We start from the raw sequence: 114,276 nt of genomic DNA on the forward strand, positions 1-114,276 counted from the left end.
CTAAAGAGAATATCTGATTCATCTTAACTTTAGTAAAATTTGTACATCTGTGTTGGTTTAAGTTTTCAAGCTGTCTTTGAAAGAAATAACCCTTACTTTAAAATGAAGAAAGCGTAAAACTGATGCATTCTTGGTATTTCAAAGATCCCAAAAACAGACACAAGGTGTTCCTCAGCTCTTTGTGCAGATTTGCAAGTGAACCACAGCAGGACTGGGCACAGCCCTGGAAGGTTTCTCACCGCAAAAACCTTGTGGAGCAGGCAAACAGTGCCTGCCCATGCCAAGGACAGGCGGCACCTGGGTGTGTCTGAGTTTTTCTGCCAGCTCCACCAACATGGAAACCCTACAGAAACCCTCGCCCGCTTGGTGAATGGGGAAAATTAGAGGTTTTCTGGAAAAACTTCCCAGACCTCTATTTGGTACAGGCTCCCTCGAGCCCCTGCCCGCCGTCCCTGCAGGTGCACACACCAGACCCGTAGGGCCGGGGCCGGTGCGCCGCCTCGCCTCAGCCCAGTCCCGCGGAGCCCAGGGGCTCAGCCCGGGGCCGCAGCGGCGCGGGGCTCGGGCCCGCTGAGGTGCCTTCCAGCGGCCCGGGAGAACCGTGCCTCCGGCGCACAAAGCAGCGCCCGTAGCAGCTATCCCCGCCGCTGCCACCCCTGCCCCACCCGCGGCTCTCGGGGCGGGGCGGAGCGGGGCGGGCGGCGGGGAAGGGGCGGAGAGCGGGGGGCGCCGCCACCGCCCCCCGCCCCCTGCCCCGCCCCGCCCCGCTTGCCGCGCCCCGTGGTGGCGGAGCGGGCGCGGGGCCGAGGCAGAGGCGGCGAGGCCGGTGGGGCGCTGGTACCACGCTCGCCGCCGCCGGGCATGGAGGGCGTCGAGGCGGCCGCCTGCGGCAGCAGCAGCCCCAGCCCCAGCCCCGCGCAGCCCCGCTGCTCCTCCTGGGGCCCCGGCCCACCCGGCGGCGAGGCGGCAGCGGCGGCGGCGGCCATGGAGGAGCCGGTCCGGGCGGCTCCGTCCCCGGAGGTAACGGCGGCGAGGAAGCAGCAGGGGGTGAAACGGCATCACCACAAGCACAACCTGAAGCATCGCTACGAGCTGCAGGAGACCTTGGGCAAAGGCACCTATGGCAAAGTCAAGCGGGCCATCGAGAGGTTCTCTGGCAGAGTGGTAAGACAACAGAGCGGGTTTTCTCTGCCTCTTTCTCTTATACATACTCTTATATATACCGGTATGTATAAGATCGTATTCCAACGCCGATTTCGGAACAGAGCCGGCCGGGTGCATCCCCTTAGGAGCCGCGTCCTGTGTACGGGGCTGGCGGGTGGTGCCGAGGCGGGGACCCGCTCAGCATCTCACGCGTGCCTGCGGTCCGCGGCTTTGTTCAGAGTGCCAGCCCTGCAGAGAGACTTATATCCGAGAGGAGTGGTAGAGGCACTGTAGTAGCGCATTGGTACATTTTGGAGGGATGTGTTATTATTGGAAAATTAGGGCGACTTGCTGTTTTTTCTGGCTTTTTTTTTTGTTTCCTTTTTTTTTTTTTTTTTTCCACACGTGCATCCACTGTGAATAGTTTTTTGCCCAGTGGAAATTCACGTTTTGGAGAAACCTCTTACGTCCCCTGGCTAACCAGTGCTGCTCACAAAGTACTGTCAGAAGGGAAAACGTTTGCTTCTCTGGTTAAAAATGCTATGATTCGCTCATACTTTTGTGAGCTGAACTTTGCTGACATCTAAAAAAATTGCAGGGCCTGCAGCCCACCCCATTGGTTTTTATGATCCATTTCACCGCTCAGCGGTGCCGGCTGGCTTGAGACTTCAAGCACCCCGGGGATTGTCCAGCAATAACTCAGCTTCAGCATTTCCTCACTGGTGCAGCGCTCCAGCCGGGTGCAAAAATGCAATTGAAGCAATGTACACGTTAGTCAGAATTATTGTCATATTTTCTTCCCAGAAATACATAACTATCCACAGAGGGCAGGGGAATGAGGGGCGGGCATTGTTGTGTTAAAGAAAGAGGGGCTTTTTTACAGAGATCTTTGTCCTGAACTGCACTATATGAGTTTTCACTAGACTTCATCTAAAAGCAAGGCATTTCCCTGGTGGTGTTACATTTACCTTTCGCTTTTGGTTGCTGGGGATCTCAGCACGCACCCAGAGGCAGAAGGATCTGTAAAACAGAAAATGAAATTTCAGATGCTATGACTTTAATAAGGAACACTTTGCAACTGAGTATCTTTGTGTCGACAGTGAAAATGAGAGTTCCAGCCAAGTTGTAGAATCATATCATATATGCTTTCAGTTTATTAGCTCATTTGGAGGCTGGCTAAAGAGAAACCAGAGATGGACATCTCTGCATGTGCTCTAAGTCCATAATTTTTAAAGTTTGCTGTCTTGGCTGTTTTACGACTTCAGGCTAACAAAAGCTTCAGGGCTATGTTATATGCTAACTATTATTTTTAAAGTAGATGAGTTTTGAGTTGCATTATAAAATGTAGTAAATAAGCAAATAAGTTGAAAACATCTCTTTTCAAGGAGTTGAGAAATTAACAAAAAAAGGGTGGCAGTAATGTACCATGAGATTTGGCTTTGGAAAGAGCTCTCACAGAGGAAAGGACATACATGAGACACACATCTAACTTAACAACACGCTAGATCTTTCCATATTTTGCTGTCAAGGTCTTCAGCTACACAGTTAAAGGATACTTTGATGTTATGGTCTGAACTGAATTTATATGGCTAATGGCGTCTTGAAATGGAGAGAGGGAAAATCAGAATACCTATGCAATCTTAAATGCAATAAAAATATAACATTCGCTGTATCAGCTGGTATGTAGAAGCTGAACAAGTCCTTTTCAGGGTGTGAGTTTTTTACTGGAGTAATGCAAGCCTTGGCATGTGGCACTTCATAATTATTAACTAGCCTGCAGGAGAGCTCTGGTGTAACGTGTCTATTTGAACTGTAACATCTGTGAGTGTATGTAAAATATCCACAGTTTGTCTGCTTGCAGAATAAAAGCTAGTCATCAGGAATCCAGCCAGATCTCGGTGAATGGAAAATGCTTCTTGTTTTCTGACAGATCCCTTGTCTGGCTTTTACTGATTACTGTGAACATGATTCTTTTCCATGGGTGTGATAAGAGAACTGACGGGAGATGACTGATCAGAGAGGGGCAGTTTTTCTTTGTTTTTTCCACCCCTCTTTCTCTTCCCTTTCCTCTTCTCAGTTCTTATTAGGGCCAGTGTTTGCATTATCCATGAGCAGGTTGGACCAGATGCTGCCGTTTCCAGCAGGGGATGCGATGTGGCTGGCACTGTCTGTTGCACCACATCCAGTGCCAATCCTATTGCAACCAGCAGCAGGAGTCCTAAGAGTGCTCTTGTTCAGGCTGTTCACTTCCTACTCTTTTACTGGTTTAGCTGATCATCACTTTCTTTACTCAGTAGTAAGCAGGTATTTGAAGCTGAATGGTAAGAGATTGCAAAGGTGGACTTTGTGTTCCCATTCATCAGTCTCGTTCAAGTAATTCTCCTGTTTAGCCTTTCCACTGCTCTTGTCTGTCAAGAATTTCTTTAGCTGTATGGAACTTAATAAAGAGGTTTGCATGATTAGCCAGGCTTTTAATGTGAAGCATAAACTTTGGATTTGTTATCATCTGTATAAACAGAGCTCAGAAATAAAATAAACTGTCAGGTTTGGGTAAATGAAGACCAAGGTGAGAAGACAGTTCAGTGCAAAGTACAGATGTGCTTTAATCCTGTGCCATTGGAAATCAATAGCAGGATTTCTGTTGACTTAAATGAAAGTAGTATGTGGCACATGTTAGCACGTTACAGGTTTATTCAAATTGTTATTCCTCTTAACTTTAACTTTGTTGTTTTTCCTTGTAATGCAGTGGGATGTGATCATGAAGTTTCCTGCCATAAAGCTCCAGGGTAGATTGTATGATACATTTGGTTTGTTATTAGAAACAACTTAGGTGAATTTGTGCATTAGTTACCACAGTGACTACAGAAAGTATTGCATGCTGCATGGAGCAGTTAAAATATTGCCCAGTATATGATGTGTGAGGTGCCTAATTTTGCCAGCAAGGTTTCTTCATTAGTGCTGTCTCAGTATACACAGTTGTAACTTACGACATTTTAAATTAACGCACCTGTTAGCAAGTGTCAGGATGAAGAGATGATATCTCAAGACTGTGAAGTAACACTCATGTTGATGTTTCTGTGGGTGTTTTTTCCACTTGTCATCTTGCACATGTTAAACCAAAGAGCAAAACTTTTGTTAGTGTTATGTATTCAATGTTTGTTAGCCAAGAAATCCATAGTTACGCTTATTTTAGCCTTATTTAAGGTGTGTATTGACCACCTCTGGCTGATTCTGTGCATGGTGCATGAAGATGGTAAATGCTGCTGGATTCGTCTTTGAGTAAATGATTCCACTGGAGTAAATAGTCATTAGAATGCAAGATTAGATTACAGATAGGCGTTTTCTGTTTGCTGTTTGCAAAAGCCAGGAAGCTTGTCTCCCTTTCTCTCCCTAGGCTGCACTTGGGAGGTGATGGGGAATAGCTGCAGGAGCCTGCCTCCCCTCCTCCTTCATCTCCTTCTTTCTGCTTGAGCGACATATTTTCTTCCTCCTCACCAGCAGGTGGTGGAAGCACTATTCTCCTCCAGTTGTTACTCCAGAAAGTTAATTATTTTGGGAATTGATGACAAGCAGCAGCCCAAAATGAAGAACAGGCACATGGTGCATATTTGGACAGGCATGTTATGTGTGGTGGCTGCCATGTATTATTTATCTCTTTTGCATAAAAAGTGCAGGTAGAAGGATGTTGCCAAATGAAATTGGTTTCTGGATCAAAATCTTGTAAAAAACCCTCAAACTTTAAAACAACCAATTTTTTTATTTACAACTGCAGTGCAAATCTTTGCTTTGAAACAGATCGGCTTCTTGATGAGTTTGAAGGCTTGCACAGGGTCTTTGAAACCTGGAACAGCAACAGATTATGTGAAAGGAGGACTTTTACTTTGCTGACTGTATTTCTCCATACTACTACAAAACCAAAACGTGAATATCAACAATGATGGCTCTGTCATGTCAGTAATTAAGGCCTTGTTGGCCACACAACCATTTGTTTGGAGTGTGGTTTTTAAGGATTCCTTATAACAGGATAAAAGTGTGCTTGTGGGTCACTGAGGGCAGTGAAAGCCAGGTGAAACATTTGTTCTCTCACCTGTGCTGCCAATATCACAGAAAATGTGAGTATCCCTCTGATGCATGTGATTTTTTAAATCTTTATTAATATATTTCCATTTCTCCCCCTGAGAATTCCTTCAGTTAGCACTTGGGTCACTGCTACATATTGATTTTTATCTTGATTGCTTGGTTTGCATCTTCTGCAGGATAATGTCAAAATCTGACACAGAATCTGTTTATTTTTTTTGAGGTTCTTTGTTGCTCTTACTAAGACATCTTCCTTTGTGGCAGACACAGGAATAAGTATCTACACAATCCTTATGTGATGTGAAGTGTCTATACAGTACTTTGCTTAGCAGGTTCCTGATTCATGAATGTGGCTTCCACAGCTCTAATAATACACTTCAATTAAACTAACAATAGCTTGTATTACTACCCCATTTTATACATGAGAAATTAAAAACTTGCCAATTAAAGCCAAAATCAGCAGACGTTTCAGCGAGTTTTGAGTGCATAACCAAATACTTGATTCGTCCAGACATGTAGACTATGTAACATCAGGGTCCTGTGGATGACATCCTCCTCTTGCAGAGCTCAGCCTTTCCTGCCTCCTGGCCTCTCTCTTTACGTCGGGCTTTTGTCCCTGTGTGACATCCAGCTTTGGTCTCCATTCCTGGCCCTTTTGTACTCCGCTGCCTCCCGCTTTGTTGTGCGTGCCAGCGCAGTGACCCACACAGGGCGTGTGGCTTTGCTCCCTGCTCCCAAGCTGGCAGCTGCCAGCAGGATCTATGCAGCCTGTGGTGGCTGCTGCAGGCACCTCTCCTGCCATGCTCACATGGGGCCAGAGGTTCTTCAGGACAGAAGGGATTCTTGCAAAACATGTGACCTAAATCTTGTATGTCTGTATGTATGTATGTCTGTATGTATGTATGTATGTATTTATTTAAGATGTTCAAACTGAGTTCCTTCAGGGACTCGTAATGAGACTAAATCTGGACAGTGTTTTCATGGTGCTGAAGGCATGTTAGTAAAACTCGGGTCATCCTCTGCATGCATGGAAATTCTAGATCTGGAATGAACAGAAGTTGGAAAGAGTATATGGGCTTGAAAATACTTTTGCTGTTAATTTGTTATTTGTTCCACCCTTAACTATTAGATGTGTTCCGAGATTGTGGTTTAAAAAAAAGCAGCAAATGGAAAGAAACCCACTGAAATTATTCTAATGTAATTCACAGTGAACATTGTGGGCTTTATTACCATAGGAGTTACTACCTGCTTGTATCAAATTCATGCAGTCTTCATATAAACATTGGATAATTGAAATGCCAAAGAAGACCTTAACATTAAGGGGTGCAGACAGAAATAACTGATTACAGCATGAAGGTCATCAGGAGAAAGGCACTAGAACAGATTACTAGTTTTCTGCACTGAGAATTTCTGTTGGAGAAGCACATTTGTTCAGGGAAGCATAGGTCAGTGGTATGAAAGTCTGAATTAATGACTTGCCAGTAAGGGGTCATCTGAATATATTTGTTTGTCAAATCTTTTACTAAATTAAAGAACAGCATGTTCTTTGAGCTTTGAGTAAAGATCAAGTGATATTTTCTCAATGATGTTGCACTGCCTTACAGGTGAAGAAATTAAAAGTTTCCAAGAGACTGCTGCCTTATTTTTTTCTCCTGCATTGGATTGAGCAATTTTGAGCCGATAATTAACTTCCCTGTGTCTCAATGTATTCCTTTCTGGAAGGGTTAATATGGGAAAGTTAGACTAATGAGCAGGGTACATTTTGGCTTGATGTGTACATAGTGTGAGTCCCTCTACATGTGAAATTTCACAACAGAATTTGAGCCAATGTTTTTAATGTCAGCTTTCAGCTAAAAACAGTATAAAATGCCTAAGTGTTTTGACAAATGGTTTCACAGCACCACGTGCTAGAGAACACAAGAGAATGGAAATTGCTTGTACAAAGTCTTTCATTAGATATTGCTAAACTGTACTGCATTTTTTAGTGGCATGTGTTCTAAAAATTATTATTATTTTTTTAGGAACCACAGTGTTGATTTGCCATGTGGAGACAGTTACTGTATATATTGTTGTTTGGGGTCATACATGTTGAATAAAACCATGTGGAATGTGCAGTTCTTGTGAACAATTGTTTATTCTTTACAGAACTGTAATTGTAGTTAGTCTGTGTTTTGTCTGGTAAATAAGTAACTAGAGAGTCTCTGCTGGAGTAAGGAATTGGGAGGAGACACATGGTGGTCACAACAGTGCCAAGGAAGAATGACAGATGTGTGGGTTGAAAACCAGCTCTGGATACATCAGCCCTGAACATCAGCAGGTAAACGTGTATATAGCCATAATTATCCAAATGTAGAGCTTATGGGACATGTTTCCAAAAGCTGCGTACCAGGCATTTGGAAACTGGTTGATGACCTTTGGTCATCTGCTTGGTTCTAGTCTCTCCCTCCTGTATGCACTAATGTACTCTTTATCTACATGAACTGGGATGTTGATGTCAAAAGACCTCTTGCTTGCAACCATGCTCCTCTCAGCAGGACACTGTTCTCCTTACTGATGTTTTGTATGTTTTCCTCTAAAAAGCGGGAACCAAACAATGTTTTATGCCACAGCTCTGAACGATTCTCTGAAGCCAGAGGTGCAGGTTTGCCTCCAGGCTTGGGGTGGGATAGGAGCTCACAGCATGGATAGCAAAAGCCATTGGTGGCTCCTCACTCTGCTGGCCAGAGCCTCAGCAGCTCTTGACCTGGGTTAGGCTGGAGGCTGCAACCAGTGCCCATCTCAGGTGTTCTGTGTTGATGCTTTACACACCACCAGTGATGGGCATGTTGGCATGGGAATCTCTGACCTACAAGAGCATGTTCTTCTTGTCTCCTGCATAAATCAGGATTTGTCCCTAAATTGCCCAGGTGTGCACCAGACACTTCATAGAAAAACCTCTTGTCATTAGCACTGATGGGTTGATGTACTTAGGATAGTTGATATATCAGAGGAAATGTCTCAGATAAAAAGATCTCCTACTAAGTATGTAAATTATATTTGTCAGTGTTTCCCTCAAATATCTTCCAGCAGATGTGAGTACCATGTGTGTCCATTTAATAAACTAAACTCAAAATAATTTCCACTTTTCTAGATATATGGGGAATAGCTGGGGAGAGTGGGGAGTGAAATACAAAGCAAGGTAAAAACTGCATATGTGTGTTGTTATATTTGATGACCAATTTATTAAAGCCATAAGTGTATCCAGGCTTTCAATAGTGTTCTCCTGCTGTTGCTTCCTGTACTCCCTGGCTACAAAATCAGTCTCTATGGCTCTCATTTGTCTTACCCACATTAAAGACTTCGAGCTTGTGCAAGTTATGATTTGAGAAGTATCTGCTTTTAAACAGAATATATTTTATCACCGTGTCTTCACAGGCAGCATAGTATGTTGTATAAATTAGGGGATCCTAGACCTTTGAACACTAGAAGGCTGGGTGAGGTACTCTGTGTGTGTACTGTGTCTGGCCATACACCTCAAACATCCTGGACCCACACCAAAAATGCCGGATGTTTAGTAGACATGGAGGCCCTCCTGTAACCTTTGCTGTGTGCTGCAAAACATGGAGGGGGCAAGATTGTAACCATCCCTTGATCTTCCATGGTTCTTGTACTCTTATTTGAGCTCTGTAATTTCTCTATTTTTGACTACAGACCATGGGCCAATCCTCAATTCAGTCAATTAAACTATTTCATGGTATAAGCTCATTGTGTCCCTCAGCTCTCCAAAGACAGATGCAACTTCCTGAGCTCTGATGGTTTATGAGCAATCAGTCCTTAAAGCTGCCATTGGTCCACGATGCGATGGAAGTCCTGGGTCTTGCTCAAGTATGGACTTTTCCAGGCTCTATGCTTACCAGTGTAGGAGATAATAAAATACTTTAATGCTTGGTTCCTTTCACTTGAAAAAAACCCAGTCACAGAGCAGCTGTGAGACAAGGGGTTGGCATGGCTGGCCTGTGTGAAACCATCCTGGCCAGTTGTAGGTGAATGCAAAAATCACAAAATAAATGCAGGTCTTGTTTTTTATAAGTATTAAGAAAAGTGCAGCTGAGATTGCTGAGCTTAACATGCTCCTAATGTAACTGTTAATTTCTGGATTCCTCCTCAGCCTTCCCTTCTCACTGTCAGCATTTCCCACTTCACCTCACCATACCTTCAGCATGGTGCCTGAGAGCCCTTGCTGCTGGGTCCCTGGGACGCCAGCCTGGTGAAGGGGAGGGTTTGCTGCACCTTATGTGGGGCTGGCTGCCTCTGTGACGAAGCATCGGTGTTGGCAGGCTGTGCTTCCCCTGTTGCCACGCCTTCCTGGGGAAGGGGAACGTTGGTGATCCGAGAGCCCCTCGGCTCTGGTGCAGCAGCCACATGTGGGACGATTTAAGGCTGGAGCAGTGTCTTTGTTCTGAGGTCTGGCGGCTTGACGGACTTGCAATTATCTTAATGTCTGGCTGGGCCGTGGAGCTGAGTCAGCGTGTTTGGCCTCGAGCAGCACTGCTTTAGAATAAATACACTAGTTAAGGGACACTAGGCTTTAAAAAAAAAAAAATTGTTTCTGTGAAAAGATACCAAGTTCAGGGTCTAAATTTAGGTATTCCTTGGTAGATCAGAAAAATTGGGGTCCTGCTGTTGATGGAGATCTCAAAGCCTTCATATCATATTTCCTGTACACAATAAGGCATTTGATCTCTGATGGTATTTCTAATCTCTATTAAATGCCTGATGGTGAAAGATATCTCCTTTTATTTGAGGTACACGTATTACTTTAAAAATTAGTGTGAATATTTTTTTAATCATAAAAGATAGCAATAAGGGTTGGATAGAAATGCTTTTTTGAGCCGTGTGGTAACTAAGCAAATGTTTCTTTTTGTTCAACAGTGCTTTGTTGTTGACACAAAAAGGTTAAGTCCTTTGCACACAAGTCTGACAGGGGAAGACAGCAAAGCATTTGTTAAAGAAATAGCTTCCAAGGCACGTGTTCAGAGTTGTCACTTGTTTGCGTATTTTTGCCACTCTGCACAAATCAAACATTATGGCTTCCCCAGCAGAGTGCAGCTCAGCAAGGAGGAGCAAAGGTGCCTGGAGATGCCTGGGGACAGCTAGCGCAGTGGATTCCGCAGGGCAGAGCTGAGGGCTGTTGTTTTGGTGTGAGGAAATAAAATAGCCTTTGGGAGAAGAAGAGGGGAGAGTGCAACCTTCCCATCTGGTATGTGCTCTAATGCCATGTGGCCTGGAACCTGGAAAATTCCTGTAAATACCTGCTGGAGGCAATGCAGGCTTAGCTGACTTGTGTAGGGATGTAACTGAGAGATGTTCACATTGCCCTCTTGGGAAGATACCTTTTTAATCCGGACTATGCATGAGCATTAGCATCCTTCATGCTAATTCCTTTGTCATGTTTTATTCTCTTCAGGGCACCAAAATGAGGTAAAACAATTAAATGGTGATCTGTGGGTTTAAGCTCCAATTCTTGTAGGAGCCAGCGGTTACAGCCATGCTTTGGGCTTCCAGGTGGGTGAGTGGTTTCCCTGAGGTTCATCCAGAAAGTCTGTGGTGGAGCCACGGGGAGAGAGCTGAGGTAGACCACAGCTCCAGCACTGTGCTGAGCCATTCCTTGTGTTGGTATAACCATCTCAGGAAAATTGCTCTTAAAATGAATGTCCTCTTCCATGGCTTCAGTCACACTTTGAAGGGATGGTGCCAATTTTTCAAAAGCCCACCATCTCTTGTGCCTTGGAGACAGCTCATCACTGTTGAGCACCACCTGATACAACTCGGTCACCATTGTGTCAGCACAGCCTGGGAGGAATGAGGGCCTTTGGGCTGGACTGTGCAGTGCTTTTGCACCCAGGCCAGGGACTAGACATCCTTTTCAACTACAGCTTGTTTTTTGTTTTTTTTCTGTGAACAGTTTGAGAGTTTTCTACCAGTGTTGCAGTAAAAAAAAAGTATTCCTCCATTCTGTCTGGCATTTTATTATGTAAATGTCTAAGGGAACCTGTGATAGGTCTCGTTTTGGGTTATGCATCACTCACAAGGAATTAATCAGGGAGAAGGATTTCATGCTGTACTTCAACCTCCTTCAAGCCTTTCTTGGATGAAAGGAAAACTCTGCAACTGTGAATGTAACTGGTTATCATTATTGGATGTCATTACTCACTCACTCAGCATAAACCAAAAAAATTGCATCCCCTGTGATGTATGTGGGTAAAATGCTGCTCTCAGTTCTGTTAACACTTGTAAGCTGAAGAGTAGCGTTCAGCCCTTTGTTTCAATCAAAATATTTGTTTAACACAGGCAAGGACTAAACAATACACTTGAAAGCGATTTGTGTTATTGTCTGTAGAGCAGAGCTTGTATTTTATGAACTGGCTGATCATAAAGACAGCATAAATAATGTAAAGCATTCTCATTTACCTTTTCTTTTTTTCTCTTTTTTTCTTTTTGCAGATGGGGCTTGTAGAGTAGAGTTGCAATCAAATGTCTGCTCCAGGATATTTTAGTTGAACTGTGCAAGTCCATTAAACAAATGTAATGGATTTTTGGAAAGAAGACCTGCATGTTTCAAACCAAATGTTTTACATAGAGAACATCTGGTTAGTTCTGGATGTTTGTATGTAGAGCACATCAGACATCAGCCGTAATGAGTTCATCTGGGAGGTTGCCTGGGATGTAGTTGTAGGATATGATAGTTCAGTTGTTATGGGGAATAATTCCTATGAAGTATTGCCATAAACTGAATGTTTGGCACAAACAGCTGTATCTTTGTTTTACTGCACACCCAAGTTGTTATTCTTCTTATCTGCCCAGCAAAACTCTTGATGCTGTTTAAATAACCCAGTAAAAGCTGGCACCCCAGAGTTGTATTAAAGCATGCCCAAGGAGGGGAAATGAAGCTTGTTCTGTGTTCAGGGAGGCACTATGGATTTCTGGCGTGGGCAGTGCAGCACAAGTAAGCAATGAATGCAATATGTGCAAATGGTTTGTGGGGCCGAGATGGAAACGATCAGTGTTCCACTGGTGTTGTGTGGTGTTGCTTTGAGCAGTGTGAATATGCAAAACTGGTGAAATGCATGTAATTAGCCTGACATTAGAGTTTATTAGGGCTACTGGAAGAACTTTAACCTGGGTAAATTAATAAGTCTGCTTTTATTTCACAGCATTGGAAATAATATATTTCCAGGAAATGTAGGAAAATTAGAAAAATGTCTTATTTGGGAGTTGGTTCTTGAATTATTTCTGCAGTTTAACTGAGGAATGTGTGGTTCAAATGAGATTAAAGATGTAATTTCCAGAGCAGCAATGCAGCTTCCCCTTTTAGGATTGTTTAACTAAAAAGTTAAACAAAGTGGGTTAGGCAGTCTCTTGGTCCGGTCCCTTGTGGACAGCAATTCACATTATGCAGCCCTGCTTTAATAGTCCTGCTTGGTCTTACATGATTTGTGGTATTTGCTGAGATGAGTTTCTGGACCGAGCAGCATGAAAGGGAATTGCTTCTCACTCTGAGGAAGGGGATATGTCCAAGTGTGTGCGAAGGTCACTAGCAGGGTGAAGTGGGAAGCCTGGGCTGCTGTTGTTACACCACCTAACAGCTTAACGTCTGGCAAGGGGACCCCAGAAACAGGAGTTCTAACTCTTGCTTGTTCAACTCCAGCCAAAACACATCCCAAAAAACGTGTTTGTGCATGTTGAAGAAGGGGGCACCAGTCCTGGAGCTTGTAGGGTCTGGGGGAGTTCTCAGGCAAAAGCTTTCTATTCTGAAAAATAATTGCATTGTGCTTTTTCCCCTCCAAAGTTAAGTCTCCTCATAACTGCTTTGAACAACTGCCTGCAGTTGTGAACTCCTCTTCTAGCAGGGAAAGCTGGAATTATGCATTTAAGGCTGCAGAATTGCTGGATCACCAGCCGCTTGTAGGAAAGTGTAGGAAGGTTGTAGGAAAGTGTAATTCATTCCTCACCCTCTCACATCCATTCCAAGCCCAACTGGCTGCAGGTAGCAAGAGTGTTCCCATTCCTGTTTTACTCTCTCTCCTGAGCCATTAGGGTGGCCATGGTAATTTACTTTCAATATATAGAAGGGAGCAACAGGAGGTTCCTCTACCTTCAGGGGTGTAACTATTTCTCAGAAATCAGAGACGAATAGGGAAGAAATATTAGCAAACTCTTTTCCTCCCGCTGTAGTAATTCCTCCACATTCCGTCATAAATTCTAAGATGATCCATTCCCAGAAGGGACCATTAAATAGGTAGAACAATGTAATACTGAAGCAGTGTGTTAACGAAAACAAATTTAATATTGCAAAGCGATCTGTAAGCCCTGAAGCAAAATAATCTGGTTGAGGCTTTGATACATGATTGCCAATCTTTTTGTTTTCCAAGAGTATTTTTCCAGATAGGATATGGGTTTATGATTTGTTAGATTCCCACCAGGAAGTGGTGTTTATATTTTGATCCACCTTAGATCAGTTTAGGAAAGTATACTAGATACAGGTGCTTCTGATAGTTCCATGTCATTAACCCTTCCAACTGTGCTGTTTAAACACATCTGTGCACCCTCCATCATATAATTTTTGTGTTCCACTGTTTTTGAATCCTTGCTCATCAATGTAAATCAAAAAGACTAAAGTCTATATTAAAGTCTATATTAAAAAATCTTTTTACACTTCAAAATTCCATTCTGTTAATTAGGTATTTCTGGTGGTCAAACAGTATGGTTTTTTAATGAGTGTTGTGGTGCATGAAAGTACAGACATTTATTTTAAAAAAGACTCTTCCCAAGTTTTTTCCTTGTACTATTGTAATTCTCATGGTGAAACAGCACTTCCCTTTTTTCTCTGAAGGATTGTAGGACCGGAGAGCAAAATCAAAAGATCCCCACAATACCAGCTGACTTCACATTTGTGGTGGAAGAGGCATTGTAAAGATGTGCAAAGCTCTCAGTGGTTCTGAGGTTTCTCTGAACTCACAGAAGCTTCAGTGAAAAAGAGAGAATAATCCAAGTTACATTTGTTTATCCACAACTTTCTCAAGCAGAACGTACTAATAAATGAAAATGTGCTATTAGGTGGCTTCTTGGGAAAAAAATGGTTCTAAGATTGTTCGAACAATGTCTAGCCCTTTTCCTTGCTTAATATGAATTACAGCCTTGCACTGATGTGCAAGGTACCTTTCGCCTAAACCTGTAAAATCACTTTAGAGACTCTGGTAACTGCTGAGGTTACCATTATTTAGCAGCACATTGTAACAGTTTGCAGCAGTTGCTTAGAGGGTATGAATAACCCCATTTCCAATTTAAATTATTGGAGGAATTACACGACTAATTTTCAAACTGGAACTAGATCCAGGCAGCAGGGTTTTATACCTGTCTTCTTAAGAAAGTCATAAAGGGCTTTTTTTATAACGACATACCCAAGATCTTGGTTTTATGTTTCATCCCCAAATTGATGCCTTGAACAGTGTGCACTCCTACTTCAGAGGATTACTTCAGTGTGGTTCACTGCTTATTCACAATGAAAAAACAACATTGAATTAAAGTCCCTCTCTGCTGCCTCAGGTTAGCATTTTGCATTACATCAGCAGCTGTGGTAGCTGTGAGATCAAGCCCCAAAATCCCTGTGAAATCTGTCTTCCATGTTTTGGAGAGTGGATCTGTAATACCCATGTAACATTGAGAACAATGAACTTGGAGCTTGTGAATTCTTTCAGTCCTCTTTATCCTGACTTGCCAGTAATTTAATTAGTGCTAAACAGTCTGCACACAGACTTGCAGAAGTTAAGACTGACTGACAGGATTCTCTTTCAGTGACTTTTCTTCTTTTGCTTATGTGCTGGATGGCGCTATGCTGTGTTTGGAAGTCGATCAATAATGATTGCACAATTCTAACCTCATTTAAACTATGGTATAAACAGACATGATAGAAACGATGCTACCAGTTTTTTTCCTACTTAAAAGTGAAGTCAGGGTTTTTTTTTCCTGTTTTTTTTTCCCTTTTTTTCCCTTTTTTTCCTCCTTTTTGGTTCCAACAAAATTGTAACCTGGAAGAAAAGCAGTTAGACTTTGTGAAATCCCAACTCAGTGTAGCATTTGGCTTTGGTAAATGTGGAAGCCAAAAATAAACATCTACTTGGCAACTTCACTAGAAGTCAACTGTAAGTGCAGTTTTCAACTTTTGAGTGAATGTGGCATTCGGTGCTAGTTAACATCTATTAAGGAGAATGATCCATAGTTGAGGCTGTAAGGCATTTTTTCTCTTTTTTAATTACAGTTATGAACATCCATTGCCTTGGGGAAATCCCCTACCCCAGTTTCTTTCCAGACCTAGTTTCTTATGTGCCAAAGCATGAACTTTGAAGAAAAGTTTGAAAGTAGTTGGATGGAATATTTGTGAGTTATTAGACATTGGAAAGGAGATGGTCTTTCATCAATGTGTGCATGATATGGAGGATATGGAGCTACATTTAGAAGTGTATTAGAGGAAATGTAAGCAGTCCTGCTCTTTTCTCCAGGACGGTGAAGTCTGCACATCATAGGGACTCTCCCAGGATGCCAAACCAGCCTTGGGCTCCAGTCCTGACAGGACACAGCTGCAAACATCTTTAATGACTTGGTCATGTAAGATCTCTGCTTTTCAACAAATCTTCTGCAACCTCTGCTCTTACCACAGCAAATTTGTTGTATTGTGGGTTAGGGAGGATTGAAGTGGATGCAGATTTGTGGTAGCATGCTGCTGGGACAGTGGGGAGGGGTGAGAAGGGGCAACTTGAGGCGTCACTAAGGGAAACACATCATTATTTCTAGGGATGATGGTTATTTGTAGGCTTTTTCTTCTAGAACTGAACAGCGCTATGACTTAGGACTTCAGTAATGTGGTGTAAGAATCTTTTGGGAAGGGAGAAGTTTTTTGGTATATTTCTGACATACGTGACTTGAGGCAAGGATTCTAAGCATTAAATGAAGAAAGGCCTGCCATGGAAATTGGTCAGAGAATGCATGGTGCAAATGTGCCAGGCTTTTTAGACATAGCTGAGAGTAGCGGCTACCAGATGATAAAGGGATGCAAATTTCCCAGTCAGGCAGTAGTTACTCAGGAAATGTGCTCCCAAATCCTAATAACAAGCACCGTATGTGGGGGTGAGGAAAGAAGTGGAGGAAGGGTGTTGTATGTTCCTCCTAGCACCCACTTCATATATGTACAGTATAAATGTGTTCATCTGATAACTTCTACTGTACATAAAAACTTGATTCCACAAACATCTTTCTCTGTGAATAAAGGGGGAACTACAGACAATATGTAATCCCCTTGCTGAGTGTTTCTGAGTAGTTAATTCCTCTTCTCCACTTGGTTAATCATCGTTTATGATATGATAGCAGCAACTATATCCAGGAGAACGAGAAAAGGAAAATTAAACCTGAGGTAATCATACCTTCATTCTCCCAGAGACAGTGGCACATTGTGCCTCAGCTTATGCAAATAGAATTTTTATTTAAGATTTATCACACTGATTTGGGACTTCTAGTGCCTTGGCACAAGAGTTAGTTTCTCTACAAGTAGTGACATCAGCTTTGGTTTTTAGAAATATGATCTGTCTGATACATTGTGAAGAGGGGAATGAAACAGGGAGATGCTGATGTTTGCTGTATGCTGTTACCATGCAGAGTGAGGCAGCTGTAAAAAATACTTCTATGTCCCACAAGAACATGGACCTGAGAGGTGCATCGAGGCATGTGCATCATTGCCCTTTATGTGTGCAGCTGCTGGCTGGCAACAACAATAACAATGTTTTGTTCTTGCTAACATCCATGACATGAACAAACATGTGATGGAACAAAGTAATGAGCAGAAGCTGAGATTTAAATCAGCAAAGGCTCACTTGGGTGCAGATGGCACCAGTTACTGCTTTGAGCAACTCTCCTGATTACTGCGTAGTTTGCCAGTGTATCAAACAATAGAGTTGGGCTGCTGATAAATAATTAATTAGGATTTTATTGAATGCTTGTCTTCCAGGCAGTATCACCATGGAGATGATCTGGCTTTTAGGATCTGAAAACGAACAATCTCTGAAACAATGGTATTGTGTCAACCTTACTCTTTCCCTGAAAGGGAGAGCTCTGAGAGATGTGTTAGCAGATGGCACAATGCCAGGCAATAATTTTGCTTACACTCACAGTGGCCTTTCGTCAACTTTTCAGTGACTGCGTGAAATGTTTTCTATGACCATGCAGAAGCTTGTTCTTAGAATTACACGTCCTGCATGATGCTCTTTAGTACTGCATCTGGCCCAGAGCTGGAATCTCAAAATAACTTTTTTTCAGCAAATGGACACAGCAAAGGTATAATCATGTGGTAGAAGGCTTACAAAAAGAAGTCATCATAAGCATACCCTTTCAGAACCCTTTGGATGCTTCATTTCCCTATAAGAATATCTGTCCATGGATCCTTTTTCCCACCTGGAAGGTCCAGAGGTCAATTAGACAGTTATTCAGCCCACCCCCTGCCTTTCCTTTTTCTCCTTTGTGCAACCTCTGGAAGTGCCATTTCAGTGCAACTGCATTAATCTTTGATCAATGCATCAGCATCCCCCTCCTTATCATTTGATTGCAGCCACCTCAGGGACCACATAATTTTGTAGCTTTGTTTCTTTTCCTCTTGGGTTGGTGATGTCTGGGCCAAGAGCCATTGGCAGAGACTCCCCTGGAAAAAACATTATATGGTGCCAGACTTTATTCTTTCTTACTTGGCTATGTGGAGCTGGAGAAAGAACAATGTACCTTTTCTCTCCCCACCCCCGAACATCCTCTGCTCTCCCTTTCTCTCAGGAGGAATCCCCTGGTTCATCAACCTATTCTTTACCTCCACACCCTGTTGGCACTTGGCACATTGCACTTCCCACCTTCCAATCTCAAAGAAAGGAAGCAGAGCTGTGAAACTGGCTGGGCTCACACACTTCCCATTGCTGGGTGGGGATGGATTCAGTTCACAGCTTTCAGAAAGGAAAGTTTTATGTGTATTTAACCTTTCCCTCCCTCTTCACCCAAAGAAAATGTTTTTTAATAATTTTCTTTAAGCGTCTTTTCTGACATATTGCTCAGTGGCAACAAGCTGGTTTCCCTTTCTCAGGGAACTTCACTCTCTGTCCCGATGCTGGTTTTTTGACTCTCTATAATAGTATTGCTAGAGCCCATTGGAATTTGTTCGAGTATGGGTGGTATGTACAAGTGCTGGAACCAGCTTACAGATCACAGCCTCCCTCGGTGAAAAAAACCAGTTCATATCTCAGTATGGTCCTAAAAATAACCTTGGTAGATAATAGAGAGTGGAAGATTGTTTTCAATGGGTCTGAATGTACTGCATGCAGAAATTGCTGGGGAGGGTCAGTGGCATGTGGCATTTAAGTAGTCAGACTCAGCTACAGCACTCACTGACTTAAAAATCTGAGACTCTGCACTGTGGCTAGTTATACCTTAATTTATATTCACACAGCTCAGCTGGAAATGAGGCAAACTTAGTTCATTAGACTAAAACAAACACATGAACCACCTTCCTGAAATCAAGTGAAATACATTTTCACTTTGATGAAAGCACAGTTGTTTTTTTTTTTTTGCTCAGCTGTAAACGATGATGCCAGCAGACACTCAGCAGACATGAAGATTTTATATGGAAATGGGCACCTACTGCCATGCCCTTTGCCAGATGTTTAGACCTAGAGATACTTTTTTGTACACAGTGGTCTTGATCAGGCTCTGTAAAAATAAATTCTACGTGTTTTGCTCTGCTAAGCAGCCAAGAAGCTTGAAAAGGAAGAAAGACATTTCTCTCACAGATACGACTGAATGTACAGAAACCCTTGCAACCATCATACTTCTGAAGTATTTATAGTTCAATTCCAGTTATTTGTATGAAACAAAAGCAAAGAAGCATGAAGTGTGTTGGAAAATACTTTATAATCTCTCTACACCAGTTCAGGGAGTGAGTATAAATCCTCTTTCCAGCAAATGGAAACCAGTAATTTATTGCAGCCTTGAAGAAAGCAATTTATTTTTCTATGCTTCCTGTCCAGCACACTCTGCAAGCTGACTCATAGAGGGACAGGAAGCCAAAAGTTCTGCTCCCTCTTTTCTATCTGCTTCTGGAAGGCAGAGCAGCAGTGAAGCTGGGGCTGTGCAGAGCAATTTGGAGGTGCCTGGCTGTATTACAGGTTCACACCCCCTGCCTGTGCTATAGATTTTGGAGAGGGTATTTTCTTTACCTCCTTTTGATCAGAGACTGGTAGCAGAACTGGCGGTGCAGGTGGAGGCAGTTTCATCCTGTCTCTGATGGTCTTTCTCTCCTCCTGACCCATGTGTGGGACCATGCAGCCATCAGAGCTGCAGAAGATGCTGGGGATGGTTTTGGTGTACACAGCCAATAATGATCCCCAGAGGGAAACTTCACATGGCCTAGTTTTGAGCTGGGACCTTGGTGCTCATGCATGTATTTAACTTTGCATGTGTGAGCTGTCCTACAAAAGTCAGTGGCCTGCTCACATGTGTGAAGTTAGGCATGTGCTAAAGCATTTTGCCAGATTGTATACTGTGTCTATAGGGGCTTTGGGTGAACTTGACCCTGTTGTGTTGGGGTGAGAGGCTTTAGATTTCATGATTAGGAATCTGATATGGTACTCTCTCTGAGTGCAAGGTCTTGGAGTTATCTGAAATTCTCATTAAGACAAGAAGCTAGGAAAAATAAATTCCTCCACTAGTAATGTTACTAAAACTACTATAATTAAATTATCTAAGTCTTAAACCCAGTAAAATATATTGAAAAGTGTGGTAGAGGTATAAGTACAGTGTTTTGAGAGTACCAAAGGGACTAACAGCACTTTCTCTGCAGATATTGAGCTGGAATATTTGGAGTAGTTAATGTAGCTGATGTAAAAAGCGTGTTGCTTCTTCTGTACTCTTGATTCATAGGCTGTGACCCTTAATAAATTTTGATGTTGCTCATAGTGAAGCTGCTGCTTTCAGAGAAATCAAGAAAGCAGGCTAGAAAGAAAGAAAGAAAGAAAGGAGCCTTAATAATGAACAAACAAGTTCTTTCATAAGGTATTTCTCAATTGACATTATTTCCTATTATACTGAAGTTATTCAGGTCCATCATGCAGCAGTTCTGTATGTGGGGTTTAGAAAAATTGAGCTAGCTCTGTCTTGTGTTAAAAGCATAAACACTCTTTGAAAATGTATTTTCTGGCATATATTTCTGAAATAAATAAATTTAATGAGAGAAGTTATATTATTGATATTTTAGAATACCTGGAAGGGAGGCTTATTTTACAGTCCGATACCATAACATACAGCTAGGAGTCTTATTTTGCTCAGAGAGATGAAAACAATGGAACATGTAATAAATACCTGGAATGTGATTGTGATTTGTAATGTTTCCATGAAATACTGAATAAAACCCAACTGTGCTGCTTTCTTGTTTGTGTTGTTTTTTTCACATCAGTAGACTTGAGCCCAAGTATTCTCGCTGATGTGGTCTGAGCAGACTGTTGTAGGAAAGACTTGACTGGCAGAAATCTGTTTCTTAGAAGTGAAGAGCCGGAAGGAATGCTGTCCTGTTCCACTAATCCTGCTCTGGGATGCCGCCTCTGACAGTGACAGTCTGCTGACACCGATCACTCACTGTTTGGCCTTTCAGACCAGGTCACCAGCAAGGCTGTGCATGGCTGGTAGCCTTTGAAGTGTGGAACCTATCCACTTGGGGATTGTGCAGGCCACTAGGCAGATGGCATGTGGTGAAAAGTATTTTTTGAGATGCCTTTGAACCTTTCACTTTCCTGACACCCTTTTTGAGGAGAAAAATAGCAATTGAACATGGGGAAAGGTATCAGAAATCATCCTTTAATAACCAAATGGTTTGTTGAATAAGGTACTTCTGTGGTGTTTTGCACAGTTTGGGAGGAAGAGGCAGGCAGGAATTTCTGAGATGATACTGTCCTTGTTTCCTTACTGTCCTTGTTTCCTTTAGGAGTCATGTCACCTTTCTGTTTCGATTTCCTCATCTTCTGAAAGTGGATAAATTGAGCTGTTTCACCACTTGCTTATCAAGGTTTAACTAATAAGTGGCTACAGCTTATGTGCTATGCAAATAGACAGTGATACTACTTTGTTGCATTTGAGTAAACCTCTCTTATGTGTGAGTGCTTGTACTGGTAACGTACAAAGGGCACTACTTCCCACGCAGCACTCTTGCTGTGTGTCAGGGTTGCAGGGGATGGGCTGACAATGGCCAGGTGGATGCTTAGAGCTGCCCTGGCTCCACTGACACCACTGGAATAAAGATATTTCACACCTGCTAATTGTCTTTCCTTGTTTCCAAGTGCTGAGTGAGGGAAGAGAAAATCTTCAATGTTAAAACCCAAGAGATGTGTTCAGCATGTATTCTTTCCTTATATTTGGGATGAGACATTGCGGCCTGGATGTCACTGACAAAATCCTAAGTACTTTGGCTGGGCTGTTGAATTCTACCCCTGCAACTGGAAAGTGATGCTTTCAGGAGAGCTTAAGTACCGTCTTTGAAATTTGGGTAAACTTTTAGGAATAGCCTTTATAAATTAAGGGGCCTTAATTTTCAGCATGGGTTGTGAGACTGTAAACTCTCTGGTCCTGTTAAAAAATATGTTCCTAGGCAACACATCTGTTTGCATTAGAATATTGATCCAAACATACATTACAAAGTGCCACCACACTTTTCAATCATGTTTGCATTTTTGTATCTAAAAAATATGTTTTCTTATATACAATTATCTTAAAGAGGCCAGTTGCAGCAATTATGGGTAGATGTGCAAAAGTCCTGTCTGTGAAGCACGAAGTCAAGTTATCAGGAGATTGGCATGTCCTCTGGGCTGCAGTTATTACTTTACCAGCCATGAATGGGAAAGAATTTGCTCCCTGTTGTATATTTGACAATGAAGCCCTTCTTAAATTCTTCCTCCGAGCCAAGACTGTCTTTTAATAAAAAATGTGTTTTTACCCATATCTATATTTATTTCTTGCGGGAATGCACATACTGCTCCAAGAGCCACCCACATCCTTCTGTATACAGGGTGTATTTGCATTTGCAGTCAGTCCCAGTGCAAACGTGGGAAGGGGAAAAATCCAGTGTCGTCTTTAGAGTTGGTTGCCTTTTTCATCTCTAGAATTACTTGGAGGCTATCTTGGTCACTCATTCAATTAAGATCTGTTGTATTGCCTTTTCTAGAAATATTTGCCATGTAAAGAAGACTATAGCTATGTTGTTACTTTTAAAATCTCTATTCCAAATATTTGGGTCAAGAGGAAAAAAAGAATTGTTTTGGTTTTAACATGCAAGTAATTTTGTCCCTTGACTTCTTTTTGCTCTGCTGTCCCAAAGTAGGGGAGCACTTGAGGAAGAGCTTAATTTTAAGCACGTGCAGCAGTCTTTGGGAATTCAAGGGAATGGTGCATGTGCTTTGAACAATGTTGCTTTTCAGAGTTGAAGGCTTTGTAGGAAACCTGATCCTTTAAACTGGCTCTTGGTTATGTACATTTCAATTTTATAATATTGTAAGTTTTTCTCTTATTTCTTCAATATCCTCAATGCTACATCATATAATGAAAACAATACTGGTCATGCCACTTGCAATTACTGAAGTAGGCAGTGAATTTTTTTTCCTAGGGTAACTGGGGAAATAACGTAAATCATAGATTTACAAATGTTTTCCCAGGAGAAGTCCACAGTAGTTGGCTGCAAAGAATGACACAAGTTTGGTTTACCCATAAAAGGGTGGTCATCTCAGGAGGTCAGTGATGTTTTTCAAAGACTTATTGTTGATTTTAAGCTAGCTGATAATTTATTCCCTGAACTCTAGCTTAAAATAGTTTAAAAAACAGTGCAGGGTAAATATTGAGTATAATAAAGGCCATGCTGCCATTCAGTATGCACAATGCCCTCACCTTCCGTCTCCCACCGGCTTCTCTGCTTTGTTGCTTTCTTGATTTCTCATAGGGCATGAGATGACTTCCACAATTATTTATGGGGGTGTTCAGATAAGTCCCTTTTTCACAGGCAACACACATACACACACTCACAAGGACTGTTATAATTTGAATTTATATTGCAAGTTCAGCTATCACTTCCTCTGTTCCCACCCTGCCTTTTGGAAAGACATCCAGTCACATGATATGCTTGTAAAAAAGCTTGCTGATTGAGGAAGGATGCAGGAAGGATATGGTTTTGCAGTGACTGCACAAGTGTTGTGTAGGACCTGATGGCTTGGGTTTATATGAGGACGAGTTTAGATGTGAATTTTAAAGATTTATTTATTCTGAGTTTTGAATAAGTCATAACTCCTGAACTCCTGAAGTCATAACTCCTGAAGTCATAACTCCTGAAGTTTGCCTGCTTTAGAGAACCATGGACTAATCTGTGTTAATAGGATCCTTTATGTATTAACAGGGATATCAATACATAATTGGCACCCTGGATTCCCTGCCTCTGTTCCATCAGAGATCTCAAATTTTTTTCAAAGAAATTATCTTAAAAGTTTCTTTTTGAAATTGTCAGATGCAATAATGTCTTAGCAAATGTACTTCCCATCAAAATCTCTTGGAGAGTTTTGCCATTTGCATAAGGAGAGTTCTTAGGCTAGCACAGAAATCTTTCTGAAAGATGCTGTGTTCCCCCTCAGTAATGTCCTAAGACCTGAAGAGCCCAAAACTTCATGTCACGCATTACACTGTAATGAGAGTGTATTTATTGTTATACAGTGAGGGAGCTGGAGCATGGAGGTTTGTTTTTTAAAGGTTTGTTTTGGTCATTCCATGTTCTGCCAACATCTAACATCTGTATTTTTTAACTCTTCTTAGAGGATTAGATGCATCTGTTCAGTTCCAAGAATAATGCTCAATTTCCTGCATTTATAGGTTGCAATAAAATCCATTCGTAAGGACAGAATTAAGGATGAACAAGATATGGTTCACATCAGACGGGAGATTGAGATCATGTCATCCCTCAGCCACCCTCATATCATCACCATATATGAAGGTTAGTGAATGTGATTTTCCTCCCTGACTGCTCTGTTATGTTCTTGCAGACCTGATGTTCATGTTTCTTGAGATTGTGCACCAAACCAACCCTTACTCCTTGTGTAACCTGTCCCTTACAAATGAGACTACCTTGAGCACTGCCTTCCCTCTGAGCTACCAGTGTTTCACAAATGCATAAACCTTTGCTAGGAAGAGCTTCTTATGTGAGTTCACTGTGTCAGTGGCAGGTGGGAGATGGTTGCATGTATCACCTCATGTCCTTGCTCCCACTGTACGGTTCAGTTTCATTTCACCCTCACTCATGAACCAGCCTGATGTCTGTTTCTATTCCCAGCCCCTAGACCGTCCTTGTTTGCCTTTTTTCCCCGGACTGCACAGGACTGCTCTTATCTGCTCTAGGACTTTGGTCCTCCCTTACCAGCCAGTTCAGTTCAGTTGCTTCTTCTGTCACTGCAGCTTTTCCCCCTGAATTCCAGCATCCGCTTCCTGTCTACCTCTGCACGCTTTCCTGTCAGTCTGGTGGCTGGCTTATCATTCTTGTTTCATTGTCCTGTCTTCCTCCTCTACCTTCTTTCTTCCTGGGACACAGCTAGAAAGATTTGCCAGTTTGTTTATGTCCCAGCACTAGCTCGGCAGGTGCATGCTAAAAGATACCAGTCAAAAGGCCTGTTGCTGCAGGGAGGGAGGCTGCATGCTGGACATGGGATGTAGATTCCAGAGGTTCAGAGGGACCTGGGTCAGGCAGTCTTATCCCTGGGGATCACCCTTTTTCCTCTGTGAAGAACAGGAAGCCTGAATGAAGCCCTACACATTTCCATAGCTGTGAGGTAAATGAAGAAGGTGATGAGATGTATATGGCAGCTCTGCTCTGAGAGTTGATATGACTGATTAAAACAAGGGCTATCTTGGCATACTGTTACACTATCACATATTGAGTTATTTAAAAGGATGTTCTTGTGCTTGAAAAGAGATGAGTATCTGTCTTTTTATTGAATAAACTCATAAAAGGATCTGGGAACAGAAAAGGGGAGGGATCCTGTGTCAGCATGTGGGTTGGAAATGGAACAAAAGTTACTTCAAATATGGATGAGAATTCAGGAAGAAAAAATATTAAGCATGCTGTGGTTCTTTGACCAGTTGCCCTTCTTATCCTTACTTAAAATAGTTTTTACTGAGTTAAAATACTTGTAAAAGTGAAAAAGATTACAGCGTTTTTAGGAAGCCGACACTAAGTCCTGTGGGAGTAAAACTTCCCTCTCTGGCCCTGCGGAGGGAGGAGCAACGCTTCTGCAGCAAAGCCAGTTGAGCTTCATAATGGGGAATTCATCTTTTCTGAGGAGGATGAGCACCTATATCAGGTGCTGGTGTGTTTTCAAAGCAGTCAGAGTCAGTATTTGGCCTGTAGCAGCCAATGCTGTAACTTAAGATACGGTAGCACTGGGAAGATGTGTGGTTGTGCAGCTGAACCCACGGGAACTGCCCAGAGGTGAGGGTGTGACCTCAGGGGCCCTTGAGTGTGTGCTTCTCTTGAAGCTGAAGAGTACTTGTTGTAAAGTTAAGGGACTGCTACATCAAGGGCTGAAGTATTTGTATCCTCTCAAAGTTGGACTTTAAACACAGATTTTCCTCTTGAGTGATGTGTAAAGAGTGATAATACTGCTATCCCCTGACACAAAATGTTGCAGTCAGTAAATCCTAAGAGATGGGCTTAATCTCACTAAAATTAAGCAATCCAACATTTCTGCGGTTGGTGTATGCTACGAGTCTAGTGTCCGTCTCTGGTCAAGAGAGTTCAGAATCTTCCCGGTGTGGTTGGCTCCCTCCTGGGAGACCTTTTTTCAGATAAGTGGGATAAATGACATATTGGAGGCTCCTGTTAGAGTCTAGCTGACTAACTTAGATCAGATTAAGACTGAAGCCACCCTAGAGATATTTTACTCCTATCTCACAAATTTTTACTGGAGGTTTCCAGACTGCCACTGCACGTCTGACAGCTCTCTCTGTAAGTGCCAGGTTGCACAGATGTACGTACCATGGACAATGCTGGATATCCCTGTAATAACCTTTGAAAGCTCATTGTACTGCATTTACAAACGTGTTTTCCTTAAGTAGGATCTTGTTTAGGTATCCTTTTGACCTTCTTGCTAATAGCAATTAACATCTGAATTTGTCTACTTGATGTAAACACAACCTTATCTTTTTTATTGTTACCAAGCAAATTTAGATGTGTGGAAACCAAGCTTTCCAGTTTAGAGGTACTTCTTTGTAACCTAATCATAAGGCATGTACCTTGCCCATTACTGCCAGGGCAGATGTACAGTTGTGACTAAAGAAATTCCACCCTCTCAGCAGGGCTGTAATTGGCAATCTGTCGAGTGTGGCTGTGAGGGAAGTGCTCCTTTAAGTGACTTTAAACTCCTTGAAAGGGACTGGATAAATGAAGTCACCTTTGCTGGCAGTATTCTGATTTCAGCACATAAATTTTAGTTTATAGAATAATGCCTCTGTCCATTCATCTGTCTGTCTCTCCCCTGCCACTCGCCCTTCCTTTGCCCTATTGCCTTTTTGCCTTGAAAACTCCAGGATTTTATAATAAAGCCTTTGAGAGCTAACATATTTTTCCAGGGGTAGATTGAGTGCAAAATCTACCTCATCTGGCAATACTTTATAAAGTTAAACCATGGAAGGAGCATTCTGTGAACATTTAAACATGTGTTGGGCCAATCATGAGGGTGAAGTTACACTTGATACATTTAGGAGTGAGCTCTTGAGTCTTTGTAGTGTGAAGTACAGTTGTCTGCATGACTGTTTCTGTGCTGAAAGAGTTGTCCTTAGTCAGCATAACCATACAGAAAAGTCTGCCCTTTTGCAAAATGGACTTAAAGGTGAACAGACTATTAACTAACATGTTTGTAGAAATAGTTTACTGAAGATCTTCCCTGGAGAATGAATAAACATTAGGATCAAAATTTGGTACTCGTGGAACATGATGGCATTAATGTAAACGAGTAACTGAAAGAAAGTGTGTGCTGAAGTGCTCTGCTGAATTGGGGCCAGGATGCTTATAAGAGGGCTGCACACTTTGCATTAACAAGGCACAAAATATGGATCTCCCAAGTAAGATGCACTGCTTTTTTTTTTCTAGGTTGCATTTTTGGTACTCTTAAGAAAAAGCAGAGAGATTCTCCATCATGTGTCTGCCAGTTCACAATGGCTTGAGCTAGGTTGCATGCTTAATCAGGAGACTGGTTCAGCTCTACTTTCAAACCCCAAAGGCAGTAGGAGATAATCTGACAGTGTGCAGTGTGTAACAGCAGTGGCATAGTATTCCAGGTTACTCACTGCACTTGCCAAATACATGTTCAATTTCGCGCTTTGTGCCAGACTTCATGCAACAAAGCATAAACACACTTGATGTTTCACACACACATAGGCCTGTCTCCGGTGTGGGAAGCTGTCAGTCAAGTCACCATATCATCAGCAAAACCAGCTGCATTGTCAGAAATCTGCCTGTGTGGCAGCTGTTAAAGGTGTGTGGACACAAGCCATTGCTGAGGAACTGCATCCCTGCAGCAACGCTGTCTCAGACAAGTGTCTCCTGCCATCAGCTGTATGTGGACCTCAGGGTGGGGCAGCAACCAGGGACCAGGGTGGCAATACAATCACCTTTCTCAGGCTGTGACAGTTCAGAGCAATCCCAGCCTCTGTCCAAGCCTTTGCTATCTCCTGGTTTTCAGACATAATCAAAACAAACTTTGGTGCCTAATGACCCCACCCCTTCTGTGTGCAAAACACCTGAAAAAGCCTCTAGTCCCTTTAAGCATCCCATGGATGACTGGGCTTTAATCAAGAATGTTGGAAGTTGGAAAGCTGAAATTATTCTTGTTTTTGGGCAAGAGAAAGTATTTCAGTAATGATACTGTTTAACCATATTTCTAATTGATTTCCTCTAATTATGTAGGCTTTTGAGTTTCAAGTGCTTTATTCTTATTGTTTTCAGTTGATAACATCCAAGAACATCAAGTAATATTTCAAGTATCAGGAGGTTAATTAATAAATGAAACAAGAATAAACAAACTTAACTCTTTAGTTACCATACCCCAGCTTTATGAATTTCCTGCCATTCTGGGTGATCACCTAAACAGACTTCATCGGACACGATATAAACTCAAATGCGTGAGATCATGGGCAGGTCCAGTTTAAATGTCAAACTGATTGCCAGCAGCGATGAAATTTATTTCCATCTTCCCATTTACACAGTCCTACCATAGTAATGTAAATATTTGCTTCTCTGAAGTTCCTCGACAGTTTAAATCATATTTAAATAAAGGGGAGTTAGTGCTTGTATTCTTTGCCAAAACAAAGACAATTAGTGTAACATGTTATTGTGGCCAAATTAGCAACTGTCATTTTTCCTTCCTTCTAAAGAGCAAACCATCATAATCTGCATATCCTCAGTCTTGCTCTGTGAGAAACAACTTCACCAAGGATAATAGTTCCCATTCTGATTTAATCACCTCACTGCGGAGTAAATTGTAGCATGCTGTCAGATTTAAAAAGATTATTGCAGGATCTTAACTATGTTCCTTTAATGTAAAAGGAGATGAAATTTGACTGAATAAGGCCATAATTCAGGAAAACAATTTAACACAAGTTTAGCATTAAAACACATACTTTATATCTTGATATCTTCAATTATAGTTAAGCATATGTATAAATTTATGTGTATGCATATACGTGGTTTTCTCATTGGACCTGGGATATTTTCATGTCTGCTATATGCTCTGTTAAAAACAGTAATAAAATAATACTGCTACTAAAAAACCAGCTAAATAAAAATTATGCCAAGGGGCTGTAAAACAGTCAAAAACACAGAAGCTGAATCAGGCTGAACTTCTACGGTAAAAGACAGTTTTCAGTACTTGCATGACTTTTTGAAGAATAATTCAGGGTTTATTACACAAGTGAGGTAAGTGGGTCATACATGAATTTTCTGAATGAAAAGGTTATTCTAGTCTGCATCTCCAAAAATAAAAACAAACTCGCTTGTTCTTTTGATTTGGCTGACCTTTAATAAAAGAGCATTTTGTAGCAGTGGAAAGGTACTTCTGTCTGCGGCTGTTAGGAGAGTAATAAAAATACCACTGAATGGAAAGACACCAGATGGAAGGAATGTCAACGTACTGGAACTAATTTAGGAGATTGCTCTGATAGAGAGCAAAGGCATGAGGAGAATTCTAATGGTTCCAGTGCAAAGAGATTGGCTGCCCCTCTTAAACTAACAAACTAAAATCCTTACCCCAGGGTTACATGTAAACCAAATGGACTCAGCCCACAAGGAGATAGTAGTTTGGCAGAGTGGAAAGAATCTACCACCCTCAGCACTCACTCTGACTTTAGTATTCTATGAGCTTGGAGGAAGGGCAAAAGCCTCCTGCCTTTTTTTTATTTTGGTAGTAAGTCAGTCCAAAGTGAACTGTCTTAATAGACATGTATACAGTGTACCATTAAACCTTTCTGACTGATGTTTGCAAAACCATGCCCATCTGGGCTTTCAACAATTTTATGGTGAAGCACATCTTACCAGAGAAGAAATATAGTGAGTATGTTCATTTGGTGTCAGACTTGTCCCATGAGTTTCAGAGGAGGTGACTTTGGTGTAGCTGGACAGATGAATTTGGCAGTAGGGTTGAAAAGAAGAGTGCTGATGAGCAAGAGGTCAACCAGTGCTATTTGGAAAATGGAAGGCTGTAGATAGAAGATAAGTGCATAATTTCACAACCTCTAACTGCAAATAAGTGGAGAGGTTATATGCAAGGGCTATTACTATAGTAGAATAACCTGTGAAAGAGGGATGGATTGTTCATGTTACAAAATGTACTTTGTTTCAGAGATCTCTTTGATAGCGAAAAGTGAAATTCTTTCCCAATTTCACATTTATGTTCTTCAAGGAACTTTGAAATCAGCAGATTTGATTTCAGTTATTAGACTGGAAGTATAGACTTCCTCTGTCATTTTTAAAAAAGAAACAAACATGTTAGAAGAGTTAAGGGTGGGGTTTAAAGAAAAGTAAGAAATCTTTGACCACTGTATGTTAAGCACCCTTTGCTGCTTGGGTTCTCAAGGCTTTTGGAAACCAAAACCAAGTGGTTTTGACCAGACCAAGCCCAAGCAAACTTGTAGCCCCCTGAAAAATGCTGTTTCTCCACATTGCTCTGGCCAGTGTCTTAGTCCTTTGCTCATCTCCTGGGGATGAAATCACATTGTTCCTTACATCATGAGGTTCACGTTGTTCCTGCTCCTGGTTCCTGATGTGCTGTCACACTGCTGTCCCTCCTTCTTCCCCTGTGGCCACATAAAGTGCAGTCATCTCCACAGTCAATCCTGCAGCTGGCAGGCTCTGTCTGCTAAGGAGTAGTAGTGATTTGCAAGCATTACTCTGCAGCAGCACTTGACCACTATGGCTGAGGCAGTGCATCAGCCCTCCCACCACATCAAGGTCTTGTTGCAGCTCTCAGAGTAACTCAGCTTGCAGAGTGGTGAGAATAAACACAGCAGCTCAGAAATAGATGACACACAGCCGGTAGCAAGCATTTCTCCTGCTGCTGTTCCCTCTAATAGGTGAAGCTTGTGCCTTGTATCTAAGCAACCCCGCTATCTTGATTCTTAATTGACAGGCCATCTCCCCTGCTATCCATGTATGGGTGTTGGTACTGACAGTTCTCTGCTTATCTAATTTGGCTAGCCATTCACAGAGTATTGATGGTTTGAAAGAAGCTAAAGCACCCCCACCTTACTCATACATGGTCTCCATCCCTTGACCTTGCTCAGGCCAGAGTAGCAAGCTTCTATGACATGGCTGTCCCAGAAGTAGCAAGATTTGGGACATTCCTGGGGTTCAGCATCCTGCCAAAGCCATGCTTCTCTGCTGGCAGTAGGTGCAGCCAGGGTTCAGGCACACTTCTAGGTGGGGGTGAGTTTCAGAATGAATATGCACTAGGATGACAGGTAATAAATCATTTGCAGCAAAAACAAAGAGTGAACCAAGCAGTCCCTGAAGCTATATGGAGGCAGCTTGTCCATCATCAGCCCACAGGTTACAACCCAGGTGCTAACAGGGCAGTATATTTATTACCTCATTATTCTTTGCAGTAAGTCAATCCAGCCTTTAATTAATGCCCTCTTCTCTTCCTCCAGCCATTGGCCACAAGGCTTTCTTGAGCATATGTTTATAAAACTACATGCTGTGCTCAGAAGGGAAATTCAGAAGTGTCTGTGTGAAACCTGCCTGACATCCTAAATACTACTGTGAAAATTCATGGTTGATGGTGTGAAACTTGCCAGAATACGACCTTCTCATTTGCCTGATAGTCTTGACCACTAAATTCCTCTTTAAGGCTATGTGTGTATAGACATAAATCCCACTGCCTTTCAACCTCCTCTTCCTTCAGCTGCAGCTCTCATTTTAGATTTTTTTGTCTGCTGTTCAGTTCCCTCTCTGCAGGAAATAGCTGTGTGCCCACTCCTGAGGTTCAGCTGATACTGTGGAGGTGCTCTGACGTGAAATGACACAGCTGCAAAAAAATACCTCCCTATTCACCTCTGCTCCTGGGTGGAGAAACGATTTGCTGTTTAATTCTGTAATTGTTCAGCTATGATGATGGTGAGGAGGCCTCTGTAATGTCACCTGAGTTCAAGGATAGTTTCCCTCCCAAAATTCTCCTTTGTGAAGAAAAGTGTGCCAGTAAAATGAAAGCCAAATACAAGTTTCTGGAACAATTCTGTTTCCATTGATTCTAGTGTGGCTTTGTGACAAAAATTTGAAATTTGGAACAGGGATTTATGCTTTCCTGAATTCAGCTTGATGGTATTATCTCAGTTTCCTAGAGGGTGTAAGAGAAAATTTGAAATGGAAAGTGCCTTTGAATGCACATTGCTCCAAACCAAATGCTTTCCACCTCATTTCTGTAGAAATGTTGGAAAATACATCTGGATCAGGGCTTGTATTAATATGGCAAATATGAGTCCAAAAGAATTACATTTTAGGATTTAAAACTTCAGAAGATCAAGGATGATTTGAGAAAACTCTTTGGACTGAATAATGAAGGGAAAACTTTCATAAAAACACAGCCTGGAAGAATGCTCTATCGTAGCAGGGCTGTTATTGCTGTTACTGTCAGCAGCAGCACTGAACACCTGGTGGGGCATCAGCTTTTGGGGGAGTGGGGCAATAAGAGACAAGGGCAAATGAACCTTTGAGTTGAGAGTGGTCCTCAGCTGGAACTGCTTGGGATATGCATTTCCATGAAAGTACACTGAGATCATCTCTGTCATGTGGCAACTTCACCTATATGTGCGTGATACAGTAACCCCTAACTCATGGAATCAGCTGGGATTTTGGGGGAATTTTGTTGTTGTTTTTGTTGTTGTGTGGTTTATGTGTTTGTTTTAAATCATATCTCTTATAGAAGAGCATTTTCAGTGATTTGTCTCAGCTTACTATTTCTTTTTTCCTTCTTAAACAAGCCTGTACCTAGCAAGCCTTTCTGAGCTCAGAGAAGTGAATGTGCGCATTACTGTTTTATTGGTAACAGATCACAGCACTTCCCTGTATGACATGGGGCATGTTCAGTTTTTCCCAGACAATATCAGTGTGTCGTTCTTGGAGAGGATATTGTACGTATAATCCATCCAGAGACAGCTTTCCCAGTTTCCGAAGTTTATTGCGAATTAGGATGCACATAGGATGTAATCACTTGAAGAGGCCTCTGCTTTGGGGTACAGTGAGGCCAGCAGACAAGTAAGCAGCCAGTTTCATCTGGCTGTTTGCTCTCTCTTTTATCAGAGCTGTTTGGCTAGGATTCAGGGGTGTTAGAGTGAACTGCAGAGGCTTTGGCTTGTAGATTTGAGTGACAGGGTGTGAGAGGACATGAGACAAGGCCAGCATACTCTCAGCCCCGAAGAAGAGTTGGGTTGTGACGTGTATGAGATGATCTTCCTTGCTCTGCTTACACTGGCATTGTGCATTGCTGCTGGCTCTGCACAAGCAACAGAGGATTACAGCATGCAGTCTGTGACATGCAGTGGGATAAGGAAGCTTGAGGAAGAGTTGGTTGCATGAGATGGGGTACAGAGCGACACTGACGAGAGCTATACTGTTCTGGAGGTGCTGCAGCCACAGCAAGCTCAGGTGTCCATGCCTGCTATGCTGTCACACAGAGTTGAGATGGAGGAGGACACATCCATCAGTTGGATACTTGTTGGATTTTGGTGGTAGGTGAAAGTCAACCAACAGTCATTGTAAGCCAAATGGCAATCTTGTATCAATTACTGAAAAATTTATTATGCCTTCTATGAACCCTTTCCAAACCCTCTCCTGTCTGCTTCTGACCTCTGGCCTCAAGTGGGCTACTTGTACAAGGAATTCTGTGCTGGAGCAGGAGCTGGTATTCATATATTACTGGCACAAGTGTCCACCTCACCTCACTAGGATAAGTTGACTTTGCCACCTTGTGACCCCACATTATTTGAGACAAAGAGGTTCATGTAGCTATATGAAAGAGAGAACAAACTCAACTTCCTTCTCCTGGTCTGAGATGTTGTAATCTTCCTCTGGTAAAAAGTAGCTTTGGAACTTGCTTTTTCCAGTGGGATTTGTTAGTACATCTTTCCAGGACGCAGTGGTGGTCTAGGATGTGATCAGGCATGCCGAGTCTTCTTCACTCTTTCAAGTGTCAATTTTCAAGTGTATTGAAACAACTGTGGTGTTTTTTCTTTTCTTCTGTGCAGTGTTTGAAAATAAAGATAAAATTGTGATCATCATGGAGTATGCAAGTAAAGGAGAGTTGTATGATTACATCAGTGAGAGGCGGCGATTAAGTGAAAGAGAGACAAGACATTTCTTCCGACAGATAGTCTCTGCTGTGCATTACTGCCACAAGGTGAGCAAAGGATTTCACGGTAAAAAATGCTGTTTCAAGGCTGATTACTGGCATATATTTCAAAGCATGTCTGAGGCAACAGCATTCATTATTAAGTGTCAGAGTACATGATTTTATCAGTACAACAGGATATCTTCATTAAAAGCACTACACTGAACTAGTGCCTTTTTAAAGACTAATGATGTTTTCCTGTGCTATGACAGATACCAGACACACCCTTACTTTAGGCCAACCTTGCATTTTTGCCTTTAAAATAATTCTCCTGACATTTAAAAACTCAAAAATTACAACATCAACTAAAGAAGGCATCCCATATAACCCCTACAACATTAATATTAATGCATTCAAACAAATGTTAGTTTGCAATTTGAATATAGTAGTAAACAACTTTAGAATAGGAGATATATTACATGAAAGAAAAAGCCAAGAGAAAGCTATGAGGTTCATGCATGAGCTTTAGTACATACTCATTCTGGATAGGTAAAAGTAACTTTACCAGATGTAGCAGGAAAAATACCATTTGCTAATGACCTTACCCATCATGGTCCTCACTTGGAATAACAAATCAAGCAATTAAACTCAAGGTAGCTGACTGACTTTCATCGTGGACCTTTTATCCCTGTTTATGAAACAACTGCATAGAGCCAAAACTTGTATGAGGCTAAAAGCAATGAGCAGCTAATACAATTTTAAATTGAATTCTTAAAACACTTAAGCCTCTACTTGAATTCTGATAAAAAATGGGATTTCTCAAAGTCCTCACTGCATAGTGCTGAAAAACTGCAGTGCCATTCCTGATGCATTTAATTTTCCCAGGTTTCTGTAAAGAAGGCTCTGACCTAGACCCAGTCTGTTTGCTTCCATCCCTAACATTTACAATCCTTTGGGATTATAACTCCCCCGATCCACATGGTTACTCATTGGAGGAATGAGGGCTTTTGCAGGGGCTAATGTCATTGACAGATATTGGTTTCTGGGGCCTGGGAAGAATATCTTGCTTTCACACAGTGGGGGCATGATCCAGGATGAAATTAAGTTCTGAAAAGACACCCCCCAGCCCTCCACCCACCCTCCCCACCCCCTGCTGATTCAGAGTTGTCTGTGGGAGGACAGATTCCAGTCACTAGTCACTAGGCCATGAGTGTTATGACAGTGAAATCAGCCCTGAAATGTAGATGCAAAGACCACCCTGCCAGCTCACCTTTAATTTTTCCAATATTTTCTCATGCTCTTCCCCATTTGTTTCTTCCTTGTTTCAGAATGGTGTTGTCCACAGGGACCTAAAATTGGAAAACATTCTTCTTGATGACAATTTTAATATTAAGGTAAGATTCTTTTTCTCAGTTTCTTAGAATGGATTTGCATGTTTTATAACATTTTTACCCAAGGCATTAGAAGAGCCATTGTTATGGTAACAGCTACTAAGCAGCAGCATCTGTCAAGAGGCTCAGAGGTTTGGAGGTTGGGGGAAGACACCACTGATTGCCAGTAATACACACTGAATGAAGCTTTGCATACATTGGAGGTGAAAGCCCTGTCCTGCCACGGCAAAGGCCATGGTTCCCAATGCAGTATCCACTGGTAGAAAACAGCCAAGCATTTCATGCAAGTGGGTTTATTGTACAAATTATATTATTGCTGGCTGCTTCTGGGGCTAGGAAAAAACTGTTCTGGTCTACAGGGTTCAAGTGCTTCCTACAGAAGAGTCTGAATGTTCTTTTGATCATGGCTGGAAAATAAGCAAATAGAGTTTTAAAATAAACCTAGTAAAGCACATGTGCTTCATTGGGAAATGGCCTTGGAACTTCAGATACAAACGTATACTTTGGATAGTGATGTCAGTGGTGTAATTTCCATGCCATTTCTCCCCAGTGAAAGCATAAGAATGACCTTTTTTCCTGTTGTTTTCTTCTACTGTTTATAGCTTTAGCACGAAGTTAAATAATGCAGAGACTTAACTTCCAGAGTAATTTCGTATATATATATCCTATATATATTCTTCTATAAAATAAGTCTAATTTCTAGGTAGCTGAACCTGTTTCACATTTGACTTTGTTCTTCCTTGGGTAGCTGGATATAAGGGTGGCTGGATGTGCTCATGCATGGACAAACAAGCAGAGGGAGGAACACCAAAGAGTTTCTGCTGATGCTTGAGCATCCTTATTTAATTAAAAAAAGTAATCAAGGAGCTACTTGTGTAGCCCAGTACCTAAATAGCCTGGGTCTTCCTTTTGTCTCCCCTGAAAGCCCTGGGGCTGTAGGCACTGCCTTCTGTACTTCACAGTGGAGAGATTGTCTTCATTTCAAGCTGACGTGCGATGGAAATGGAAAGTAACATGTGGTAGCTGCCATCTGTGTAATGCTGATGACAGAAGCTAACTTGGATCAGCTAGTGGATTAAAGGCACATAAATATGTGGTTTCCAAAAATAGTCTTTTACAGAAGGCCCATCCAATGCAATATTTGGATATTTTGCTGTTAGCATCCAGCGTTGGAGCAGACCTCCCCTCTCCCTCTGTCTGCAGCAGCCAGAGTCATTTTCAGCAGTGCTGAGAACAAAAAGTAGCCTTTCTAGGATATTGTATACGAATCAGGCTTCCGCAGGCAGGATGACCTTTCTTTCCACATTACATGCCAAACTATCTTCCCAGCTAATCAGAGAATTCTTGAGAGAAAAGAGGAATTTGTGGAATTTGCTAGCTGTAAAGGGTTGGATTTCTGCACTGTGGTCCTCATATGCAAAACCAATCACTTCCTCAAGCCTCCTGGGAGCTGAGCTTTGTCAGATATCTCTGCTCCTGCCCCTCTGTCCTTTATGGGAGTTGTTCTCCTGTGGGTAGAGCAGAAGGATGGGTCAAAGGACAGGTGGCTTTGTCTGGTCCACACTTGGAGCTGACCCAAGGGCTTCAGAACCACAGATGGATTTCAGCTGCCATAGCGAGTGGCACTGCTGTGGAAGAAATTCAGGTGGCTCTGCCTCCTCACATACCTTCCAGTCATTTGGACATGCTTTTCTTGAGGGTTTCCCTTTCTGGACTTGCATTGTGTTTAAACTGCTGTAGGTATTTTTCATATTTTCAGCCTTTCCTCAGCTACATCTCTTCAATGTTAAGGCCTCTGAGCAGGCAAGTGGCTTCTTGGCTGCCCCTAGTCACTACTTGTGCAAAGGGTCTCATGAAACTGAAAAACAGACTGAACTCGGGAAAGTATTGGTATTTCATACATCTTACAGTCAATAGTATTTGAATTTGGATTGCTTCAAGAGGTGACTTCTAGTATGGTTTTTCTCTGTGCTCTCTTTTTCTAAACCTTGTGACTAAGGTCAGCTTTGAATACTTGATGGTAAATATACAGCCACTATTTCCCTGATGCTGAGGCTTTGAATATGTTGCCGTGGTTTCTGTGTTACTATCACAGAATTTTACTTCCCACTTTTTCTTTGTTTCACTAAACAGTAACCGTTGGCAAGGAAACACTATGGAACATAAATTATTTATTAGGAGTTAATTTATCAGGTCCTCATTCTGAGAGTATTTACATGTGGTTTGTTCAGGCAGAAAAAAAAATGCAGGGATTTGGTATTGACTGAAGGCTTCAAATACTCAGGGGAAGGCATTTTCTAGAAATGGATTGATAGTCTTATCTGTACTTTCCTAGTATTTATATTCCATTCAGTGGATTACAAACACAAAATTGGCAGTTTGATTTTAAGAATGAGAAAATTAAAGGAATCACTGTGTTCTTGGGTGCAATGTGCAATTAAATACATGTTTCTGATGAAGCCAGTGATCTATGTATTATGATTTACAAAAACATGTCATAATAATGTGAAGAAAAAAATACAATGTTGTAAAAATGGATCCCTATATAGCAGCTTAAACAATGCTTTTAAAACAGGGAATAAAGAGGACAAGTAATCCATTACAAATTATTATCCAACCTAAAAGGGCCCCAGGCCATTTTACTTGTTACTACACTAACTTGGAAACCATTCCTAAGCTTTAGATAATTAAATGAAGGCCATAAAGGAGTGTGGAGACATAAGAAGGGGTTTGTTTTGTTTTTAAGAGTTGTGTTGGTGAGTAAAAATCTCTGGAAGCAGAGTTGTGTTATAATACAGTAACAAGGAAACACCAGTGTCTGGAAGCACCATAAAGTACACATTTTGAAGAGTTCTGCATATCCACAGACCAGAGTTGGAGTGCAGTGAGAGGAAAAAGGTGATCCAGTCTGTGGTGTATTACTAGGTTTTTCATGGACTTGTATGCAGTACTATTTCCTGCAGACTTTTACTGAAAACCACTAAATGCAGCAGACATAAATGAATCAATTTAAACACTTGTGAGACTGAACATCCTTGTTCACAGTAGGGATGAGAACGGCTCCTGGGCTGGGAATTGCAGCTAAAAGAGATGTCTAGCAGACGTTGACATAACGGTATGATCAACCCCAAAGTGACAGAAGAGTAGAACAATGCAAGTATAACAGTAACATAATCCTGCTAACTGCTCATTCTCTTGGGTTGGTAAGGGGACACCAATCAGACTAACCACTAAAAACCCACGAGGGTTTTGTATACATAGACTAAGTGTATGGAATTGGGATTTACTTTGCTGGAAGTCTCACCAACTGCACAAATATTTCATTTGCTTTAAGAGACGTAATTATTTCTCTATCTGCACTACAGAGAGACAGATTGTTAAGTGGGATAAAGCTGACAATTTCCATGAGTGTGAACTTCGTGGAATTTATATTCCACACTTCAGCAGTAACTTACATCTGGTTTAACATAGCTAACAAAAAATATAAAACATATACTCCTGAAGCAAGAGGAATGGAAGTCTACTTTTCTGCTCCTCCCAGTTTAGGAAGTTTTTTTGACTTTTTTGACTTAGTTCCATTTAAGTGCCAAGAACATGAAGTAATGTTGGCTTCTATTAATCTTGTTTTGGGGGGCATGACAATTTTAATGGGAAAAGCTGATAAACATCAGTCTGTGAGCATGGGAGTGGATTGTAACATAAATACTCTTTTCCTGAATGGTCAAAATGAAAACACGAATGTCCAAGTCTGAGAGTTTCTTAGAGTGAACAATGGTATGTATCCCTATATATGTGTGTGTGTGTATATATATATATATTCATGCACATCCACATGCATTTTATACATTCCATGATGTTAAGGGAATGTATTTTCATAAGGAGTCACACTGTGCAGTGTTTGTCCTTGTCTTAGCTGCATCCTGAACTAAAATAAAAATCAGTGACCAGCACGAATTTTTAACACTGAAATGATCCCATTCTTCCCCTGATTGACAGGACACACTTCATAAGGCTTAAAACCAACTTCCTGCAAGCCAGGCAGGGTGACTTGATAAGAAAGTGGAATTTAAGGCAATTAAGTGCAATCTAAGCCATGAGAATATGTTTGCAGACTGCAATTCTACACCACCTGTTTTCAATGACATTCCAACCATACACTGAAGATTTTACAAACCGCATTTATTTAAGGGTTGAATTTTCTGCTGTTGGTTTATAATGCGCTCTCTGAGGGACTGAGTGAATTCAATTTGTGAATGAACATGTTGAGATGAATTAATGAACAGAAATCAGTTGCTCTTAAAGCAGGATGAATACAGATTGTCAGTGAAACACCTGCTCAAGCAGAACATTAAAATAGGGAAGAATGAAGCATGAAATCTCATATCTGACTTGTGACTTTAAAAATTGTGTAAAAAGGATATATAAAAAGTTTGAATTTCTAACATGAAAGTATCTAACAACTATATATCTATTTCTGTCTGTTCATGAAGCATATATATGTTCCTGTTTTGGTCTCAACTGTGTCATTTTTCAGTGTAACTGCACTAGTTGAGGTAGTAGAGACAAAGACTTTTCCTCTTCCAAGAGTTCACTGAACATTGTAATTCAACAGCTATTAGAGGCATCGATGATACACATTTTAGAAAGCCAAGAGTGAATGATGGTGCTGGCGAGTCCTTTTCTTTCCCACACACTTTGTGTTTTCTTGAATTTTCTCTGGTGAAAATCCCTGGGATTTAATTTCTTTCTGGTAGAAAAGACATTAATAAGGTGAATAAAACCCAGAGAAAACTCCCATCTTTTATATCTACAATACCTTTTTTATGCCTGTGCTTTATGTCTTTTATGTAGGCATTATGTGGATTGTGGGTAGTAATACAAGTATCTCTGGGAAGCAGAAACATTTGGGTTTTAAATGAGATGAAAATGAGATGTGTTGCCTTGTGCTAGAGAAACAAAGAAAATGCAGAGGTTGTGGGAGTATTTGGTGTTGCTGTCCTCAGCCTTTGTTTTGTAAGAACAAGAACAGAGAATTGAAGTAAACAAAGTATTTGGACCTGATCCTGCAATTTTCTGGAATATTTCTGGAATACTTGGCAATATTCCCAACAGTCCCAAGGGAAGTTTTGTTTGTGTTGGGCAAGCCGGATTTGGGCCCATTGTTTCCAGTTAGGAACCAGACTTGTGTTTATTATCTCGTGATAGACATCTCATGGGCTTAACAGCTCAGATTCCTTAGCCCCATGTCCCTGAATCTGGAGGAGTGAGTGACTGCCTTGCTTTGCCCCTCCTTCAGGCGTAGCTACATTCCAGATGATTTAAAAAATCACTTTCTTCAGTGATGCTTAGCTTCCTGCAACGCTCCTGCCTCCCTCCTCCTGTTGAATTTAAAGGTCGTGGCTTTTGGCTTGCATGTGTGAGATAAAAAGGGTGGTACTTTCTGCTTGCTTTCCTGTGGTATTAATGACTATACAAGATGAAGAGCAGTCAGTGGACAGCAGGCTTCCCAGTATGAGATTGTCTTTGCAAGCATACGCAATTCATCCAGGATAAAATTACCAGCTGATGGTTGTGCAGTTGGTGGCCTCTCTGTGAATGGACCCAAAGCATCCTTGTTCCTAATCAGGAGGACTTAACCTGGGAACCCTTCTTCTCTGAGTGATCTTTAGAGAGAAAAGTAAAATCCACATTGAGTTTTCCCTATGGCAGAGACAAATACAGCTAAGTCTTTCCTGATAAAGGATTTTTTGTTACTTTAAGAAATCATTAATATTACAAATGCCTTATGCAATTCTGTTTACAGATTGCTGATTTTGGACTCTCCAACCTTTATCATAAAGACAAGTTTCTGCAGACCTTTTGTGGAAGCCCACTATATGCTTCCCCTGAAATAGTTAATGGACGGCCTTACCGAGGCCCAGAGGTAAGAAGGGTCAGTTTTTCTGTGGTGGTATGGGGATGTCTTTCATGATAATGTTCTTAAGAGGGAGTCTTAATGCAAATGTTACTGTCCATGTGAGTTCACTTGGGTCTGTCCTGTATTTGAAGTTCTTAAGCTGCTTCACTTTTGTTTACATTGCCTGTGGGTGGTTAGTGAGGTGTTAGATACCATTTTGCCCAGCAGTGGGTGCAGCTGGACATGATGATGCTCTTGTGGTGCTAATGGCATGGAGAAGGGCAGGGATCAACTTTCCTGGGCTTCACACATGTTGTGTCTGTATTTCAGGTTGACAGCTGGGCCCTCGGTGTATTGCTTTACACTCTGGTTTATGGAACGATGCCCTTTGATGGCTTCGATCACAAAAATCTCATCAGGCAGATCAGCAGTGGAGAGTATCGTGAGCCAACACAGACCTCAGGTACGAAAAAGGAGGGAGAGCCATGTACTGAGCTGACAGCAGTTCAGAATGGATCATTTTGTTTGGCCCCTTCCAGCATGTTACAGTGTTATCTTAGAATGATGTACACAAAAAAAAATAAAATCTCATTCTCCTACTGAGTTCATCTGCTGTAAATTCCCATCTGGGTACAGCACTTTTCAAAAGCCCTTTTGAAATGAAAGTTTTGTGGCAGATAGATTTTGTTGCCTTGGGGAGTTGAAATGGGCTCTTTAAAGTAGATCTGTGGCAGTGGAAGGTCTGTTAGCTATTGCAAGTGGAATTGTTTAGACAAGTTGTAAACTGGTACAACATACTGGTACAGATCAGTCCTCTCACTACACTGTGGGCTACCACAAGCAGAGAGAAGATGAATAGTCAGATCAACACAGTCTCTTACTAAAGAAGGCAGGCCAAAATCTGAATTAATGCCACTGTGTTCACATTGGCTTCTAGGATAGCACATTAAGCAGTCACCTGACAGAAGAGTAGCAGCTAAGTCTGGCTCACTGATTATAATGACTCCTTCCAGCCTTCAATATCTATGCAAATATTATATTTAAATGAATATTTATCTTGTTTTGGTTGTTTGCCATTCCGTTCAATTTTCTGTCTTCTCGCTCTCTGTATGGAAATAAACCTTTACAATACAGAGAAGACTACATTGTTTATGGAAAAAGTAAATACAGAAGCAATAATGTGTAGATAATTTAAAATACTCCAATTTTGTTTTATTTTCCTCTAAGTTTTGTCATTAGAGTCAATAGGCTGGTGACTTCCTTCAGTAATATGCAACTATTCACTGTCTAATACAGTACAAACATTAATTTATTGGATAGCCCAGAGTACATTTTCCAGAGTGAATCATATTCTTCTGATAAAATAGTGCTCAGAGGCATTTTCCATCATTGACTGATGGTCAAAGCCTTGCTCCTTTTCACTTTCTCTCTAGTATGGAGCATTATTTTTGCTCATTTGATTGTTCTCACGCTTTCAATTTAAACTGACAAACCTAAGAATGCCCATGTTCTAAAAATGTTACATGCCATTCTTCACCCATAGATGCTCGTGGTCTTATCAGGTGGATGCTGATGGTGAACCCTGAACGCCGAGCAACCATTGAAGACATTGCCAACCACTGGTGGGTTAACTGGGGCTACAAGAGCAGTGTCTGTGACTGTGATGCCATGAGTGACACCGAGTCCCCACTGCTGGCAAGGTTTATTGATTGGCATCACCGTTCTACTGGCCTCCAACCAGAGACTGATACCAAAATCAAGTGCCTTTCTAAGCCCAAAGGTCCTGAAGTCGCACTAGAGAGACAAAGGTCTCTGAAAAAATCAAAAAAGGAAAATGACATTGCACAGTCCATCCAGGAAGGAGGAGCTGAAAATGCAACCAAACCGACCTCCAAGAGACCCAAAGGCATCCTGAAGAAAAGGAGCAACAGTGAACATCGCTCTCACAGTGCAGGTTTCATTGAAGGAGTTGTCAGCCCAGTGTTACCCTCTGCTTTTAAGATTGAGCAAGAGTTGTGTAGGACTGGCGTGGCCATTAAAAGTGTTGTAGAGGGAGAGGTAGCTGGCAAATATGGCACTAAGCAGTCTTCACTAATGCCAAAAAAAGGAATCTTAAAGAAGACTCAGCAGAGGGAGTCTGGCTATTATTCCTCTCCAGAAAGAAGTGAATCTTCTGAACTCTTGGACAATAATGATGAGACAGTAAACAGTGACACTTCTCCAGGGGTCACAGAGCCATCCAGAAATGGGTCTTACAGCCATTCCTGCAGGCGTAAGGGCATCTTGAAACATAACAGCAAGTATTCTACCAACAGCACTGAACCTGCTTTGATTAGCCCTAACACACCAATGCTGGAGGCCATGGAAGAAATGGTCTTGCCTGGGGATGCATTACCTCGAAGTTACAGTCGCCCTTCCAGCGTAATAAGTGATGACAGTATTTTGTCCAGTGACTCATTTGATTTGCTGGATTTGCAAGAGAGCAGGCCAAACAGGCAGAGAATACGGAGCTGTGTCTCTGCTGAAAATTTCCTCCAGATCCAAGACTTTGAAGGACTTCAGAACCGCCCACGGCCACAGTATCTAAAGCGTTACCGCAACCGTCTGAGAGACAGCAGTTTTTCTCTTCTCACAGACATGGATGATGTGACTCAGGTCTACAAGAAAGCCCTAGAGATCTGCAACAAGCTCAACTAGCAGAGGGAAGATGGAAAAGGGAGGGAAGGGAGTTATTCTGTGTACCTTTATGATGGAGTAAGCCAGGTCACTGATTTGCTGACAATGGTAGGTTTTGATTCAGAGGAGCTGACTGTACCTACTTAGCTGAACTCCAAGTAAAGTTACCCCAAAGCCATCTCACACTTCTCTAATTTTGTGTCCTCAAAATATTACCTACCTGACCAGAGAAAAACCTTTGGTCTTTGTGATGAAAGCACATCAGGAGCTAGCAGACAAAGGCATCAAGACTTGATGGCTCAAAGTCAAAGCTAGAGAAATTAAAACTGGAAGTGAGTGACACACATTTTGAGAGGTTTGTAATTAATATAAGATAAGCTTTTTGAAGAAATGAGCTGAATTCTTCAAGTCAGATTTGGATGCCTTTTAGAACAAGAGGCTTTATTTCCCTCTGAAGTTATTTGTCTGGGTACAGTGATTGCTCTGTGGGAATCTTTGGCTTGCATTATGCAGGACACCAGGCGAAGTGGTCATTATGGTCCCTTCCACCAGAGTGACCTGAGAGGTTCTGAACATGTTCTAAGATAATTTGAGAGAGTTGCCCCAGAAAAACCTCATGAGGTGTTTGTGGAATGGAGCAGGCATTCATATCTAGACCTCCCACAGTGACCAGACCCATTGCTCTTGAGTGAGTAGAAAGTTCTAAAATTGTTTCCAACTACCAGCAAAAACAGAGCCACAGAAATGATAATGGCAACTGGAAGGAATGGGTGTTATCAGCAGCTAAATGACCTTTTAAGACATTTCAATCCATATGTTCAATCTGTGACTCTTTCAAAATGGCCAGCCAGATGAATACCCAGACAAAGATGGGTCTGACAAAGGGTCCCAAGGGTTAACTGACCCTCCAATCTAGAGTTCAGTCACTGTCAGCAAATGGTGCCACCTTGCTGCTAGCTTGTAGTATTTGGGGGTGACAGTAGTTTGCAACCAGAATCTTAGGTAAAGAAAAGGTTGTAGAATGTAGGAAATGGATAGAGGTCAGAAAGTTAATGGAAAGATGCCTTTCTGCAAATGAAAATGTGTCTAGGTTGGTGTTAACGGAGCAGAAAGAATTGAATGATGAAATGATAATGGTAGATTTAATAACAGAGTTAGCATAAAGCTGTGGGCCTGCCTCTATCTAGTGTAGCTGGTACTGAGTGTGCAATGATATCAGTTTGAAAAAAAAAAAGGATATGCGTTTGTGTTCTCAGACATATCCAGCTATCCAGACCAAAGGCTTCAACTCCCATAACGGTACCACATGGGTCTACTTGATTACCTGAATGTAAGCCTATGTCAGAAAGGCACTGTGTGTTTGACAGGCCTGGGCAAACTGGAATCTTCAGGCCCATTTCAATCTCATTTCCATGACCACATAACCCCTGGCTTTCTTGGAGGTGCACTGGTGTGATTAAATCACAGGTTCCAGCTGATGATGTCAAATGATCCACAGCTGCAAAACTTGTATCCACACTCATACCCAGAGCAGGGGGGCATGGGGCAAGTTCTGGTCTCACTCCTGCCCTGGAACTGGAACTGAAAGCAGAGTTTGACCCACTGTGTCCCAAATTGTAGAGATGGTACAGAAACTGAATAGAGTTCCTCTGGGGATTACTTGGGAACTGGGAATAAGTCCATATATCGTTGGCATCTGGGACAGGGAGCTATTTCACTTGCAGATTCCTCTTATTCAGTGTGTCATGGTACTTAAGTTTGCTGGTTCCTCCTAAAAATCAAGTGGGTTACCTAGCATAAAGATGAACCAGCTTGAGTTTCCTAAATCAGTTAATCTGTGGAGAACCTTTACCTTTTACTTCTCCAATTATACTGGACCAAATTTGACTCTGAAATAAAGAGCATCAATACCATGAAATAAATCTCTGAGAGACATACTCTCAGGTGGTCAAGTGAAATCTGGCCCACTGCTGTTTGCTCAGGAAGGGCAACTGCAGGTCAGTTCTCTACAGATGTGTACCTCTCTGTATGATATTCAGACATCTCATCTTCTCTCACAAGCCCTGCATGTGCTCTTTTACCCCATCCCAAACCAGCACCCCATCTTGCAGTGTGTTTATTTAACAGGTTTGCTGTGGTGCATTTTAAAACAATTCAACATAGCCTCCATGGCCTTTCTGAAAAAAAGGGTGGATGTGCCTTGCAGCCACGGCTTTTAACTCATGCCCTGGCGTGTAAGAGCTGCATCCTCAGCTGGTGTGAGTCAGTGCTGTCCCGTGCAGTGCTGTCCAGTGCATCACGCCTTCGTGCACATCTGGCACTGAACCTTGAGTGGAGTTATAGAGGTTTCAGGATGAAGGGAAGGGAGCTCAGCCGGCCATGGCAGGGAAGTGAGGAGCATCCTGAAGGCTCCTTTCTCCAAGGCTTTTGCCCAGGCCTGCTTCCTTGTGTACAAATGTGAATGAGTGCTTGCTGCCAAACTGGAAATGTTATGTAGGGATTTACTGGCATGTTACTGGCATGTTACATGTTTACTGGCATGTTATCATTCCTAGAAGAGAAGAAAAAAAAACTTGACTGCACATTGTTACTATTAGTGTTGTGATTCTTATTTAATTTTTTTTTTTGTGATACAAAGTCAGCTTTTTTATTTGAATTTGTCTTTTTTTATTTATTGGTCTGAAAGCCATTTCAATTTTATAATAATATATTTGGTGTAATTTAATTGGTGCAACATTATTTTACAGCTCCAGCCAAAATTGTTTGGTGTTATTTTTTGGTTTGTTTTTTTTTTTTTTTTTTTCCTCCCAATCCTTGGTTGGTTTGAGCTCTACGAGGCACACAGGGAAAAATGCTGGATAATCACCCGAAGTGTTTGTATTTTTAATCTGATACTGTTTTTTATTAAATAAAATGAAATTACTGTAACTGTGAAGAGTCTCTCTCTCCCTTTTCTTTCTCACTGTACGTCAGCATGAGCCAATGCCAAATGGTAACTAACTTGTCATGCAAAAATACAGCAGCATCGCAGCACTTTGTACCAAGTTGTTTAGGCAAACCTCCTTGGCTCATTTGTGCATTTGAATATAATGTGGGTGGCCACAGAGACTCCCTTGCTGTGAAGTATTTGGCACTGCAAAGCACACAGAGCTTTCAGCTCTAGAAAAGTTTGGTGGAGAACAACTGGCTGGGCGTTTTCTGTTGAAGATGAATGAGGTATGTGGGCCAGGTGTACTGTAGGTGAGACAGAACTGGCTGAGCAGACAGAGCACAACTCATTTGTAGCTCAGAGACAAATAGTCATGGTCCTTTCTCCTCCCCGTCTGAGAAGGGACAATTTATTGACAATGTTTTTGTTGGTAAAATTTAGGGGGTTTGAGCAGTAATTTGATCAGAAAAGACTGGCCATTCACTGCTGTCGAGTGTTTGTTGATTTTGGTCAGATGGCTTTGAACAGACTGAATAATCAGCTGGTGAGAGGGGAAAAAGGGGAGTCAGTTTTCATTTTCTGGAATCCCCACAATCACCAGAAGGCTTTAGATTGTTTTTCTTGGAAAACAAGTGGGCATCATAAGGGAAGCTGGGTGTTAGATATGCTGTGTGTGCTGGGAACTTGTTAAAATAAAGGAGGTGGTTGGCAATGTTTTCGTATTGGCTCTGAGCAAGACACCATTAAGCTTCACCCTTGATGCAGTCAGCCAAGATACCTGTGGTGTATATTCTGCTTTTTTTAAAATATAGGCTGTTTGGATTAGGATCCAAGGTATGGATATTATAAAAAAAGAAAAAGGCTTTAATTGTTCTAATTCATTTTATCTCTCTTGAGTTTTTTAAAACAAGAAGCCATGGCTGTAGCTGCTAGATTACAACCACTTAAAACCCAGTGGGAATAAAGGGAAGAAGCCAGTGATGCAGAAGGGTAGGCAGGCGTTAATACATTACCAAAGGAATGATTATCTGCTGTGTGTTAATTGAGTCAGGAATTATGAGGTGTATAGTCAAAGTTAGCACGCCTGTTCTTGCACCTGAGGTAAATAAGGTGTAATTGTGCTGGTGGAAGAAAATATAGCGCAAGTCTCTTCTGTAACAGCAATTATGAAACAACTTTTTTTTTTTTTTTCTTTTTAACACACTAGTTAAAAAGTGAAGCTGAGGGCAAACTATTTGCTTCATTTTAAAAATAATGACTTTTAGAAAGTTCTGGATGGCTGGGCATGATGCACATTTGTGGAAAGCTCTGAGGAGTAATTATGTACATGTTTGTACAGCTCTTAGAGTGCACAGCTCTGGGGTGGGGTGGGAGCTCAGAGTTTTAATTTTCCTATTTATTACAGATGATAAGTGCAGAGCAATATGCCTTAGCTGAAGTCACGTAGCAAATCTGTAGACAGACCTGGTCTTCCTCTATGTTTACTGCATAGGCATTCCAGTGGTTCTCAGAAATTGTTGAGTTTTTATAGTTTGGGCAAGACAGGAGCAGGGAAGCAAGAGAGGAGCATTTTTAGTTACTGCAGACAAATGAATTTGCAGGTAAATTTGTTATTGACTCCCTAAGTATGCACAGTAAAACTTTGCAACAGCAGAGCCTCAGTTATAGCTACAGGGTAAGTTGTAACCAGCCTAATGAAGGGAGATGTCTGATACTTATGTAAATTTGGTATATATAAGAAGCTTATCAGTTTGATTTGACATTTATCTCAGTGATTCACAGCTCATTTTAATGACCTGCTTCTGGAGACAAATCTGCAGGAATGCTTTTGTGGAGCCTATGGAAGCTGATTTTTGCTAGCATCAACCCAAGGTCTCTGGTACCTGTTCGAGGGTCACTCATTTCAGGGTTTCAACTGAAAGTTTTACCATAGCAGAGAACAAGCTGGGTTTCCACTGCCATTATTGGTGTTACAAACGTGTCAAAATTCATAGGCGAATAAAGTGATACACTGAATGTAATATCGTTATAAATGTGAACATACTGTAATAAGCTAAAGTTGGTTATGAGAAGATTGAGGGGTTTTTACTATTAAAGGAGGCTTGCCCAGGCAAGTTCCCAAAGCTAAAGATAAGTGGCTTTTAGGAGTTGGGAAACCCGTTGTCTTACACATACCACACATAGTCTTGCTACATTTACATGTGAAGAAGAGGAAAGCAGCACAGGATCTCAGAAATTTTAACTAAGTAAAGAGTAAGCCATTAGTGGCACACCTGGCTTCAGATAGCCAGGGGAGATGACATATCCGATGGTAATCCATTCAAGCCTATAGTCCACTTCTGAGAAATCCCTTAACATGTAAAGGACTACCAGTAAGGGACTGTTTAGCTTGTATATCTTCCCTGACGTGGGTTTATTCCCAAGACATCGAGAGCTGGACCGTCTTCCATCTGATAGCTTTATCCTGAGACCGGAGAAGTTTTGGGACTTACTTGATTAAGAAAAGGACAAAGGACATCCTGGCCTGTGGCAAGAAAAAGAGTATAAAAACTGGACTCAGACACGGCTATGGTGTGCCACTACCACTCTGATGCATACAGGGGCTCAGAGTTGTGTTCGTGTGTCACCCAGAGCCTAAGTCTCAGGCTAGACTCTGTCCGATCGAATCGTGGCTGACCCAGATTTTGTCATTTGAACACAAAATAAAAATTTTATACTTTGCTATTTTATCATAATTTGGCTCTTGTAAATTATTGATTCAATTTAATTGGCAATTACGTTTGTAACATTGGTATTTAGAATTCAACTGGAACCTTTCTTTATTGTCTGGTGGAGCTGTTTTTTCCTCCTTGCCAAACCAAGACATCTTTCTCATAAAAGACTGAGTAATTTGGCTGGAGAAGCCACTTTTTTGGATAGATGATCTGAGCATTTTTCTCTCTCTATTCCTTACTCCCTGCCCCATATTTCCTGGAATTTTATCAATGCAGAAAACCCTTTGATTTGCGTGTCATATGGCCATACAGAACCCTAATTTTTTAAGGAAATTGTATTTATTTGCACTGATGCTTAATTGTTCCTTGGAAAAACATTTTACAAGACAATTCTACGAATCTCCAGAAGACTCCTCATCCCAGCTGAAGTTCACACTGAGTATTGCACCACGCCCAGGGCCACAAAGGAGTTAGGTAGGTGATTGCTACCAAAATAAGGAAATCAGCTGTGGGTACTGGCTGTAGGTGCACTTCTCAGTCAGGACATCACCTGACTTCTTCATTCAGCAAAGCATCTTGACTGCTGGTGTGAATTCAGGTTTTTTTGACACCAAGCACCTCTGAAAATCAATGCCCAATCTGTCACACAATGAGCACCCTGCACTGAAGCCTTTACTGTCAGAGACCATGTGGGAATGTTGGCATCAACTTGCCTTGACATTTTCTTTTTTGCCTTTTCCCCTTTCACTTTATCCTATTTACTTAACACAAATAAAGTGTGTCTCTCTCACACGTAGTCCAAATCCTGCTTGCTGTCCTGTTTAGCTTTGCTCCATAGACTGCATAAATCTCCTGTCAGGACAAAGGGTTGAACTTTGTTCCCAAGGTCCTTCTGCAGCTCTTAACCCTGGCTGTGGCATCGTTTGGCCTCAGAGGCCATTGAGACCCATCTCTGCAGTGGTGGTTCCAGCACTGGCCCTTTGCAGCAGGCAGCTTTTCTTCCAGGATGCAGAAACTTTGGATGGAACCCTCAGCTAAGAGCAGGGAGCTCTCTGAAACAGGCACCAAACTGCAGGACAATTACAAAGCTGGGCTGCCAGGACAAACGGGTTAGACTGACCCAATATAAATCCCTGGAAGTTAGTGGTGAGATCATACCCTTCCCAACAGGAATCCACTAAGAAAACTGTGCTCCTTTCAAAGGCTGGGAGAGATGCTAATGCATTTAGAAATATGAGGAAGGAATAACTGTAGAAGGACTGTCTGGAAAGCTGAGGAGGAGGGAGAATATTTCTTGTGGCTCTGCAGTACATATAGTTTATTAAGAAACCCTTCCAAATTTCAGCCTCAGAGATAACAGGACAAGACTGCTTTAAATAGAACCAAAGGAAAAACAAATTCATAACAGATGTTAGAAAACATGTAAATATATATTTTTATTTACATATAAAGCCCTAGCCCTCACTTGCCAGGCAAGAATGCTAGGACCAGAGTGTGTGTCATCATCCCAGCTGCACTGGGAATTGTCAAAAATATTTCTTTAAATGTTCCTTCAAACTCTGTTGTTCTCTTTAGCTGCATGTCCCACAGCTTGAGGATTTAATCAGATTTCTTGAGACAAGGGATCTGCTGCCTGAGAACAGATCTTTGCTAAATTCCCATACCACTCAGTGCCACAAGGAATGTTCAGTTAGCTCCAGCCCTTAGAAACCCCTAGGTAGTTAAGACCCTTATATTCCCAGGACAAAATTGTGTCAGGGTGGAAAGAGGCAATGGGTAACATTCAAGTATTACATCTCCAGATGGTGCAAACTGATGGTGACCCAACCTGGACAAGCATCCAGCCTTAAAAACCAAATTCTAATCATTGTGAAACTGTGACTGGATTGAGTGGGGATGGCTTCCAGCCCCACGTGCTCACGATTTGATCTCTCCATATGAGGAATTCTGTATTTTCAAAAGTAGCGTTAGAAATACCTGTTTCTGAGAAGCCAATTTCAGCTGCCTACACCTGAATTTTTGAAACTGATGGCCACCATCTGCTCTCTGTGACTTCAGCCTGAGCTGTGGTCCCATGTGCTTACAAGGATAAGGCTTTCTGGACCTCAGGCTGGACATTTCAAAACAGAGATACTCTGAAATCTTGAGCCTTTCCTTAGCTGTTTGGTGTCCTTCAAAATACTGACACACCAGGGCATTGCAAACTTTTGGGGAAATTTTACAGTTCTTCAGCTGAATAGGAATTTTATCATTAGGAAATCAAAATGTTTTTAATTTCTCAGGAGTGTATGACTGCGAGTACTGCATAGAAGACAGGAAGCTTCAGCCCCTTGGAAAAACTAGACACTTGCAGAGCTTTCAACAGCCCAGAACTTGAGTGTTACAGTTCAATAAATCTGTCCTTTCCTAAGGGAAATGATGCTTTGGTCAAGTTTCTAATGTGGTCTTATCCCAGGGTATCCCACCAGACTAGTCTGGGTGGGCATGGAAATTGTCCTCTTTTGACATTAATAGAGAAGTCACAAAAAGGCCAGATGAGCAGCACGTGAACTACATCACGTGGTCTATGAAGAAGTAACTGCAGTTGCTTTTTACTAGGACCAGAATGTTGTTTTCTGAAAAGTTCCAAATTATTATCCTGATCTAGCAATGACATAGGCAGGTAACTCTGGAGCAAACAAAACTATTAATGATTACAGAAAACATGGCAGAGTAAGGGCAACATTTTGTCTTGATGAGAGAATAGAGGGACAATCTCTTGCACTGGATATGAGTGAATAAATTAATTTCCTCCTACTGTTCTAAGCTGAAATTGGGGCACATTTACTGGACCCTTCCTTATTTCTTTTCCCAGGGCAAGTACAAGTAGTTAGGTTTGCTCAAAGCGATGCAGATTTGTCCCTTGTCACCGTCTGCAGTGGGATCACAGTTGTGCTGAGAATGGGATCCAGCTGGCTGACATGCTGAGGGAGAGCCCTTAGAGCCTCACCCGGGAACCCTGGGACAAAGGCAACTTTAGCGTGAGAGAGGGATTAGAGCTTTCAGTGCGCTTTAATGGGGCTGGCAGGGACAGCTTTTGTTGAAGTTCTGCCATGCAAACAAAGGAAGATTTGCATATTTTCCCCTCTGACATCAGCAGGCTCCCAAACACCTGCAAAAGCACCCTAGCCAGAAAGGGCATCTCTAAAAATATTTCAGAAAATACATGTGTTGAGAGCAGACCTGATTGCTTCAGACAGCAGAAAAGCCTTTTTTGTCAACACACTCACTAAACCTTAATTAAAGTGGTACTGTTCCACCACAAAGTTATCTGGCTTTTCTTCTGCCAAAGCTGGTATTACTGAGACAGGAATTCCTGCATTAGTTTATCTGCCTTCTCCCTTTAAATCTTTTCTTCTGAAGAAGCCTCAGTCAAAAGCTGCAGCAAGGTCTTCCAGTTACAGAAACTAAGCTCAAGTCAGTTTGAGGAATGGAACAAAAGTGACATCAGTTTTGACCAGTCAAGGCTTGCCCACACTGCCTGCATGAACATTCCATGTCTAGTGCCAAATTCCCTGAAAAACTGTGAGGCCATACTGACTAACTGCCTACTAAATGAAAGTGTGTTGGAAGTGTCAGAAGGCTGTAAATTAATTTAACCCCCTGCCCTGGTATATACAGTCCTCAGCACACACAAACACTTGGTTGACTGGTTTTTGAGAGGACAGTAGAAAGCCTGCAAAGCTCAAAGGAGAGATTTGGGTTTTCACCACTAAAGCATCCATACTCTCCTTCACATGCACGTGAATAAAAAACCTTTGTTCAGATCAAGCCAAGAAGAAACAAACTGTTATTGAAAGGTCATCTCAGCTTGTTTAGAGTGGTGAGGAAGAACTAGAAAAAATAAACAAATGTGGTCTTCTTACCAGTGATTACAAATACTGTCTTTCATCAGAACAGGCAAGGTTTTGTTAGAAATATCTCTTTTTGTGTTGGACTAATTCATTGTAGCTTCAGGCTAGAGGTTTTACAAAAGCTTTAGCTGTCATGGTTCCTGAGTGTCCCACTTGAGGCACCCTGGGGAGGTTTGATTTTTAGAGAATGAGTGGTTCCTAGGAGGACACAGCAAATGTAGGTGGTCTTCTGCCTTGCAGGTCTTGGTGGTTGCTTCTTTGAGTGGTGCCTGTCAGCATTTAGGAAACTATGAGTTCAGCTAGCTGTTAGCAGAGGAAAGATCTCCATTATTCTGTTCTCTATTGATATCTGGAGGCTTTGCTTGGATTTCATACTCCACCATAACTCCACCATAACGTGAATCTTTACTATGTTGGTAAGGAACCATGTTAAGTCTGTCTTCCAGCAAAGTACTACCACTTTTATTAGGAAGAGTTTTGGTGCAACTAATGAATTCATTTTAAAAGGAGGGTAGGGAGAGGGCCCATGTTACATTTCGAATGTAACTCTGCCAGGATTTCCTTTAGTTTACCCTTTTTAATGAAATTTTCTCCTTCATCTCTCTCATATGAACCCTGATTCACTAAATTACTCCTATAAATAACTTTCACGTGTTTGAAGGTAGGTCTGCCTGTTCCTTGCTGACTCAGGGCCATGGCTTTCTATCTGACAGTAAAATGCTACCCAGGAAAATCCCCAAATGTCACTTTTCAGTATTATTTTTTTGACATGAACTCAAAAAGGTTGGCAAAAATGATTCAGTAGTGGTTTTCCTGAAAAAATGGAGCAATATTATGTATCTGTCTTTCTGCAAATATGAAGCTTTGGTACAAACCACAGCTTGCCTGGCTATGTACTGTTTTCTTCTTCTGAGTATTTATTTCTGCAGATAAATGGCTTGCAGTACTCTGTCATACAAATGGTCATTAACAAATCAAAGCTGGAATTTTCAAAAACAGTCAGCATAAGCCTAGCTCTACTCTTGTTCAAGTTACTGCCAAAACCCCTAGAGATGTTATCTTTCTTTTTCTACAGATAGCCCCTCATAAGCCTATCCTATACCCAGAAGAGTATTTCCCCATTTCTGGTAGAATCATTATAGGAGTTATTGCATAAGGAATGAACATTTTGGCAAGATAATAATGATAACTCTGATCTTCTTTTATATAATTATGGATTCAGAAGGAATTAAATCAGCAAGTTTAGTAATGGAGACAAAAACTGAAGAGGCTGTTCCAGTACAGCCAGGGTCACTGTTATATTTGATTTTGTAGCGCATAAAATCTTCCCTGCTGTAGTGGACACCTAAAATGACTGGCTTCATGTGCTGATTTTTCTTTCCCAAACGGTATGGGCAGGCTCCTTAGGCTATGGTTTAAACTTCTTTATAAACCCAAGAAAAATAATAAGGCTGACCTTTAGCCTGCTTGATTTCTTTTTAAGCGCCAGAATAAAGTGAACAGTCTTTGAGGAAAAGAAGATGCAAAGTCAGAGCTCAAAGAAAATGGATATTGTAAGGAGTCTTTCCTCACCTCTTTCTGTTCTGGGTTTCCCTGACACCCCATGGGCTGTGTAGCACTTCTAGCACTGGCACAGGCTGGGCACATCAGCAGCAGCCTCTCTGCAAACTCACACCTTGCTCCAAAAGTGCCATCACACCCAGGAAACCTCCAGGATCCCTGTTGTGCTGTCCCTTGCAAATATCCTCTGCGCCACACACACCATGAGCTGAACGACTCCAGGGATCTCCTGAAAAATGTTTTTGTACCCACTTCCACCACTTTTGGTTGTTTTACCCTTGAAGCATAGCCTGCTGCTGCTCATTGCTACTCAAGGTCCAGGGTGCCTGGACCATGTGTTTTTCTCCAGTTTGTTCAAGCTAATTTGATTTGTGGATTTGCAGAGGCAACATCAGAGACTGATTCTTAACTGGTCATCCCACCCCATAGTTCTTTCCCCTTCAACAAGGCTAATTCACACCTTCTGCTGGCACAGGCAATTTGCTTTAAAAGTAGATAACCAAGCTCAGGCAGGAAGGAGTGGCTGGGGGGACTGGAGCAGTTGGTTTCTGTGCTGGGAATCCCCATTAGGCTGAAAGAAATCTCTCCTGCTTGCTGAAAAAGAAGGGAGAGTCGCTTCATTTGCCTCACACCTGCACTAACCTGCAGAGTTCGCAGGCTCTGCCCCGCCTGCTGTGTCCAGGTGGACTTCACTTGGTTGAGCGTCTGCTCCTGACTGCTCATCCAGCTTTTTTCCTATATGTAAAAACCAGTAATGTTATTTTTATTTTTAAAAATATGAACTAAAAAGTCAAGCTGCAGGCTGCATCTCCCATGCTGTTTGATCGCTGCTGTCTGTGTGGGGCACACTGAAATACATTGTGGGAGTCCAACACATATACAGCTATGCCATTTTTATGTGCATATATCCCACAGTCCTTCACTGAGCACAACTCTGATCACGATTACTGATGTCACGATTACTCATGTCAGATGTCTCATAGTAGCTTTCAGGCCTTTTGTTCCACTTTCATGATGACTGTGGGGACATCTTGCAAAAGTACCATCATCAGCAAAAGAAATGAAAATCAGCAAGGATTTTGGCCTCTGTCAGTGAGCAAAATCTGCAGCTCAGGAAATTTTGAGCTATTATAACAAAAGCAGCTCCCTCTTTTTTAATTGTCATTTGCTTGGACTTGGATATTTCTCTCAGCTTTTCCACACTTGAATTCCTTATGAATTTACTGTGAGCTAAACCAGAGAAACTGGAAACCTACATAACACAATCACTGTCTCAGTGATTTTGGGTACAGACACATTTTCACAGGAAAAGTTGTGAAAACACTATAAGACACTGAAAAAAAGATTTTTTTTCCCCAGCTTCTCTTCAATTTATAATTAGAGCACTTAATATAAATTTATTTCAAAATACCAAAAACGTCAAGCAGCCATGTGGATCAGTCATTCTGCGATTGTATTTAGAGGAGACTTGAGAATTTGTGCATAAGAGGCCTGAAAAACAAAGATGTCTGCCCTCAGGAAAGATATTAATATTGCAGGAGGCATACATTGGAGCATGCTTCTATCCCTGCTTTAGGGGATTTTCTTCCAGCAGGGATTTTCCTGCTTCAGTTGCTAATTTCCCTGAAGGCGTTTTGACAAGTAGGACGCCTCTTTACACTTTTTGTCATAGCTATGGTATTTGAGGGAGCCGAAGTGAAAATCTACAAATCTGTGTGCATACAAACGAGGAAGGAGGTGTTAGTATATGCTTTAGGGCAGACAAAGGATTAGATTCTAATCTGCTAATTTTGCTAAACCGAAGTTGTACAGATTTACCAGGTATTACCTGTGTCTGTTTAAATTACAACTTATCTTTTAAATAATAACCAGCCTTGGTACGAGCACTCCAGTGGATGAACAAGCAATTGCATTCCTTGGGAAATTGTTTTAGTCACTTATTACTAATATATGAAGCTGAGATTTTCAGAATCACATTGAGAAGTGAGCAAACCAAGACCTGGAGGCAGTTAATAATTAAAATCTCCATACAGAGGAATTTCTTCAGCATTTTGATAGTGTACTTCTGGAGCCTAGCTGAAATTAAAGTGCTATTAAGTCTCTGAAGTCTTTTGATCTCAGTTCATATTTGCTGTGTGCATTTAATCCCATATCTTTCTTCCCAAAGGTTGCATACATACATACATACATACAAATATATATATGCATATACATATATGTATAAATAATGACTGAATGAGAAAATAGAAACTGCCTGTGTCCAGAATCAGTAAGTGCAAAACAATGCTCTGGTTAAGCTTCCATCCAGTCCTGTGGGATGCATATGATGGGAAATGCTTCCCTGTTTTTTACATAGATCTGAAAAATGGGGTTTTGGCATCCTGTAGCAAATGCTTAGGGAATGTGTGCCGGGACATTGGAACACTTGTTTCACTAGTGCCAAACAAACAAAAAAAAAAAAAATCCCAAAATTCCTGGATAATATTTTCTAATTGTTTTTGGGAAAAAAAAAGTAATTTTTTCCACATCAGTTAACACATTGTCATGACAATTAAATTTATTTTCCAGCAGTGTTCTACTGTTACAAGTCTACCATAGAATGTGCACAAAATTCCAAATTAATCTCTTACAGCAATTTACTTTGAAAGTACTCTACAGTGTTTGAATTTTGTGAATATTCACTGATACAAAAATTCAAAGGAAATCCTCAATTATTTGACAGTGGAGCTAAGTCTGTGTTACAAAAAGCAAAAAAAATTGACCTGGACTAGAAACCATCCCTGACCTACTGTCAGATTTTCTGATGCCTCTTCCTTCTGGTATCAGTGATAGTATGTCAAAAGTAACCACAAAATATGTAGCTTCATCATACCAAAAAGACACGTAAGTAGGAGAAGGGGACTGGATTTCAAGAAAGCAAGCTGGATTTATGGAGGAAGATTAAAAAAGCTAATTATGTTTAACTTGGCTGACAGCTAAAAAAGGGGATATGATAACTGCCTACAAATATTTGAAAGATGCATAATACACCAAGGAAAGAGGGAACTAGTTCGAGACAAAGTCTGGTAAAACAAAATTAAGGCTGGGTAGAATGCTAACAATGAGACCTGTCAGACTGCAGAAAAATTTCCCAAGGGAATTAGTCAACACCCCATTAAAAAAGATACCTTGGACAACATGCACTGAGGGGGATTGCAGGGAATAATCCTTCAGTGAGAAAGTCAGGGACCAGGGAGCTTCACAGACCACATTCTCTCCATTATTGCTGCTGTTGTCAATAGCATATGATTGTAAAAATTTTCCCAACAACATTTTTGAGGCACGAGACTTTTGTTTCCTCCCTGCCAAGCAGTAGATGGAGGGAAATCCTCTTGGAGGGAAATTACTCTTTTTATGGAAAAAATTGAAACATCAAGAGAAAAGTCACCGTATTTGGAATGGGAGCAGTGGAACACATTGAAATGGTGTCGTGCCAACCTTCCCTGTCCCCAGGAAAGTTTTGGTGCAGCTGACAGGAGTGCTCTCATTGGAGTGCCATGGAATTGGAAACAATCTGGCTTTTAGACCATGTATGTAGCTCCCTCTGTGGTGGACTTGCACTTGAGAAGCTATCCTGTGTCAAAAGCCAATCTGCCTTGAATCTGTTTTTTTTCTTCTAAATCAGCTAATTTGATTTTGTCAGCCCAGCTCCCTAGTACATTATTTTTTTGCAATCTATACCTGCCTTCACTATTAGGGGGTCACATTTCTATGCCAGAAATACCAGCCTATATTTTTCCCCAGGACTGGATCCCCTGCATGATCTACCACAGCTGAGACTTAACATAGCTGGAGTGGAGCAACTGTGAATCTACTTAGCATCAGTGTTATGAAAGTCAGTGGAAACAGCTGATCCCTTAAAATGAGAAGGGAACCAGTGTTTCACTGCACATTTATGCCAATGTAACTCCTCTGCCTCATACTAGGATAAACTGAAGTTAGGCAGCAGTGAATCAGACTGAATATATTGAGTACTTGCATACTAAATTTATGAGGCATCCAGTGACATTTGCCTTATGTATAATGGTAGCACTCCCAGCAGGATGATCTAATCATTCATGAGGAATTATGGTACAATGTTGGAGTTTATTTAATGCTTAATGTTCACAACAGCCTCCAGCATGGATTTTAATCTGGTTACTGCTCACATTGTGAAACAGATCTCTGTGGAGCAGCAGCAGCACATGAGATCAATCACATCCCGTGCAGCATGGCATATATCAGCAGTACAAAGCTGCGCTGTTTTTCTGACAGGCAGAGGAAGCAGAGTTGATTCACACAACAGAACAGTCCCTCTCACCAAGACACTTAGGAATGCATCAAAGGAAACTGGTCTCTTTCTGCAGGCTTCCTCTGCGCAATGGTCTTACTGTAAATCAAAGGCTAAAAAATAGCACTTTTAAAAAATGGTGCCCTTGACAAATGGAGCAGGAAAACCTGTGAAAATTTGGATGCAGCAGGATGACTTTTAAAGGAGTGCATGCCAAGGTGTTAATTTTGCAGTACATCCTTGGAGTGGCACATTTTTCTGCTTCCAACATTGTATTCCCTCCAGGAGGAGACCGAGGCCAAGAAAGGTTTGCCACCTCCAGGAGATAGACTGTCCCTTAAAAAGAACCAATAATAGAGGAAAAAAGGAGGAAAGAGAACTTTTATCCAAGCTGGTTTCTCAATTTATAAGGAAAGTGTTCCAAAAAAGTGAATGAGCATTTTTATAACCAAAATCTCCTTCTGGAGTCTCTCCGCTTGGTTCATGTTCCCTTCGAGTCATTTTAACAGCAAATATTTCCTGAGCAGGAAGGGCAAATTGTTCTGCTAGTGGAATTTAGTCAAAAGGTTTTAGGGAAATAAAATTAATATTCACAGCTGATGTGTCAGTGCCACAGAGAAGAAGCAGATTCACTAGGATGGCTGGTTTGTATCCTGTCCAGCCTTCATCCAAGACTGGTGAGTTCATTTTGCCAATTTTTCCCTGGAGAGATCACTATTTTATCCCCTCAATGACTTCTTGAGCTACTTGCTTAAAAGATGTATTTTCATGGCATCTGTTTGTGTGATTGATTGTTCTTATGACTTGTTGCTTGATAGCGGCTTATATATTACAATTTTTAAAAAAAGCATAAAAATTCCTTCCCGGTAACTTAAATTTACATCAAGGAGGTTGTCACATTTAACAGTCCTGTGACCACATGTGACAACATGAGGAGCAATTGGACCCCTCCAACTTGTTTGCCTTGGGCTGTCAGAGAAACAAATGACCGTGGACTTTTCTTAAAGAAGCTTATAGTAGTGTTTTAAATGTCATGTGGCAACAGCCAAGGCTCTTGTATTCTCCAGACAAAAACACACCTCCTGAGAGTACTACCGACACAGATCCTGCTTTCTGGCTTGGAGGAAAAGCAACCACACTGCACCTCCCACAGAAACAGCTGGCAGAGCATAACAGCCTCATGTGGATCCTCTTCCCAGCTGTCCCACATTTGCAGCACAGTGTCCCTGCTGCCCCCTGCATGATGCTTTGCTCAGTGAAATGACCCTCAGCATGACACTTCTAGGCAGGTCTCTGTGTGTGCCCTGGCCAAGGATGCTTTGAGGTAAGGGACATGAGCCCTCGGCCCAGCATAGGGTGCTAAGTGCCCACCATGAACTCTCCTGAGAAAGAGTCTAGATTGCAGCTGTATGCTGGGTTTTATCATGGGGGAATAGGGACGTCTGACAATGAGACAGAGAAGGGAGAGGATTTACTCATACCAAAAAGCTCATGAAATCAGAGGGAGTCACTCTATGACTCTGCATTGTTTATTCCTGAGGTAACTCTAACGCAGTTCATGGTACAGAACATTATTGGGTACGCCTGGGCTTCTCCCCCAGGAAGTCTTGAAGGGCTTGATCTCACCATTGGCACTGGCACTGGCCATTGGACTGTCAGGAGGGAGGTCCCTGCAAACTAGGCAGATAGTGCTAATTATCAGTCATTCTGCAGATGCTCTGCAGGGCATCACTCTTGTGAGCCTGGGCTGGCCGCAGAAGCTGCCAAGGAGCAGAGCTATTATTGGGTAACATGTCCGGTTATATTATAGACCCAGTTAACAAGAAGGGTGGTGGGGGAGAAATTCCTACATTGGGAAAAGGACTCTTTTCTTCTCCCCGATGTTTGGATCTTTGCCACTGTTTAAATTTAAGCAGATCTGCTATCCCAACATCTGCAGTTTGATTATTTGACTATTGCCTGGCTCAGGGTCAAACCACAGCAGAATACACTAGTCTGTGATTTACAGCCCGGGCTGTGATTATAATGGTTTTATTTTAGTTGGACCCCTATTTACAAGCTCATTTGTATTAGTGCACAGTGTTGTAATAACAATGGTAGAATTATTAGGTCTCGCAGAAACAATCGCACGTAGTAAATGGCTGCAGCTCACAGGGCGCTGCTTAAGTGCTCCAGCAGCCCAGTGATGTCTGCAGCACAGAGGTTGCCATTTTAATAGCAAGGTGGGGAGGAGAGTGAGGAGAGGGCTGGAGAAGGGGAAGGAACCGTGGAGAAATGTGGTTGTTATTCATTCTTTTCTAAGTAAATAGAAAGGACATGTGCTTCCTGGATTAGCCACTGAAAACAAATGCTGAGAGGGGAAAGAGCTGGTGTTTCCCTCAGCAGGGTTAAATAAGGTACTCCGCCTCGGCACTGATGGCTGACGGCTGCTTGGAGCCACTCCGTATGCCATGAGGGACCCCACAGTGCCCAGCCAAGGGGCACCTGTGGCAGTGGGGAGGGTCCTGCATAACCCTGGCTGCTTGCCCTGGAGAGCCCATGGCCACCCATGGTGGAAGTGCCTGAGGTGCAGCAGCTCAGCCCCAGGGGCCTTACTGGGCAGCAGGTGGGTGGAAGAATGAGGTGGGCCCAGGGGTTTTGTGGCACCTCTGAGGAACCTTGCTGAGGCCGGCCCAGAAGGACTGGACTGGGCTGGTGTGAGCCATCATCAGGGCATCCTGTCACCATGCAGGGCTGGTGCCGCTGCTACACAGGCATTTTCAGGGCTTGCCTTGGGACCGTATGTTGTCTCTTTTTTCTCCTTGTGAAAGGAGCAAGGATACTCAGGGTTTTACCTGGTACACCACAGTGCCAACCCCACCAGGCTGGAGCCGACCACTGCTGCAGGCCTCATGTTTGACCTGCCAGTGTGAGGAGCACTGGCAGCTCCTGCTGGAGACTTGCAGGTGTCAGGCAGTTCTGAAAATTAGTTTTTTTATGTGATTGGTGGCCCTGGGGGGTCAGTGGCAGGGTGGACAGGATGGAGAGGAAGCCAGGCTTCAGGCCCTGCCACTCTCCTGCTCTCCCTGAGGGGAACAGGCAAAGGACAGCTCATCCACTCTGTGGCAATGCTGTCTGAGGACTTCCACCTCCTGCTCCACCTCCTGCCCCACTGGCTGGAAAGTAAATATTAAATATTATTATTATCTAGTCTCAGGCAGGAAAAAAAGCATCTTCAAAATCAAATAGAAAAAAAAAACAACAGTAGTATCAAGAGTTATTACTATTCATTGTGAAGAATGTAAGACAAGGAAACAGCCCTGTCCCGATTCACAGGGTTTAAGTCCTTTCCCTGATGTGACTCCCTTGACCATCACCTGAGTCTGCACATGAAGAACAGGTGAGCTGAATCACCCTGTCTCCTGACTATGAAAGGATCATAGGCCAAAAATGCACTTCATATGGATGTTTCAGATAAATTACTCAAGATGCCTGAGATTGAATCAGATTTAAGATATCCTACTTAAGATGGTGGTTATAAAATTGTGTGCCTTTGAGGCCTTTCCTGTGCTTTGCTACCCTTCTTCTTACAGATCTTGTTTGGTATTGCTGACCAGCTCTGTTCAAGGGTACAACCCTTCAAAGCTAAGAGAAAAAGTAATATTTCTTTCTCTGGCTGACCTCTGTGTGTGTACCTCTCTCTATTTAAAAGCTGCTGGCTTTCTGGGTGTTTTGGTCTTTTAGAAAAGAACCTTCTGACTAGAATTCTGTATAGTGAGAGTTTTTAGGGGTTTCTGCAGTCCCTTTGTACTAATTGATTCCCCAGTGCATTAGCATCACCAAAGCTAGATTAATCTTCTTTTCATTTTGGGGCTGAGGTCAATGTCTCTGTCAACATAGTTTATTCAACCTGGTACAGTTTTACTATTCGCATTTACCTCCTCTAAGATGGCTTTTCTGAAAAAAGATCCCACTTTGAAACTTTCTCTGGCCAAGCTGCCAAGCAGAACTGGTCTCCTTTGGGGCACGATCCAGTGCCAAAATTCCTCCTGCTTCATCACAGATGCAGAATTTCCCAGCAGCTGGCATGTCATCCTGTAACTTTAGGAATTAAGTTGTATCTTTTTGTCAGAGAGAAATAAGGATGGACTCCTCTGCTAAAGGGAAGGACTAGTGGGAGATTGGTTGACACAGAGACTGTGCTGCCTGGGCTCTTCCCATGGTTGTAGCACAGCAGTTCTGCAGTACAAAACTTGCTTTCTGATGGAGTCAGATACCTTCCTTGTATTATTCAGGAGCTATTGAAAAATCAAGCAGAGAGGTAATTCCAATATAATTACCCAGCCTTATAAAAGAAACTGCAGAGAAGAGGGTTTATAGATGGTCTTGCCTGATCTCATTTATATCATGCCACGATAATGTGGGAAAAGCAATCTTTCTGCTGGTTTTTGTGGATGGCACAGACAGCAAAGGGTCTAGCCCTGCCTTAAGCACTGTGCCTGCTGAAGCTGAAATTGGTGCTGAATTGCCACCAACTCCAGTGGCAGATGCACATGATCCCCTTCAAATTGTGTTTGCACTATTTTCTCTTCTGTTGGCTTAAATAAAGATCAGTCCTTGCAAGCTTTCTGTGCTTCCACCGACTTCAATGATATATTTGAGAGGATGAAGATTATTTCCTTATATGTGGCTTGCAAGATTAGAGTCAAAGATGCACAAATCTTGCCTAAGAGGGCTGAAACAGAGCTTAGCTTGCTCATCTGCTTCTGCCACATGTAGTGAACCTGACTTGTAGCTCTGCTCTGACTTCAGCATGGTGCTAAATACTTTGCAGCACAGCGATTCCCAAAAGATGTGGGAATCTTCCCAAAAGATTTTCCCTGAAGATGTGGGAACCCTACATCTGCAGGGAAAATCAAAGAGATATGAGAAATTAATTGTAGAGTTTCCACACACAGCTCTGCATTTACAGTGAGTGCAAACAAATAGGTCTGATAAGCTGGGCTACTGGAAAAAGAAGTGAGCAGTGCAAACCAGATAAAAATACATTCGTATTGGTGATATTTTAATCACTTATACTTTCATTAAACAAAACACTTAAGTAGATCTTACGCTTCAATGAAGTTGAAGGGACTTGAGTATACTCTTTAAATCCTGTAAGTGCTTAAAAGTGCTGCCAAGCAAGGATGCAAGTCCTCAAAGTGCTTGGGCTGAGAGTATACTTAAGTGTTTTGCTGAATCAGATCCATGGTCTCACAGAGACTCAAAGTGAGTTCAGAGGTTTCAGCTGAGATGAAGGATAAAGCCAAACAGCATAACAGGAAACTCTCAGGATTTTCCAGAGTCTAGTGCATAATTAGATTAAACGCACAATCCCATTTTGGGATTATGAGTGGGTTTGGGGAGTTTTAGACCATTAAAAAGAGAAGGAGTCTTCCTTTGCAGACATGAACAAAATCTATCCGGTAACCTTTCCTATGCTTTCCTAGTATGAGGCATTTCAAAATTAAACGAATGTCAGTGACACTGCATTTAGTTCTGAGTAATTAAAAACATCCAGTTTGTGAAAACAATTTATTCTCCTGTGTTCATCTAGGTAGCAATAAATTATTTCCCAAGTTTTCCTTGGGAAACTAAGTGGAATGTAATGGTATTGCAAGTAGAACATAACACTGCCATAGCAATTACATCTAAGCATTGATAACCATACATTTTAGCAAGCAATTCTTAATTATATACTTTATAGCACACAAGCACATTTATTTTAATATAAATATTTAATTTACAGATTTTAAATGTTTCCCCTACCTCTGATCTGCACAAACGACTTCTATTGCCTGCAGAAATGCATTAAGCAAAGCAGATTGAACAGTTCTATCCCACTGTTTAATGTCTTCATTCCCCTCAAAATTCTATCCTATTACTTGGCCACAGCACTACTGAATTTCAAAGAGGTGATAACTGCTTTGAAATTGATGGAAAGAGCCATAAAGGAGACTAAAGACATAAAAAGAGTCTGTTACCTTCATGCTGACTTTGTCTGCAACTGCTGTGTGATTCCTTTCCATTGTTTGAATTTATTCAGTCATCCCAGAACAAGTCCTGAAACTGTACACTCTGTTGAGCAAAATTTAATTGGTTTTAACAGACAACGCACCTCTGAGGAGCACTAGACAATCTCTTGGATTTATCTATGCTAATCTTACGCTTCATTCATCCTGTTTGCTGGTGTTCTGTAACCTCCCCAGTCCAGGGCCAGGGCCACGGCCAGGGCCCTTGGGGCAGCAATGTCTGCCAGCCCCTCTTGGTTGGGTTCAGATAGTCCCAAATGCTGGGAACCTGCCAGGAGCTGAGCTTGAATGACCCATGCTGATTACTTGCAGTGACATTGGGGTGTCTGCACCATATACCTTGGGTAGCAGATTTTCCCTTTTCTGGGATATCTCAGCAGTCCCCCATCACCTTCCTCCCTCCCAAGAGCTGGCTGGCACCCCAGAACTCAATGTGCCCTGATGCCTAGAGTTGGGATCACAGACCAGACTTGACAGTGCTTTAGCAAAAATGAAAGCAACCCAAAACTATAAAAGCAGCTTCATTTCCCAGATGCTGTTGGCTTCCTTTGCCTTTCATACTCCCTGTATATCTGACTTTAAAGTGGGTTAGCAGCATGGCTTAGCATCCAGAAGTTATGAAGGTATATGAGGGTTTGATTCCCCATGGGCTCTCCTTCTCCTGCTATGGCTCCTCCAGGATGTCAGAGCAGATCCATGCAATGTAGCCGAGACTTAGATTGAGCCCTCTTTATCCAGCCCTGTGCCAAGGGCCCTCCTTGGGGGTTACAAGCTGGTGCTCTGTCCCAGCTCCTGTCTGCTCTGCACACAGTTGTGTAGATCCCACACATGTCCTTTATCTTAGGCTTCAGCTCCACAGTGCAGTAGCCAAATGCAGGGAAAGCCAAAAGTTGCTGTCTTCTGCTGTCAGCAAATTACTACAGAGATGAACCCAAAAGGAGGCGTGGAGGCAGGCACAGAACAGCACTTGCATGGTGCTTGGTTGCTGCTGACTGCTGCTCCAAAGGGGACAAAACCTAGGCATTGACTTCTCATATGCATCTTTAAAGGCTGACTATAATTACTTTTTAAAAATGCCATTACATCACAATGGATAATATTCTGCCATGTCAGCTTTAAAGTCTACTGAATGCAGGACCAGTCAAGATCTAGACCTCCCGCGAGTGAGAGGGTCCTTAGTAATAAGGAAATTAATAGCTGGAGGATAAAGATGCCAAGGAAAATGAACCAAACAGACCTTTTAAAAGCACTTGAAAAAATATCATTGAGATTGCTCAATTAAATATGGATATTGTTTAAAATGAATGGGCAGAAGAGCAGCTGTGCCTGTTGAATCCTACCCCTTTGTTTGAGCAACAGCACAAATCTCCACATATGTGGGATCTTTTTTATTATCTTTGCCCCCACTCCACATATACTTATCTTTATTTATAGGATCTCTGACAGCATCTCAGATTGTAACCTTGATTTATAATACTGGAAGTGCTGGCACCACATTTCGTTTGTGAGGAAGTGAGCTAGGTGGGTTGCATAGCTTTGCTGTAATGTTGCTGTGAAGAATAGCAGATGTTTAGCTGTTTTCATTTCCACTCCTCAGTGGACAATCAACAAGGTCTGATAACTTCTCTTGCTTGCTGTGGAGTGGCCCAGAAATCTAGGTGGGGGGTCTGGCCAGAGAATAACACACTGTTGGATCAGAAGAATACTTCCATCAGCATTTACATAAGCAATGACAATAGATAGCTCAGTAACTGGGGCATTGTTTAGAGCTTTTCTTGTACCTCTGATTGCCCTGTGTCTGTTGTCAAACTTTTTGGGGGTTGTTTTGCCTATGTGATACTGTCCTCTTCTGGGACTTCCCACAGGAGATCAGGCACTTTTCTTATTTCTTTTAAGGAACTGAAAGTACAGATGAGAAACATTTTCCCCCAGTAAATATTTTCACTAAAATAGAAACACCTTTATATAACTGCCTTTCCTGTAAACTCTTAATGAGAAACCTCCTGCTTTTTGGAGGAAAACAAACAGGCATGCAAAATCCTCAGCCCACCCTTGTGTTCAGCACGTTCCTCCAGGAAGGAATCTAGCCATGTCTGCAAAAATTGTGTTGTGTAATGCCAAGGAAATGCAAGAAACCAACAAACACTCTCGTTCATCCCTCAGCCAAGCTTTCTTCCTACTCTTTTCCACTTCTTTTAAACTAATACCGTCTAGTGACTGCAGGGGAGCTTCTCTCCAGGGAAGTCATAGACTGCATGATGCAAGGCCTGTGTCACCCAAGCAATGATTGGCACTTGTACAAATAAGCTCAGCTTCACTCATTACTCTTGATTGATCAGATGCATTGGAGCCTCACTGAATTGTAAACCACTTGAGTCAATCCAATATCAAAGCTGAATCATGATGAATGAGTGTAGATGATCTAAAATTACCCAAGAAATGTGGCAACTTGAAAGGGTGGTAACTTCACCAATGTTAAGGGAGTTACTCTTGTTTTATGCCACTATAAACAAGAGCACTGCTAAGCTGTAAGTCATAACCCATTTCTCTTTTGTTGATTCTATTTTCAGAGCAGATCTACTGGCTTTGCTGCTAGATGAGGTTGCAGAGATGCTTTGTGGATCTTCTTGCTGGTTAAACAGGGGTACACTTTTTTCTCTGTGGGAGAGTGAAAGGCTGAAACCCAAAGGCTCACATAGTATTTTTAGTAGTATTATAAAATACAGGTGCCTCAAACTCTAGGTTTTATCTTAGCTGGTAACAAGCATTTGAGGGCAGTCATTCTGTGACCATACTGGGTTCCCAAAAAAAAAAAAAAAAAAAAAAAAAAAAAAAAAAAAAAAAAAAAAAAGCTTGTCCCCAAGCAATTAAAGTAGAAGTTCCAGGAGAAAATGATTATGATATTACTTTTACTTGGACCTGAACAAAGATGTCTGGATGTCTGAGGGGTACAGTTGCTTTGAGCCCTTGAACTATCTTTGCAATGTCATATGATCAGAAGGTCTTTCTTGTAGGGACAGCTATTTTCAAACTCTCTTCTGACACAGGCATGCACAGGCAGTGTTTTCTAAGGCAGGCAATGTAGCAAACTGTCAGCTGTGAAACATCTGGAAAAGAGGTGGTCTTCCTCAAAAGGAAAATAGCTAAAGAAAGCATGTGCTTTCAGAGGAGAAATACTTTATTATTATTATTATTATTATTATTATTATTATTATTATTATTATTATTATTATTATTATTATTAAAGAATCCAGTCCCCAAAACATTTTTTGTCTGACATTTAGCATTTGAACTCTACCATGTGGTCCAGCACTGTAGTTATTAAAATCACTTGTTTGCACCTACCAGCCAGCAAGTAATTCTGTGCCCAGGTGCTGTATTCTTATCTTCCTTTTCCACCCAAGCTGTCCTTAGCTGTCTGGTCTTGGCTTCCATAGAGCACTCATTGTTTTCACCAGGACTGAATAAAAGATGTGGTAGGAGTCATCATAAATTAACAGATCCTGTTTACCCTGATGGATACCATGACCACAGAAGATACAGAGAGTCATGTTTTCCACACTCACATTGCTTTTGGGTACAGTTTGTCCTGAAGAATGCCATACTGGCAAAGATCTGCAAACTAGGAGGAAACTCTCCCCTGTGTAGGCAGCCAGAATGGGGTACGTGCTTTACCCCAGTCTCCTTTAAACTTTGACAATGCACAGCCATTCTGTTGGTCCTCTGAAAACAAGTGAATTCCAGTCTCAGAACTTAACTGGTGTCATACTGTTATGAATCACCACTTAAATATTTTCAGTGCTCCTTGGAAGAAATAGGAAACTCAAGCAAAAGCAGAAGAGCTGAATAGGAATTTAGTCCTTACATCAGGAGCCAGAAAAATTACTACAGTTAGAGCCCTTTAAGTCTTGATATAGAATATTCTGACTAGAGTTACCTCTCTTTCTTTCAGGCTACATTTTCCTTAAGTTTCAGTCAGGCTAAGTTGGACTGATTTGTGTTTCTGTGCTGCAGCCCAGCAATCTAACAAAATAATATACCATGCTAGCAAATAATACAGAGAGCTTGTGGACTGCAAGCTCCACTCTGGCATGTGTGCAGGCATCTGCAGATATGCTTCTTCAGAAGAAATTGGAAGAGATCCTCCTACCACTAGGATGGGCTGTGCTGCTATTGTGTCCAGGCATGTTCTGTGCAAACCTGTTGACCTTGGTGGAGTTATTCCATCCACACGGCAAGAATCCCTAAAACAGAACTTGGACTACGGGAAGTCAGTGGGAACTATGCCACATCCATTGGCTTCAGGAGGAACAGGGATATTGTTTGCTTAAAATTAAAATCAGCTTTCAATTTTTATTTCTGGCTTAGGAGGGAAGGACCTAAAGAGGAAAATGGATAGAGAGAAACATTGATTAAAAAAGTTTGAGAGCAACATCATTGTGCTTTCTCAGAATAACACATGTCCAGAAGAACGTAGGCTGAAGTCAAATTGCAGGATTTGTATGTTTTTTTTTAGGAAAAATGCTGTGGTGAAAAATGTTAATGATTTTTAAATAATGCTCCATTTTGCAGACAACAATTTTCCAAGCAGTCTTTGCCTCCAAAGAAATTGCTGACCATTTCATGGCATAGTAAGTATAAAATACTGGAAGAAAGTGCATGTGGTAAAGACCATATAATCACAAAGTAAATTCACCAGTATTTTTGCCTTAAAAACCAGCACATGTGTTAAATGATATTTTTGGGTCTACTGTGTATAATTACCAAACATTGTACACTTTGGGAATATATATAATTAAATGCATACTCCTTGCACAAGGAGTATACAATTACTCCCTGGAGTAATCTCTTTGATGCTATGACTGTCCTGCCTGAAGGGCCAAGCATAAGCCCAAATATAGGACCCTTAATGACCAGGACTTTGGGGACTGTCACATAAATAGCGAAGTCAACATCTTACCCTGTTATGGTTTCCTTGAGAATACTCTGGGAGAAGCCAAAACCTGAAACAACTGCTGCAAAGGAACTGCAGGCTGGTTTAGTTACTTCAGCTTTATCACAAAGATGCTTCATTTGCCTGTGCCTTCCTCTTGCCACTGCATTACTGCACTGATCCATGCTGTGCCCACCATCAAAAGGAACTAGAAAGTTTAAAAATAGGTGCAGAAAGAAGAATGACATTGTGGCTGGAAAATATGCCTGACATGCAGACACTTCAGGCGTCAACAGGAAGTTCAAAGGGGTGACTGGAGAAAACACTGAGTACAAAGTCAGCTAAAGGCACAACAAAATGTGTGCAGGCATATTGTGGCAGGGTGACCCCCAGCTGGGGAATAAAGAGCCTTGACTCCATGATTTTAGAAGGCTAAACAAATGCTTTATTAAGCTATACTATATTATATTACATACTACACTATGTTGTACTAAAGAAAAACCTGTGACCCTTATAGACAGTCAGGACACAGCTTTGACCTAATTGGTCAATCAATCAAAACCACCATCACCAGTGTCCAATTAGGAAACTACCTTTTGGTAAACAACCTCCATAGCACATTCCACGTGTGCCAAACAATAGATGCAGCAAGTGAAGATAAGAATTGTTTATCATTCCCTTCTCACAGCTTCTCAGGAAAATTCTGGGAGAGAATTAAGTCTCTCTCTGTTCAAAGAATATGTGAATACCACATGGGCAGATTGTCTTGATGTATCTGCTTGAGGCTTAACTTCTCAGACCCTCCACCTGGGCAGATAAGCCATTACCTGGAAGGAGAGTGGTAAAACCACCAGTCATGCAATCACTGGAGTCCTAGAGGAAGAGACTGAGAGCCAGCTCCTGGGCTGAACAACTGAATGAATCCCTCAGGGATGCTGCTTGGTGCTGTGGATGTGATTGCCAGATCAGTATTTCACAAGAGAGAGAAAACCAGAGCTATAGCCAGACATGATATCACACCAGATTTCCAGAGAACACACAGAATGCTTAACTAGAATAAAGTATTTTGCCAGAAAACTGCCAGTTCTAGAAAGCAATTTTCTATTGACTGCAAATCTCTAAAGACTGATAAATTCCCTTGGTGAGGAAGAAGAATCCCTTTGATCTGTGAGAGACAGAACTAGCCGATTTTCATCTGATATCTTTCACTCCTGGGAGTGTTCACTGAACTTTTTTTCAGCCAAGTTCCCAAATCACTGAGTGAAAATATTCAATTTTTCTTTTGGGTTCCTGCTTTGAGATGTTTTCCTTCCGGTGGTCAGTAGTTGACAAGAGACCACTTGTCATTTGAGGAAAGGAAGAATATTGCTTGAGCAGGTGGATGTAACCACAGGACTATAAACCCAAGTCACTAACACTCTGCTATCCGTTCCTGTGACTCAATGATCCTGGTATATCTGAGGCATGTCCTGGCGCCCTCTTTATCATTGTCTCACCAAGTACTTGATGCCTGAGTTTGAAAAACCTTTATTAGTCAGAGCTGTGCTGTATTGTTGGAGGTAGATAAGGGCTCCAGGTCACTGCAATTCAATATATGTCAGGCTTGCCTAATCTGAAGTGTAATATATGAAGGAACAGTAATCCTGATTTTCTCTGTCTTCACATTTGTACTCTGCAGTCTAGGGATCTCAAAGCAAATGCTAATTAGTAAAGCTCTCAATTTAAATTTAAAATGTACTATGAGATTTTGAGAGAAAGTTTAAATTTTGCTTTCACAAGTACACTCCCCCTAGTCCTAACCAAATCCTGCCTGTTCATATTTGAAAAGTCTTCCATATAAATATCACAAACAAAAATTATTTTGCCATCAATTGCCAGTGGAAAGTAACTGAGACCTGCTTCGGTGTAAAGCATTTTGCCATGCATCTAAGTAGGTGATTTAGCAAATCTCAGGCTAATGTTAAAGGTCCAGATGGCTCAAACACTTTCAAGGCTACTGCACTTTGCACTATCTGATGTCTGCTGCAGAGACTTATTTGGGATAATGCTTGAAAGTATTTCCTTTGATGTTAGATAGCATTAAATGAGTAAATGAAAAGAAAAAAAAAATAAGAAGAAAAGCCAGCCCTGAACCTAGAATCCAATCTTTCTGAAATATTCAAGATAATATTCTGTTTTCACAATCTGTCTACAAGAGACTGTTAATATCACATTAGTTTCTCATGCTGATTAGTACTCCAGCACTCCAATTATATTTTGTAATAATTTCAAAACTGTGCAGAACCTAAGGTACAATTTCCAACCTGTGCTGAGACAAGTTTCCTTGTATCATTCTTCTTGTCAGGGCCTTGAGTCAAGCCTGACGTGAGCAGGAGCAAACTGAAGTCTACAGTCTTTATTTGTGAAGAAATAAAAATAGCTGTGACACAGGAAATATCTGGAGGCAGTGTGACAAACAGCCCTTGTCAATTTACAGCTACTCAGTTTTAGTCCTATATCACAGCCACTGTATTTCCTGATGTTTGCGCAGATGTAAATGACCCAAGGAGATGCCTGGCAGTGGCAAGTTAAGCCCTACGTGAATATTTCAGATCTTGTGGGTAGTGACAGGCAGGCAGTGTTGCCTGAGGTACACAGTGCAATACCCCTCAGTGCACCTGGACGTTGAGGCATTAGGGAACAAACAGTGCAGGGAAAATGATCTGCCTGCAACTACACTGTGCAGGAACAGTGCACGGAAGTGCCGGCAGCTGGATGGGAACCATGGATCAGGAAGAACATAGAAACGGAGTTAAGAAAGACTGTGGGTGTTCAGGAGAGCCTCAGAGACAGAGAAGTTATTTGGCAGAGCAGTGGCAGCAGGAGTCTGGACAGCGAATCCAGCTCTGCAAGGTCTAGGGAGCAGTAGGAAACATCCACATGCAATGCAGCCTTTTGCAGCTCTTTTTGCCAACTTTCGTTGTTTTTTCTTCTTTTCTCAAAAGAGTTACTTGTTAGAACAAGCTTCTTGCCAGGATGTTGCAATTGAGATGTTTGCTCTTGATCCTGACTGCGATTCCTGTAGCACAGCTATGCCGGGTTAATCAACCTCCCCAAGAAGTGGCAGAAAACACAATCCTGGCTGCACTGAAAATAACAAACTTTGACTCACTTCCTCTTCAGAAACTCTTCAGTATGCCCCATTATGCAATTCTCCAGTCTCCTGGTACCAAGAGAGAACTAATATCCATTTAATCCCTGAAGAACAAGCTTCTAGGGGGCACTTTTTCCTGTACAGATCCTTAATTTATTGTCATGTTAAAGTGGTGAAGCCCAGTGCTAATCAAGGAATGCTCTGCTACTATCACTAACTCGTGTGTGTGTGCGCGCACATGTGATCCAGACGTCTCCTTGCAATTTTGCAATTTATTTCACAGTAGACATGAGGTGCTTGGCATTTTAGTTAGAACACCGCAAATCCATAGCTTAGACTCCAGCAGTTCAACCTTTCAGCTTTTTAGGGGTATTGCAGTCTTTAGGAATTATCACACTCTCTGTCATCAAACCAGCTTCTGACATTAAAAAAAAAAAAAAGTAGGTTCTACTTCAGTGAATAGCAAGCATTTCTTGGGTGACTACTGGGAGGTGAGCAGGGAAAAAGAAATGGAAAATTGCTTGTATATGAAATATGCATGAAGAACATTTTCATGAGCCTAGACTACAATCTTGCTGGGTTTCACATCTGTCTTTAGGCCCTTCAGACTTCTGAGCTGCACCAATGAATCCTTTTAAATTTATGACATCAAGGCAGCATGGCAATTATTTAGACAAAACTGTCCTGCATGCACACATAAAGACACATCCCCTTTTAGTGACTGGTAGTTGGCGGAAAAATACTAAATAGATCAAGGACTAATGTGCAAAAGTAAAAATATCTTCTTAGTCATTGGTGTGAATGAAGCTTTACTAAATAAATTACACAGGTGAAAATAACTTCCATGATTTCAGATGCTGGCTCAGCAGCTCAGTCTGTAACAGAACCATTCCTCTGCCGAAAACTCAGGCACATGCATATGACCAGTACTGTATCAAGGGAAAACCAGGGGAGTCACAGCATACTTTTTAGCAAAATCACCCCCATTTTACCTGCAATTTCCCACTGAGTACAGCAAAATGCAGGACCTATCCCAAGCATGAGGAAATGTAGCAACACATTGATTGAGGATGCACATTCAATGCTCACCTCTGAATTCAGTGCATTGTGTTGTGACATCTTCTGATGTATCATTGCGGAGTTTTAGCAAAGCAGAAATTCCTTTAGTAGGGACAGAGGACAGCCCTTTTGTAAAAAAGCCTGTATTTTCACTGACACCCAGAAAGATGCCACAAATCCACCTGTTTATAGGGATCTATTATTAACTCCTAATAAAACACCTGACTGCTTTTGAAATCTGGACTTCTTTGTTTTATTAGTGCCACCACCGCAGACGAAGCCCTATTGCCCCAAGCTCTGTTCACACACACCTCTAATCCTCCAGGATTTATAATTTAAATAAGCATATGATGTTAATCTAGATAATCTAAGAATCTCTTAGGGGGTTTTATTTCAGATTCTAGTCAAAGACATAAAGAGCTGGGATCTGGAGTATTTTCTTCTGTAGTCAAGTGTTTCTTCTAAAACTGGGATAGGGCTAGGAAAAATGCCTCTGGCTGACTCTGGGTGTCTGTATCCCCTCTCAGATCATGTCAGCTCTACTGCATGATGAATTCTTATTTAGGGGTCACACACAGCTGGGACTAATGAATCAGCTGGCAGTGAGGTGGGCAGCCCCTCCCTTGTGACTCCTCCAAGGTGCTGGTGATTTGGAAGCAGCCAAGCAAGCTGAGTGCTCATGTGGAGATGTGTACATGCACGCAGAAAATTAGCTCTTGCTGAAGAGGCCAGCTTGCTGGAAGCACGTGCTCGGTTGGCAGAAGCCTGCTCCTTCCAAATCTGGAGGCAGCTGTGGCCTGGCTGATGCTGTGACAGGCTGCCCACATGCGTGTGTGCTCAGCCTGCACGGAAGGGCCAAAAAGGCAGGTGAATATGCAACGTGGCTTACCTGCCTGGGCTTGCCTGGAATGATACACCCAGTTCCTGTGCAAAAACACTGCCTTCGTTCTCTCAGAAAGGTAAAACAACCACAGTTGGTGGTTGCCTTTGGAGAACTTGCTTACTGGGCCTGTTCCCATGGAGAAAACAACAGGTCTCAACATTTAGGAGGCTTCCCATAGATGGACACAACACAAGGTAGAGTGACTGAGCTACAGTGCTGCCCATCCTTCTGCCCCACTCTTTCACAGACCCAGGTGATCCATGCAGGTTCCCACTGAGATGCTCTCCAAGGTTCAGCCAACACCCATACCTGGGATTCCCCCCCTTCTTTCAGGGCTGCTGAGGATCTGCACCATTTCTATTGCCGTCTCTCACTAGCTAGAGAAAATGAGGCTTTGAAAGGGAAGTTTGGTGGCACAGTCACTGCCCAGCTGGAAGGATGCATGCCCTGAAGGGGGAACAGCTGAGGCTGCTCTGACTACAGCATAGCTTAGTATCTTCAGCAGTGTTGTTGAAGGTTGGTAGTAGTGATGTTGAAGGTTGGTAGTGATGGTGTTTAGTTGATCTGAGGAAGACACAAACCTGGGAAATCTGCAGTGCATCAGGGTGAGAAATGGAATTTTAAATTATCTCATTACCTTAGGAAAACTTACTGGAGAAGTAGGATGAAATTCAGTAGAGACATGTGCAGGATGTTGTAGTTAGGCTTGAAAATACAATTCCATAAATCTTGAAAGAGTGAAAAGGAGTCCTGTTCTGTTAAGCCCTGGAAAAACTTCAGTGGGATTTTCACGCTCAGTTTCATGATCAGTTGAAAGACCAGATCTCTACAGAGTTTCTTTTTGACTCAGTGTAAAACAGAGACTTTGTAAACCAAAAGAAAGTAGCTGTTTAAAGATCTGTCATCACTTCCCTCTGGCACAAGTATTTTTGCTGGTTCAGTTGACAGCATAAGCTTCTAGTCTGAGAGCACCAATATTAAATTTTGAATTTCTCCTGGAAGGTGATTAGAAAGTGTGTTGGAGACACCCTTTGAGTGGGAGAAACCATGATCATGTGGTTGTGCTAGGCAATATGTGGGAAATATGCCTTGCTTTTCTCTGGTACTGTTCCAAGTCAATAGCATTATTACTCCAATAACATCAAGCGAGTTAGGCTTGTATGAAACTGGAAATAATGCAGTGCTTCATTAGATGGTTTTGATAAGAAGAACCTAGGGTAATGTGTAGCTGGAAAAGATTAATTGCAGATTCATTTTCCAAGGTAATTCCATGTAGGATTGCCTCTGGTCACAACAGAGTTTCACTCTAATGGTGCTGCACATTGTTAAAAGTGAGCAGTCATTTATTTTGTGCTGAACAGACTACATTATGATGGAGATAATCCAGTTTGCTGTCATTTTGGCAGCTTACTAATGACAGAGGGCAGTGTAATATTGCATGGGTTCAGAATTCAGCTGCTAAGCTTCAAGATTTATGCTTAACACATACTGTCATTCTTCAGAATTAGTTTTTGCTTTATCCCAAAACTCTGCTTTAAATTATTTGTCACTTTCCAGCTAGAGTCTAAAGGGCAACCAAATGACATTTTTCTCCATGCCTGTTAAATGATCTATAATCGAGTGAGGGCAGGGGGAAAACTCTGGCAATTAACAAGGCCAGAGCCTTTGCAAGAAGCAGACAGAACGGAAAAGGGAACAGATTTGAGCTGAGTCATTCACAAGAGGTTTTAACAAATGATTCATTGCTCTAAATCTATGACCTTCATCTAGAAGGAAAGAAAGTCTAGTGGTATGGGTATTAGCCTAGAACCTGTGTAGGACTAAGAACTGCATGGGCCATGTTCTTCTTTCCTCCCCTCCTTCCCTACTCCATCCCAATCTCCTGATTTCCATGTAATGAGAAGTCAGGCCTGTGGCCCAGCCAGGAGCCAGGTACACACAGCTGGCAGCACTATTGCTTCAGGTTTAAGACCAGAGAGCAGATGAAGCTTTACAAAGGTGAGCTTCCACAGCATCCTATGGATATCTTGGCTCTCTGCTCTTTGGCACTTGAAGGGGGCTGCCTAGCTCTGCCCCTCAAGCACAGCCTCGTGTCCGTCCTAGGGCACTGGGAAGCATGGAGAGTTTGTGCTGGGGCATCTGCAGCTCTTGCTGGTGCAGTGTCTGTGGGTACAGTAAAGTTTGTCTCCTGGTTCTGGGTTGCACGAGCTTGTATCTGCTGAATTTCGCTTTGATTTTCAGGAATAAAAAGGGAAAATCTGCTGAAAATTGATAGCTCACTGGCATTTCTGCCATACATCAAGATTGTTCTGCACTGTATTCAACTTACTTAGGCCAGTTTTGCCGTAGGTTTGGTATTTCAGGGTATTTCATGCTCAGAAATACTTCACAGCTTCACAAACCACAATGAATCCTTATGGAAATCCTGCAGTTTGTTTGGTGACCTGTTGGGTTTGAGATTTGGTTTGGCTGGTTAGTTTGACTTGGTTAATTTTTCATTTAGAGGTCCCCAAAGAGAGAGGGCAATGGGTTCTTCTGCTTGCTTCTATTCATAAAAGGTGGGAACTCAGGCACCCTCTGACAGTGCAGGCTTTATAAGGGCAGGTAGGCAGAAAGATCAGCCTGTGGAAAGCATTCAAACTGCATACAAAAAGCCTGACCTTCATGTCCTGAAGCCAAGGGAGTCTGAAGAGTGAATCAAAGAGGACACGAGGAACTGACAGTGGGCAATTGATAGGCAAAGAATATGATCTCAGCAACTGCATTTTGAAGGGAGGCCTTCAGGGAAGAAAAAAAAAAAAAAAAAAGAGAGAGAGAGAAAGAAAAAGAAAATGAGATCAAGCATTAAAGTTTTACCAAAAGAGGTTGACCTTTACTAATGTTAACTGCTATGAATAATATCAATTTGTACCAGCAGAGGAATTGAGCCTGAATTTTATAGACTTCCCTACTAGGTTAATTCACTGGTGAATGAGATAAAAGTAGGAGGAAGCTGAATGCTGATCTTGCCAACAGCAAAGTTCACTTCTCAGGCCAGACTTTCATACAAAATATCTGTAATCTCATACTTTTGTGCCTTATGAAAACAACTGAAATAAAAACTGCTCTGTATTGCACTGAATGGTATTTATAGCAGTGGGAGGCATAGCAGGACGTTCATTCTGTCACCCTTCCTCTCTCTCCCCACCCAGTAAAACACAGCCAGTGGAAAAGGTGTAATATTGGCTGAGAGCTGGGCTAGGTTTTCATGGACATGAGTGGATTGTCATGCTGACTTCAAGGGGGTTTGTGGCTAGTGTGAGGAGCAGAAGCTGAAGTGTTCAAGGCCAGGTTGGATGGGGCTCTGAGTAACTTGATCTGGTGTCCCTGCCCATGGCAAGGGGCTGGAACTAGATGATCTTTAAGGTCTCTTTCAACCCAAACCATTTTATGATTCTGCAATGATTCTATGATTACAAGGAAAATACTTGAGTGACACCATTAAATAGAGCTCAGCAGAGCCAGGCTCTCAGCCCAGGACAGATAGCCAACAAGTTAAATCCTGTCATTTCAAATGTTGCAGTCAAAATGAAGAAAGACACCAACTGGTGGTCTTAAAATTGAGAAAGGGAAAAAGAGGAAAAAGGAAGCCTATTTGTAATGGTTGCAAGGTTCTTAGATACAAAGGGTCACCTTTGTATAATACAATACAGACATACAATAAGACAATACAGAGAAGGCAGAAACAGCAGCATTTCTGAACGGCTCAGGAACAAGGAAAGGAGTAAAGCTGAACTGAAGATGACTCATTCCAAGGACCTGAATGAGAAAGAGGATGGAGTATTCAGCAGTTTCCCATAAAGAAGTACCTCTAAAAAGAAACCCTACCTTTCAAAGAAAAAAATGTAAGAGAAAAAAACTCCAGAAGCCTTTCATGAGATTTTGTATAATTTATAAATATCTTTTGAATTTTTCTCATCCTTAGAACATTCCTTAAGAAATCAGTGGGTCATTATTGTAGGAAGGAGCTTTCATCACCATTCTGAGTGAGCAAAAATGTTCATGTCAATCTCATGCCTTTGGATCACAAAAAGGACCATGTGTGCCATCACAATGTCTGCATTCACACAATGCCTCAAGACACTGCTGCTGATGCCTGTGGAAAGTACAAAGCAGTCTCCGGAAGGCACTGTGCCCCATTGTCCCATACATCTTTTTTTCCCACTCTATCAGCTGGTGATAGAGATAAATATTTGTCTTTCTCCTAAGATTTTTGGTTCCAGATTTATACAGGGTGTGAGTGAGAAGTATCTCCATCAACACTCTTAGATTTACAAGGTTTTGAATTAATGTGCTGAGAGAGAGTAAGCATTCTGGATTCAGCTCCTATAATCCATATTTTACAGAATTGTTTTGGTTTTTGTTTGGTTTGCTGTTGTTATTGTTTTTCTTTGGTGTTTTATTTAATCTTTCTCTCTGGAGAAAGTAAATTAACAGTATGACACCATGTTTGACCATATCTTTTTGAAAGATACATGCAGAATAAGGAGAGATCATCTTAATTCTTCACCCATTAAGACAAAAAATCCCTGTTGTTTCAGGCGATATGCAATGTATGGGCATCTTTTCCTTTCTTTTGCTATTTTCTTAGTCTCCTCTGCCATCTCCATATGAAAAGACCTTAAAACTCTATATACTCTGTAGGAAATAGGACTCAAAGCATTTCCTATGCTTCTTCACATTACCCTTTCCCCTGTCTCTTACTTCTCTTACTTTACACCAGCATGCTCTTACTTCTCTATTGCTATTCAAGAGAAAAATAAGGGCATTTCAGGTGAGCATGCAGGACATGATTCCCTACAGTATGTGGGGAAAACCCTGCAAGAGAGAATACAGTGAGTCTCTCAGGTTTCCAGTGCTGTGGTTTTCCTGGGTGGTCTTTCTGATCAGAGGTGCTAGGAATATTGGGGAATTTTGAAGCTGCAACTGTTGTTCCCTCTTGCAACTCCTCTTCCTCACTAGCACGTGGTAAAATTTGTCCTAATCGAGCCAAACACCGTGTTCCAGGAGCAGCTCTTGTTTCTGGTGCCTGTTTTTGCTGTACATTCCACCTCGCAGCACTGCTCTGTATCACATTTACAGGGCTACTTTATCATGCTCATCCTGTTGTTCCTAGATAAGTAATTCTACTCTCCACTGAGTGTTAAGCCCTTGCAAATATTTATGCACATCTCTCCTCATACCATCATTCAGTCAGTGCCTTCAAACTTTCCTCTGAAGCCCTTCACATTTCTAGCACTTGCTGCTATTTTTTTCCTCTGCTCAGTACTCTTCAGGAAACAGCCTGAGCACTATTTACATTTCTCTTAAAACTTCTTACAGACCTACCCCGGAGGCTACCCCTTTTTCCATAGGCAACAGCTGTTGTGACCATGATGGTGATGTCCCTGCGCCTCTGTGACCAGAACAGAGGTAGGTATTCTGAAACTGCACATCTGGGGGTCTTGTGGCACTCAACTGCTATCGGTAAACCCACAGTCTCCTGCGGTGCTCCTGTGTGTGAAATGATTTCCTCCCTGCATCTCCACCATGCATTAAGTTGTAATGAGGGAAAGCAAGTTGCTCACTGTTCTGTTTCACATAATTATGTATTTGGAATTTTAATTAGAATGCCATGAAAATCAAAGAAGACAAATGAATCTAGCTCTAAGACATTATTTAATCACATATATCAAATTAAGACAGAAGTCTTGATAGCAGAGCCACTTCAAGCCACACTGGTGATATTATTTACTAAGGGTCCATGCACACGCCACCACCTGCATCCATCAAAACTAAGGGTTCTCTAAGCCATCCAGTGCCAAAATCGATGCAAACAACCAGTAAAAAGATAAAATACAAACCAAGTAGCATGTCAGTCCTGGGGCTTTTCTCTCTAATCTTTGGAAGAGCCTTAGGGTAGACAGAGTAATTCTTTTCCTTGTTCCTCCTTCTGTAGACTGTTTGCCATACCATTTGGCATAATTATTTAAGAAGCCTTGAGTTGTGTTGGATGTGGGTGGTGTATTCATGGCCTGGAGACTGTGGTGGTGTTGTTGTATATTACTGTCTAACTCTCAGCATGCTGAGCTTACTATACTCCATCTGCAATTAATTTATCACTTTGCATGTGTGTTTTTATACAGTGTAGTATTATGTAAAATGCAGCTATGAAGCAATGCAATTCTATTTTTCCCTCTTATTGCTGTAGAAGGTAAATGTCTGCCCAGCCTTGTCCATTTTTGACCACCTAAAACATGACAGAGTGAATTTTGTGCCATGTGCTTAAGCAAACAGGAATGTCCATTCTCTTCTCATGGTTACTGTTCTCAAGCTACAATGGCATAACTACAGATAGCAAGACACTGCAGGTACACAGCAAGATCTGCAGTTTATAGGTTTACTTGGGTATTCAGGCAGTTCATCCTAGTTTTCCACTGCTAAGGATTTGGTTCAAAAAACTATCATCTAGAATCTGTGATATTTATTCTTAATGAACATGATAGGAGAGACATTGAACACATTGAATCAATAAAATTGTGCTGGAATAACTAAAAGAAAGATATGATCCATATTAGCTGCAGGCCATATCATTGGCATATCATCCAAGAAAGCTGAAATAGCTGCATTCTTCTAAGAGTCAAGTATGCTTTGAGGTGAAAATATCATTAAGCAAGCACATATATCAACAATTCGTTTTGTGGCCCTCTTCCTTAGTACCACAGGCTGTAGGCCAAATTCGAGATTGATGTTTGCTCCCTGGCTTCAGTGGGCTTTCATCTGAGCTAACATTTGGTGTCTTTCACTTAAACCAGAACCAAGCTCCTGCAGCAAAACACATGACAAACATTAAGGGCAGTACTGGAATATATGTAGGTAGTGAAATTGCTACTGAAGAAGCTTTATGCTGTAAGTGTAACTGGACACTAAACAGGAAGAGAAAGTAATCATTGAAAGCATTGGTAATTCTCTCCTGAACTGCCAGGACAATCCCTTTGGTAAACTGATCCTTTGGCAGCATGGGATGCAAGCACCGTCATTTTACAGAATAGGTATTGACTGGATTTAGTCTTACCTGTTAGGAAATGCCCTCAGCTGTACAGCAAATAGAGCAAACAGTAGTTTTTTCAGTGTTGTCTGATTATTTGGAAATTCTGGGGAAAGCAATTTGTCTGTCCTTCCTTAACTCTTGCACTGGTTTGGTTCTTCATCATACTCTACTGAGAAGGTACATGGAGGAGAGCAGAGCTGATTCCTCTCCACTAAACTCCTCAAAACCACAAAACACGGGTTACACAGAAGCCTGGAGTCAAACCAGCCACTCTCTTGGGGTCATCTTCTCCCTTGCAGGTGCAGGGACTGATGATAACCTTGGCCCGGAGCAGGCTGCATGGAACGAAGGATCACATAATGTCCAGCTGCAGGAAAACCTGCAGATGGTTTCTGCTACTTTGGGGCAGGTAAGTAGACAGCAGATGCCAGGCAAGTTGTGTCATGACACTAAAGAAACATGAGAGAAAGTTCTGCTGCTTTAGTTTTATCTTCATTCTCCCTGCAAAGCAGATAGTTCTGAATCATACTTATTCCAGAAACTAGACAGAAGACCTACTGATAGACAATCATGTATTTTATATGAGTTCTTTGATGTGGGAAAGCAAGAAGCCTCCAAGACATGAGCTCTGAGCATTTTCTGCGGTAGTGCTATGGTAATACCATGGTTTTTAAATTCAGAGGTGTTGAGTCAAGCCCTCAATGATGCAATAAAAAAGTAATGTGGCAGCACAATACTTCTAAGGATTATTGTTTGGCCATTTCTGCAGTGTCAGCAGAGTATACAATTCAGACATGAATGAAATTGTATTAAAGTGTGAAAAGCAAATCCTCTTATTTACAAATAACTAGATAAGCCTAACCCTCACTGAAATTTTTGGTGTAATTTGACCATTATGTCCATGGCTATAATTGAGAGGCAGAAAAGGGTATCACAGATGATGTGGTTTTTAGGGTAGTTAGGACTTGGTGAAGGGAAGGAGAAATCTTGATTTTATGTTTTAGAACGTTGGTTTATTATATTATGATATATATTATATTAAAAACCTATATTAAAATTATATTAAAAGAACAGAGAGAAAGATTTATTAGAAGGTGAGACAGGAATAGAAAGGAATGTATAACAAAGGCTTGTGACTCCTAAAGAGTCTCAACCAGTTGTCTTCTTGATTGGTTATTAAGTAGAAATACTTCACATTGACCAATCAAGGAAGCACCTGCTGCATTCCACACCAGCAGATGATAATTTGTTTACATTTGTTCCTGAGGCTCTCTTAGCTTCTCAGGAGAAGAAAATCTTAGCAAAAGGATTTTCATAAAATATCATGGCTACAAACAGAGTTGTTACATGTCAGAGGTCTGATTTTCACTACATTTGGAAAGTGTAGTTGTGTAAGTTCCTGCTTATATCCTAATTTATGAGGATGTGGATCAAAGCCATTTGCTACAACTCAAAGTAAAGCCAGGAGATACATTTTTTACCTATTGTGTCTAATGTGACATCTGTAAAGAGTTAAATAAAGAGCATCTCTCCTCCATGGGTTTTTTAAGCACCCTTCTAGTACTGTAATGTAAAAAAAATTCCAAATTAGAGGGCCATTATAACACTAAAACCAACAAAGCAAGGACAACCTCACACAAGTGCCTGAAACTAAAGGAGCTTCCAGAAGAGCTCTAATGTCTGAGCCAGCGTACATGGAAGAAGTCAGAGAGAGACAGAAATTGTGTGCTTGATTCTTTACTCAATTATACTAGTTGGAAAAATGAAGTTTCAACAGTCTGATTTGATAACTGAAGAGTAGACAATGACAGTGTGTTCTTTTAAATAAAAATGTTGCTGACCAATTGATAAGCAAAGCTATGATACAATCCTAAAACCTCAGTAAGGATGTCGAGGCACTATGTGAGAAAAGTATTGCATCATAAGATTATGAAATCTGCTCACCCACGTTCAGCCCTAGGTTCTGCCACTGGCCTCTCCCGTCATCTCAAATTTGTCAAGTATAAGAGGCTTCAAATAAGTGGTCATTATTTTGCATCTTACTGTCAGAGCCCTAAGCCTGACTTTTTGCCAGTCTTTGAAATTGAAGATGAACATGAATATTTTTCAGCTGGGCAGAACATTTAAAAATCAGGACCAAAGTAGTTTAATCCTGAAAAATTAGAAGGCACTTATTACTCACTTATGCACATAACAGACCTACTTCAAGGCTTAACCAGTGATATGCTTTAGATCTTGGGCTGGAACAACGAATGGCAGGTTTATTCTTCTGCTGGTGCCCAGGCTTTTTTTTTCACACATAAAAAATTTTAGTTTAAATTATGGATTATTAGCCATTTTTCATGTTTTAAGGAGTGGTCCAAGCAATCATAGGATTATACCAACACATGATGTCCTAGGAACATTTTAAGAAATGCAATGAGATTTGAACAAGAATTTGGCCCTGATGCAAAACAAATAGCAAGATAAAAAATCACCTCAAAAATTGAGACACTGGCTGTGACTTGTGTTAAGTAGGATATTTACTGTCTTTTGACCCAGGTGAAATGTAACCGCCTGGTGCATATGTCCTAAAAAGAAGAGTTTTACAAAGGCTCGGCTTCTGGCATTGATTTATAGCTGATGCTTACACAGTGCTCATGAAATATTAAGAGGCACAACTTTCCTATGCATTTTGTTTATAGGATCCTCTGTGTGTTGATGTTTATAAGCATCCCTACACTGAGATGTTCATACTAATCAGGAGGAAAGGGATATTCACAAAGTTCAACATCAGATCCAAGAGCATTCTTGTTATGTCCATTACTGCATGGAGGAACATGAATCACCATGAATGAAGCCACTTGTCCCTGTGTTAACACTGTAACACTGTTCACACTCCAGGGACTCCTGTTTTGCTTACCTCTGACTGCTCAGATGAGGTCTGGGTGAGTTGGGTCACCGTCTGGGAGGATGTGATTGCTTTGTTCTTGAGCATCTCTCCCACTGCTGCAGCCACAGTTGTGCTTCCATTTTGCATCATACTATCCACCCTTTCTTATACTATATTTTCCTTTCTGACAAAAATTCACTGTCAAAAATATCTAGTCTACAGATTATAACAGAACTTTCTCTTGTATTGCAAATGAAGATTTGTATCCATGTGTGCTGGTTTCAGAGGGGGTCAAGCTGATTTTCTTCACAGTGGCTGTTGTGAGGCTATGTTTTTGAGCAAGTGGCTGTGTGGCACCTAGTTGCTGGCTGGAGTTAAACCACAACACCATGCAACTTCTCTTGGGTGACTGACTTCTTTTAAAGAGGCATTACTTTGAAATTCTGAGCTGCTAAAAATGTTCAGCACTTTTGTCATCCATAGCAGCAATGATGCTAAACTCATTGCACGTGTAGTAGTATTTGAGAAATCTGACAGAAAATTCTAATGGATTTTTGCTTTTTCTTACTTCTCTAAATTTTCCTCTGGCTTTTCCAAGTCTCTTCTCTTCCCTATTCCTCTGAGATTTTTCCTCAGGGAAAAATGTCACAGGGGAAAATTTCTTCAGGGACCTATGTCACAGTGGATTTATTAGCTATGATACTCTGCTGTTAGCTCTGTTTGTGATTCTGGATTTGCTCAGAAGTTCCTGATTTTAAAGCTTGTAAATTCTTTTCTTCTGGTTTATAAGATCCACTATATGATATCACAGGAATAAAACCTGTAATGGGAGACATGGGAAGGACAGACCTCTTCTGCCATGTCTCCAGTACTTACTACATCAGTCAGAGTTGGGCACAGGCTCAAATTTTCGCTGCAGTACAGCTCCCAGGAGATGTCAGGACCCACATAGTCAATATGTGTCAGTTATTGAGACAGGCTGTGAAAATTTGGTATTCCCAAACTGGGTAGAAATGCAGAGCCAGGTGAGGTTAATTTTTCAATACTCCTCATTAGCAACCTTCATGTTTTTATGACTTCAACATGGAAGCCCACAAAAAAAGTTCAGTCCTGCAGAGGATCCTAAATCTTTTGATGCTGACAGTAATGAACATGAACAGATTATCCCTACCCCTAATGCTGAGTGATTTCACCAACCTAGTGGGAAAGTTCCTTCTCTTAATTACACAGAACAAGTAGAGAATTGTCGTAATGATGTGACTGGAGTTTTTTTGGATAGACACCAATACAGGAGAGAACACAATCTGGCACCTTGAATGCTGCCAACAAAAGCTCAGTTGTATTATCCTGTGATTTGACTGTAGCAGACAGTCTCACTGAACTGATGTCTGACCTAGCTCCCACGGAAGTCAATGTGAGCCTTTGCAATGATTAAAATTCTTTTCAGGAGACCCTCTCGGCAGCCGAATTGGATTTCGGATCAAGGGCTCCCTTACCAACTTTGATTGAAGCTCACGTCCTCGATGGTGCTGACCTAAATGTCATCTTATCTCAAGACTGGCCCAGCTTTGGCTGGGGGTGTTGGATCAGGCAACCTTCTGAATGCTTCTCAGGTATGAAATATTCTCTGTGGCTTGGTAGTGAAATAGGGCTGTGGAAGACACAGCAGTGCTCTCGTCCATCAGCCCAACCTGCACTTACAGTGGAAGAATCCTTGGGAATGTCAGGCATTATTTAACCATTGTATTAGCATACCTCTGCTTATATCTTTACAATGCTCTCATCGTGTTACAACATAGATGAGGACAAGTCACAAACCCCTTTTTCCTAAAAGAATGTTTCCAAGACTTTAGCCCAGTAAACACTGGAGTTTAGCTGGGATTTAGAAAGAATGTATTTTCCTATTTGATTTGCAAGGTTTTTGTTTCCTGCCTCACTACAAATTGCCAGAATTTTAGGTGATAGGATTTCATTTAAATAATTCAAACTCACAAGAAAAAAATCAGGCACATTTCATTTTTCATATAGAAAATACCTCACATGACACAGTTTTGGACCTACATGCCAGTGCGACTAGACAGCTAAAAAAATAGTTTCCGCAGGATCCTTCCAATCATCGAGGTTTGTGCCCATCAAAATTTGCTTTAAATACTCACTTTTAGGCCACTTGGGCTTTGCAGTTTGTTTTCCTCTCCCATTCTAATGTGAGTTTTTGCACATTGAAAAAAGCTATTTTTTTTCCTCTGGAACTTTGGACCAAGGATAGGGATATGGTAGAAAGATTAAATAACTGTGTGAAAATGAGTAGCTATTAAAAATCAGAAGGGAAACAAAAACAGTCTCTCTCTCTAGACCTGACCTTTCAGCCAGATTCCTCTGTACATCTTGGATTGTGGAAAGACTGATGATCTGTCTGAGTGACCACTGAAACATATTCTTCTTCCTTACTGCTTTTTTACCTGAGGAACAGTTTATGAATCTCTGACAATGTTCCCTCCACTAGAGAGATCACACACTCATAAAAGGCAGGCTTGTCTCTACCCAATCCCTCTCCTTCCTCACAGGATTCAATGTCCCTGTCCTAATGTGGACAGGTTTTCTATAAAATCACGTTGCAGTTTGGAGAATGCAGTTCTCTGACATTGAAGAGATCACATTAAGGTGATTCATCTTCTCCCTTTCCTCTTGAAACTCCAAGCCCACAAGCTGCACATTTAGAAAGAAAAAAATGGTCCAGACTGCTCCAAATTACCTATAGAGTTGACTAAATTAAAAAATGAAGGAGTCAAAGCTGTGGTTATATAAGTGGAGTATGAGATATTCATAATTAATGGTGAATTAGTCCAAAATTTACCATAATTGTCACATTCTTATTAAAGATGACACGTGGCCAAAACCACAAACATTTTGGCAGCCAGTTTAGTACCACACTAAGAAAAGCATGTATTATGCAGATCCGATAAGGTTTCATACGATTATGCTTTTAAACTGGCAGTGTTCTGCACCTTAGTTGTAGTCAGAAGATCCAGGGTCTGAGATTACTACAATTTCATAGAGTAAAATCTTGGGCAAAGTTGTATTTAATCTGATAGGGCCCACTACTGAAATACTTACATGGTGAAATGACTCATTGACATCACTGGAGTTTTGCCCGAATAAGAACTTCAGACTAAGGCCTGGAGGGATTATCTGTGCTCTTCTCTACTTACTTATTGAGTAAATCCCATGTAGACTCTAATGAATGTAAAATGGCCTAAATGTAAACATGGATCTTATATAAAGTTAAAAAGGATTTACTGGATTTATTTCAGGTATCTTAATTTAGGTTACTTTTTTACTCTTTTTCCCTCAGAAGAGGATTCTATAGAAGAACAGAAACAAAAACACCTGCAAACAGAATGTTACAGAAAATCTCTCAAGAACTGTGATTTTTCAACATTTTTTATTAATGTGAAGAACTCAAGATAACTTCCAAGGGAAGTGCAGACTTCCTAAGGTACTGTCAAATTGAAAGATTTTTTTCATTTTTTTTCATGAATCTTTTCAAAGTAGCCTACCCACCGACCCTGGATTTAAAATCAGTGCTGTAAGAGGCTGATTTTTTCCCAAAGAGGCAACAAATTCAGCTGCTTGGGTTGGTCCCCATAAGCAGAGACAAAAACATTTGAGGGGAAAGCATTTGGATCCAGTGCAATCACAAGCCAACTCCGGGGCCTTGTGTGCAACCCTCTTGCTCCATAATTCTCCAGTAGGGATTGTCCTGATGGACAAGAACAAGGATCTGGTCCTGACACCTATCCTTTCTTCCCAGTTGATCTCAAACTGAAGAACATGGACACACTGCTGGGGAAGTCTCTTGCTTTCCCCTTCAGCACTACCAATAACCTTGCAATTTTCTAGCAGCCAGGGGAGAGTAAAATTTCTAATTTCCCAGGCATGATTTTTTTTCAGCGACAGTTTCCAGCCATCCTGAAGGAGATGATGAAAGTGCAAAGTCAAAGGAATACTTTATAGTCTGCACCATGACATGTGCCCATGCTAGATTGTATCTGGGGTGCTTGACTTCATGAGGGAGTCTGGCCCCACTTATCCCAGAAAATGGTCTTTTAGTTCCCTAGGTCATGTTCCTAAAATTTTTCTGGGCTGGTAGATGCTCTATTATTCATCCTAACAGAAGTCAGCAGCACTGACATTGCCTGTTCTCTGACAGCTGTATGTCATTCTACCTTGACAAGACTTTTCTTCACCTTAAAACAGACAAACAAACAAACAGCACCAAAAAGCCATGGAGACACCAGAAGCACTCAATGGCAACTCTAGCAGCATTAAATTCACTGTCTCTGTTTTCCAGTGCCACAGAACTTCCCATTCTACAGCCAGTCAATGCTGAGAGGCTGTTCAATGCTCCCAGGTGCCTTCCCTGCACAGGACACCCTCTGATCCTTCTGACAGGCTGTTTCTGCTGCATCCTTGGTGTGTGAAGGTGCTGATCACCTTCTCCTGTTGATGGAATCAAGGGGAACATCTTGGTTACCCAGACTGGAGATTGGACAGACAGAGGTAGAAGGGACATGGATAATGCTCAAACCTCCCCCTTGCAAAATTAACACTTTGATGAATTACATTGACATTCAACTAAAAAGGGGATTAATGGGTGTTAGACCAGGCCTGTAAAGTATTACACTTCACTGCTGAATGCTTTTTTGTATCTCTCATTTTGCTTGGAACAATCCCTTTCCTCAGCTTCTCAAACAAACCCATAAATGGGAGACTAACATGAAGTGTTATCCCACTATATGGCAAAGTAGGTTTTCATATTCTTTCCTAGTACTAGGGCTCTGTTTTTGAAGGCAGAGAACTTAGCTAACCTTGCTATGTCCCAGCAAATACAGAGACTTTCTTTGCTGTGTCATGAAAATGAACAACACATTTTCAGTGTTAAATAAATGTTTATCCAAAGGTTCATTGTGACTGCTTACTTGTGACACTGTTCTTTCTGTCCGAAAGCACTGTAACTATCAGGTCGCACAGTTACATGTTTTTTCAACATGCCACTGCCAGGAGAAATACTTAGTGGAGAAATCAGGCACAGCAAATGCTTTTCCACCCAATACTCTGTGGAGCTCACTAAGTTTATGGGTTGCTGTGCTGTATCTTAAGGACATTAAAGATACAGTTTCAGCTACAATCCAACTGGAAAAATATCATGAATGTGAAACCATTGAGAGTTTAGAAGATGTTAATGTTCCCTGGCATATGCATATCAGTGCAGTTCAATTACACAGTTACAAGCATGCTTTCTGTCTTAATTGGCTCTGTGGAACAGATCCTAACATGTCACACAAAGGTGTTTGCATTACAAAAGCTTACTGTGATGGAGTTTAGCCGAAGGAGATGAGAATATGAAGACACGAGAAAACATTTTCAAGGAATTGAGTCTGTGGCAAAGAGTGCCTGCTCTCTGCTCTGACAGAGCAAATATTTTTGTACCTGCAAATCCTGGTAAGATGGGTAAACAGAAAAGTTACCCAGCTTAACTCAAGATCAAAATGGAAATCTGAGAAGAGCAAGGTGTTCTGCTCACTGCAAGGCAGAATTTTTTGTTTGAGTTAATTCCCTCTGCCAGTCAGTACAGATGGCTGTTTCACTCTGCCCTGCACATCTGACAGAGGTGACAGCACTGGACAAATTCAAGGCAGGAAAAACACATGGCTTGAGAACAGAAGTGGAATTCTTTCAGTGATAGAAGGCTATTTTTAGAGTAGGGTAGGTGATACAACAAAGATGGACAAGCTAGGATCCTTTTCACAACATATAGCTAAGACAGATAATGCTTGTTCCAGAGGGACTCTTTAGGAACCTTCTCACTTCCCTGGAAATTCCTTTTTTTTTCTCCTCCTGTAAAATGCTAGAGCACTTTTAGTTTGGATGAGAACCAGCTGTGACAAGAGCTGGTACTGTAGGAAACATACCTTATGTGTCCTGCCTACCTTTTGCTGGTAATTTTCTTTTGACTAAATGTCTCAGTTTTTCATTGCTCTACAGAGATTTTCAGTGACAAGCAGACAAAATCTCAGCACTGTTTAAGCCATGCACAGCCATGAGATCTGCTTTCTGTGTCTTTGCTGAACTGTACTGTAAGCATACTCTGTGGGTTTTAAGTATCCTCCTTCCTCGATCACTGAGGATCCCTGAAGCCCCAGCAAGCTCTTGCTGCTCTCCCTATATGGCAGCTGTTGTCTTTCCTTAGTCTGCCAGACCCAAGAGTCTCCTTCAGGGGTGCTGTTCTCTAAAACTGGAGGTGGATCTTCCTTCTGCAGCAGGTATTTGGAGATCTTTTGTGTGTGTCAGGGCTGCTGCAATGGTTTACTTCCTCCTTCAGGTTTGCCCTTGCAGGTTTCTAGGGATGATTCAGCCGTTTCCTTGCAATATGTAACTAGGCCTGACCAGGCTTAAATGTATGTCCTGAAGATGGAGAGATACCTAAGGAGTTTATAGGCTCATTAGTGTGTCTTACTCTGTGTTACCAATTGCATGAGGCCCTTCTCTCCACCTTCTGTGTAGAGATACCGTTTCCAGGGCCAGCCATGTGCGTGAAAATTGGATGGACTCATAAAGAGAGAGGCCACTTTGTCACAGCCTCTCTAAAACACTATCATCAGGCATAAAAAGTGCCATAATCTACTTCCACATTATTTGCAAACCCTGTAATTGGTGGGTTTCCATGCCAATGTGAAGCACAAGCCACGTCTCCTCACAGCTTTATCTGGAAGTTTATTTCCTTTGTGTCTGGAGGACCTTTGATTTAGGCAACACTCAACTTTTTTTACTAAGTAAAAGCACAGTAAAACCTTTCGAATCCCAAGAAATTCCAGCCTGCTCCTGGAGAACATGCAAGAGGATACATGAAGCATGTACAACCTGAAACTCAGGTGATACTAGGGATGTAAATAGGAGCCAAAAAACCCTGTGAAATTAGTTTCCTCAAACTTAATGAAGGAAAAAGGCACACTTCACAGGAAGGTTCAGAGTGAGCACCTAACTTTGGTGCTTTGCATCTCTCCACAGAGAAAACTGTCTCTCTGCTAACTAGAGGAGAAGTAAAATAATTGATACTCACTGAGACAAAGACGTGAGTCCCATTTCTCCCTGACCTTCAGGCTCTCACATTCCCAAAATCTGCAGTGTGGTGGTGGTCTGCCAAGACTGGTAGGCATCTGCTTATTGCCCAAGTGAGGCTCCCAAGGTGGGAAACAGGGCAGAGTTTTGCTTTCTACCTGCTGTGTCTTGCTACCATGCAGCCCTCCACCCTCTGTGGGGGTGTCCAGTGCAATCCCCAGAGCACCAAACCTGACTGATCTCATCCAAACTGTGTCTTGGATGGTAGGAATTTTGGATGACAGACAGCTTCAGGCTATAAATAAATCTGCTGAAAAAACATGTAGGTGGGTAAGATGCTGATTTCCTTGCAGTTGCTACTGGGATGCTCTAGTTGTGGGTGTTGGCATCTCCGCAACCCAGCAACAATTGCTGCCCACTGAATGCCATTATGGAAAATCCCCGAGTTCTTCCACAGGACTTTCCCTTTTCTCCATCTCTAAGCAATATCCACCAAATCCATGCTGCTGCAAAGCCACTATGGCTGTGGTAATCTTCTGGTTAAAGAGCTAAATTATTTCCGCCATTTTTTGAGGTAAACCACTAACCCAAGTCAATTGTGTGAAGTGTTACTGGTTTGAGCCTCACTCCAGAAAAGCTTCATTCAGCAATCAGAGAGGTGATAATATACATTGTGCCTTCCACTAGTAATGGCAAAATGGGCTGTGGTGGGTAACATGGGAGCGCCTGTCACTGCTCCCTGCTCGCTCTGTGGGCATGCAGCTGCCTGCAGCCTGGGGCACAGACACACCCCCTTTGGTAATTGCCCTGCATGGACAAATCCAGCAATTCCTTTGAAAATTGCCACTGCAAGAAAGGGATTGACCTTGAAGGTACGACTTAGCTTCAGTCACAGAGGGATATTTTAGACTCATCCCTTTCAAAGGAAAACTGCAAACAAATGATTGTTTTCTCCAGCCATGCAGCAAAGTCCTGTTTGAAGCAATTGGCCCTTGAGGCAGAACATAAAAGATACACCCCAGTTACAACCAACTGCAGCTTGCTGAGGATAAACCACTCCAGCAGCGCTGGATCCCTGCTGCAGAGTGACTCACTAACAATGTTTATCCTTCATTATGATGCAGGTTTGGTTCATTCATTGCCTAACTATTATGTCACTAATTAGAGACCCTTAACTGACTAGGACAGGAGATGTTCACAACTGCTTGGTGAGGTGGGGGTAGTGACAAACACGTCAGAGACTAGATGTGGCCTAGCTTTCGAATGGCAGGAGAGTTGGGAGAATCAGGAACAAAAACTTCTTGTCTGGGGGTCTCTTCCCCAGCTGCTAAAAAAAGAAACATGTTTTTCTTGCTAGGCTGGGGGCTGCAGAGGCAATGCTTTGCCACAGTTGGCTTATTCTGCACTTATTGCTAATATGGGCAGGGAAACAGAAGTGGGCAAAAAACTGCATACTTTTAGAGACAAATAATTCTCATAAAGAAAGCAACAATCAGAACTAATATCAATACCCTCTATGGCAAAGTGACAATGCTCTATGCTGGATGAGTAGAGCACAGCAAAAAAAACAAGTTCTCTGGAGGAAAATATGCTCTTTGACAAGCTAACACTTTATTAGTCTTTTGTAAATATGGGTGGTCTCAGCCCTCAGTAGACATGAGGTCTCCTAGTATTCTTCTAGGCAAAACCAGCTAAGTGTTCAGCACATTGTATGTTCTCTGCTTCTCGCCCACTCCAAAATGAGTATGGAACTAATAATTCTTAAAAAATGGCTAAAAAAACCCACAATGGATGTCCATAGGACCTAAATTTATGAAAGCTACTAGGTGGAATAATCTAAACTACTCACATGGAAACACCCATGAAAGAAGGCAGTTCAGCTTGGAAGCAGAGTGCCTGAAGGTGTGAACTTGAGGAAGCTGAAAAAGTAGGCATCAGAATGACAGTCCTTCATGTTTGCAGTTAGCAACTAAACATAAGGGGGAGGGAGAGGACTCTCTGCTCAGAGTGAAGCAGCTGTTACACAAGAGGCACAGCAGTGACGAGAATCCCAAGTCCAAGACACACAGACCTCCCTGTGAAGCAGATGTACAACCACGTGCCATGTGTGCATGCCCCGCTGCACAGAGCGGTGGCACTTACAAGGGGAGTGATTGCACACAGCAAGCTGAAGTGGGGCTTGTCATGGTCAGCATTTGATGAGAGTTGTCTCAGATGCCAGTGCATCTCCAGTGTCTCTCTTTCAGCCAAGGCATTTCACATTGGTACTCCTCTCCAGAGCACTTCGAAATGAAAATCATTTTAGTGATTAGTTACTTTTAGTTAGTGTTTAACCCATTGGTTTTGCTTCTTCCTTTTTTGGTGTACCACTCTGCTTCACATGTTCTGCAGTGGAACCAGCTGTGCCCTTCTTTCACTAAGCCCTTGGCTCTTGGCATTCACTGGAAACATTTTCCAGCTGTGAGATGAAAGGTAAAAAGTTTAAAATTATATAGTGGACAGCAGACCTCTGAAACAGTTTATTCACAGTGAATCTGACATCCTCCCTGCTAAATACTACAGGTTATAATAAAACCTTTGAGTGCAACAACCTGACAACTTATTTTGGAAGATATAAAAATGGGACACCTGGGAATCTGAAATATTTTGGGTGTGTTGCCTGGCAATGGGCAATGCCCTCTTTTGTTCATAGGGTCCTAGAACATTCCGACTCAACAAGCCCAGCTACGTGCTGCCTAGGACCCAGCAAAGGAAGGACTGGGCAGCAGCCATTGCCCAGTCCTCTAGGTAACCTTTCTGTCATGATTATTTACTAAGCAATGTGGCATCTGTATAGAATCATCCTGCTTAGGGGTCCATGCCCTTTCATCCATGTATTGTCTTTCCAAAAGTACTTCTCTCTTGGAATTGTAAACTCACTAGACCTTCATCAAGGAAACTCCTTCTTCCCCCTCATCTGCCTCCCTGCTTGCCCCATTTGGTGGTTTTCTATGTTTCTGATTCCTCTTGCTTCAGCTGTTCAGATCAAGAATGGTAATATTTTCATTATAGCTAAATACACCCCAGCTACTCATTGCCACAACATGCCTTTTAGGTAGCTGGAGCAAAAACCCATTCCAACAAGTAAAGTATTACTGTAGGCTCAAATGAGCCTTGGAACAGTGCAATGCTCTATGAAATTGTATAGGATAGAGTAGATAGTGTCTGCAGCTGAATCAATTAGACTTCAACATTAAAGGTTGGAGGTGGGCCCGTTGGAAACCACAAGCCCAGGTTCCGCAGCTCACTGTGGCTGTACATTTCTCTGCTGGGCTCATGACACTATCTCCCAGTAGTCCAGGGTGCTTCAAATCCCAAGGTGTTTAAAATCCAAACTAAAATTTTCCTGAAGTTCAAGGTATCTAAATTCAATGACCAAATAGAGAAAAAACTCAGCGGTGCTATTTCTGTTGCTTGGTCCCAAGCCCAGCATATGGTTCAAAGATATATCTGTATTAATTTGCTTTTGGTGTGAAAACCTCAGCTCCAGTCAGCAGTAATCCTTCATTCTGGGAGGCATGTTAGTCCTTCTCTCTGCTGCTCAAGTCTGGTTCAGGCCATCTTCAGTCTTAGCAGGGTGTAAAATATCAGCTAGAAGATCTGTGGAAAGAACAAGAGGAGGTGCAACACCTGGTTTGTTCAACAGAGCCTCTCAGAAACAGGCCTTTGACAGCATAATCTGACTGTTCAAGTCTATAATCTAAGTTGAAAACATGGATTGCTGGTACAAAAGAGAAAACTGAAACCATGTTTTCCCAGATTGTGGAGCTTAATCTGGTTGGAGAAGATCCCATTTCCAGAGTGGCAGTAGATAGCTCCCCACTTCCCCCCTACAGTATACCTCACTTACAGGGCACCAGCTGGGATTTGGGCAAGAGGGGCTTGCTCAGCATAGTGAGGCTTCCCAAAACTTGAAAGAGCAGCCACCTGGAGGTCAGCCCCCAACCTGCAGGTTCAGAAGAGGATGTGGTGGCGGGAAGGCCTCAACCTCATGCTGCCTTTGGCAGAGCATCATGTTTGGAGGAGAAAGCTGCAGGGCACAAACATGTGTGAAGTTCAGGAGGTTCCACATAACTCCAGACCAGCCCACAAGCCCTCCTGAAAAGAGCCAGCCATGACAGGTGGCAAACAGTGATTTCTAAGGACTTTTTGTGGCTGCTACTAACTGATTCTTCTATTGTAAAAGTGCTCCCTTTGGTTCAGAGCAAAGAACTGAGCCAAAGTAGAGAGACAATGCTCAAGCCTGGGAAAGAAGGATGGGGGAGGTAACCTAAATCCCCACATTTATCAGTAGAGCTGCTCTCAGGTGCTCTTCTCTGCAGCGCTGCTGGTGAGGAGCACCCTTATTTTGGGAGCTGCCAGGCAGGCAGCCCTGGTGTCCAAGCTCCTCTGGGCTCGCCTGTACTTTCTGTCTGTTTCTCAGCTCATTGTTCATGCTATAGCTTTCCTGAGGTTCACAGGGAGACTCAGGCCAAGCAAGACCAGATGGAATTTATTGCGAAGAAGTTTGTGACTGTCCATCTGATTACAAATTGAGAGACTTGTGAGTTACTGATGTGAAAAATGTTTTTCCAGGAATGCTTGTGTTGATCCTGTTAATCACACATGTACAGTGATATGTTCAACTTAACTGGCTCTCCGCTGTTTTTCCCAGTAGAGGAAAGTGAGTATTTTGACACTGGACTCTGATATTTTGTTCATTTGCATTATAAAACCACAAAAAAAAGGTTTGTGTTCCCTCACACTTTAAAGGAAAGAAACCACAACTGTGCCTCAGTTTCTCTTCAGAGTGGAATAAGAAACAAGCACAAAGAGATATGGTGGTTTGTTAAAAGCTTCCCAAGTAGTCAATAGAAGATGGTAAACCAAGTCTAGATTTCTTGACTCTCATTCAAGTACCTTTCCATGGGATCTTATTATCTTCACTGACTATATTACTTTTTTAAAAATAACTTTCATATTTAAAGGATATGTGAATTTGATCTTGGTTATTTAAACTGAAAAAAACCCCAAAAACTAAACCATAATGGAGGCTTGATATGATAGTGAAATAGCAATGAAGTCAAAAGTAAATGCATGGTTCAAAACATCATATTAGGATGCAAAATGTGATTTGTTCAGAAAGTAAAAGGAGGGTTGACTAGCATATTCTAAATTATCAGAGGTTGAAAACAAGAAGCATGAATTCCTTTACATGATTTTCTCCTGAGACTACAAAGAGGAATATTGATATAATTACATCAGTACAAATACGCCCCAACAAAAGTGGATTGCTTCTTCCTGCAGTTTGTTATTAATCCATTCTGAAAAACTGACTGGTAAATTGCATCAGTCATTGAACCAAATGTTACATCTGAGCTTAAAGAAATGCATAATGTCATGAAACTATGTTAACTTTAGTTGCAGAGATGATTAATAGGGCCAGTCAAATCTGATAATGCAGGACACAGGAGGATTTAAATAGATAACTCTCAGCACTGGGAAGTTGTGGAAACCCTTTATACCCTGTCTGACAGGGTGGAGGGAATAGATTTTCCTAATTCATGATAAGTTGCACTAATCTTTACCTAAATTCCATCAACACTGACAGAGGAAATGTGGGTGAATTTTTGAATAAGAGGCATAAATGCTCTTTGCATTGCCCCAGTCAGTGGAAAATGCTTGACCAATGCTCTACTGGTGGTAGACTGGACTGAACATGTAAACACAGGTAGGATATGCTCAGAGAGCTTCTTGCTTTCATACCTACATGCAAGTGATGGTTTTCTTTGATGTTATGTACCCCTGATCCAGGTATATTTGGGCCAATGAAGCAATATTACCATTATGAACTAATATTAATATTACTGAGCTTGAGGTCTAAGTCCAAGATAAATAAAAATAAAACTATATTTCTTTCCCCTCCTGTATTAAGGCATTAGTGGGGACCAACTCACAAGCAAACAATAAGAACAAATCAAACCTGCTCTAAAAGGATTTTGTTACTCTAATAAAATAAATATGCATATGAAGAATTTTGCAAAGAGCTTTGCATAGCACTTAATATATGGTAAACCCCACACAGATTTTTGTTATCTGGGTTATAGGATGATGTTAGCTCCTTCACAGGAAAAACAAGATCTCAAAAGAGTGACAGACAACCCGCAGCTTTAAATATCAACCCTGGAGGGCAGCTACTTCAGCAGAACAGATGCCTTTCTCCTGTGAAATTCCCCTGCACAGGAGATGCTTGGGTTCATGTATGCTTAACTGTTCCATCCTTCAGAACTTCCTATCCCCAGAGAGTGAAAGTTGAGGAGGGCTCCACTTCCAGCAAGGATGCAAATGCTGTTTTGAATTACAAAGAGAAAAGTGAAGGACTCTCCCTGGGTAGTCTGATATGCATTATAAATGCCTTTATTCTAGGTAAGTGTCTTGTGTCTTCCTCCAGTGAATAAGTAAATAAGAAGGTTCAAAATGCTTTAGCACCTCAAAGAACTCAGTTTAACTCCCAAACTTTGTACAATCTTTCCTTCCACCCCCACTAAAAAACCCCACAAAACAACAGTAGGCAACAGGCTCCCAAATGTTTCTGTTGTAGTTACACTTCAGTGTAGGAGAGCACTGGCCACCAGTGGCTTACTTTTTTTAGCAGATGAGAAGAAAGCATGGAGGTCTTAGGACAAACCACAACAAACACAAGCTGAAAGCTGCTGGGGAAGCAGGATGAATTAAACAGAGAAGAATTTCTCTGCACCAGCATTTCCAAGCTGTTTCTTCCTGATTTAGTCCCATTGCTGCATACAGATATAACGTTGGCTGTAGGGCTTGACCGACCCCCAACAGCTTTTTTCTTTACTCTTTTACCAAGCCAGACTTTGAAAGGTTAGAAAAACACCTTTGACATAGTCTAATGCAAGAAGGAAGATATTATCATGATTACTGTCCTTGCATTGTTGAAGTATGGGGGGACACACGGAGGAAGATTGTGCGTCACAGTGTAACATACAATGGCTAAGAAATAATAATGAATGGCAAAAAAAGATGAAGGAAAAATTACAGGACCAAACAATCTTTCAAAACTGGTAGTTCAAGTTACTGCCCTGCCCAACAACCAGAAATATAAGCCTGATCAGTAATACAAAAATAGCATCTCCTTATAAAATGAAAAATCTGTGCTAAGCCACAAAGCTCCAAAGCATCATTTGGTTTTTCTGTTAAAGTATCATCCCCATCTGCCAGATACATTCCTGCTTCTGTCTTTTCAAATAGGAAAAGAGAGGGACAAAACTGCCCAAACCTAATGAAAGAGACTGATTAAAAAAATTACAGAACCTATCGCAATTACAGATACAGATGTGGAAAGGGTTCTTAGAAGGGAGATTTGTAGAACTTAGGCTCTGGGCTGCTCTTCATAGCAGTCTACTCTTCTTCCTCTTCATACATCAGCACTAGCCTTATATATCAAACAGAAACATGACGGCTATAAAACACACTCCATTGTCTGAAGAGACCTTGGTATAATGAAATTTTGCATTAAAAATATGTTTTCACAGCTGTAAATTTTTCTGTGTTACTTATCTGTATAAAATCTGTAACAAACTTTTTTAATAAAATCTGTACTTAAAAATACACAGAAAGTCAACAAAAATATTTTGTCTGTATGACTCAGGATTTGGAAAGGCAACAGAAGTCTTGGGCCCAGCACTGGCAGCTTAGTGTCTGTCTTTGCCCCACCTATTTTCACACCCCTGCACTCTCTCTGCCCACAATTCATTACCACATCACTTCTAAATCCACTGGAACTGGATTGCTGATGCTGTGCTTGTTCACAGACCTCAAACTCTCTAGGCATCTCTAGTGTTCTGTGAAGGTCTCTGTTAAAAGCTTTTAAAAAGTATGACTAGATTAGATATATCACTTTATTCCTCTTGGCTCTTTCAATGTGCAATATAAGCATCTGAGCTTCAAGTTTGATGGAACTGTGGCAATAAGAAAAGCAATAAGTAAAATTAATGACTGGTCAGTGGTCTACCTAAAGGAATATATTTATTCCTCGTGATCTTCATGTAAAGCTGTAATACAATTTTTTTTTTCATTGTAAGATCAGCTGATAGTTCAAACATACCAAAATTAGACCTCACAGAAAGGGGTACTTCAGCTCCTTACTTGGTGTGACCTGTGAATACATTCTTCTGAGTCCTAAAGCTACTGTAGTCCTTCTAACAACAATCTTCCTTGAGGCTTTTTTCAAGTGCATTTGTGTGTGGAACAGAAAAGGAGACAGCAAAAGAAAAAGTTAATTATATACCCAGAGGAGAGAAGAAAATAATCCATTAATACAGCTTATGCAATTTCCAGATGTTTGTTAATGAAAAAAACACAGGAGGGATGAAATTAAGAGGAAAACTTATATAAAAATACTAAAAAAAAATTTAAAAAAATCACATTTGTCTAAAGTTTGCTGCAGCTCAGAAACCCTTTGTGTGAACCTGGACTGATTTACAATTTCACATCAAAACTACTCCAGACAGGGGATTGTGCATGGTTAGGTTGTGAGACCAGATTGATTCTCACTGCTTCCAGGGTTTATTCAATTCCTAAAACACAAAAGAAAAGCCAGAGGGTGCAAACCTGCATGAGCTGACATAAAGGAGAAAACAGCAAATCTCTGAAAAAAAAAAGGGCCAAGTTTTACATGGCTCCAGTTGTGAACTAGGAATTTCCACATATTCTTTCCACACTAGCGATTCCTTTGAAATTGCACTGTCTTCCCCCTCCATCCCAGAGAGCCTGAAGCTACATGTGTCTTGACTCTTCTCTAACTACATAACTTAGCCCTCTATCCTCATCAGCAGCACTCCAATAAAGTTCCCAGATTTGGGATGGAGGAAGAACTCAGAGCTTTGGTGCATGCCCCAAGTCATGTAAGGCAGAAGTGATCCTGCAGCGGCACAGCTCCCTCCACACTCAGCAGGGCTGTCCTGGCTTGAGCCAGGCTATTTTTAAATCATGATATGCCATTTCCTCATGCTTTTCATTCTTCTAACTCTGTATTGCTTAGAAATGTTATTCTCATTTGTTTAAATGTCTGGAATCCCAAGCAGTTGTGATTTCCTTTCTCATCTCTGTTGACTGCAGACTGCTGTTTCTCGATTGTGCTTCCCCTTTTTAACACATGGAATTTACACTTCCCATAAGAAATATGCAGTACCCTCTGACACTGGTTCATCTGCTTCTCAGTTCATCGAAACTGTGTCCAGGCAATGCCAAACTGTCCTGAGAATCCCACAGATGCTCCTTCCCAACATTACTTGGCACGTATTTCCCTCATTGTAATTGTTCATTACAGCTTCAAATCTACACAGAGAGGACAGCAGTTACTAAGTTTGAGGTACTACATCCTTGCATTTATCATTTCAGGATGTTTCAGGAGTCTGTTTCTGTCCATCGTAGAAGAGACATAGAGGTTTTACTCAAAAAAGTAGTCCATTTGGGTATCAAATTGACTGACAGCGAAAATAATAAACCCACAAGTACCCCTCTGCAACTAAAAGTATTTAAATAATTCTGAAATATGGTCTCTTCTGTACAATTATTTCTCCTTGAGATGTGTATTTGTGTAGCTCATCTTGAAGTGATCCCTGGGAAATAATACAACTAGCACTCTGCCTAGAGGTTTGCAGATTGACACAGAAGCTACCACTCAGTGAGATCTAAATGGCCAGCAAAAAGAAGCATGTATCCTCTAGTTGTTGCAAACAGCAAGGATCAGAGGCCTGAAACTCTTGCTACTGCTGCCATTGCCATTGCTGGTTTCCAAACCCATGATGAAGCTGTCTCCTAGGCGATTACTCCTACTCAGAAATCACCATTATTTGAAATTCTCTCTCAAAGATTGAAATGGTTCTTGTCTGAATTTGGTCATATAAGTACCAACAGGAGATTTTTTTGTTTTAGATAATATGCTGGTTAATTAATTCAATTTGATCTTTAAGTTAGAAAGATGTGCTGACTTCCACATCTCATAATTTCAAAGAGTTTGGCTAGTCCTGAGAGAATGTTGGAGCAGATTTCTGGCTGTGACATTGAGTTTGTGGCCCCAGTGCTGGGATGGCCCCTGCTGATGCTGTAACCAATGAAGTGCAATGCCATGCCCTCTGTCAATGGCTTTTGGACCTAGAGGGTCTAAAATAATGAGTCATTCTGCAGTTTTCCCCCCCATTTTAGATTCTAAAAAGTTATATAATTGTGTAAAATCTTATGCATTTAAGAGTGGTTATTTTCAAAGCAGTTGCCGTTGTCAATAAAAGAACATGAGAAGAGTAGAAATGACAAGACATTTCTTTGATAAGATGTTCTCAAAGCAATCTTTATCTCTGGTAGAAGGCTGAATGATGAACAACCCAAGCAGCACACTATCGTACACTAATCTCTGTTTTCAGGATGTTAAGAAACCTATGGCAGCTCATCGCTTTCTCATCTGGAATGATCTTTAGAATAACTTTTAAGTAGTTATTACTCTAGTTATTCCATGTAAAATTGCTGTTGATTCTCTTTATGAGCTTGTAGAAGACACCACTTTTAAAAGACATTGTGTATAATAAAATATGTATAGTAAAATACATCTGGCATTTCAAGGCCAGCTTAATTCCTTTCTCACTAACATGTTTAGGTTACAGAACTGCATGTTTGCAAAGCCCAGTGCTTCTTCCCAGTGCTCTTGTAGCTTACTAAGGTCTTGCTCATTAAGAGTGAGCAGCATCAGTACTTTAGGAAAAAAAATTAGGAGAAAAACCCAGATAGTTGAGTGCCCCATCAAAAATTACGCTCTGTCGTTCTCAACTTCCTTCACATCTTCTAAATCAACAAATATGCCCTTGCAGTAATAACTCCTCCTTGAATGTGGTACCAGCGCTACTATCAAACAGGTCAAGCCCAACTGATGACTTTAAGCAGTTGTGAAATACTGTTTTGAACTGTTCTTTTTCCTTTCTCAGCTACAAGAAAGGATGTAACTGTTTTCCAGCAGAATATAATGGGTTTGGGTACTCCAAGCCAGAAACCTCACAGATATTGTCCACATCTAGGAAGCACTGAGCTCCCTGGGTAACAGGCTCTCTGCGGGATTCGCAGCTTGGGCACAAAGCAAAATGAAAGCTTCAGCAAGGGCACCATCTCCCAGGCAGCAAGAGCTGACATCCTCGTGGGCTGATTGTACCTTGCAAAAAAAGCGCACATGACCTAGGATCACTTTCCTTCAGTATCCTCATTCAACCCTGTGTGTCTTTTGTGAGCTCTCACAATTCATTGGACTTTCCGAGGGGCTTCTTTGTTACTTCCATTCATCTCTCTTTTTTGTCTTATCTGACAAATGCTTCTGCTGTGCTTCACCAGCACAACACTGATTTCAGGGTAAACCCTGTCTCTGGAGATCAGGCTGGTTCACTGCCCTCTTCTCCATTCCCCTACTCTCTGACTCCACACTGCCAGCTTGCTCAATCACTGAACTTTCACCCGGGTTTTTGCCAAGTTAATGGTTTCCCTATAGACTGAATAGATGGGCATTTCTTCCTTGCTGAGTTCCTTTTCCTTCCTGAGTTTCAGAAATGCACGTAACTTTAAGCTACTCTCCAATGACAGCTAAATTATTCCCTAAGGCAATTAAGGTGAAACACTATTTTGGAAGACTTTGCTAATGTTTTGAATTAGCAGCAGCATTTAATACAGTTATCAGTATTTTTCCATTAACAGTGCTAACCTCCCCACCCTCCCTGTAAACCCATTAAACTGATCTGATTCCCATGGAGCTGATGGGAAGAATCCAGGATGCATTTTCTCCCAGTGAAGCTGAACTAAAATATTTGCAAGTACAGGCTGATTCTCAGATCACCCTGCTTCACTTATTGATCTCTTTCATTCAGTGCATTACAACCCAAAAACCTCTCTCTCTGCCTTTTAATCGACTTTAATCAGTGTAGATCATGTTTCAGCAGGGCTTTAATGGATTCTTGAGGATAGTTATAGAGTGCTTTACCCTTATGACTTGGCAGCTGTGTAATCAGTCCACTGGCTTAAAATCCATCTGATTTTCTGGAATTCTTCTGAAGAGAACTGAAAGGAGGCCGACAGTGACAGAATTACACTGCAGGAGGTAAGTCTGCTTACACACATGTTATTTGCTACTGGTTACTCATTCCTCTCTCCATATGCCTACTAGTAACAATGCATGATATGCAGAAAGAGAGAAGCAATGCTCATCCACGGCTTTTCAAAAAGGCCTGGTTATCCACGTGGGCACAGCTTATTTCTAAGGCCTATTTCCAAGTTACACTGTTCACTGCAGCATTCCCTTTGCACTATTTATACAGCCCTGAGCTCTCATTCCCTATTGACAGATGATAAGTATGGTCTTTGGGCAACCTAATTCTCTAACATAGAATCAAGGTCCATATGAGCTATCATTGCTTGAGTAATGCTGGCACCGAGCTAAGCCCTAACTGAATGACAAGGTCATTTTTACCCAGTTAATATATTTTAGTATATATATATTTTATATATATATATTTTAGTATATTTTTTGAGAATAACTTCATGCATGGTTCTTGCATGTAATTATTAGCCTGCATTTTTTTTTGTTGTTTTTGGCAGATTTTAAAGCTATAAACATTAAGATATTGTGCAATTGTAAGTGGTTTTGCATGAAATCTTTTGAGATAAATGAAGATATGTGAAACTGTTCTCCATTGATCTGCTTGTGGAGAAGGATATATTAAAATGTCCAAATTGGCCATTCAAGTACAGCGGCAGCTACAATGCTTGGGATACTGGGCTCTAGAAGCATCTGAGGTTGGAAACAACTCAGTCTCACAGCATTCCCCTGATAAAATTTGAAAAAAGCAACACTGTCTGGGTTTTGTATTTATAGATAAAACCCTCACAAGCATTGTAAACATTCTGTATGAGGTCAGCAGGTATCCTAAATAAATAATTAGGCATAACAGGAGAGCTAGTGCAAGGATAGCTCTGGTTTGGACGGTGGTGTTACCCCAAGCCTCTGGCCAGCACAGCATAGATATGCTGGTAGCTGCTGCTCCTGATGTACCTCACAGTGTGGTTCCTGTTCCTGTCGCAATCCGTCTTTAACAGTAAGTGGTGTCACAGGCAAGCAGTACCGTCTGAAACAGAGCTTAATAACGCCTTTTGAGAAGTTTTGTGCTAAGGATACAGTTTTTGATAATTTTGTGGCCAAGTTTGTACACCAAAATCAAAAGTCCCATGAGCCCAAATATTCAAAAAAACTTGATCTTTTTTCCCTAGGTCATTTCCTCATATTATAGTAGAACTGTCCATGGCTGACAGCATTTTGGCACACAAGTATCAAGCTCAGTTGTGAAGCACATTGCTACCATGTTCTCAAGGAAAACAATCCAACACAGGGCTCTTCCATGTAAAGCATCTGTTGTTCTCCCCAGAAGTCTCTGATCTGACCTCATAGCTCAGTTCAGAAGCCATGGACAAAGACCCATAAGACTTTACACAAACAGACCAAGGCACAGGGCAAAGAACCCATAATAAACTGGGGAAATGAAAAGAGCTGGTTGTCTTTCTCAGGAAAAATGGAAATGGTTATGTGTACTACAGATAAAACCACTTTGAGGGAAACCATTCTCTGCAGATCTGCTTGTGATTAATTCTGCAGGAATTAATGTCCACATCACAAATATTATGGCTACCAATAAACATCAAGAAAAATCTACAGATAGCAAAATTACTGCTGTGTAAGGGTGCAGAACCTGTCACTGCCTTGGCAACCTGCAGATCCAGCACTCCGGGACAAATGTGTCCTTCTGCCTTGCCTTGGGCTTCCTGAGTGAAGGTAAGAAGTGCATAAAAGGTATAAAAACCAATGCCATGCTGCTGTTTAATTTGAAGCTTGTTGTCTGTCCTGCTTGCTCTCAGCCATGGAATGCTGTTCTGCACTGAGGGCCTGATGCCGAATTCACACCAGGTGTAAGACACACAATTCTGCTGCAAATTGTTCTAAAAAACAGCTTCTAGGCATGGAATTATAAATAAATTCATTAGATTGGGTTCTAGGCTTTCTCTTAAAGGCTATATGAGCTCTGAGAGAAGTCACACATATGTTTAAAACAAGAATTTGATAGGTATTATTTTCAGTCATCTTTACTTTTTCGAAATACCCAGGCAATAGTTGACCCTGCTTTGTGCAGGAGGCTCCTGCTCAGAGACCTCCTGAAGTCCTCTCTGACTTGAATCCTCCTGTGATCCTGTAATTAAGAATTACTTGAGAACTGGGAGTTCTTAAATTCAGCTTAATTAGTTTGAATAAGCCTCATGGCTACTTTAAAAGCATTCAGGTCTGTCTGTCCTACTTCAAAGTGCACAAATGAATGCTCAGCAGTTGGCTGCACCTGTAACAGCTACTGACAGCAGCACTGAAAGAGGTAGCACTCCTTCTTTTGCTGCTTTTGAAGCTGCTAGAGAAGATGTTCCTAAATATTCAGATGTTTCATCCTTCTGCAGAACCTCCCTAAACCCACCTGGTGGCAACATGAAGTTCCTCTTGGCACACATTTCCCCTTTCATTTATGAGCCTTTACACAATCCTTGCAAATGGCCCTGCTGAATGCTTCCTGTGGACTTAGAGCCACGTACAAACTGCTGCTCTCATTCCCCAGGAGAAAGAAAAGCAGAAGTAAAAACAAAACAAAAAAGAAAAAATATCCTTCAGAAAATTACCTGTGTTCCTGAATCTGATACCTGGCTTTTAGATTAGAGACTGACACAAGTTCCAAAGATAAAAAACACTAGGAAATGTTAGCTACTAATTCAAGAACAGTCCCCAGCTCCTTGGCAAAGATTTTACTGTCTTGTTCAGAATCATTCTTCTACCAACATGAGGAAATACAGGGTTTCTGAGCAACCTGACCTAGTTGAAGATGTTCCTGCTCATTGCAGGGTGGAGTTTGACTAGATGACTTATACAGGTCCCTTTCAATCCTAACAATTCTATGAAAGACACCTCTCCAACTATTAAAACACCCCCTGAAAGGCCATCTTCCTTCTGGTTACAAAGCAGTAAATTTATTAGTTCTCTTTGTTGATTCAGAGCAGCCAAAGGAGCCAAGGAACCAGACCTTTAGTGCCACATGGTTGCACATGTGAGCTGGGGCTCTCCTCCTGCCCGGGCAGGAGGAGACCCTGTGAGACTTTTCCAGAGAGGGTACCCAGATCAACAGGGCTGCAGTTTAAGGCTGAGCATCTGGCCCACATTGGTTTAACTTTATCAACTAGTTGGATCTGGCTAATATTAGAGACTAATAAAACTCATCTGTTTTGGAAATAAAGGTGAGCCAACAGTTAAATCTGCCATCAGTAAAATAATAATAATAATAAAAAGATTAGAGGAAGCCTGAGAATGATTAATGATGGGCCCAAACTAATAAGAAAACAAATACTCCTCAAAGCTACCATCAAGAAGAAGAGACCAGAGCCAACATTTTGATGCATGATGATGTAGAAATAACTGACTGAGAAATGTAATGCTGGAATCAATTTTATCCTATAGTCCAAACAATAAAAATCACAAGCCAAAGTCAACCCTCAATGTACACATGGGTATCCCACTGGTTTCAGTCCTAGCCACACACATGCATCTGAGGGTGCATTTTGGAACCTCAAGTGTGTAATCCACAACCTCTACTAAGCTCAAATATTTCGTGTACTAAGGATGAGGGTTGCACAGCTGTAACTGAGAACAGAATTTGGCTTGTTTATTGTAAGTACTGTGTCTGAAGTGGGTTTTTCTCCTACTAAAAAGCCTAACTTTTTAGGGTTATGAAAATTTATAAGTGGCATATCGCAAAAATCTTCCAGTCTGCAATATAAAATACACCCTGGAAAACTACTTAAATGAATAGAATCCATCTTCCAAAGTCAGGAAATGATCCTTTGTAGAATGAAAATGAGGAAAGGCCCTTTCATTTTCTTTGACTCTGGACTGAACTTATGTCTCTTCTAGGTTTTTGACTTTCAAGTCCGTCACTACCCTTCTATCCAACATGTACTGTCTCTGAAAACATTTGACCCTTTGTTCAAACTAATTTTACTGCATCTGTTTCTCCCCTCTTTGCTTTGGCTCACAACACTAGGAGGACAGATTAACCAACAATGTCAGAAACCTACATCATAAATCATTGGGAAATTGAAGTAACTTGAATAGTCTTGCTGAGTTTGATACACATTAACTATATGTGCAGCTTTTGGGAAGGCTGCGTGCAATTGTGAGTCATTAAACTGAGGTGCATCCCACATCTCACATGTAGCTCTGCAAGCCTGACCCAATGCTGCTGACCTTCAGGGAGTGTTGTCCAGAGTTCATGGCTCACCTACTCAATGCTTAAATCCACCTGGAAAATAAAGCAGATTGTGTTTTTCTTAAGAATTCTATGCCAGGGTTTGGAAAACATGAATTATCACAAAAATTGTTAGCAAAACAAAGAGAGGATTTCCAGGGGACCACATAAATGTAGGTCTTTGTACAAGTTCTGCATTTGCTTAGGGTCATTGGGAAATTCTAGTTTTTACAAGCTGAACTTTCCAAAGGAGCAGCTAGGACAAATATTGCAATTAAAAGTCATCGGAAACAAGGTGTCAAACCTCCAGTCCTGCTCTCTAAAATTTTCGTGAGGATTTAGAACCACTATTACTAATAACACTAAGGAGACCCAAATCCCTGGCTGCTGGGACTGTGAGTGCACACTCTTCAAGGGCCAGCTTCTGGTCAGGTCAGCAGGGAACTCTTCCATGGTGGTGGTCATGGAGGGTTCTCAGCAGTGTAGGAGAGAGATAACTTTCAGCCAAACCAGGCACTTTGACCCTGCCAGAGCTTCCACCATGCAACTCTGTAGAAGTATCCAGAAGGACCTAATTATCATAACCTTTAACAGGCCTGATGACAGACCAATAGAGACTCCCACAGGCAAAGCACCCAACCTCTGAGAACATCCCTCCAGACCCCAGCTGGCTCCTATCTTTGCATCCTACATCTTGGCCATGAGTAGACTTGTAGAATTTAAGAAAATCCCACTGGGGCTGGGGAAAGCTTTGCATTTGTTTCAGCATAGTGGCATTTTAAAAAGGGGCCAATTTACTGTTCCAAGCAGGTTTGAATTTATGTGCAAATAAAGAACAACTCCAGTGCCATAAGATGCCACCCACCAAAAAACACAAGATCAATTCCCACCAGCAGTTTGGGAGAAGGCTTTTCCCAACAAATAACTTATCTGCCATGGATGCTGGCTCCACCTTTCTTCTAGATTCAGATACATGAATTGTAACAGAAAAGTCATGAGTATATACATATTTTTGATCAAAGGTGCACTTGCTTCAAAACTCTGGATGTCTCAGTGACAATCACATCTGAATGTTGAAGCTGTAGCCAATTGTCTTGGGAAGCACTGGCAGATGTGCTGAAGAAAAGTCATGACAAATCCATCAGCACATCCTGTATTTGCCCATTACAGTATTTTTTTCTTCTTTAAAGAGTAAGAGAAAACTCATTTCCAAAGTAGACTGTGGTGAGCATCTGTTTATGGGAGAAGAAAACACATGTTGATAAATGAAAGTTCAATTCTTGGGCTGGAAATGTGAGAAGTTACAAATGGTATAACCTTCGATCAAATGACCAATGTTTGTAAAAATAAGGATCTGTACACATTGTTCTTTCTGTCTCAATGTCCTGAACTGGGCTGCAAGTGTAATGTCAACTTAGGCAACTGCATGAACCTTTCTGGGGTTAAATTCCAGGAAACTGAAACACAAGAAATGCAGCAAGTAAAGCAAAGTTAAACACAGCTGTGTCTTTCACTCCTTCCATCCCATATCCATGTCCACACAGAGGCACCAATTCACAGTAGACTGATTTTACACTGAAGAAGTTTCAAGCAAACCTCAATGAGGGAATCACCTCTTCTTGCAAACGAAATCTTTCCATCATTTGACCCTGATTGTGCTCCCAACCAAGCCTGCAGAAAATACACAGAGTGCACCTCTTCATTTGCTGAAGGCCTGTGCAAATATTTCTGATAAATTCATCTCACGCTGCCCCGCATAATGGATTGTTCAAGTACCTTGGTGAAGCTTCTGAAAGGACTGACTGTCATCAGTCGATACTCCATGCCTGTGTGCGTACAAGGCTGCCACAGAAGAGGCAAAAAGATAAAAACGACACTACAGTATCTGATGAAAGATGGCCGTTTCTTATCGGACCCATTAAAATTCCATTCTTGAAGACAGAGTGGGCTGAATTGTCCCCTGGAATTTGCAGTCATCACTCAGAGTGGTGTGGGACTCAATAAAATGGTAAAAACACTTGAAAGTGCCCAATACATTTTTTATTACAGTGCTGTATGGCTGACTATTCTCTGGTTGATGCTGTATGACAACATTTCACTGATAAGAGCACTTGTGAGGGCTGACTTACCTTGATTGGGTGGATTTGCTTCTGCTTCCTGGAAGAATTTTGGATGGAAAACATGACTTGTCTTGTTTGACTTACCTGAGTAAATCCAGACTTGTAAATAGACTTAGGTGAGGCCTTCTGTGGAAGGCTCTGTAAATCCTGTAAATCACAAGAAGCTGAGGAATATGCATTCCTGGCTCTGATAGTAACTAACAAATAAGAGAAAATTCACAGCTGGAATTTCAAACCTCTGTTACTTTCATTTTACTCTGTACAAATTCATTGCACAAATGAAACACGAGCCTCTCTAATTATGTGAGTAGACTGTGGCAAGACAAAGAAGAACAGAGGCTGAACATCCAACTTTTTATTTCTTTGACATTGGGAAACTTTTCTTCAGAAATACTCAAGCTAAATTTGACTCAGTCATATCAGCTGAAGGAAAAACTTGGTCTTTATTTTGATTTTTACTTTTCAGACACTGACTAACATAATTTTGTTCAGCAGGACCTTCAACGTTAATAAATGCACATGTGTATATTTAACAAAGACTCTACTCTTTGGATATTTAGATAAAGATACAATATTTTCACTCCTGGAAAGGTGTTAAAATTTTTTCAAATGCACTTTTCAAATAAGCAGGCTTTTAGAAAAGAGATTCAAGTGTCTCTGCATACTGCTGAGTGTCAAAAACATACTGCCAAAGCCTTTTAAGATAGCTTTTATCCTTCCAAATCCATTGCTAGCACTGTTGCATTAGCATCTAATAGTGTTCCCTGTTTTCTTCCTGCCTACTGTTTTTGTGACTGGATTCAGCTCACTCTGAACTTCTCACCCATTACCAGAAGTTTTCCATACTATGCTGACCTTCTAGAAGACAGTTTATCTTTATGGGTTACATTTCTGCAAGGTGTGAGATATATCCTTTTGCTGCACTGGAAATAGGTGCCATTGATTTGGCAACAATGACTTGCATTGCTGCAAGATGAGGGAACATGTTTTTCAGAATAGATATTTTCCTGATCTTGCTGAGTTTTTAAACATCCAAATTGTCAGAACAGAGCCAACATACTAAGAAGCAGAATAGTAATAAGAAAACTTTCCCATCTATGTGCTAATAAAGCTAAATCAAAATCCTATGAAGGTTTGCCAACATTTCTTGCAGATTTCTAACAATTTTCCTACCAATATACAGCACCTTACCAAAAAATCAGTTATGCCCATTGCTCTTTAAATGAACTCAAGAGATCTTCTATATGCAAGCTACATCAATAGTTTTACTTCCATTGTTCTCTTGGACCTCTCCAATCTTAACATCAGGGCTGGTATTAGGCAGGTTTGAGGGAGCATCAACACTGAGCCTTCATATGGTTCCTGTTTACTGGAGAGCCAGAAGACACATTACATAATGTGTCCCAGATGTTAAGAAGGAAATGTCCACAGATGTTACAGATTCGATGCAGGCTCTCTGTAAACGCACAGGGTTAAACACCAAACCTACTTTGGTGTGTGTGTGCCAGGTCACAGGTTTTAGAATGGCAATTAGGTGTCGGAACCCAGAATGTCCCTCAGACATTCTTGGATGTTCTGGGCCCAGGTCAGAAGCATTTGAAACCCTGGCATGCAGCCAGAGACCCCTGTGGCTTTGAATCTGACCCATGGAACAATTTACCAACCTTGCAGGAAGAACAAGAAGTCACAAAAGTTTAGGTATTGTAGTAGAAGTAGTCACAAAGTGAAGGGAAGAGTTTTTGAGTGCTGTACAGGGGGGTTTTGGGCCTTGTACACAGGGGTCCAAGCTTTGTACATGGGGGTCAGAAGTTCTAAGATGGAGGAACTGGGGCGTGCCCTGTCCTCCTTCTTTCTCCTTCCTAACTTCTATGCTCTTGGTGATGTTGGCACTCACAGATTGGTTTAGAGTAGAAAGTCACCATTTAATATAGGTAATAGGTATTGGGGAAAATCCATAAACATTTTATACGTAATGTATGATATAAAAGATGGCACCAGCCCCCTGGGAGGGCAGTGTGCCTTTGTCTGAGCTGCTGAACGGGCCACAGCAGTTCAGGGAGAAGAATCTTTTAGATAACACGCAATAAACTATCTTGAGACTGGACGACTGAAGACTACTGAGTCTTTCTTTGAAGGCACGGGTTGGAGGAGAGACTTTTCCATCTTTTGGGGTCACCCCAATCTAGGGGTGAGCCCTGACAATTAAGGGCTCAAATACCACTAACTGCAATACAGGTTAGTCACAGGGGAAGAGGGAAAGACTTTCCAGCATAAGCTGTAGGCTTTGTAAGTCACTGAAGGAAAACAGAAGACAGGTTTGGCCTAGGTTGAGGACAATATGCCCCTACTGTGTAGACACTCTTGTACATGGGTGATGTCACCTCTTTGAAATCTGATTTGAGTTGCTCTAAATTAATGACAACCATAATCACTATGAGCTGGCAGCTAATTCAAACCAGTGGAATATGCATTCAGAGAGGCAGGGCAATTACATAGTACAAAGACCCTTGCATGGCACAACATAGTTTATGAACAGCTGGTAGATAATAGCTTTTTAAAATAAACACTGTCTAAATGCACAATCCAGATGCCATGCAGCTCTTTGAATCTCAGTGGCTGCTGTTTTATTTTCCCTGCCAGTTGCAGCCAAAGGCTCAGCCAGATGACAACAAATTGACTGCTGGTTGCAATCAGAGAAGCCCAGTGAGGTGGTGTCTCCATTAGTAGGTGACCTCCCTAGCTACTACGTCTGCTTTAAACATCTCAGCAGAAAGCGTGACACCTCCCAGAACATTATCAGGACTCAGAGAGGTGGGAGGGATTTTGCTCTATGAATTACTTTTCAGGTCTAAGTATGCTTCATCTAAGAGATTGTCATTATGGGCTGCAGGGTGATCTTTGCTCATAAGCCCTGTGACTTATTATGTTAGGTGTTTCAAGCCAGGTCTAATAAGCTCTCAAAACCAACATAATACACCCAAGACAGCTCAGCTTCACTTGGAGGCATACAAATAAGCAGGATGGCTTCTGCTGCAGTGTTGGAAACAAAAATGTTTAATAAAAGGCAAAATAACAAACAGAAAACCTGAGCCAGGTGCAGC

At 41.5% G+C, this 114,276-nt stretch overlaps 1 protein-coding gene across 1 annotated transcript; it reads left to right on the forward strand.

The window, feature by feature from the left end:
• Positions 1 to 739: 739 nt before the first annotated feature.
• Positions 740 to 47,063, forward strand: NUAK1 (NUAK family kinase 1). The gene is made up of 7 exons (XM_038153965.1): positions 740 to 1,164; positions 24,178 to 24,298; positions 34,090 to 34,241; positions 35,501 to 35,566; positions 41,367 to 41,486; positions 41,790 to 41,922; positions 43,003 to 47,063. Exons 1-7 carry the CDS (start codon positions 862 to 864, stop codon positions 44,154 to 44,156), a joined length of 2,049 nt encoding a protein of 682 aa, XP_038009893.1. The 5' UTR covers positions 740 to 861; the 3' UTR covers positions 44,157 to 47,063.
• The last annotated feature ends 67,213 nt before the right edge of the window (positions 47,064 to 114,276 follow it).

This window comes from Motacilla alba, chromosome 1A (genome assembly GCF_015832195.1).
Source record: "Motacilla alba alba isolate MOTALB_02 chromosome 1A, Motacilla_alba_V1.0_pri, whole genome shotgun sequence".
NCBI lineage: Eukaryota > Metazoa > Chordata > Aves > Passeriformes > Motacillidae > Motacilla > Motacilla alba.

What these genes read in the sequence shown, in the direction of transcription:
- NUAK1 (XM_038153965.1), top strand. Translation starts at nt 862, where the DNA reads ATGGAGGGCGTCGAGGCGGCCGCCTGCGGCAGCAGCAGCCCCAGCCCC. An exon ending in GGCCTTACCGAGGCCCAGAG is followed by an intron (nt 41,487 to 41,789) that starts GTAAGAAGGGTC and finishes TCTGTATTTCAG; the next exon opens with GTTGACAGCTGGGCCCTCGG. An exon ending in TGAGCCAACACAGACCTCAG is followed by an intron (nt 41,923 to 43,002) that starts GTACGAAAAAGG and finishes CTTCACCCATAG; the next exon opens with ATGCTCGTGGTCTTATCAGG.